At 45.7% G+C, this 124,210-nt stretch overlaps 3 protein-coding genes, 1 non-coding gene and 1 pseudogene across 5 annotated transcripts; 4 read left to right on the top strand and 1 right to left on the bottom strand.

Moving 5' to 3' along the window:
- The first annotated feature begins 25,827 nt into the window (after positions 1–25,827).
- On the top strand, positions 25,828–59,226 carry CSF1R (colony stimulating factor 1 receptor). Its single transcript, XM_032158340.2, has 21 exons — positions 25,828–26,061; positions 31,498–31,755; positions 32,186–32,470; positions 34,276–34,412; positions 35,091–35,250; positions 39,514–39,706; positions 42,443–42,558; positions 42,712–42,832; positions 42,949–43,139; positions 44,691–44,806; positions 51,073–51,199; positions 51,327–51,431; positions 51,947–52,057; positions 53,050–53,212; positions 55,336–55,424; positions 55,544–55,641; positions 56,582–56,704; positions 56,786–56,897; positions 57,587–57,686; positions 58,498–58,606; positions 58,704–59,226. Exons 1-21 carry the CDS (start codon positions 26,013–26,015, stop codon positions 58,872–58,874), a joined length of 2,934 nt encoding a protein of 977 aa, XP_032014231.1. The 5' UTR covers positions 25,828–26,012; the 3' UTR covers positions 58,875–59,226.
- A 545-nt stretch (positions 59,227–59,771) lies between these two features.
- On the bottom strand, positions 59,772–111,876 carry HMGXB3 (HMG-box containing 3). Of its 2 annotated transcripts, none has more exons than XM_032158339.2 (20): positions 111,631–111,876; positions 107,639–107,777; positions 105,981–106,155; positions 101,900–102,397; positions 100,175–100,273; positions 93,806–93,937; positions 87,798–88,216; positions 85,560–85,735; positions 85,324–85,421; positions 81,931–82,029; positions 80,166–80,315; positions 75,961–76,262; positions 75,368–75,495; positions 72,041–72,172; positions 70,952–71,136; positions 67,239–67,458; positions 65,160–65,293; positions 64,230–64,346; positions 62,436–62,645; positions 59,772–61,181 (listed from the first exon to the last, which is right to left on the bottom strand). In XM_032158339.2, exons 2-20 carry the CDS (start codon positions 107,773–107,775, stop codon positions 60,714–60,716), a joined length of 3,879 nt encoding a protein of 1,292 aa, XP_032014230.1. In that variant the 5' UTR covers positions 107,776–107,777; positions 111,631–111,876; the 3' UTR covers positions 59,772–60,713. The 2 variants fall into 2 exon arrangements, with proteins under 2 accessions (XP_032014230.1, XP_058296012.1); XM_058440029.1 differs by lacking the exon at positions 111,631–111,876 and adding an exon at positions 111,298–111,578.
- LOC116472115 (small nucleolar RNA U13) lies at positions 83,321–83,424 on the top strand. Its single transcript, XR_004249019.1, has one exon. It is a non-coding gene; the product is annotated as a small nucleolar RNA U13 (small nucleolar RNA).
- LOC116470291 (small ribosomal subunit protein uS10-like) lies at positions 90,139–90,897 on the top strand (annotated as a pseudogene).
- Positions 111,877–112,046: 170 nt separating the features above from the next.
- On the top strand, positions 112,047–117,522 carry TIGD6 (tigger transposable element derived 6). The gene is given in 4 exon segments (XM_058440030.1): positions 112,047–112,336; positions 115,777–116,523; positions 116,525–117,179; positions 117,182–117,522. Coding segments are annotated over 3 exon segments (1,563 nt in total). The 5' UTR covers positions 112,047–112,336; positions 115,777–115,857; the 3' UTR covers positions 117,424–117,522.
- The last annotated feature ends 6,688 nt before the right edge of the window (positions 117,523–124,210 follow it).

Here is a 124,210-nt window from a genome sequence, read left to right as displayed (position 1 = left end):
AGGGAATAGGGTGGCGACCAGGCTGTGGCTTTGAGGGCAGAGGGGTATAGACCTGGCAGGACCCAGACCCCTCACAGCTGCAGCAGCTCAAGGGTTGTGGGGCCGGCATGAGTCATGGGCTCTCCTGCCGAGCCCAGGCCTGTGGGACCCCGGCAGCAACACAGGGCCAGGGGCAATAGGGCTGCTTGGGGGCAGGGGACAGAGTGCTAGGGCCCTCCCACCTGGGCCCAGAGTCCTGTACTTGGCTCACTTGAGGTGGACCAGGTGTCAGCCTGAGATCCATCACTGTGTGTCCTTAGCCCCTCCCTTAATCTGTCTGAGCTGGGGAAAGGGCATCTTCATTTGAGTGGGTGGGGGAAGGACCTCATTTTGGAACCACAGGCCTCCCTGGACTGCCTCCAGGAGTCTGGGGCTGTGGCTTCAAGTGGGGAAAAGAATGGAGCCATGGGACAGCTCTGACTCACAGGCCCAGCCGCCAACTCAGGGGCAGCTGAGCCACACCAGGGAAAATACCCGACGGCTATAAGGCCTGGCCATGCAAAGCCCACCATCCCAGGGGTCCTGGCTTCAGAAAACACCCAGAGCCTGTGACTTCTTTTCTAGCTGTGGCAGGAGCTGAATGATGTGATACCCAGATCCGCCTTGTAAAGAAAATAACTAGCCCACATTCCAGACAGGGATTATCTTTGCTGATGCAAAAGCCTTTGTCTGGAGGTCAGAAGATCTCAGCTCCCTGTGTCTCAGGCCTGCTCCTTATAGGAACTTGAGTGGATTACACCACATCAGGCCTCAATTTCCCCAGGGGTAAATGGAGCTAGATGCCACACTGAGACAAAGGATGATAAAAATCTGGCTACCACTATCCAACAGTTACTATGCCCCAGGGCTGTCTGGTTGCTTCACACACATTAGCTCATTTTACCTTCCCAACAACCCAATGACCCGAGTCCTACTATTATCCCATGTTACAGATGAGACACCAGTCCAAGCTGTTGTTGTTTTGTTTTGTTTTCGCTTTTCTGGTTAAAGAAGTTTATTCAAGGGCAAAGTGTGAGTGTAGTCTTCAGGAAACAGGAAAACCAGAGAATGGTGATCAGTGCTTCCCTGTGTGGGGCAAGGTGAGGATGGTTTATATAGCCAAAAACAGGGGTGGGTAACACAATTACATTTTCCATACAAAGGTTAACATAGAGCTACAACATTTGATTGGCTATTATTGACTACACTTCAAGGCGGCTGCTTAACACTCATTTGTAAAGAGGTAATGATCATCAGCGTGTCATTTAGTCCAGGTGTGAATAAAGAATGGGGAGCCTGGTTAAAGTATAACATCCTCAACACAAAAATCAGGAGGCAATGGTCAGAGAGCAGTCCTATGATGTGACTCAGTTTCCAGGGCTTAACTTTTCCCATTGGCATAATGAACTGGGGAGCTCCTGAAATTTTATTTTATTTTCACAAGTTTGATTTGTGTTCAAATCAAATCAAATGTACATTCAGGGAGGTTTTGAAGTGACTTGCCCAAGATCATCTGGTCGGTGTGGCAGGGGTGGGAGAGGAGCCCAGGTCAGACTGACTCCCAAGTCAGCACTCAGGGAGGTATAAAGTACCCACCCAAAGTTGCAGAGCTAGGAAGTGGGGAAGCCTGCAACAAAACTCCTGTATTCTGTCTCCAGACCTTCTGGTGCTGTGTTTCCCCAAGACAAAGGATAGGAAAGGGCTGGATGAGAAAGGAGAGCTAACATCATCTGAGAGCTAGAGAAAAATAATAAAAACTCACTTGTGGGAGGGCTTGGGCCTCTCAGGCCCCTGCGCAGAGGGCAGGCAGGGTCTGGGATAACCACAGGTCAGCCCCTGCTGGGCTCCTGCCTCCCAATCTCTCCCCTCAGGCAGGCACAGGAAAGACGGGTGAGCTGGGATTTTCCTCCCAGACAGATGAGCCACTTGGACTGCACAATTCTTCCGCCACCCCACTCACGGCCGGGGTTCTTGTTCCTGGAAAAAGAAGGAAAGACTGAAAGGAGCTATTTCTGCCGTGGCCCTGACCTGCAGCTGATGAGGGTCTCACAGCTCCCATTCACGTCCCTTCTTCTTTGAATTAGGGCACCGTCTCTAACAGGCCCCTTTTATTTTAGTTATAATGTTCGGTTTTACAATTAAAAATTATTTTTAATGGGCATCAGGATATTTCCTTCTGTCTTTGAATATGCCTTTTGCTTCTAATTTGTGCAACTATAACTTCATGTGAATCTCATGGATTTTGGCTTAGGCAAGTGGCTTCTATGTAATTAGCAGTGATTCCACCTTAATAAAGTCCTGTGATCTGACAAAAAAAAAAAACTTGATACAAGTATTTATGACATATATACCTGTATTTAAAAATCCATTACCAAAATACATAATATAGAAAGAGAAGGTCTTCTTTGTGTATTTTTATATGTTAAATGCAGTAACATTTTAAATCTTTATTCTCTTCATTCAGCAACTCTGTGTACAAATTTATCTTGTTGAAATTCTGCCTCTTACTATAAATAGTTTAGTTATATATTTCAAAGTTGTTTTCTTTATATCCATACTAATATTTGTATCTGTACCTATCTACATAGAATATAGCTATAATCTTCAACAAAACTCCCACTGTCATTGTGCAACTTTTTGTTTTTCACTTAATATATCATGGGCATACTCATAGGTCCATGGGAAATATAGATATTAATGCATTCATTTTGAGAGGTGCACATAGTTTAAAAGCAAGCCTGTGCCAGACATTATTTACCCAATGTTAGAAATGCAAAATGCTTGTTCCCCGGTACCACAAAGAAATAGCACTCGAACATAAATTAAATTTCCTCAGCAAGGCAATTTTTACTTTCTGCAGAAAGGGTGCTCCTGGCAGATGGAACAATGGCGAGAGCACACCTCGACAGGGGAGGGGAAGAGGTTCTTATTCCTGACACAGGTAGCCTCTACTGCCGTGTTGTTCCCCTATTGGCTAGGGTTGGATCACATAGTCTAAGCTAATTCCAATTGGCTATTTGAAAAAAAGAGCAGGAGTACGAGCTGGAGTGTCGGGGTGAGTAGTTTGGTGGGAAGGGTGGATACAGAACAGGTGGCTCAGGATGAGTCAGGATGGAGCAGGTGACTCGGGAGCAGGTGACCAGGAGAACAGATGTGAACTACTGATTAGGACTAGTGGGAAAGTAGTTTACTGAAATTAGAAGCAAGGGGGTGAAGAGATCCAGGAAGCTAAACTTTAAAATGGAGAATCAAAGAATAAGAGAGCTGAACATACTGACATACTGATTCTTTGAAGAGAAACGTGGGGTTCACTATATTTAACACCAGTCTCCTACTGAGGGGCATTTGGACTATTTCCCATTTTTTAGAGTTATAAGTTATGCTACAATGGCCATTATTTACAAAATGTTTGTTTTTTGCATATTTAAGTATTTGTTTCTATAGCATAAATTCCTAGACATTGAGTTGTTGAGTAAAGAGAATAAACATTTAAAATGTTACTGAAGTCTAAAAATTCCCTTTAAAATACATATCATAGTGCTCTAGGCGGCTAAGAAAATCAAACATACAAACAACAGAAACAACGTTATTTAATTCTAGCTAAGTGCTCTGGACTGGTGGAGGAAGTACGGAGCCTCTTTGGTTTATTGAGAAAAGTCATAAGTGGGTGACAGAAGAGAGTTGAAGACAGAAATGCACCAAGCTGAAACATTCTCCTTGGTATAACCAGAAACAGCAAGAGGACTTGGCAAGGCAGGAAGCTTCCCACAGTGCCATTCAGCGCTGCTGCAGCTCTACTAATCCATCATCCCACGGCTAGTCAGGGCATCCCACCCGTCGGGAAGCCCAGCCTTCCCTCACTGCCCTGCTCTGCCCCAGTCCCTCATAGCGTAGGCTGTGCCCCTACCAGTGGTCCCATCGGATCCTCACAATTAGCCTGTGAGAGGAGCCTCCAGATGAGGAAGTTGAGGCTCAGAGCCATCAAGTGGCTTGGCTACAGTCACTGCAGGAAGGCTCTTGCCTTCCAGCCTCCCTGCTCCTACCTTCCCCAGGGGTGTCTAGGTCCAGTTCCAGATCTCAGAGTGGCCAGCAGGCTGAGCCCTGGGGTCAGGGGCCAGCTGCCTACACAGAATGTGGCTCCTGGGATTCCCTGGCGGGGGGCGGGCTTCTCCTTGGGATGGGGTTCTGGGGCCACTCTGGGCCGTGAAAGTTTCCCACAGCTTGGAAGAAGATCTGCCACGGCTGTGTAGGGGTCTGGTGAGGGGCCGTTGGCCTGGGGCAGGGACCTGGGGACATCACAGAAGCCAAACTGTCTCCCTGTACCACCGCCCCCCCCCCCCCCCGCTGTCTCTTCCCTCGCCCACGTGTTCTTGGCATACAGGTCTGCCCTCTCCAGCAGCTCCCACCCCCCACCTGCTCAGGGCTCCTCGCCTTCTCCTGCTGGGCTTCACAGCAGGCTGCCCTTGCCCAGCTCCCCTTTGCAGATCCACAGTCTCTGGTTTTAGATTTTGTGGGTCTTCACTGCAGGAACTAGAAAAGTCACAAACATGGGGAAGTAACACAGTTTCTGGAAAATCACAGAATTCTAATTCCTTGTTTCCCCCTCTGAAGAGACAAGCGGGAAGCTTCCACATCTGAAAATTTTTCTTCTTCATTCTTGATCTTCCTGAAGCATAGTGATGGTCTTGGTGTTCCCTTGCTCAAACGTCTTCAGTGGCTCCCCGTGGCCCAACAAAGTCGAGACTCCTTCATGGAATCTTTAAGGCCCTCCCTGATCTGATTCCAACCTCTCCTACTGCCTCTCCCACATCTGCCCTCCAAGGCCCATTCACCTTCTGTGGGCCCCTAGCTTCCTGACCTCTGCCCCTTTTTCTGGTGCTGCCATCACCACCTAGAATGCCCAGTCTTTTATAGCTGAAGGTCAAAGTCTTGCTCAAGCTTCCAGCCCAGCAAAAGCTACTTTCTCCAAGAAGCTTTCCTCATTCTTCAGCTGAAAGTGATTTCTCTTCGCATTCCTTCGTCAGTGCCTCTTATGGGCCCTCGCATCTGTTCAGCATTCTTAGCCTCCCATACCCTGTGCACTCTTATGCCTCCAGGCCTTTACTGTGCTGTTTCTCCTGCTTGGAACATTCCTTCCTCCTCCCTCTATCTCTCCCCCAACTCCTCGCCCTTCTCACTCCCCCTCAGCTCAGATAGGGCCTTCCTTGACTCTTCTCTCCGGTGATCCCAGGACATCTTGCAACTCCTCCAGTGGCCTGGTTCCTCTCCTGGCTCCGACAATAGGCTGTGAGCTGCAGAAGGGAGGGACCACACCGACCTGTTCACCACCATGTCCCCAGGGCCAGGGACAGTGATTGAGAAATATCTGTTGCATGCCCTTCACCTGCATTATTGTCTCACTGGATCTGAGTCAATAGCCCCTTCCCCATTTTACATAATGAAGAAACAAGGCCTTGAGAGGCCGGGGACCTGGCTGTGGTAAGGAGTGGGGAATGAATTCCTGGTCTATCTGGCTCCAACGCCTAGGCTGTTCCCCTTTACCCTCGATCCTCCTGAGAGCCCCTGCCATTGATGAAGGTCAGTGGTTGAACATGTGGGCTCTGGCTCTGGGTTCCTGGGTTCAAAACCCAGCTCTGCCACTTAGCTGTGTAACTCCAGGCAGGTCACTTACCATCTTTGAGCCTGTCTTTCTTCATCTGTAACATGGAGTAATTACAGCTTTCCCCTAAGGTGGCTGGGAGAATCAATGAGATGATCTGTACAAATTGCTCAGTCCAGAGACTGGCATGAAGAGTGTGCCCAATGGACAGGATGACCCAGAACAGTCCTTCATGCCCCTGTGTTAATGCAATTATTAATAGCACCCCTTCCAGTCTCAAAGGTTCCAAATTGGATGACAAATCATGTTAATGTCCATAGATGTCAGATATTATCAGCTGCACTGTATAACACCACTTAGCTACTTCCCTTACCTCCCACCAGGCGGTGAGGTCCCTGCACGCAGGAAAGTGCTCTGAGCCTTGGCCATCCTGGGCCCAGAACAAGGCCTGACGCATGAAGCATTTGCTGAATAAATTGCTTTTGGAGGGTGGAGAGCTTCTCCTTGCTCTTCATTTATTCATTCATTCATTGGATTGTTCACACATTTCTTCATGCATCTGGCATTGACTGGGCAGTCATCTGCCAGGCAGGGCCAGGTGTAGAGGGTATAAAGATGACCAGAAGGGAGACTGGCCCTACCAGGAAACTCCTGCTGCAGAACAAAGGGGTCAGAATGACATCACACCAATAACCACTCTCATAACTGTGCTTCTGTTGACAGTGAGAAGTGCCAGGAAACTCAGGGAGCCACGAGAGACTATAAGACAGGGACTCAGTCAGGCAAAGGGAGGCTTATGGGCCAAGTGGAAGCAGAAGTATGTGGAACAGGAAGAAAGAGTGTGGGGGTGCATGCAGGAGCTGCAAGAGTTCAGTACAGCAGGGAGGGTGGATGGAGAGAGAAGAGGCAGAGATCAGATGGCAAAGGCCCCTGTATGCCCTGCTACAGGGTATGGCCTTGATCTGCTCTATGGAGCTGGAATAGTAGTGGGAGCAAATACCCCGCAGTACTCCAATTCAGACACTAGAGCTCAATCCTCAGGCCTAGAGATAGGTGTGGTCGAACCTTTCTGGTCCGGGGTCAAAGAGGAACCAGTTGCCAAATTGCCATTATTCTGTCTGCATCCCTGGCTCCTAGCTTGGGCCCACTCCACTCTCTGGTGGGGAACCTCCTGGGTCCCAGGGCATGGACTGCAGTTGGGGTTAACTGGGCAGGAGGGTGGGGGCTAAGCTGTCCTTGACCTGGGGTCTGGAGGTTCCAGGGTCCAGGATTCAGGCAGGGAGATGAAAACTAGGCTCTCAGTATGTGAAGTGTGACATGGCCCGCACATTTACTTCAGAATTTCCTAATCCTTGGGCTGCCATGCAAACTCTTCTCAAAGTTCCTCTGCCACAGGAAGGGGTAATGTCAATCTGGGATTCTTGTTTGTCACCTTCCCGGCAGCATCACCAAGGCTTCCTCAGTCAGGGCTTACCCCACTGAGTCCCATGGAACTTCCCCACTCCATGTCCACTAGCGGTCAGCACAACCACTGCTGGGGGAGGTCAGGATCGCCCTGTGCAGTGTGCTGGTCATTAGCGTAGGCTCTGCAGCCAGGCTGCCTGCTTCCAGTCTCAGCTCTATCATTCCCTGGCTCTGGGACCTTGGGCAAGCGAACTAACATCTCTGAGCCTTGGTTTCCTCATCAGCAAAATGGCGATAATTAATAGAATCAGCCTTATGTGTTAAAAGTACTAAATTAGATAAATATGGAAAGAGCCTGCTGTGGTGCCTGGCACATAAACAGCACTCAGAAAATATTAGGGAGTCAGTGTGGTGGCTCACACATGTAATCTCAGCCCTTTGGGAAGCCAAGGCAGGAGGATCGCTTGATGCCGGGAGGAGTTTGAGACCAGCTGGGGCAACACAGTGAGACCCTGTCTCAACAAAAAGAAATCGAAAATTAGCCAAGTGGGCGGTGTGTGTCTGTAGTCCTAACTACTCAGGAGGCTGAGGCAGGAGGATTGCTTGAGCCCAGGAGTTTGAGTCTTCAGTGAGCTATAATTCTGACACTGTACTCTAGCCTGGCAACAGAATGAGACTTGCCTATAAAAAAAGGGAAAAGGAAAAAAGAGTCCAGGTGTAGTGGCTCATGCCTGTAACCCCAGCATTTTGGGAGGCCAAAATGGGCAGATCACTTGAGGTCAGGAGTTCGAGATCAGCCTCGCCAACATGGTAACCCTGCCTCTATTAAAAAATAGATATATATATATGTTTTGTTTGTTTGTTTTTTGTTTTTTTGTTTTTTTTTGAGACGGAGTCTCGCTCTGGCACCCAGGCTGGAGTGCAGTGGCACAATCTCGGCTCACTGCAGCCTCCGCCTCCTGGGCTCAAGTGATTCTCCTGCCTCAGCCTCCTGAGCAGCTGGGACTACAGCCACATGCCACCACGCCTGGCTAATGTTTTGTATTTTTAGGAGAGACAGGGTTTCACTGTGTTACCCAGGCTGGTCTCCATCTCCTGACCTCGTGATCCACCTGCCTCGGCCTCCCAAAGTGCTGGGATTATAGGCGTGAGCCACCACACCCAGCCTCTGTCAAAAATATTAAAAAATTAGCTGGGCGTGGTGGTGGGTGCCTATAGTCCTGGCTACTCGGGAGGCTGAGGCAGGAGAATCACTTGAACCCAGGAGGTGGAGGTTGCAGTGAGCTGAGATCACACCACTGCACTCCAGCCTGGGTGACAGAATGAAACTCCATCTCAAAAAAAAAAAAAAGAACAAATGAAAAGAAGAGAAAGGATTAGGCCTGTAAATGCCATTTTTTCCAGGAGGATAGAGTACCTTCCCGCTCACAGGGCTTTGGCATATAGCATTCATTCATTAACTCATTCACTCTTCATACATCTAAAATCAGTGGATCAGAATGGTCAGGTATACCTGTACCACAGGAGGCAGAAATGCCCTCACCAGCTGTGTGATCTCGGGAAAGTGACTTAACTTCTCTGAGCCTTGGTTTGCTCTTCAGTAAAACAAGGATAATAACCACACCTACCTCTAGAGTTGAGGATTCAATGAGAAAATTCCAAAGAGCACTGGGCGTGCTGCCTTTTGCATAGTGAGCACCTGATAAACCTTTGAAGCCTGCCATGCAAGGAAAATGCTGGGATGCGGTTGAGCCCAAAAGGCCTGGGATGCATAATAAGGATACCTGCCCATCTGGCAGGAACAGGGAGGCTTCCAGGAGGCAGCGAGTCTGAAGGAGCTATAGGAGTTAGCTGGATGGATAGAAATGACAGGACAAGCAGCATCCTTTGATCGTGGGGACAGAGACAGGTCCTGCCAAGGTGGCCCAGGCCATCCCTCAGGACTACTGTAGCCTCCACCCCTCTTGCTGGTTATACCCCTCCTCCACCTAAACATGTTCCACCAGAGAGGGGTCTCTGCCAGCCTGGGTCAGGGACTTGGTGAGAATTGCATGAAAGCTGGGCAAGATCACACGCAAACTTTGCATCCGTGTTAGGGGTGCCCAGGTTTCCTCAAGGCCATCCAGGGACTTTCAAAGGCAGTCGCCTTAGCCATGAGGGAGCATGAGAATCTGCTAGAGAGCTTGTTACCTGTGCAGGTACCCACCTCCCACCCCTAAGTCAGCAGGCCTGGGATGGTCCTGGAATCTTCATTTTAACAGTTACCCCTGTGATTCTGAGGCTGGGGTCCCTGAACTGCACTTGGAGGTGCACCCCTCTAGAGGCCTCCAGGCCATTAAGGACCCATGGCCTATAGGATCAAGCCCGGGCACCCCGCCAGGTGGTCAGGGACTCTTAGCACTTGGACCTCACCCCCTTTCTACTCCCATCTCCGCTCCATTCCTTCACACTCTGGTTGGCCCCGGGAGAGTCTTGATATTTCACCCTCTCTGCTCCTATGCTATTCCCTCTCCTGGGATTTTCTTTCTGCCTGAAGGGTTGCTGCTCCTCCTTCAAGGCCCAGCTCCAATGCCACTGCTCTGGAAGACCTCACAGACTGTCCATCTTCTGTTCCCCAGCGCCATCTGATTGTGCTTACGTTACAACACTTAGGGGCTTGCCTCCAAATGTGTTGGACTTTAAGACGTTAATGTCACATTGATGACCTTGCATGTTGTTGATCTGATGAGAGTAAGGGAGGCCAGATGTGCTTGGAGACCATGTACCAGGAAAGACTACTAAGAAACCAGAGTGCTCACCCTGGAGAATTAGTACCTCCGGGGACCACAAGTGCTGTCTGCATCACTGGAGGCCTGTCGAGGGACAGGGAACAGAGCTGCCTGAGGGTCCAGAGCGACAGGTAGGTGTCACAGGGAGGCAGATCTGGCCCAGATAGGGAAGCATGGGCTAACTGCTTCCCACAACAGATGGATGCAGGTGACCTGTCAGAAACGCTCCAAGGGGCACAGGGAATGGTATTGGCCAGACAATCCAGATAGTGGGGAGTGGCGCCCCGCTACCTAGGCCTTCGACTCAGAAAATTCGGATTCTGGCTCTGAGTCTTCCCCAAAGTAGCTGTGTGAGCTAAGTCACAAACCCTCCTTGACCTTCCTTTTTCTTATCTATACAATAGAGATATGTACTTCACTGATTGCCTGTGACCCAGGCCTTCATGAGAAAATGGAAATGAAAGTGCCTCGTAAACAATAAACGGCTCAGCCATCCTAAACAAAACATGAAACCCGGAAGTCAGAAATGAAAAGACAACAGATTTGACTACACACGGTAAAAACTTCTTTGTGAATACACAAACCAAAAGAACATTAGCAAAGAAGTGGCAAACTGATGGAAAATATTTTCAGCATTTCTGATAATCGGGTTAGCAGACATAATACAGATAACAAGTAGTTCAATAGGCTGGGTGCAGTGGCTCATGCCTATAATCCCAGCACTTTGGGAGGCCAAGGCATGCAGATCACTTGAGGTCTGGAGTTCAAGACCAGCCTGGTCAACATGGTGAAACCCCGCTTCTACTAAAAATACAAAAATTAATTGGCTGTGGTGGCGGGCACCTGTAATCCCAGCTACTCAGGAGGCTGAGGCAGGAGAATTGCTTGAATCTGGGAGGCAGAGGTTGCAGTGAGCCAAGATTGCACCTCTGCACTCCAGCCTGCATGATAGAGCGAGACTCGGTCTCAAAAATAAAAAAATAAATAGTCCAATGAATCAATAAAGACAAAAAAAAAAAAGGACAAAGGATGTCTGTAGAAGAAGTACCGATAGCCAATACACAGATAGAAAAAATGTTTATTTCATCACTCATACAGAAAATGCACATGAAACCTCAATGAATTAACATTTTTTCCTATCAGACTGCGAACAATTTTAAAGATCAGTGATATCCCGTGTCAGCAAGTGTACAGTGATGCTGCATTTCTCACACACTGTTGGTGAGAATGCACATCCACACGGCCTTCTTAGGGGAACAATTTAACACTATCTCCATGTTTTAACGTACCTACCCTTTGACCCGTCAATCCCACTTCTATGAATGGATCCTGCTCCAATGACAGCATATTTGCACAACGATTCATGTGCAAGGATGTCCACTGAGCATTGTTTGCAATGGAGAAAAATTAGAAGGAACTAGAGTGTCCATTTGTTAGAGGAATGGTGAGATAAATTATGGTACATCCATACCGTGAGATACGGTGAAGCAATTTTAAAAATATGGCAAATCTCTTATGAACTAATATGGAAAGAGTTCTAAGATGTGTTGAATGATTAAATAGCATATGATACTATTTTTAAAACTATAAAGTAGGGATGGGATGGATGGGTGGACAGATGGATGAGCTCGTCTGTGCCCAGGCAAATGCCAGGAAGAGTATACACACACTCTTACAAGCAGTCGAGGCGGGGAGAGAGGCTGTGATTAGGAGAATAAGGGTTTGGGGGGCCTTCCATTTATGGGGACTGTGTATCTCTTTATGGATGAATATCTTACAGTGACCACTAGTATTAAAAAAAATAATAAGGCAAGGAAAGCAAGCAAGGAGTGGGAGGGGATTGCCAGCACCACCACTCTCTGCCTGGGTCTCGTGACGGCTGGTGGCAGACTAGTGGACCTGCTGATTACCTTTGCTGTTCATTTCTTTTCGGATGCCCTTCTTTCTCTTCCCTGCCTCTGCCTGGCAAAATCCAACCCTCCCAGGCCTACCACTTCCCCTAGCTCACTCTATCAGTTAGCTGTTGTTGCATAGCAAACAACCCTACAAAGCTGCAGTGACATATACCAATAAACACGTATTTCTCACTCATCTATAGTATTCAGCTGATCTGGCTGGATTGCTAGGGTTTTCTCACATCTGGGGCAGCTGGGGACTCTGCTTTGATCTAGTCTTGGCTAGGGTAGCTTAGCCATGCCAGCTCAGGCATGTCTTTCTCATAGTGATGTTAGCAGCATCCGCAGGCAAGGAGAAACATGCAATGCCTCTTGTGGCCTAGGCTTGAAACTGGAACACCCTCACTTCTGTCTCATTCTATCGGCCAAAGCAGCACCCGCACGACCAAGCCCAGATTCAAGGGGTGGAGAAATAGGTATCACCTTTTTTTTTTTTTTTTTTTTTTTTCTGAGAGCAACTGCTAAGTCACATGGCAAAGAGATTGGGTACTGAAAGGAATGAAGAATTGGGACCATTCACGCAATCTCCTTTGGATACCATAAAGAGGGGAGAGACAAATGGGAGAGGCATTTGCCACCATGTAACCAAGCGTGGATATAATTGTGTGTAGCTGTATTTCACTTGTTTATTTGGTTTATATTATACTATTATATAAATACTACTTTTTACTAATCTATTATTGATGGATATTTCATTTTTTTTCCAGTTTTGAGGCTATAATGACAAATGCTGCTTTGTATCTTAGTACACTTATGCACACATTTCTATTGCACGTATGCCTGCTGGGGAGTAGAATTTATTGGATGGTAAGATAATGCATTTTTGTCAACCTAAGTAAACAATGCTAAACTGTTTTCCCAAGTGGTTGTATCAATTTATACCCTTACCAGCAGTGTATGAGATTTCCTGTTGCTCCAAATCTTAGCCAACACTTGGTAAGGGAGTTAATTTCTGTATATGTTGTATAGCCGGAAATGAACAGTACTTTGAAAAAATATGGTTAGCCAATGATCTTAGGTCCACTTAAAACTGTCTTTCCCTCCCCCATCCCCACCAGTTCTATCATCTGTCAAGTGTCCATATGATCCATATCTAGGAATATTTTTTTAAGAGATGGGCTCTCACTATGTTGTCCAGGCTGGACTCAAACTTCTGGGCTCAAGGGATCCTCCTGCCTCAGCCTCCTGGATAACTGGCATGGGTGCGTGCCACTGTGCCCAGACATTAGGATCTTTATTTTGTACCACCAGTCTATTTGTCTATCTGTGAGCCAACATCAAACTGTCTTAACTATCTTTATAATATTTCTTGATATCTACTATAGAAAGACTTCCTTTTTTTCATTTTCTTCAAGACTGTCTTGGTTATTCTTGGCCCTTTACATTTTTTCCCATTTGTCTTATGAAAATTTAATTTACACACAATAAAACAGACCCTTTTTAGTCTACAGTTCTGCTACTTTTGACAAATGTATATAGTCATGTTTATCATTGTCACAATGAAGCTATATTTCCATCACCAAAAAAATTCCCTGCCGCCTCCTCTCCGCCAGTTCTTTGAAGCCCTCCCTCCATCTCCAGCCCCTGGCAGCCAATGATCTATTTTCTGTCTGTTTGCAAGAGTGTCATATGAGTAAGATCAAAGAGTATGAAGCCTTTTGAATCTGGCTTCTTTCACTTAGCATAAAGAATTTGAGAGTCATCCACACCATTGTGTACATCAGAAGTTTGTTCCACTTAATTGCTGAGTAGCGTTCTATTGTATGGATATACCACAGTTTATTTATCCATTTAACAGCTAAGGGACATTTGAGTTGTTTCCAATTTGAGCTGATTACAAATAAAGCCACTAAAACATTTGCTTAGAGGGCCTTTTGTGAACATCAGTTTCCGTTTTACTTGGAATGCCTAGGAGTAGGATTACTGAATTATGGTAAGAGTTTCCTTTTCAACTTTATAAGATACTGCCAGACTGATTTCCAAAGTGGCTGCTCTTTTGCATCCTGACTACCAATACATATATGAGAGTTCTATTAATAGTTGTTTGTGGCCAGGCACGGTGGCTCACGCCTGTAATCCCACCAGTTTGGGAGGCCGAGGGAGGCGGATCATCTGAGGTCAAGAGTTTGAGATCAGCTTGGCCAACCTGGCGAAAACCCCGTCTCTCCTAAAAATACAATAACAACAACAAAATTAGCAGGGTGTGGTGGTGGGCACCTGTAATCCCAGCTACTTGGGAGGCTGAGGCAGGAGAATCGTTTGAACCTGGGAGGTGGAGGTTGCAGTGAGCCAAGATCATTCCACTGCACTACAGCCTGGGTGACAAGAGCAAGACTCTATCTCAAAAAAAAAAAAAAGTTGTTGGTATTCTCATCCTTATCAGCACTTGAAACTGTCAGTTTTTCTGATTTTTGGTTTTAGCCATTTAATTAAGTATGTAGTGGTATTTCGTTGTGGTTTAATTTGTATTGATCTTGATATTGATATTGAGCATCTTTTATATGGCAAATTATCTTATCATTTATATATATTATTTGTTCAATGTTTTCCTTGTTTTTACTGAATCATTTATTTTCATATTGAGTATTGAAAGTTCTTTATGTACTCCTGATATAAGTCCTTTATAAGATATGCAATGTTGACTATTCTCTCTTGGTCTGTATTTTGTCTTTTAACCATCTCTTTAAGAGTAGAAGTTTTAAATGTTGATGAAGTCCAATTTATAGATTTACTTTTCAAGGTAAGCCAAGTGAAACAGTGGGAGTGGAGAAGGAACAAAAAAACCTGTAACTGGTTGTGATCAATCTGTTGTAAACACCACTGCACTGACAGCCTAATTTTTTTTTTCTTTTATGGATTATATGGATCTTTTTAAGTGTTGTGTTTAAGAAATCTTTCCGTAACCCTCAAGGTCACAAAGATTTTCTCTATTTCTTGTAATAGTTGTATGGTTTTGCATTTAGGTCTTTGATCCATTTTGAGATAATTTTGTATAAGGTTTAAGTTATAGATCAAGGTTTTCTATGTTTGTTTGATTTTTATTTTTTTCTTTTTGCATGTGGATAGCCAGGTGTTCCAGTACCACGTTTTGGAACGCCTATTCTTTATTCATTTAATTACTTTTGCAACTTTGTCAAAAATCAGTTGGCCACATATGTGCAGTTCTATTTCTGGACTCTATTCTGTTCCATTGATGTACATGTCTATCCTTTCACCAGTACTATATTATAGCATTATAGAGTCTGTCAACCAGGTAGTATGGGGGCTTCAGCTTTGTTCTTTTCCTAAATTATTTTGGCTAATCTAATTCCTTTATGCTTCCATATAAATTTTAGAATCAGCTTGTCAATTTGTACAAAAATTCCTGCAGAGATTTTGATTGGCACTTTGTTGAATCTGTGGGTTAACCTGGAGAAGAATCAGCATGCTTAAAAATATTGAGTCTTCAAACTCATAAACATTGTATATCTAGCCGTTTATTTAGGTCTCATTCATTTTCTTTCCTCAGTGTTTTGTACACAGTATGCAGATCTTGCACGTATTTAGTAAGATTTATACCTAAGTGTTTCATGTTTTTTTAGTGCTATTGTAAATAGTATTTGTAAAAAATAAATTTCACTTTTAATCTGATTTTTGATATTGACCTTGTATTCTGTGATCTTGCTAAGTTTGCTTACAGTTCTAGTAACTTTTTTGTAGATTCTTTGGCATTTTCTATGAAGACAATCATTTCATCTCCAGACAGAGACCATTATATTTCTTCTTTTGAACTCTTTTTCTTTCACTTTCTTTCTTTTTTCTTTCTTCTTCTTCTTTCTTTCTTTTCTTTCTTTTTCTTCCTTTCTTTCTTACTTTCTTCTTTCTTTTCCTTCTTTCCTTCTCTTTCTCTCTCTTCCTCCTTCCCTACCTCCCTCCTTCCCTTCCCCTTCCCCTTCCCTTCCCTTCCCTTCCCTTCCCTTCTCCTTCCTTCCTTCCTTCCTCCCCTTTCTTTTTTTTGAGACAGAGTGTCACTTTGTCACCCAGGCTAGAGTGCAGTGGCATAGTCCCTGCTCATTGTAGGCTGGACATCGTGAGCTCAAGTGATCAGCCTTCCAAGTAGCTAGGACTATAGGCGTGCACCACTGTGCTAGGTTATTTTTAAATTTTTTAAAATAGAGACAGGGTCTGCCTATGTTGCCCATGCTGGTCTCAAACTCCTGGACTCAGGTGATCCTCCTACCTTGGCCTCCCAAAGTGCTGAGCTTACATTGTGAGTCACCACACCTGGTCTATTTCTTTTTCTTGCCTTACTATAGTGTCTAGGATCTCCAGTACACTGTTGAATAGTTCAGTATAATGTTGAACAGACATCTTTGCCTTGTTTCTCATCTTAGAGGGAAAATATGCAATCTTTCACCACTAAGTTTAATGTTAGTGGCAGGGTTTTTACAGATGCCCTTTACCATATTGAGGAAATTTCCTTTAGAAATGAACATTGAATTTTGTCAAAGCATTATTCTGCAGCTATTAAGAAGCCTATGTGATTTTTTAAATCTTGATGTGGTAAATTATATTGCTTGATTTTTGAATGTTGAACGTTTCAACCTTTAACTCTTGTAATAAATACCACTTGGACCTGATGCATTATCCTTTTTATATATACTTAAATTTGATTTGCTAAGATTTTCTTCAGAATTTTTGCATCTATTTTCATAAGGGATATTGGTCTATAATTTTATTTTCTTGCAATATCTTTGTGTGGTCATGATATTGGGATACTGCTGGTATCATACAATGAATTAAAAAGTGATCTATCCTATGCTATATTCTTAAACAGTTTTTGTAGAATTGGTATTCTTTCTTTCTTTCTTTCTTTCTTTTGAGATGGAGTTTCACTCTTGTTGCCCAGGCTGGAGTGCATTGGCACGATCTCAGCTCACAGCAACCTCTGCCTCGCAGGTTCAAGCAATTCTCCTACCTCAGCCTCCCATGTATCTGGGATTACAGGTGCCCACCACCATGCTTGGCTAATTTTTGTATTTTTAGTAGAGATGGGATTTCACCATGTTGGCCAGGCTGGTCTCGAACTTCTGACCTCACATGATCCGCCCCCCTCAGTCTCCCAAAGTGCTGGGATTACAGGTGTGAGCCACTGGGCCAGGTCAGTATTATTTATTTTTTAATTGGTAGAATTTGCCAGTAAAAACCACTTGAATCTGAAGAGTTTTTTTGTTTTTGGTTAGAAGGTTTTTAACTACAAGTTTAGTTTTTAAAAATAGATACAGGACTGTTCATGTTATCTATTTCTTCTTAAGAGAATTTTAGCAGTTTGTACCTTTCAAATAATTTGTCCATTTTATGCAACTTAGTGAATTTGTTGGCATAGAGTAGTTCATAGTATTCCCTTATTATTCTTTTAGTGTTGGTAGGGTTGGTATTGATGTCCACTTTCCATTCTTGATATTTGCAATTTGTATTTTTCTTGTTTTTTTTTTTCTTGGTAAATGTTATTAATTTTTTTTCCAGTGAAAAAGGTTTGGTTTTATTAATTTTCCCTAACTCTTCTGTTCTGGATTTTATTAATTTCTGCTCATGTCTTTATTTCCTTCCTATGGTCAATTTGGATTTAATTTGTTCTTCTTTTTCTAGTTTCTTAAGGTGGTAGCCTTAGACCATTGTTTTCTTATCCAATTCAAAATATTTTCTAATTTTTCATGTGATTTCTTCTTTGCCTTATGGGTTGTTTATAAGTGTGTTGTTCGATTTCCAAATATTTTCAATTTCCCAGATACCTTTTTGTTAATAATTTCAAGTTTGATTCTGTTGAGATGCAAGAAATACTTTGCATAACTTAATTATTTAAACTTTTAAAGATGTATCTTAAGTGATAGAATATGGTATATCTTGGTGAATGTTCTATATGCCCTTGAGATGAATATGTATTCTGCTATTGTTAGGTGGATAAAAAATCGATTAGGTCAATGGTTTACGATTTTATTCAGGTTTTCTATATCCTTACTGATTTTCTCCCTACTTGTACCACCTACAACTGGGAGAGGAATGTTACAAGAGATTTTTATATCTCTCCTTTTGGGTCTGTCAGTTTTGTTTCATGTAGTTTGAAGCTCTGTTCTAAAGTGCATATACCTCCAGGATTGTTATGTCTTCTTGTAAAATTGATTCTGTCTTCACTATGTAATGTCCCTCATTATGCCTGGAAATATTTCTTGTTCTGAAGTCTATTTTGTCTGATATTAATACAGCTAATCCAGCTTTCTTCAAGTTTTATTTTATTTTTGATTTACACATAATAATTGTACTTTTTTTTTTTTTTTTTTTTTGAGATGGAGTTTCACTCTTGTTGCCCAGGCTGGAGTGCAATGGCTTGATCTTGGGTCACTGCAACCTCTGCCTCCCAGGTTTAAGCAATTCTCCTGCCTCAGCCTCCCAAGTAGCTGGGATTACAGGCACCTGCCACCACACCCAGCTAATTTTATATTTTTTGTAGAGACGGGGTTTTGCCATGTTGGTCAGGCTAGTCTCGAACTTCTGACCTCAGGTGATCTGCCCACGTTGGCCTCCCAAAGTGCTGGGATTACAGGCACGAGCCACTGCGCCCGGCCTCAATAATTGTACAAGTTTATGGAGTACAATATGATGTTTTGATACGTGTATATATTGTGTAATGATCACATCAGGGTAATTAGCATGTCTATTGCCTTAAACATTTATCATTTCTTATGGTGAGAACATTCAAAATCCTCTCTTCTACCATCTTGTTAGATGTTTTCTATTCATTCTATCTGGTCTTCTTTCTTTCCATCTTTGTCTTCCTTTGGATTGAGTATGTATTATGTCTCCATTTCATTTCCACTATTGGCTTATAATTTATACCTCTTCAAAAATTTTTGAGTGATTAAAAAGAAAAATTTTTAGGGAGTGTCCTAGGTTTTACAACTTATATCTTAAATTAATCAAAGTCTACCTTTAAATGATAAAATGTTACTTAAATATAGCATGAGGGCCGGTGCTGTGGCTCACACCTGTAATCACAGCACTTTGGGAGGCTGAAGCAGGCAGATGACCTGAAGTCAGGAATTCGAGACCAGCTTGGCCAGCATGGTGAAACCCTGTCTCTACTAAAAATGCAAAAATTAGCCAGACACGGTGGCAGGTGCCTGTAATCCCAGCTACTTGGGAGACTGATGCGTGAGAATCGCTTGAACCTGGGAGGTGGAGGTTGCAGTGAGCCAAGATCATGCCACTGCCCTCCAGCCTGGGTGACAGAGTGAGACTCCATCTCAAAAAACAAACAAGAAAAATAAATATAGCATGAGGACCTGACAAGAGTAGACTACACACCCTTTCTTCCCGTTTTTCATAGTGCAGTAGTTCCCCCTTATTGGCAATTTCAGTTACTTGTGATCAACCCATGTCCAAAAATATGAAGGTACTTTGAGAGAGAGACTACATTCACATGGCTTTTATCACAGTATAGTGTTATAATTGTCTTATTGTATTATTAGTTATTATTGTTAATCTCTTACTTTGCCTAATTGATAAACTTTATCATAGGCATGTAGGTGATATGGTTTGGCTGTGTCCCCACCCAATTCTTATCTTGAATTGTAATAATTCCCACATGTCAAGGGTGGGGCCAGGTGGAGATAATTGAATCATGGGGGCAGTTTTCCCCATACTGTTCTCGTAGTAGTGATTAAGTCTCACGAGATCTGATGGTTTTATAAATGGGAGTTCCCCGCATATAGTCTTTCGCCTGCCATCGTGTAAGATGTGATTCTGCTCCTCCTTTGCCTTCCACTGTGATTCTCAGGCCTCCTCAGCCATGCTGAACTGTGAGTCAATTAAACCTGCTTTCCTTTAGAAATTACCCAGTCTCGAGTATGTCTTTATTAGCAGTATGAGAACAGGCTAATACAGTGGGTATAGGAAAAAACATAGCATATACAGGGTTTAGTACTATCTGCAGTTTCGGGCATACACCAGGGTTACCGGGATGTATCCCCTGTGGAGATTGCTGTAAATGCATATGTAAAAGTGAAATGTATGACAACAGTATGTTTCACTTTTAATCTGCTATAAATATACAATGCATTGCTACTACTTTTGCTTTAAATCAGAGATTGGCAAACTATAGCCTGTGGACCAAATGTAGCCTGCCTCCTGTTTTTGTAAATAAGGTATGATTGGAACATAGCACACTCGATAGTTTATGTACTGGCTATGGCTGCTTTTGCACTGCAATAGCAGAATTAAGTAGTTGCCCAAAAGACCGTATGGTCACAAAACCTAAAATATTTACTATTTGGTCGTTGACAGGAGAAAATTTTTCCATGTCTGTTTTAAATAGCTATCTTTTCAAGCATTTAAAAGGCAACCATATTTTTTATGCTTACCTTTATTCCATTGCCAGCACTTTTTAATGTATATCCAACTTTCTAGCTGGTCTCATACTCCTTTTACCTAAAGAACTTCCCTTAGGATTTTTTTTTTTTTTTTTTTTTTTGTAATGTGGGTCTGCTGGCAATGAATTCTCTTAGTTTTTGTTTGTCTAAGATAATCTTTATCCCTTCTCTTTTTTTGAGATAAAATTCACATAATACAAAATTAAACATTAACCATTTTAAGGTGTACAACGGCATTTAGGACAAATACAATGCTGGGCAGCCATCACCTCTATCTAGTTCCAAGACATTTCATCACCCCAACAGAAAACCTCCTCCTCATAAGCAATCACTCCCCATTCTCCCTTCCCACATCCCCTGGTAACCAGTCGTCAACCGTCTGCGTCTACAGGTTTACCTGTTCTGGATGTTTCATATAGATGGAGTCGTATGACATTTTGCTACTGGCTTCACTGGCTTAACACAGTGTTTTCAAGGTTCGTCCATATTGTAGCAGGTACCAGTATTTCATTCCCTTTACAGCTGAATAATATTCAATTTAATGGACACATCACATTTTGTTTAGCTGTCAACTGTTTCCACCTTTTGGCTACTGTAAATTGTGCTGCATTGAATATTTGCGTGCATGTATTTGTTTGAGTCCCTGTTTTCCATTCTTTTGGTTTTACCTAGAAGTGATATTTCTTTTTTCTTTTTTTTTTTTTTTTTTTTTTTGAGAAGGAGTCTCGCTCTTTCACCCAGGCTGGAGTGCAGTGGCCGCGATCTCGGCTCACTGCAGACTCCGCCCCCCGGGGTTCACGCCATTCTCCTGCCTCAGCCTCCCGCGTAGTTGGGACTACAGGCGCCCGCCACCTCGCCCGGCTAATTTTTTGTATTTTTAGTAGAGACGGGGTTTCACCATGTTAGCCAGGATGGTTTCGATCTCTTGACCTCGTGATCCGCCCGCCTCGGCTTCCCAAAGTGCTGGGATTACAGGCGTGAGCCACTGCGCCCGGCTAGAAGTGATATTTCTAGATCATATGACAATTCTATGTTTAACTTTTGAGGAATTGTCAAACTGATTACCATAGCAGCTGCACCATTTTTCATTTTCACCAACATTGTACAAAGGTTCCAATTTCTCCACATCCTCACCAACACTTGTTATCTGATTTTTTTTATTATGACGAACCTAGTAGATGTGAAGTGGTATCTCAAGGTGGTTCTGATTTGCACTTCCCTGATGACTAATGATATTGAGTATTTTTTCATGTGCTCTGGAGAAATATCTATTCAATTTTTTGCCGTTTTTTAAAAAAATTATTTTAGATTCAGGAGTACATGTGCATGTTTATTACATGGGTACATTGCATAATGGTGGATTTGGCTTCCAGTGTACCCAGTACCCAAATACTGAATATTATACCCAATAGGTAATTTTTCACTTCCTTTCTGCCTTTTCCCCTTTCCTTCTATCCTTCCACTTTTGGAGTCTATTCTCTCCATCTTTATATCCATGTGGACCCTTTGTTTAGCTCCCACTTATAAGTGAGGTCATGCAATATTTGAATTTGCCTATTTTTAAATTTAATTGTTTGTCTTTTTCTTGTTGAGTTGTAGGAAACACTACAACTTTCATTCTTTTTAAAATTTATTTTCCCATAAATATTTATTAATTGTGAGGGACAATAGAGTGGCTTTAGCTACATATTGCGTGATTCTACATACATTCTTTAGCTACACACTGTGTGATTCCATTTATATGACATTATCCTCTAAAGCACAAAGACATTGTGGAAAAGGCAAAACTGTAGGGATGGAGGACAGATCAGTAGTTGTTTGGTGTAAGGGGTTTGGGGGAGGGCTTTACTACAAAGGAGCAGCATGAGAAACATTTTCTAGAGTGATGGAGCTGTTCTATGTCTTGACTACAGTGGTGGTTACATTGTTAATATATATTCGTCAAAACTCAGAGAACTATGCACCAAGAGTGATTTTTTGCTGAGGAAACACTACAACTTTCATTCTATATATATTCTGGATATATTTATTTATTCTGGATATAAATATTCATTCTGTGTGTTATCTTTTTATTCTCTTGACAGTGTCCTTTGATGCACAAAAATGTTTAATTTTGATTATGTCCAATTTTTCTTTGGTTGCTTGTGCTTTTAGAAACATCTCTGAGAAATCATTTACAATTCCAAGGTCATGAATATTACCTTTATGATTTCTTTTAAGGTTTTAATAATTTTAGCTTTTATATTTAGGTCTTTAATTCATTTTGAGTTAATTTTTATATGTGATGTAAAATAAGGATTCAACTTCATCCTTCTGCATGTGACTATCTAGTTCTTTTAGCACCTGTGTTGAAAAAACTGGTCATTCTCCATTGGATGGTCTTGTCACCCTTGTTAAATATCAGTTGTCCATGAAAGTGAGAGTTTACTTCCTGACTCTCAATTTTATTCTATTGATTGATATAGTTATTCTTATGCTGATACCACACTATTTTGATTTCTGTAGCTTTATAGTAAGTTTTGAAATTGAAAAGTGTGACTCCTCCATGTTCTCCTTTCTCAAGATGGTTTTGCATATTCAATGTCCCTTGAAATTCCATATGAATTTGAGAATCAGCTTTTCCATTTCTGCAGAAAAAGGCTGTTGGGATTTTGATAGGGATTATATTGAACCTATAAATCACTTTGAGAGTACTGCCATCTTATTAAATCCTCCAACTTATGAAAACAAGGTGGTTTTTCATTTATTAAGGTCTTCTAAATTTCTTTCAACAGTGTTTTGTAGTTTTCATTGTAAAAGTCATGCATTTCCTTAGTTGTTTATTCCAAAATATTTTATTATTTTTGATACTATTGCAAATTAAATTGTTTTCTTAATTTCCTTATTGGAGTATTGCCAGTACCATAGAGTTATGTATGTTGATCTTGTATCCTGCAGCTTTGCTGAATTTGTATATTAACTCTAATAGTTGTTTTTTGTAGATCTTTTAGGATTTCTCTATATATAGGATCATGTCATCTGTGAACAGAGATAGTTTTACTTCTTCTTTTTTAATTTGGATGCCTTCTGTTTCTTTTTCTTCCTGATTGCTCTGGCTAGGACTTCCAGTACTATGTTGAACAGAAGTGGCAAAAACAGGCATCTGTGTCTTGTTCCTGATCTAAAGGGACCAGCTCTCAGTCTTTTACCATTGAGCTAGTTGTGCTTTTTCACATGTGCTCTTAATCATGTTGAGGCTGTTCCCTTTTATTGCTAGTTTGTTGGGTGGGTTTTGTTTTGTTTTTAATGAAAGCATGTTGGGTTTTATAGTTACATCAAGTGACATGATCATATGAGGATTTTTTTCATTCTATTAATGTGATGTATTACACTGATTTTCATGTGTTAAACCACCGTTGTATTTCTTGGACAAATCCCACTTCATCATGGTATATAATCATTTTAATATGCTGTTAGATTTGGTTTGCTAGTGGCTGGGTGCAGTGGCTCATGCCTGTAATCCCAACACTTTGGGAGGCCAAGGTGGGCAGACTGCTTGAGGTCAGGAGTTCGAGACCAGCCTGGCCAACATGGTGAAACCCCGTCTCTACTAAAAATACAAAAATTAGCTGGGCATGGTGGCACATGCCCGTAATCCCAGCTACTCAGGAGGTTGAGGCACGAGAATAACTTGAACGCGGGAGGCAGAGGTTGCAGTGAGCTGAGATTGCTCCACTGCACTCCAGCCTGAGCAACAGAGTGAGACCTTGTCTCAAAAAAGAAAGAAAAAGATTTGGTTTGCTAGTACTTTTTTGAAAATTTTTGCATCTATATTCATGCATTTATATTGGTCTGTAGTTATCTTTTCTGGCAATGTCTTGGTCTAGCTTTGGTATCAGAAAAATGCTGGCTTCATAGAATGAGTTGAAAAGGATTGGTATTAATTCTTCTTTAAATGTTTGGGAGAATTCACCAGTGAAGCCATCTGGTCCAGGGCTTTGCTTTGTTGGGAAGTTTTTGATTACTGGTTAAATTTCTTTTCTTGTTATAGGTTTATTTGGATTTTCTTTTTCTTCTTGAGTCAGCTTTGATTGACATTCATGATTGCTAAAGATTCAAAACACTTTTCTGAAAAAGAAAGTACATATATACACTCATAAATATACATACAAACACACACATACACACCACACACACACCTGAGTACATGGGAATGATCATTTTCCTGGATCAATGTTGTATCAGGATTTTTCAATTTCAAGAAGTAACTTTAGGCTGGGTACGGTGGCTCATACCTATAATCCCAGTACTTTGGGAGGCCAAGGTATGCAAATCACTTGAGCTCAGGGGTTTGAGACCAGCCTGGACAACATGGCGAAACCCTATGTCTACCAAAAATACAGAGATTTGCCAGGCATGGTGGCACATGACCCTGTAGTCCAAACTACTCAGGAGGCTGAGGTAGAAGGATGGCTTGAGCCCAGGAGGTGGAGGTTGCAGTGAGCTGAGATCACACTACTGCACTCCAGCCTGGGTGACAGAACCAAACCCTCTCTCAAAAAAAAAAAAAAAAAAAAAAAAGAAAAGAAATGACCATGTTCTTTAGAGAGAAGAAGTAAAATACTAAGCCAATCAACTACAAGAGGTAAAAGCAATTGCCTCCGGGAAAAGAGGGAGCAAAGGAATGCTATATATTTTAAGAATTATGCAGAACAATTAGATTCTTTGTAAAAAATAAATAGACAATGTAAGTAACCCACGAAAGATAGTTTTATAACCAGACTGCTGGGATCCAAATTCTATCTCCACCACTTGGTAGCTGTTTGACCATGGACAAGCTTAAGGCATTTGACCTCTCTGAGCTTTAGTTTTCCCATCTGTGAAATGAGAATGACAATAGTACTTACCTACATAAAGTTTTGCAGTACTAAAGGAGACAGTTACTGTAAAGAGTTTGGCTAGTAAATGTCCTGTAAAAGGAAGCTTATTGCCAATATTATCAGGCTCTCCCAGACCAACTTGTATACAGGAAGAAAACAAACTCTGTTTCTCCTATAGTCTCACAACACAAAATACTTCTGACCCCAGATGTAGAGGATGGGGCATATTTCCCCATATACCAAGCAGTCAACCAATTGTTCAGATTCTGCGGCAGACACGAATCTGGTGCCCTCCAGTTCAATCCGAACACTATATTTACCTAGAGATAATGTCAGATCTCACAGCTTGAAGGCTTGAGCCAGGAGTTTGAGGCTGCAGTGAGCTATGATCGAGCCACAGAGCTCCAGCCTGGGCAACAGAGTGAAACTCCGTCTCTAAAACAATAATAATACATTTTAAAAAGATATGTACTACTTTGGAGATTCCAAGGATTTTAGGAGTTGTAAGCCAGGAAATGGGGGTAAAGAAAAAATATATATGTCACAATATCACACAACCTAACTTCTCTCCGGACTCTGCCAGAGCCGCCTGATCGCTCTGAAGACCCTCATTTGTGCTACTGACTAACTATCTGGCTGCTCTTCGACATGTCTCTTCTCCCAAGACCCCTTGAAGATGGCTTTAGAAGGGCCCCAAACTTAGCTAGCTACCCCCAGGCTCAGGCTGGCCCTGCCCCAGACTGCAACCCCTCCCTCTTGGGTTCAAGGCTTTGTTTTCTTCTTAAAGACCCAAGATTTCCAAACTCTGTGGTTGCCTTGCCTAGCTAAAAGGGGAAGAAGAGGATCAGCCCAAGGAGGAGGAAGAGGAAAACAAGACAAACAGCCAGTGCAGAGGAGAGGAACGTGTGTCCAGTGTCCCGATCCCTGCGGAGCTAGTAGCTGGGAGCTCTGTGCCCTGGGCACCTTGCAGCCCTGCACCTGCCTGCCACTTCCCCACCGAGGCCATGGGCCCAGGAGTTCTGCTGCTCCTGCTGGTGGCCACAGCTTGGCATGGTAAGAGCACAGCGGGGGGTGGGGGACTTTGTTGGGGTGTGACGGAGAAGACCCCTGTGAAAGGATTCAGTCCTTGCCCCTCACTGGGTGTCCCCAGGCTGTGTTTTAGTCTCCCTAGCACTGGACTGCAGGCTTGTGGGTATCTGCTTTGGAGAGGTAGTGAGGTGAAAAGAGGTGGGTGTGGTGGAACTGGTCCACCTGGTGCTGTGGATCTGTCCCAGCTCCGCCATTGACTCACTGTGTGTCCTGAGCAAGCCTCTGATACTCTTGAGGCTTCAGTGTCCATTTCTATTCAATTGCAGGTGTTAGGGGCAGGGGGACAGTGATAGACTAGGCCAGAGCAGTGCTTTTCATACTTCCCTGTGCATACAAGTTACCTGAGGATCTTGTTACAATGCAGATTCAGATTCAGTCAGTCTCAGGTGAGACCTGAGATTCTGTATATCCAACAGATGTTGGATGTGAGATGCCGTCACTGCTGGTCCAGACCTACACTAGTTGGAGGACCTGGAGAGCTCCTGATGGCTCTGGCAGCTCTGCCAGCCTGTGATTCGATGATTCTATGCAAGACCTGACTTGGAAGGGCCTGAGAGGGGTGGTGGTTCTTCCTTGGGTGGCTTTTGTAAGGGGTCAGAGGGAGAGACAAGAAGTTAGCCTCTCTGGCCCAAGGCTCAGGAGAGGGGAATTTGGGGTGAAATGGGTATAGGGCTAGAGGAGGGATTGGGAAGAGGCCAGCGAGGGCCTCCCGGGCCAGAGCCCCCACCAGACACAGGCTGCCAAGTCTCAGGAGGTCCCCAGGCAGCAGCAGTTCTGCAGAATTTCCATCTGGGAGGGAACATGACTAGAGGTGAGGGGCTGCTGTGCTCGGCTTGTTGGCCCAACAAACACATTTCTATTCTATTGCCTGCTTATTCAAAGGAACCTTGAGGGAGGATGGTGACTGAAGGGGAGAAAGGACAGCCTCATACTGGCCTCTTCACAGGAGGACCCTAGGGCCGTGGCGCTTCTGGTCCCCAACGAGGAGGAGATGGCCCCCTGACCATCCTTTTCTGGCCCAGGCAATCACACTGAGCTTGAGTGTTTTGGGTTGTTTTTTTTTTTTTTTTTTTTTTTTTTTTTCTGAGACAGAGTCTCTCTCTGTCACCAGGCTGGAGTACAGTGGCATAATCTTGGCTCACTGCAACCTCCACCTCCTGCGTTCAACTGTTTCTCCTGCCTCAGCCTCCCGAGCTGGGATTACAGGCGCACACCATCACAACTGGCTAATTTTTGTATTTTTAGTAGAGATGGGATTTCACCATGTTGGCCAAGCTGGTCTGGGACTCCTGACCTGAGGTGATCCACCCGCCTTGGCCTCCCAAAGTGTTGAGATTACTGGCGTGAGTCATGGCGCCTGGCCTGTACTTTTTATTTTGCAATGTAACTTACATGCAGTAGAAAGCACAGGTTCTTAAGTTCAATGAGGTCTGACAAATGCACACACGGTGTACCCACCACCCCCATCATCTCAGAGAGTCCCACAGGTTTGATTTCACTGCCTTGTCCTATCCTTACACCCAGAACCTGCCTGTGGGGCGAAAACCGAAAAGTATCTGAGCCAAGTCTCAATTTATTTTTTATTTTTTTTATTGAGATGGAGTCTTGCGGCCAGGCATGGTGGCTCACACCTGTAATCCCAGCACTCTGGGAGGCCGAGGCGGGTGGATCACAAGGTCAGGAGTTTGAGACCAGCCTTGCCAATATGGTGAAGCCCCCTCTCTACCAAAAAATACAAAAATTAGCCATGCGTTGTTTCCTTTTTTTTTTTTTTTTTTGAGTGGGGGATGGAGTCTTACTCTGTCACCCAGGCTGGATTGCAATGGCATTATCTCGGCTCACTGCAACCTCCACCTCCGGGGTTCAAGCATTTCTGCCACTCCTGAGTAGCTGTGATTACTGGTGCCTGCCACCACACCCAGCTAATTTTTTTATTTTTGGTAGAGACAGGGTTTTACCATGCTGGCCATGCTGGTCTCGAACTCCTGAACTCAAGCACTCCCCCTACCTTGGCCTCCCAAAGTGCTGGGATTACAGGCATGAGCCACTGTGCCTGGCCTCAATCAATTTAGAAGTTGATTTTGCCAAGGTTAAGGACATGCTGGCAAGAAAAAAACATGGAGTCACGAAGACATTCTGTGGTCTGTGCCATTCTGGATGAATTCGAGGGCTTTAATATTTAAAGGGGAAAGTGGGGAAAGTGGGCTGGAGGGGAAAAGGGGAGGTTGTGGTAATCCATATGTTGCAAAAGAAAAGCAGCAAGTAGGGGAACAGTCAATTATCTCGGTTCAGTAAATCGGCTCTTTACATAGGGAAAGTGAACATAGAGGAGCTGCCTGTGGGATATTTTACCTTTTATCTGTCGCTATCTGCTTACGAATAAGAGGCAAGGCAGCTTCTTGCATGACTCAGTTTTCAGCTTGAGTTTTTCCTTTTGGCAGAGTGAATTAGAGTCCTGAGTTTTCTTTGTTTTTTTGTTTGTTTGTTTGTTTTGAGACGGAGTCTCACTCTGTCGCCCAGGCTGGAGTGCAGTGGCACAATCTCGGCTCACTGCAAGCTCCGCCTCCTGGGTTCACGCCATTCTCCTGCCTCAGCCTCCAGAGTAGCTGGGACTACAGGTGCCCCTACCACGCCTGGCTAATTGTTTTTGTATTTTTAGTAGAGACGGGGTTTCCCTGTGTTAGCCAGGATGGTCTCGATCTCCTGACCTCGTGATCCGCCGGCCTCCCAAACTGCTGGGATTACAGGCGTGAGCCACGGCGCCTGGCCAGAGTCCTGAGTTTTTATTTTCCCTTCACAGGGGCATGGTGTGTGGGAGGGGGGCCAGATGGTTGTCCAGGGTCCAGTCCCAAGAGAAAGAAGAGACGGGGAGGCTGGAAACCTAAGTTTTCAGCCCAATAGACCAATAGTGAGTGGGTGAGGGGCCACTGTGAGGAGATTCGGGATGGTATTGGAGGACCCTAGAGAGAGAGGGGTGCTCGCTCTTCATCACTGCGACAAGATCCTGGGCTGAGGAGGGGCTGTGTCCAGCCTTGGTGTGCAGTGTGCTCTGTGTGTGTGTGTGTGTGTGTGTGTGTTGGGAGAGAAGAGTAGAGATTGGAGCACATTCTGGAAGTGATGATGCAGGGGCTACCAGGCAAGTGGGAGCTAGTGGAGAGGTGGGGGGCATGGGGAGAATTGGGGAGCAGGGGTGAGAGGGGGGAAGAATGGACAGGCACAGAAGGGGACCTTAGTTAATGTTCATAAGCCCATGCCCCCACTCCAAGGAGGATGGGGGCCAAGCCGGCTTCCTTCCCTGCTAGCCAAGCCAGCAGGGGAAGTTGGCTGCGGAAGTTGCGGATATCAGCCTTATCCTGCGTGAATATCTGGGACAATAGGATAGGACAAAATAGGGCAGACACCGCTCCCTGACCACATTTCCTGGAGGCCAAGGCAGGGTCTAGAGAGACAGGCTGGGGGAAGGGATGGGAGAAGCCCACTGTGAGGCGTGAGGCAGGTGTAAAAAAGGAACAAATGGAATCACAGAATCCAAGGTTAAAATCTTGAGCGATCAGAGTTGGCCCAGAAGGGACATTAGAAATGTAGCAATTAAAGCAGGTGCCCAGGGCAGGAGCAGTTCTGTACATTATCTCACTCAACCTCCAGCTGAAGTTTTTGGGGTGGGAGCTGGGATTATTCCCATCAGACAGAAGAATAACCTGAGGCTCAAAGAGGTTAAGCAACTAACCCAGCTGGTAAGGGAAGAACCAAGATCCAAACCCAAGTTGGTGTGAGCCCACACTCCAAGCTGTTTCCTGCTATAAAACCCCGGCCTGGGGGCCCTAGATTGCTGCAGCAGTGATAGGGCAGCCCCAGCTCTGTTGAGATTTGCTAAAAGGCTGCTAGAAATGACACTTGTCCCTCTTCCTGGTGGTTGCACTGCATAGGTTGGCTACAACCCCAGGTGGCAGCCTTGGCAGTATTCACAATTCACTCAATCCCGTTTGCTGATCAGAGCCTTGGGGAGAAGGGATACACATTCTGATGAATACAAAATCAAAACATGAATTAAGCCATCCCGAAAGGATTTGAGAGAGGAAACCTTTCCAATTCTGGGCTCTGTGGTGGGGCAGGGGGAGTTCCCATTTCAAGGGGGTTTGCAGAGAACGATGGAGAAACACTAAATTCACCGAAAGCCCTCGGGGCTGGCCTGTCATTGTGCCCCCATCACTGGGAAGAGGAAGGGCCAGAGCTGAGGAGTTGGATGGCCAGGGTCAGCCAGTGGGTCAGTGTCAGAGCCCAGCCTCACAGCTGCCCTGCAAGTGGCACTCCTTCTCCCTGCCTGGAGAGAGGGCAGTGGCTAGGAGGCTGGGGAAGCAGAAGTGAGAACATCCCCGTAGAAGGGCCACAGGCTGAGCGGAAACCGGGGGCTGAGCCTGACGCCAACAATGTGTTTCCGCCCACACAGGCTGGGGGGCGCCTGGCAGCCCCTTGGAGGCTTGAATCAGCTCTCACTTCCCTCCTCTGCCCCTATTTTAGGCCCTGGAGAAATGCTGACACTGCAGAGGCAACGGGCCTTCTTCCCGGACAGCCTGATAGGGGTTTCAAGTTCTCTTTTCTCCTTCAAGAAAATTTTCCTTAAAAGAGATTGGCTTCCCAGTAAACACAGATGTGTGGGGGTGCAGGGGTGAGCTGCTGGGTGTAGACTAGGTAATAAACATAGTGACTAACTCTTACTGAGCCATTTATTTGGTGACAGGTGATGTTCTAAAGGCTTCCCATGCATTTAAAATGCCTAACATAGCAATGAGTGGGTACGACGATTGTCCCTGTTTTATAGGTGGGGAAACTGAGGCACAGCACCTCCCCATCCCACTGTGCTGCAGACCAGATGTCCATCGGTGGGAGTGGGCACACCAGGAGATTCTTGGGACCTGTCTAACTTTGCTGGGCTAAGATCCTACATCTCTTTTTTTTCTTTCCCATATGAATTAAGCCGAAGACTTGGCCGTGAACATTCCATTCATCTGTTTCTTCATTCGGTGGTAGAAATACATCCACTTTGTACACAGGGTTAAAAGAGTCCATTCCTAGGGAGAAAAAAGATGCCATCACAGCAGGGAAGACTGAGGCAGGAGGCTGAGGACCCCAGGGGGACAGAGGCCTGGGTGAGAGGCTGAGCAAGCTGCAAGCCCCCTTTCTCAGAGGAGGGACGTCCTGGACATCAGAGACATCGGTCCATCCCTGAGCAGGTTGAGGGTTAGGAGCTGAGCAAATGACCAGGGGCCAGGGGCTCGTTCAAGGTGGTTCCTTGATGGCACAGCACCATCCCTGCCAGGCTACCACCCATCTCAGAGTCAGGATGGCCCAAGGGGCGCATCCTAGACCTCACTTCTGTCTGCTGTCCCTCCCTCCCACCAGGTCAGGGAATCCCAGTGATAGAGCCCAGTGGCCCTGAGCTGGTTGTGAAGCCAGGAGCAACGGTGAGCCTGCGATGTGTGGGCAATGGCAGCGTGGAATGGGATGGCCCCTTATCACCTCACTGGACCCTGTACTCTGATGGCTCCAGCAGCGTCCTCACCACCAACAATGCTACCTTCCAAAACACGGGGACCTATCGCTGCACTGAGCCTGGAGACCCCCTGGGAGGCAGCGCCGCCATCCACCTCTACGTCAAAGGTGAGGAGTCTGAGCCTCCTCCCAAGAGGCCTGGCCCGGCAGACCCCACTACAATGGGCCCTAAAATTAACAATCGTAACAATTCAGCTCTGCATTTGCTGAGTGCTGGCTATGAGCAAGGACCTGAAAGAGCTGCTAATGTAATGCAGTCCTCACAATAACCCTGCAAGTCGGGTCTATGATGATGCATTTTCTAGAAGTGCAGGGAGGTTGTCCAAGGTCATGCAGCCTCACATAGTGGGACTAGACTGGAGCCCAGGTGCGTCTCACTCTGGAGCCACCACGCTGAAGCATCCTCTGAACTGTCCTGGCATGGTGTGACCTCAGATGAATGATCAGCCTCTATGCGCTTCCCTGTCACCTATGTCCAGGTACCCCTTGGCCCAGTGGAGGGAGGGCAGTTGTAACCCTGTGCCCTCCTCTACTCTAGACCCTGCCCGGCCCTGGAACGTGCTAGCAGAGGAGGTGGTTGTGTTCGAGGACCAGGACGCACTGCTGCCCTGTCTGCTCACAGACCCGGTGCTGGAAGCAGGCGTCTCGCTGGTGCGTGTGCGTGGCCGGCCCCTCATGCGCCATACCAACTACTCCTTCTCACCCTGGCATGGCTTCACCATCCACAGGGCCAAGTTCATTCAGAGCCAGGACTATCAATGCAGTGCCCTGATGGGTGGCAGGAAGGTGATGTCCATCAGCATCCGGCTGAAAGTGCAGAAAGGTGCGTGGGGCATGGGGACCGATAGCCAGGCCTGAAGAGTGGGGACAGAGAGCCGGCGGCCACATAGGTGGTGACTGGGGACTGGGTGTGATGGGGGGTAGTGAGATGTCCTCTTTCTTTCACTTCTTCCCTTCAGTGGTTCCACGATCATCTATGGGGCAGGTCTGACAAGGTGTCGGGGCAGGGAGACAAACCACATGTGAGCAAATAACTCAGTGGGCAAGGTCATCTCAGGTCATTACACATGCTACAAAAAAAAAAAACATTCAACAGGGTAGCCGAATAAGGAGAGTGTGGGGCGGGGGAGCCTCACTGAGAAGGAAACACTTTATTAGAGCGGAAATCTGAATGACACGAAGGAGGTGGCTGTGCAAAGATCTGCTTCAGCAGGGGGACAGTGAGTACCAAGTGGTGAGGTGGGGACAGGCTCTGAATGTTCTAGGTGTGGAAAGAGGACTGAAGCTCAGCCTCAGACATGGATTTCCCACTCGGGGCCTGCCTAAGGCCAGGTACTGGGCACGTGCAGGAGGGATGCTGAGCCAAGAGGCAGGGAGGAGATGGTGGGTGCGGGTGACGGCTCTCGCGGTGGCCAGGTAACAGTGGAGGTGGAGTCTCACCCTGCTGGGATGGCAGGCAGGATTCTGGTTTCTGGGAGGACTGGTGAGAGCAAGCAGGGCCCCAGGCTGAGGACCTGGGCTTGAGACAGCAATCAGTCCCTGTAACGAGGGCCAGGGTCAGAGTGAAGCAGCTAGCTCAATGCCCCTGGGATCTGAGGCCACTAAACCTGCCCAGGAGGTCAAAGGACCACAGCTGTGTGGGCAGAGGAGGCCATTAGGGCTCTTTCCTGGCATTTCATCCTGCAGAGCCCTGGGCTGGCCAAGAGCCAAAGGTCCTGGGCCCTAATTCTGCCTTGAGCCCCCTCAGGGACCTTGGGTGAGTCCTTTTACGTCCCTGGGCCTTAGGAATCTGGATAAGAGTATCTTTCAACAGCAGCAATGGGCATAAATACGAATTCAAGGCCTACTGTGTGTCAGGCATCTTGCTGGCTGCTGGAATATTCCTGTCATGGATTTGACATTTGACTAGAGTCTAACTATTAAATAGAAAGTAAATACAAATGTGATGAGCAAGAAACCAAGCTCGGGAGTGGAGGGCATGGAGGTGCTGGGGAGGCTAATTCATATCAGCTGGTCACAGAGGCCTTGCTGAGGAATTTTTGAGCTAAAGATCTGAAGGATGAGAACAGCCTCCCATTTGAAGTGTGAGAGGACAGGCATTCCAGGAGGGAAAGGTGGGTGCAAAGGCCCTGTGGTAGGAAAGAGGTCCAGCAGGCTGCAGTGCAGTGAACAAGTGGTGAGGTTGTCAGGGCGTTCAGAAACAGGTTGGGGTGTGGAAGGACTTTGACTTCTTTTCTGAGAGTAACGGGAAGCCCCAAATGTTTACAGAGGAGAGAGGCATGGTCCCATTTATATTTGTAAGAGGTCACTTTGGTGAAGAATCCAGGTGTAGGGGGCTCGGAGGGAGGCAGGCAGGTCTCTGGGGAGGCTGGTGCAGAAGTGCAGGGTGGAGAATGGTGACGGGACTGGGGAGGGGTAGAGGTGATGGAGAAAGTAGACTTTCCAAAGTCTCTTTAGGACAGGCCTTGCAGTGGGGGTACTGGGAGCATCAAGGCTGCCTCCCAGGATTTGGGATGGGGCAGTGGTGGGGACCTGGCCAGTGTGACATGGCCCATGGCAGAGAGGAGAGCAATAGCTCTATCATGTTCAGGGAGCCGGGGTGTTCAGGGGTCTCTCCCCTGGTCTCAGTCATCCCAGGGCCCCCAGCCTTGACACTGGCGCCTGCAGAGCTGGTGCGGATTCGAGGGGAAGCTGCCCAGATCGTGTGCTCAGCCAGCAACGTAGACGTTAACTTTGATGTCTTCCTCCAACACAACAACACCAAGGTCAGTCCCTGAGGATCACAAGGTGAAGTCTGGCCATCCTCCCAGCACACCAGGTTTCCCACGGTGGAGTCCTGGGCCCCCCACTCCAAACTGGCTGTCTTAGCTGAAGGCACAGCTTAGACTCCAGAGAGGGGTGCAGACTTGCCTGAGATCTCACTCCTAGTCAGTAGCTGACGCAGAACCAGGACTCATGCTTGTGCCGCTGAACTTTGTGGGGGTGGGTGGAGGGAGGTGGTTCTCTATCACATTGACACATGGCCTTTTTCCCCAGCCTTTAGACAAAAGCCAGAGGTGAGCTCACTTCTGATTTAGCAAGGGTTTCCTAGGCCACCTTTGAAGCCCAGGAATATAACAGCTATTTCAGAAAGACTTTGGGAGAGAGGGAGGAGGAGAGAGGATTCCAGGAGGGAATCACGCTGGGCTGCCTCTAAGAGCCCCCTCCTTTCCCACTGCGCCTGCCGTGTTCCAGGCACAGCCCTAAGCCACTTGCATGCATATCTCATTTACTCCTCACTACAGTTTTAGGGGCAGGGAGCCAGTATTAGTCCCATTTTACAAGTGAAGAAACAGGCTCAGAGGAAAGGCAGAGAGTAATCCTTAAAGGCTGAGGATTGGAACGCAGATTCTTCTAATCCCTAAACTACCTTGGTATAACATCTCCATTCCTTCTGGCTACAGCTCGCAATCCCTCAACAATCTGACTTTCATAATAACCGTTACCAAAAAGTCCTGACCCTCAACCTCGATCAAGTAGATTTCCAACATGCCGGCAACTACTCCTGCATGGCCAGCAACGTGCAGGGCAAGCACTCCACCTCCATGTTCTTCCGGGTGGTAGGTAAGCATCAGGGTGGCGGTGGACGGTCGGTAGGGATCCTGCAGGAGCGTGAGCAGAAGGGTTTTGAGGAGGAAGCTGATGTCAGGGAAGGAGACCTGCTGAGGATATCTCTGCTGGAGTTTGTTTATCCAAGCCTTGGCTAAGGAGCCACTCTCCAGGAGCTTTCCCTTACCCTCTCCTGGGATCTCTCTCCCACCTTGGAGCTCTTACAGTGCATGGCTGCATTGGGTGCACCTTAGTGCCATTTTTTGTTTGTTTGGGGATTGGGGTCCAGTAGCTCCCTACTGGACTTCATTTGTTCATTCTTTCATGCATTCCTTTATGGACACATGAAAAGACAATGATCACCCAGTGATTATGCGGGAAGCACAAGGTGTCCTGGGAACACTGAGGAGTCCCCCCAACCCAGGCTTCGAGAAGGTGGCCTCTAAACTGGGATGGGAAGAATGAAGGTGGGTTGGCCAGGCAGAAGGGTGGGAAAGGAAGGGGAACAGCACTTCTGGCAGAGGGAGGAACATATGCAAGGCTCAAAGGCAAAGAGAGCATAGATCATTTGGAACAGTGAAAGAACTTGACAATAGCTGGGATGTGGAGTGGTGTGAGGAGTGGCCACAGGGGAGCAGAGGAGGTGGCAGAAGCCGGAGGTAAAGGTATCTTAAAGTGAGAGAGAACAACTGCATCTTAACCTATTGGAAGGTCATTGTAAAGAGGAGAGTGATGGGGTCAGATTGCACAGAGGAGGCACTGTGGTTGTCAGGAGCACACACTCCAGGGCAGTGTTCCAACCTGAGTCTGCCAAGGACTAGCAGGTTGCTAAGCCCCCTGTGTCTCAGTTTTCCTACCTGTAAAATGAAGATATTAACAGTAACTCCCTTCATAGATAGACGGTAGATAGATAGGAAGTACTTAGAACAGGGTCTGACACAGGAAATGCTGTCCAAGTGTGCACTAAGAAATAGTATCTGAGAAGGCTCAGTCTGGCACCATGTGGGTTGGGTGGGAACCTGGAGGCTGGAGAATAGGCTGAAGATGGCCAGTGGTGTGTAGAAGAGTCTGAGATGCAGGGATGAGGAAGAGAAAGGAGATAAGGATGACCTCCAGGTCTCTGGCTATGGTGATTGGGTGCAGGCAGTGGCAGTCACTGAACTCAGACCCTGAAGCAAGGCAGGAGCTCATCAGAGTGGGAGCAGGCTCTGAGACATTTAGGTCTGGCCGTGCCTCATTTGTTGAATGTTATGGGAGACGGAGGTGGCGAGGAGCATGAGAATCATGAGCATCACTACCCCTAGAGTATGTGCAAGGCACTAGACTTGTGGCAGATCGTGAGATCTGCTGTGGACCCCAATCTGCACTGGGAGCTTTGGCAGGGTAAAGGGGAAGAAGAGCAAAAGCACAAGAATTCAGTTACGGCTTCTAATCCTGTCTGCTTCCTAGTACAGGCATACAGTCGTCACTCAATAAATGTTTATGTTCATTCACATTTTGGGCCAGACACTGTTCTAGACATCGAGGATACAGCTGCAAACGAAACAGATACAACAACCCCCGACCTCATGAAGTGTGTGCTCTAGCTGGGAGTGGGCAAGCAATGAGCCAAGTAAATTATTAAAAAACAAATTATATAGCATTTGCAGCTTCAGATAGGGTGTTCACCAAGGAAGATCTCACTGGAAAGCTGATATTTGAGCAAAGACTTAAATTGCTGAAGGAACAAGCCATGTGGCCATTTTGGAGAAGGGAGCTCCATCCTGCAGCAGGACTGTGCTTGCCATGTTCAGGGGACAAGTGGGCCAGTGTGGCTGCGGGGAGAGAGTGAGAAAAAAAGTGGTTTCAGATGAGGTCAGAGAGCTAAAGTGGGAAGGTGGTAGATCCCACAGGGCCTTGGAGGCCACTGTAAAAACTTGGGCTTTTTCTCCTGAGAGAGATGGGGAGCTGTGGGAGGGTTTGAGCAGATGAGTGACATGGTGGGGTTGGATGTAATAAGAATTAACAGAGCTTTCTTGGGTGTTGTTGAGAACTGTCTGTAGGGAGACAAGGCTGGAAGCAGGGGGATGAAAGGAGGAGGCTACCGCAGTGGTCCAGGCTGGAGCTGATGGTGGGTGGACTAGAGTGGTAATGGTGAAGGTAGCAGGAAGTTGTTGGTGTTTGGATGGATGAATGGACAAATGGATGCATGAATAATAGATGGATTGTTGAGAGAGACAGAGAAGAAAAGCCTTGCCCCCAAAAGCTCACAGACTAGTTGGAGAGAGAAGAAAGCTACCTGGAGGGAGAACCAGATGCATGAAGCAGTGCAGATGTGGTGCCTAATGAGTGTGTAGTCTGGAAGGGCAGCAACAGTCGAGTGGAGTGAGAGGTTCCTGTGTCCTGGAGCACTGAGTAGAGACTCCCTCATCGGGGTGATTCTTAAAGGATAAAGGGGCCTCTGTAATGAAAAGGAGGAGGATGAGATTTCTGGTGGAGGAAATTGCTTGAGCAAAACCTCCAAGGTTGGAATGACTATGGTGTGTTCAGGGATGTTAGGAGACCCAGATGGGTGGAGTGTTGAGTGTGTGTGTGTGTGTGTGTGTGTGTGTGTGTGTGTGTGTGTGTGTGTTTGTGTGTGTAGGAAGGAAGAGGGGAGGTGGCTGGATGAGCACAGTGAGACCTGATTTGATTGAGGAGAGCCTGGAATGCCAAGCTGAATAATGGAGGCAATGGGATGCCATAGGGGGCTTTTGAGTAGACATATATCATTGTAGAAGGGTGAATTTCAGATTTTTAGACAGAATAGAGTAAGGAGAGGAGCTCTTAGAAATCATCTACTCCAGGGCTTGTGGCAGAGCCCTGAGGTTTTAAGAAGGCATGTCAGGGGCTACCATGACAGGCATGGAGAGGCTGAGTGAATTGGGGTTCTTGCCACAATTCCCTTGCCCGAGATTCAACAAGAGCAGCTGGATTGCAATTTGTGCAAAATTTCATTAGGAGAAACTAGTTAGTAGCTGGGTGTGGTGGCATGCACCTGTAGTCCCAGCTACTCGGGAGGCTGAGGCAGGAGAATCGCTTGAACCTGGGAGGCGGAGGTTGCAGTGAGCAGAGACTGTGCCACTGCACTCCAGCCTGGATGACAGAGCGAGACTCTGTCTCAAAAAAAAAAAAAACTAGTCAGGACTCTTTCAGATACAAGTAATAGAAACCAACTCAAACTGGCTTAATTAAAAGGATTTTCTTTTCCTTATAGCTAAAAAGCTCATGGATATCAGCTTCAGGAACACTTGGATCCAGGTGTTCAGCTGATGCTGGAAAGAATCTATGACTCCCATGGCCGGGTGCGGTGGCTCAAGCCTGTAATCCCAGCACTTTGGGAGGCCGAGGCGGGCGGATCACGAGGTCAGGAGATCGAGACCATCCTGGCTAACACGGTGAAACCCCGTCTCTACTAAAAATACAAAAAAATTAGCTGGGCGTGTTGGCAGGCGCCTGTAGTCCCAGCTACTCGGGAGGCTGAGGCAGGAGAATGGCGTGAACCCGGGAGGTGGAGCTTGCAGTGAGCCAAGATCGCACCACTGCACTCTAGCCTGGGGGACAGAGCAAGACTCCATCTCAAAAAAAAAAAAAAAAGAATCTATGACTCCCCAACTCTCAGCTCTGCCAGGAAGGCTTTCACCTTGTAGGACTCTGACTATCCGCCTTGTAGTATCTAACCTAGCAACACCAGCAAAATGAGGGCTTCTCTTTTCCCAAAGTCTTAACAAAAATCATGGAATTGAGTGTTATGGACTCATGGATTCATGGTAACCCAAACCAATCACTGGGCCAGAGGGGACAGAGTACCCTCATTGATTGGCCTGGGTTACACACCTACTCCAGAGCTATATTTGGAAGCCGCATTGACTGACTTATGACCAGAAGAAGGGGAAATGGATGAGGACATGTGAAATTGTGTGTGTATGTGTGTGTGTGTGTTTTCTTGCTGCCAAGAATTTTTCAAAAACTTGGAAAATCACAGATATATTCAATCTTTTCATTACACAAATAAGGAGATGGAGGCGCAAATGGGGATAAGAATTTGCCCGGGTTCTCCTAGGGCCTCAGTGAGAAAAGTTTTGATGCAGGGATTCTGAAGGGGGCGGTGAGAAGAGGGGTGTCAGAGGACCTGTCTTGGGTAGTGGGGACTATGTACCTGTGACGTAGGGACTGGATTAATGGGTGGATGACAAAATGGACAAATAAACAAGGACATCTTCTCGCTAATGCCAGATGCTTGTGTGTTCTGCTTTCCAGAGAGTGCCTACTTGAACTTGAGCTCTGAGCAGAACCTCATCCAGGAGGTGACCGTGGGGGAGGGGCTCAACCTCAAAGTCATGGTGGAGGCCTACCCAGGCCTGCAAGGTTTTAACTGGACCTACCTGGGACCCTTTTCTGACCACCAGCCTGAGCCCAAGCTTGCTAATGCTACCACCAAGGACACATACAGGTACCACTTATCAGCTCCCGTCTACACAGCCCAACGACCAGATGGGGTATGCATCAGCAAGCATCAGGACACTTGGCTCATGTCCCAACCTTGCTGTATGACCTTGAGCAAGTCTCTGCCCCTTTCTGGGTTTCACTTTCCCTGACTTCATGTAATCCCAATATTGGTCATCTGTGTTTGAGATCTAGATGAAATTGACTTACCTCTCCATCCCACATCCTTGGGATAGTCAATGCCCCACCCAAGGATTCTACCATTTCTTGGGAGTGTGCATTCTCATTCATGGTCCCTCAAGAACCCTCAGCCTCATTCATTTTCCTCTCTTGGTGCCAATCTAAATGCAGAAAACAGCCCCACTCATAGATACACTCCTGATAATGACTGCACAAGTTATCTGCTACATACAAAAGCTTGGAGGGAGGGGAAGAGGGAATTAAGATCACAGTCACAGATACATGAAATGTTCTTTAAGGGATTGTGATCACCCAGCCCCGAGAATTTCCCACTGGCTGCTCTTCTCTGTAAGCTCAAAACTCTTCCCATGAAGTGGAATCTATAATAACTCCACACCCTGTCTTCTTCCATCTCCCCACTCCCACAATCCTGTGTATTCCACACACATTTTAGAAATCTTTTTCCTGTCTGCCTATGAACTGTGTTCTTGGGGTCTTGCTTTCTCATCCAAAGTGGCTTAAGCAGGTAGGTTCTAAATAAGAAAACTTTGTCCCTAAGAGGAACACTCATACCAGGTATACCAGGTATTAACTCAGGTATTAAAATATTAAAATAGTTCTTTCTTTTTTTTTTTTTTTAGATTGAGTTTTGCTCTTGTTGCCCAGGCTAGAGTGCAATGGCACAATCTCAGCTCACTGCATCCTCGGCCTCCTGGGTTCAAGTGATTCTCCTGCCTCAGCCTCCCAAGTAGCTGGGATTACAGATGCCCACCACCATACCCGGCTAATTTTTGTATTTTTAGTAGAGACAGGGTTTCACCATGTTGACCAGGCTGGTCTCGAACTCCTGACCTCAGGTGATCTGCCTGCCTCAGCCTCCCAAGGTGCTAGGATTACAGGTGTGAGCCATTGCCATTGTGCCTGGACTAAATCATTCATACCCAGCCCTTTCAGAACGAGACAGTACAGCTTGATTAAGGGCAGCAAATACGTGGTGTGCATGCCACACTCACTCTCATTCATTTTTCTGCAACTCTCTTCTGCGGAGTGTAGATGCGGCCTTAGAGTCCTCCTCAACACAGGCCCCAGGCAGTATTTCCAGCATAGTTGGCTCGTGAGAGATCTGTTTGTCATCCCTGTGTGGATCCCTTAGACAACTCCAAAACTCTTTGGGATTCTCGTTCTAGCTCTGGAAGCCCAAACCTCATTGACTCCCAGAATCTTGCTTGTCAATTGTCAGAAGCAGCAAGGATGTTTTCTTGTCCTCATCTTCCTCCTCTCAGTTCCCTTCTGGTCCTTTCTGGCCAGGTCTCTGTCTTCCTCTCATTTAAAGCAGAAGTTCTGAATCTGGAATCTGTAGGCCCTTTGGAGGGGGTTGGTCCATGGATGGGCTTAATGGGTCCATAAGCCACAGAGACATTGAGGAAAGGAACACAAGATCCCCTAAAACACAGTAGTCTGGGCCCATTCAGCACAAGGCAGACAAGCGTGGACACCAAATAGCCACAGAATTTTAGTTCATGTGATGGGTTGTTCATAATGGTGACTTTCAATTATCCAAAAAAGTCAAATTATTTTTAGTTAAAGGGATTAGTTATCTCAAGAAGTGACCTAGACAGAGGGCTTCTATATGCCCAGGGTCTGGCTGGATGAGACTGCTCTCTGAATACCACAGATTTTAGTCCAGTAGTAGCTGCAGACATTTCCCAAGCAAGAACCGGCCATTCGCTATAATTTTTAAAATTTTATTTATTTTGACAGTGAACTGGGGGACTTTTTAAAAAATGTATTTATTACCTAAACAACACATGTTCATTATGGACAAATTGTAAAATAGAGATTAAAGAAAGAATAAAACAAAAAATTTCCCAAAATTAGCCGAAGATGATTTTTATTGTTTTTGCTCCCGGGCCTTTTCTGTAATAAAGGTTATCATTAAATTGAGTGCCCACAAAGAGTCAACTTCTGTGTCAAGCACCCTAAAAAAGCCCTTTAATCCTCAGGCCAAGCCTGTGAATTAGTAACCATCGACATCACTCTCACAGCAAAGGAAGTGAGGGATCAGTGAGGTTAAGTACTTGTCTAAGGTCACACAGCCAAGAAACGGCAGCACCAGGACTTGAACCCCAGTCTCTGCAGCAACATGGCTTGGAACCCAGGGCCCTACATCCTGCCTCTTGTCTCCTTCTCAGTCCCTCTTGGCAAGGTTGGCACTTTAGGGATTTTCAGCAGGGATTGCAGCTTTTGTGAAAGCTTAGTCCAGTGGCAGTGGCCAACATAGGAGACCTGTGATATGCCTCCCAGCACCTCGAAGACACCACCTTTATTAAACCTCAGGAAAAAAACACTTTCAGATAAGAAAACCAACTAAGGAAATGGGATTGGTGGTTTTTGTATGTCTCAATGGCACCCTGCCTGAGTACCTGGCTTACCCAAGGCCGTTGGGCCCTGGATATTTTACCAAAAATAAAATAAACCCCTTTAAGGCTGTTATCTGACTGCAATCCTGGTAGGGGCCATACTAGGCTGGGGCTCACCAAGACCACCTGATTCTCTCCTGCAGGCACACCTTCACCCTCTCTCTGCCCCGCCTGAAGCCCTCTGAGGCTGGCCGCTACTCCTTCCTGGCCAGAAACCCAGGAGGCTGGAGAGCTCTGACGTTTGAGCTCACCCTTCGATGTGAGTGCTGGGGCAGAGAGCCGCCTGGGGTGGAGGCCCTGGGACTGCCTCGGGGGGTGGGGTTGACTGCGGCAGGGCACAGGGAAGGAGGTACTGGGAGATTGGGAGGTGGTGGGGAGAGTGTGACTTGGGGCCTCCTCCTTTCTTCCTTAGACCCTCCAGAGGTAAGTGTCATATGGACCTTCATCAATGGCTCTGGCACCCTTTTGTGTGCTGCCTCTGGGTATCCCCAGCCCAACGTGACATGGCTGCAGTGCAGTGGCCACACTGATAGGTAAGTGGGCTGCACTCACCTCCCTCACCCGGGCTCGGGCTGGGAACCCTGTGAGTGGGAGGGACATGCTGGCGCTGGGGACCCTGAAGCTCTGAGCCACATTCTGCTTTTTCCAGGTGTGATGAGGCCCAAGTGCTACAGGTCTGGGATGACCCATACCCTGAGGTCCTGAGCCAGGAGCCCTTCCACAAGGTGACCGTGCAGAGCCTGCTGACGGTTGAGACCTTAGAGCACAACCAAACCTACGAGTGCAGGGCCCACAACAGCGTGGGGAGTGGCTCCTGGGCCTTCATACCCATCTCTGCAGGTGAGTGGGAGCCTTCGCACCCGCACCCCGCCCCCCGCCCACCCCCGCTCCTTTAGGCGGCTCCTCCCCCAACCCCCACCGAGGGAGCTGGGGTCAGATCCACCTTTGGAGCAGATCCTAGCAATGCCAAGGTCCACCTCTCTGGGCCAGTCCAAGCCCCTCCTGCCTGGCAGGTCTCCCGAAGCAGTAGGATGGGGCAGTCTCTGAGAAAGCAGAGAGAAAGCAGCCTGAAGAAACTGGCCCCTACTCTTATCTCTGCACTCTAACTCATGCATTTATTCACAAGTATGTGCAGGAATTATGCACCGTGTGCCAGGGACGTGCCCTATGCAGGGAAGCAGTGCCTCCCCAGAGCTTAGAGGCTGAGGAGGGAGGCAGGCAACGAGCAAGGAAACGGTCCGTCCATCTCCAGCTCAGGGCCAGCTCAGGATGGCCTTCTCCAACTCTCCCTCTTGCTCCAGACACAGTCTATACATTTGAGGTTGCTGTGCAAGAGGCTGCCCCGGGGGTTGATGCCCGGCCCTGTGCACAACACAGCCTGCCTCTCTGCTTTACCTAAAGCCTCCTTACCAGCTAGTTCTGTGATTCTCAGAGGTCCACAGCATCCTCAGGCTTTTGACAACCAGGCTCTGGCACCCACCTGGCTCAGAGGTGGTCACTCATGTCCCCAGCTGCTGGCCTTAGAGCAACTGCTGCTACCAGGGTCCAACTGCATGCAGGTGCCTGTGGCCATGCTGGGTCTTACTGCCGGAGGTTGTATATTGTAATAAAGCCAACATTTTGTTCAAGGCTTCTGCTGCGCCAGGCACTGTGTTAAGCTCTTTACAGGGATTATCTCGATTAACTCCTACAAATCTAGGAAATAAATATAATTTTCCCTAGGCTCAATATCGCACACCTCCTAAGTGGCACAGGTGAAATTTGGCTGCAGATCTAAGTTATTGATCTGAGCAAGGAAGTGGAAATTATGTCCTCCAAAACATCACTAGGATTATAGATTCGGGGAAGAGGAGACCCAGGGGCCACAAGCCTGGCTTGCTAGACCCTCAGAAGGGCTGTATGATTCCAAAGGGCATGTGGGGAAGCTGCAGGGGAAATGCAGGAGAGGAAGGTTTCAGTGTGACCTCCAGAAGGCCTTTCTGAACGAGCTTCCTGGAGGTGTAGTGCATGCTCATCACCTCCTGTCACTGGGAGTGTGCATGCAAGCCATGGCTGAGCACCAGGCCAGGCTGCTGCAGAGAGGTTTCTTGCACTGGCAGACGGTGAGACTGCATGACCCCAGAGGCTCTCTACCCCCAGCCACAGGAGGCTGTGACTCTGGACGGGGTTTGGGGCTGGGCACGAGCAGAGCTGAAGAGGCCGTCCTCTCTGCCTTTCTCTTGGGGAGGGTCTGCAGGAGAGGCCCCAGAGGCTTCCAGTGGGGGATGCTTCATTCAGTCAACAAGCATTTATTGAGCACCCACTGTGTTCCAGGCAGTGTGCAGGCCTGACCTCAGGGAGGGGGCTCAGAGGTGCCCCTGCCTGCTCACTGCTTTGCTTCACGCCTTCCAGGAGCCCGCACGCATCCCCCAGATGAGTTCCTCTTCACACCGGTGGTGGTCGCCTGCATGTCCGTCATGGCCTTGCTGCTGCTGCTGCTCCTGCTGCTATTGTACAAGTATAAGCAGGTGAGCCGGAGCGGAGCCGGGCTGCCAGGCGCCTGAGTGAGCCAGATTTGGACGGTACCCCCAGGCTGCATGGATTCACCCTTCCTCCTCAGTCAGTCCATCAGCTAACAGCTCTTTAGTGGGTGCCTACTGTATGTGAACATGAGCCGGCTGCTGGGTGGCCTCTGAGGCTCTGCCTTCATAGGGTTTACTGTCTAGTGTGAGAGACAGGTGCTAATCAAATAGCCATGAAAGCAAGGGCACACCTGTAATCCCAGCTACTTGGGAGGTTGAGGCAGGGGGATCGCTTGAGGCCAGGAGTTAGGGACCAGCCTGGGTGATACAGCCAGATCCCAGCTCAAAAAACAAAAAACCAAAGCCATGAAAGCAAGGGCATAGACTATAGAGTGACAGGCTATGAGGAGAGGAATGGCATTCTGCAGCAGCACAGCCCTGGGAGCCTGTCTCAGCCCGGGGGTGTCCTGGCACCCACCACGGGGCAGAGGAAATGGACATACAAGCATGGTATCCCCTGGGCCAGGCCTGAGCCCTGCCCTAAGAAGCACATGGTCTAGTGAAGATGAAGGCCTGTAACCATCATCCTCTTCATTATTTCATGTTACTGTCCTATTAGCCAAAGCCACAATTTAGTGCATGTTGCACATAGTGTGCTTCCTGTCACTGCCCGCTCAGTATATGATAGTGATTTGAGGGGCATTTTTCTGTAGCATGTTACCTGCATCATTTCACTTAATGCCCTCAGCAACCATTGTATGCAGCTAGCATTAGCCCATTTTACAGAGTTGTAAACTGAGGTTCTGAGAGGTTGGGACAGTTGTCCTTGTCTACAGCTGGTCAAAGGCAGAGTCTGGTTTTTAACCCTGAAGGAGGACTCACTCCAAAGCATGTCCCAATCATTATGTGAAACATTGACTCATCTTATTTTACCCTCACAAGAAGCTGGAGGCAGGAAGTATACTAGTCAGTTATCTTACCCATCAGGAAGCTGAGGCTCAGCAAGGTTAAAAAAAAAACCCCAAGGGGCTGAGGGATATGGTTGGCACTGGGCCCCAGGGGCTTCTGTCCTTAGAGCCCACGGCCTCCACTGCCTGCCTGCCCACACAAAGACCATGTGCAATGTGATCAGAAGCTGAGAGGACCAGGCCGGAGGGCTGTGGAGTTCAGAGGTGGAGGGACTTTTCAGGCTGGTGGGTAAGGGAGACTGCCTGGAGGAGGTGGCTTGGCATTGGTGAGACGGGCTTTGGAGGATGAGGGATGCAGCAGGGAGATGAGACTAAGGGAAAGGGTATCTCTGGGGGAGAGGGCAGAGTGTACAGAGGGGCAGGTGAGGGGAAGACCAGGGTGGGGTTGGGGGTCTGAATAGTTGGACCCCACCATGTCTGTCCAAGGCCGTCAGTGGGTTTGAACAAGGGACTGGTGTGATCAAGGGCTGAATGACCCATCTTGTGTCCCCTTGGCTACCTTTTCTTCCCCACATCCCCTTGGGGCTTTTGTGAGAAGAGGGCTTGAAGTGATCAGGGTGGGAGGGATGTTATGGGAGCCCCAGGGGCACATGGATCGGGCTCTCTACTCCTGCCAGCACCCCGCATGAGAAGGCTGCTCTGAGGGCAGCCCCAGTCAAGTCCTCGGGATCTAGGTCCAGCTCTGACACTGTTTTGCCATGTAACCTCAGCTGACTCGCTGTCCTCTCTGGGCCTTAGTTTCCCCTCTTGTACCATGGGTCTGGGTGCTCTTTAACAGCCCCTCCTACTCTAACATGCCAAGAGCCCACTGGTGGTCTAGTTTAAGAACCAGAAACTTGGACTTCGGTGAATCTGGGTCCAAATCCTGCCTCTGCCAAGCTCTGGCTATGGGATGATGGGAAAGTTGGTGTGTCTAAGTCTTCCTGGATTTGTAAAATGGATCATTAACAGCCTGTTGTGAGGGATTCCGTACCACAATGCACATAGAGGACTGAGCGGCGTGCTGGATGAGACAGTCTCCACGATGGGAGCTGCATGCTCTTGTCCCAGGAGGAAGTTCGTTGGGGAACCAGAGTTAGCTCATGCATCTTGGGATGGTGGAAGGAGGGGGAGGTCTGAGGTTGGGCATCATCTCCTTGACTACACACCCAAAGCAGTTGTTTGGCCCAGCCCACCCACCTCCAGGGACGGGACCTTACTCACTCTCGGGGCCACCCGTTCCTTCTCTGAGCAGCTCCAATTTTTGCAAAGTTCTTCCTTACATGGAACTGAAAACTGCCTTGCAGTGCCCACAGAGCTGCCAGGACAGCCATGCAGAGATTCCAGAGAAGGGCCTGGGGCCCCCTGCGGCCCTTTCTGCCTTGGGCTGGCCAGCCCCCTTGGCTGTGGTTTAGGAACTCTGTATCTCCTCTCCACGGGACCATTTTTGGAACATGTCACCTCCACCCTTCCTGTCCAGGAAATTCAGCTGCCCCTGGAGCCCACGCATGGCTGCGAGAAGACTTGCAGCTACCCTCCTCCCCTACACCCATTCACAGACCCTTTAGCTCCAGGCCGAGGTGCCTTCACTGTCCCTTCACTGGGGACTCAGCCCAGCCTCTCCTCATTGCCCAGGCCTGGGGAAAGAAGTGGCCTGTCTGTGGGGAGGGTTTGTTCTGCCTCAGGGCTGAGTCATCACCTTTCTGTCCCCCAGAGTGACCACAAGGGGGGCCGTGGGGGAAGAGAAAAGGGCAGGAGTCAGCAGGCTCCCCTGGAGGAGGAGGTGCACAGGGAAATGGCTGAGGCAGCAGGGAAGGGAGGGTCCAGGGAGGCTGCTGGAAAGACTACAATTCTGGGGGCTGGTACTGAGCTCTGAGGAGGGATAGGAGGATCCCCAAAGATTCCACTGGGAGTTGTTCAGATCTCCACCTTCCTGGGATGGAGAACATCCACTGACCCAGAACCAGCAGGCCTAACTGGGGAAGGGACCGGGACTTTGTCTCCATGCCCCCTTTGGTGGGGAGGATGGGAGGAAGGGAAGAAGTCAGGGGTGGGCCTGGGGATTAGGCCCATTGCAGGGAATCAATGGGGTGATGTGCTTCAAGCATCTAGCCCAGCGCGGCACTCTCAGGAAGAACTCGCTGCCATTATGACAATTACTTCCACCCTTCTCAGGAAGCCTTGCCCATCCCCACCTCTTGATCTCTTACTCATAGTTCTTTGGAAGAGAGGCTGCCTCTGGGTAGATGCCCATGAGCCCTTTCCAGGGATGACACAGGTGCCCTGGGAGGTTTACAGGCCCAGCAGGGGCAGGGGAGGGTTCCTGAGGCAGGCAGAAGGCAGCTTGGTCAGCTTCCAGGAATAGGAGCCTAGGATTCAGAGATCTGAGAATCCAGCCAAACCTCTTCCTCCTTGATCCCCTCCCTTTCAACAGTGCCCCCTGCCCAGCTGGGGGCAGGGAGGGGCTGACTCAGCCCAGCTGCAGAGGGACAGAGGAACAAGAAGTGGTGAGAAAAAACAGCCTTGGCCACAGAGGCTCCTAGAGATGGAAGTGGCCGGGAGAGGTTGAAGAATCCCCTCCTCGCCCTGTCGCTGTCTTTTGGGCTGGGAAGGCACCCACGGGCAGGATTTGGATCCTCAGAGGCTTGGGAAGTTCTTCTCCCTATGTCCCATTTCAGACTCTCCCAAGCTATAACACAGAGGTTCTGATGTTCACCTGTAGTCCGCCCTCCCGAATCAGAGCCTGGAAGTTGGTTCCTTCTCATTTCTAATTGCAGTCTTTTCTCCCTAACTACCAGCTAGAAGTTCTTCCTGATGGTTAGTTGGAAGCTTTCTCTCTGTCTCTCTCTTTAAAAATGTCAACATTTTATTTTTGATTCAGGGGGTAGATGTACAGGTTTGTTGCATGGGTATGTGTCGTCATGCTGAGCTTTGGAATATGGATCCCATCACCTGGTACTGAGCATAGCACCCATAGTTTTTCAACCCTTGCCCGCTTCCACCCTCCCCACTCTAGTAGCCCCCAGTGTCTGTTGGTGCCATCTTTATGCCCATACATACTCAATATTTAGCTCCCACTTTTAAGTGAGAACATGCAGTATGTAGCTTTTCTGTTCCTGTGTTAATTTGCGTAGGATAATGGCCTTCAGCTGCACCATGTTGCTGCAAAGGACATGACTGGAATCTTTTCTCTCAACCAGGACTTGCAGCCAAAGGCCAGCCTCCTCCCTAGCACCGGTCCACACTTCCTTTAAGTTTCTAGCTCGGGTGCCCAGGGAAGGAGCCCAGCTACAGGCACAGCCAAGCTGGTCCCATCCCCAAGGCCTGGCCGGAAAGAGTTGCTCTGCTGACCCAGGGCCTCAGTGTCCTCCACTGCCCCAGCCCAGCTTCCACGTTCCCCCTCAACTTGGTCTTCCAACAGCATTTCTCATGGGTAACCCGTAGCATGGTACTCCCCCTCAGCAGCTGATCCCTGGGCAAGAAACAGGGGCAGCCATTTCTCCTCCCCACATCCTAGGGCTTGCCTCCTCTGGCTGGGTGGTAACAGCATGGAGAGCCTAAGGAAGGAAATCCAGTCTTTCCAGAGGTCCTGGTCCTCTAGAATCTATCTAGTGGGCAGGGTCTCTCTTTCTCTCTCAAAAAGGTAAAGTCAAAGCTGGGTGTGATGGCTCACGCCTATAATCCCAGCACTTTGAGAGGCCAATGCAGAAGGATTGCTTGAGCCCAGGAGTTTGAGCCTAGTGAGCTATGATCGTGCCACTGCACTCTGGCATGGGTGAAGGACCAAGACCCTGTCTCAAAAAAAAAAAAAAAAGTCAGATGGCGACTCACCCGTGTCAAACTCTCAGGGTCTCTCACTGCCCAGCCAGGCATGGTAGCTCACGCCTGTAATCCCAGCACTTTGAGAGACTGAGGCAGGCAAACTGCTTGAGCTCAGGAGTTCAAGACCAGCCTAGGCTGCAACAAAGCCCCATCTCTACAAAAATTAGCCAGGTGTGGTGCCACATGCTTGTAGTCCCGGCTGCTTGGGAGACTGAGGTGGGAGGATTGCTTGAACCTCGGGGGTCGAGGCTGTAGTGAGCCAAGACTGCCCCACTGCATGCCAGCCTGGGGGACAGAGATCCTGTCTTGAAAAAAAAAAAAAATCCCAAAAGGGAACCCACTCACCTTATCGTAGCCCTCAAGACCTTCCTGCTTCTGGAACCTGCCCCCCACTTCCCTCAAGCCACGATGGCTGCCTTCCTATAACTCAAACTTGCCAGGATCGTTCCCATGTCAAGCATACAGCATTTCCATGCACTGTTCCTGGAAAATTCTTCCTCTGATGGTCACATGGTGGGCTCTTTAGGGGCCTTTCCTGACTTACTTTATTTTCTTCATAGCACCACTTGAGAATTTCCTGCATACATATTTATTTGCGTTTAATGCCTCTCTCAGCCACTAGTATGCAAACTCCATGGAGGGGCAGGGACTTTGTCCTGTTCAACTCTGAATCAACGGTGCCTGACACAAATAGATGCTCAAGAAAGTATGTGGATGGGCTACTATCATTCAGCCTTAAAAAGGAAGGGAATTCTGACCTATGCTGCAACATGAATGAACCTTGAAGACATTATGCTGTGTGAAATAAGACAATCCCAATAGACACATGCTGTGTGAGTCCACTGAGGTGCAGTACCTAGAGCAGTACAATTCACAGAGACAGCAGAATCATGGTTGCCAGGGGCTGGAGGAGGGAAAGGGGAGTTGCTTTTTAATGGGAACGGAGTTTCAGTTTTGCAAGATGAAAAGAGCTCTGGAAATTGGTTGCACAACAAGGTAGAATGTAATTTACTTAATACTACTGAACCATACACTTAAAAATGGTTGAAATGGTAAATTTCATGTATGTTTTATCACAATTAAAAATACATATATATTTGGATGGGAGGCTGGGTGGGTGGATGGATGAGTAGATGGATGGACAGATGAACAGATGGATAAGATCTCAAGTTCCACCCTCCCTCCTGGCTCAGGAATTACCAGATTATCAGAGATATCAAGGCCCTCAGAGGTTGTCTTGTCCAAGGTCTTCAATACACAAATAGTGAAACTGAGGCTTGGAGAAGGGAAGGTCACACAAGAAGGCAGAGTCAAGGAGGAACATGCTCTCAGTGCCATGTTCATGAGACGACATGACCTCTCTCAGCCCAGAGCAAGCCTTGCCCTGCCTTCTCCCACTGGGCACCTTGGGACTGCCCACACCCCTGCTCTTGGGGGTCAGAAACAAGGTCCAGGAACTGCCTGCCAGCCCCTACTGCCATGTGCTCCCTTCCTCTTCTGCAGAAGCCCAAGTACCAGGTCCGCTGGAAGATCATCGAGAGCTATGAGGGCAACAGTTATACTTTCATCGACCCCACGCAGCTGCCTTACAACGAGAAGTGGGAGTTCCCCCGGAACAACCTGCAGTTTGGTGAGATGGCAGTTCAGCACCCCACACCTTCCTATCACGGGGCCTGTGGGGATTGCAGGGAGCCCGTGGGCCCTTGGACAGAGGCCCTTTGGTGCCCAGGGACCTAAGGGACCTGTGTGCGTGGCAGGTAAGACCCTCGGAGCTGGCGCCTTTGGGAAGGTGGTGGAGGCCACAGCCTTTGGTCTGGGCAAGGAGGATGCTGTCCTGAAGGTGGCTGTGAAGATGCTGAAGTGTGAGTGAGGGGAGGGGATGAAGGAAGGGATGGGGGGTGGTAGATGCTGGGGGTGGGCTGGCCCTGGTGTCACAAGAGGCATTGCACACATTTCAACCTGTTGAAGCCTGGGGGACAGAGCTCGGGGGTGAGGACTTGGGTTTTCTTGTGAGCTCCAGGCACCCTCTGACTCCTGGCTCCAAGAAGGTCTAGGTCACCCTTTAGTTGTGAAGGGGCTTCTGACTGAGCTCCAAAAAGTCTGGGGGTGCAGAAAGGCCACCTATGGCCATGGCCTGGCCACAGTTTGGCTTCCTGTCACCTGAAGACCAGCTCAGTGACAGGCTCATCCCTCCTCTCTCTCTGCCATCTGTGTGTCTGCATTTTTCCTTCTCCTCCTTTTGGCTTCTGGCCACTCCGGGTCTTGGGGTACACCCTGCTTGCTCCCCTGGGTCTCTGCATTTGGTCCCCATGTATCTGTGTGGTACTCTGTGTCCTGCCCTCTCCCTGTCTGTGGAACCTGTGGTTCTTTCTCCCAGCCACGGCCCATGCTGATGAGAAGGAGGCCCTCATGTCCGAGCTGAAGATCATGAGCCACCTGGGCCAGCATGAGAACATCGTCAACCTTCTGGGAGCCTGCACCCATGGAGGTAAGGGCCTTGGAGTTCCTGGGGCCAAGGTCTTGGTGCCTCTGGGGGATCTGAGGGCCCCAGGGCTACCTTATTCCATCTTCCCCTTCTCAGGATCCTACTGCTCCAAGTGCCAGTGGGATCCCGGTCACAGCATCCCTTAAACTCCTGGGCCCATCTCCTGGACTAGTCACGAGCTGCACGGGCAGCTTGAGGCATAAAGAGAGACTCATAGGGAGCGTCAGAGCCCTTGGAGAAGGAGATGAATGTGCAAACTCCTAGGCCCTGCTTCCAGGGAGCCGGATCCTGTGGTTCTGGAGTGAAGCCCCCTGCCTACCTCTTATGAAACCTCCATTCAAGGATGCTTGGACACTCTCCCCAGGGCCCACAAAGGTGCCCCAGGCTTTGTTGGGACTCCAAGTGCCCCACATCCTCTTCACTGATAGTGGCTCTGACCTACACTGAGTCGCCATAGCTTTCCTTTGAAGAAGTAATTCTTGGGCTACATTTTTTTTTAAGGTCATCTTTTTTTTGTTTTGTTTTTTTCTTGAGACGAAGCCTCACTCTGTCACCCAGGTTGGAGTGCAGTGGCACGATCTCGGCTCACTGCAACCTCTGCCTCCCAGGTTCAAGCGATTCTCCTGCCTCAGCCTCCTGAGTAGTTGGAACTACAGGCATGTGCCACTATGCCCGGCTAATTTTTTGTATTTTTTGTAGAGATGGGGTTTCACCATGTTAGCCAGGATGGTCTTGATCTCCTGACCTCGTGATCCACCCACCTTGGCTTCCCAAAGTGCTGAGATTACAGGCATGAGCCACCGTGCCCCACCAAATCCATCTGTTTTAAACAGGTGGAACTACTGAGGCACAAGGAAACTTGCTCACAGAGCCGAGGTTAGAACTCAGCTGTGCTGAGTCCTGGTCCAGTGGCCTCACTGCCCCCAGTCCCATGCTCCTGTTCACGCAGGGGAGCACTCAGCACCTCCCTCACCCCACACCCTTGGCTGCTCTAGGCCCTGTACTGGTCATCACGGAGTACTGTTGCTATGGCGACCTGCTCAACTTTCTGCGAAGGAAGGCTGAGGCCATGCTTGGACCCAGCCTGAGCCCCGGCCAGGACCCCGAGGGAGGCGCCGACTATAAGAACATCCACCTCGAGAAGAAATATGTCCGCAGGTAGCCCCTGGCAAAGGACAAGAAAAAGGCCAGGTCTGGGAGGGCAGGACCTGAGTCTGTCTTCAAAGCCAGCTCAGGGTTGGATGGCTCATGATTGGGTGGCTGTGCGGCCCTCACCTGCCACCTGTGTCGTGGGAAGTAGCCACCACAGGTCTTATGGGCATCTCTGTTTCTCTACTCCTTTTTGTCATTCGACAAATATTTGAACACCTACCGTGTTCTGGGAGTGTGGAGGGCAAAGACGGGCAGCTCATAGTCTGGTGGAGATATGCGTCAGTGAAATCACCACCCAGTGTGTGTAAAAGATCAACCAAGATCTGTGCCTGGAGCGCTAGTAAGAGATGGGCAGATATGGCTGGGCGCAGTGGCCCATGCCTGTAATACCAGCACTTTGGGAGGCTGAGGCGGGCGGATCACCTGAGGTTGGGAGTTTGAGACCAGCCTGACCAACATGGTGAAACCCCATCTCTATTAAATATACAAAATTAGCCGGGCGTGATGATGCATGCCTGTAATCCCAGCTACTCGGGAGGCTGAGGCAGGAGAATCGCTTGAACCCAGGAGGCAGAGGTTGCTGTGAGCTGAGATCACACCATTGCACTCCAGCCTGGGCAACAAGAACGAAACTCCGTCTCAGAAAAACAGAGATGGCTCTGTTGTCCTGTTGCTGTGATTCCTGGAAGCCATCCAGAATAGAGCCATCCAACAGAGCCACATGGGGAACCAAAGAGAGGAAGTGGGAGATTCATGTCACACATGAGTCAGGGGCAGAGGTGGAGCCTGGACTAGAATCCTGCTCTCTTGACTTCCAGTCCAGGAGTCACCCAAGCCACACTGCTGTCCTGGAGGTCTCTGTCTCAGGGGCTTGTGGGGCCAGGACAGGATCAGAACAAGAAGGGTGTACACTGTGCCGTCATCCTAGATACTGTCAGCTGCCATGCCTGGGGAGGCAAAAGAGAAGGAGGCCATCTCTTAACCCAGGGTCCTAAAAATGGTGGCCTGGCAGCATCGCTTCCTCTTCTGATTCCCTGACACTTCTATGAGGGTGGCACACACTAGGCCTCTGAAGATCAGATCAAAATGAGCACCAAAGGAAAGTATTATTAGCTTTCATCTTCAAATACGCAGATGGGGAAAGTATTCCCAGAGTGGGTAATTTTGAGGGCAAATGGCCTGTAAACCAACTCTGCCAAAAGGATCCCAGGCTGTTAACAGAAGCATAGTTTCTACAACAAGGGAGCAGAAGATTTTGCCATGGTCAGATCATAAATAAAACATTGGCTTCTCCTCCTGGGAACACTAGAATATGGACATTGTCAAGGTACACATCTCTAGCGCAGAAGGGACAGGAGGGAGCGATAAATCCTATCTGGTTGGAATGTTAGGAGCAGTAGTGCTTCAATCTACAATAGTGCTTCTCAAATTTTCTACCCCAAGTGTGCTCTCGTAGGCATCTCTTGAGGACTGTTGGAAGTGCACCACCTCAGGCCCACCCACCCAGGCCTGCTGATTCAAAATCTGCATTGCAGAGATTCCCAGGGTGATTTATCTGCACATGAATTGGAGCTTAAGCAGCACTGCTCTAGACCAGTGGGCCTCAGCTTAGGCTGCACTTTGTGATCACCTGGGGAGATTTAAATCTGTGAATGACTGTTTTGTCCCTAGAGTTTCTGAAGTATTAGTAATTAGCCTGATCCTAAAAGCTCCCGAAGTGATTTTAATGTGAAACCAGGGGTGAGAGGCACTGTCTAGAGAAGAGAGGACTCAAGGGGCCCTAGAATATGCCCCAATTCTAGTAGGGCTGTTATGGGGAAGAGGACTCCAACTTCTCTGTGGCCCTTGAGGGTAGAGCAGGGGCTAGGAGGAAAATCTCAGGGGCAGATTGGCATTAGGAACAGTGAAGAACTTTCTCACAGACAGATTCTTACAACCCAGAATGGGTTGTAAGCTCCCTCACTAGGGACAGCCAAGCAGAGACCAATGCTCGCTCGGAGTGTGGCAGGAGGGTTTCTTATCAGAAAGGGAGGTTCCAGTTGACCATGGGGTGGTGGGCGGTCAAGGTCTGAGCTGAGCAGTGCAGTGATGGGGACTGACCTCTGCCCCCAATCCTCTCTCCTACGTAGGGACAGTGGATTCTCCAGCCAGGGTGTGGACACCTATGTGGAGATGAGGCCTGTCTCCACTTCTTCAAATGACTCCTTCTCTGAGCAAGGTGAGGAGATCCCAGGGCTAGGCCCCATTTGCTTGATAACAAGGGAAAAGGAGAAGGGGCTGCTGGGGTGAGGGGTGGGGAGTGTGGCAGGGCTGCCCTGATGCCTCTTCCCACCCTAGACCTGGACAAGGAGGATGGACGGCCCCTGGAGCTCCGGGACCTGCTTCACTTCTCCAGCCAAGTAGCCCAGGGCATGGCCTTCCTCGCTTCCAAGAATGTGAGTAGGAACCTGGCCCTGGCTTGTAGCCACCCAGGTCTGTGTTCCGGGGAGGCTGGATGAGTGACGATGGGGAGCAGGAAACGGGAGCCTGTGAGGGGGGTAGGGGAGGAGACAGAGTACAAGAGTCATTTGGGCAGCTGCAAGAATGAGTGGGAGAAAGCTGTGTCCAGGGCTGGTGCTCCGGGGCTGGGCACCTGTGTCCCCAGTGTGAAGATGAGGAGGGATACCAGGCTTTCTTCATTCGTTTTTACTAATAGTGTATAAGAGACAACAGTTGTCTCTGCTCATGAAGCGCACATGGTCTGGTGGGGATGATAATGGAAGCTTCCTCACAGAATTTTGGGGATATTAGATAATGTATAAAGTACGCTCAGCCTAGGAAGAAGTGCCAGGGAATGGGAGCTCTTGCCATCTCCCTTAGAACAGATTCCGGAGTCAGTGGTTTGATTGCTGGCTCTGCCACCTGCTCTGTGACTTTAAGCAACTATTTAAATTCTGTGCCTCAGTTTCTACACCTATAAAAATGGGTGTAACAATTGTTTGAAAGAAAAAGGGTTCAATGTGTACAGAGTTTAGGGAAGGGCCTGACAGCAGCTGCTATGATCAGAAGTAATGGTAGGGTTTGGAGACTGCTCTCTGCATGGAAGCCCTTCGCTTCTGGGGCCTGAGCAGACCACTCAGAGGACAAAGGGTGAGAAGCGCCATGGCTGCTCAGGGTAATGGGGGTTTCTAAGCATTAAACGATCAGATCACGCTACCCGTTCTCAGATCCTGGGCCCTGGTAGAAGGTATAGACAAGGGTTTGTGGTAAAGGACCAAAACTGTTGTTCACTCCAGCAGGGACCCCAAAGCCATCTGGGGCCCTCCCTGCCATCCTCCTCACCTCAGGCTCAGGTAGGAGAGGGCCCAAGACTAACCCTGCGGTGCTTTCCCTCAGTGCATCCACCGGGACGTGGCAGCGCGTAACGTCCTGTTGACCAATGGTCATGTGGCCAAGATTGGGGACTTCGGGCTGGCTAGGGACATCATGAATGACTCCAACTACATCGTCAAGGGCAACGTAAGTGCTGGGAGGGCTTGGGCCAGGCTGGGGAGAGGGTGAAGAGTCAGGGTCCAAAATAACTGCGGACTGTCATCGCAGGCCCGCCTGCCTGTGAAGTGGATGGCCCCAGAGAGCATCTTTGACTGTGTCTACACGGTTCAGAGCGACGTCTGGTCCTATGGCATCCTCCTCTGGGAGATCTTCTCACTTGGTGAGCCACTGGGCCCATTCCAGGCACAGCCTGGGGCTGGCTCCTCTGGCTGCCCCACTGCTGGACAAAGCTGTTTGGTGCCCAGGACACAGTGAGGGTTGGTGAGAGTGCAGGAATGGGCAAGGGCTCTGGAAACCCAGCATCGTGGCTCCTGCGGGGCTAGGCAGACCCTCTGCCCCTGACAGGCGCTCCTTTCTGGCTCTTCCCTCGTTTGTCTCTGCTCAGTTGCTGCTACCTGTTACCTTCCTTTGTCGCTGTTTCCCTCCTTTGTCTGAAATCTACGGACCCTTGAAGATGTAGCTCTCTACTACTAGGCTCTAGTAGAAAGAACTGCCATTTCCTGAGGACTAGGCACAAGGACTTGTACTCAGTTCTTAAATACCCTGCTCCTACACCCTCATAACCACCTGACTGTCCCCACTTTAACGATACACAACTGAAGCTTTGGTCTGATTCCAAAGCCTGCACAAGAATGTTTGGTGTGATAAGGCCTGGATGGAGGCTCACACCTTCCTAAAGCCTAAGCCTGCCACACAGTGGCTGGCACACAGGAAGCACTGGATAAGAGTAGCTGCTGTTGCAGTGTTGTCAAGTGGGACCCTTTAAACCCAGTCTAAGGTGTGTGTAGGTGTGCAGGAACGGGGAGAAGACAATGGGCATGGCCTCTTACCTGATCTTGGCCTTTGCAGGGCTGAATCCTTACCCTGGCATCCTGGTGAACAGCAAGTTCTATAAACTGGTGAAGGATGGATACCAAATGGCCCAGCCTGCATTTGCCCCGAAGAATATGTAAGCGAAGGGATCCCAGGGAGGGAAAAGGACACCCCAGGCTTTCGCTGGAAAGGGATGGAAGGCTGTGTGGCCCTGATCTTTCCCTGTCCAAAATGTTCCAGGGTCAGACTTTCTCTCTCCCACAGTGGACACAAGCAGCCCCTTTTGAGTTCAAGGTATGGGGGATGTTCTTAGAGAAGCAGCTGTTCACTAGGGCTAGTCCTAACCGACCACTTTTTTTTTTTTTTTTTTTTTTTTTTTTTTTGAGAGAGTATCTTGCTCTGTAGCCCAGGCTGGAGTGCAGTGGTGTGTGCGATCATAGCTCACTGCAGCCTCAATCTTCAGGGCTCAAGCAATCCTTTGGCCTCAGCCTCCCAAACAGCTGGGACTACAGGTGTGTGCCACCAAGCCCAGCTATTTTTAAAAAAATTTTTAGTAGAGATGGGATCTCACTATGTTGTCCAGGCTAGTCTGGAACTCCTGGCCTTATGCAATCCTCCTGCATCAACCTCCTGAAGTGTTGGGATTACAGGCATGAGCCACTGCACCTGTCCCTAAACTTAGACTTTTAAGAGACTGTTACTACAGTGACCCTGAGGATACCAAAATGGCCTCATCTGTCAAAATGAGGGTGATGAGAGTACTCTTCTGCAAGGGTTACTGTGAAGATTAAATGGTAAAGCATGCCAAAGACTTGGCACAGGTTTTATACTAAACTTACTTTGACTGGGTTTGGGGACCTCTGCTGGGTAGGTCTCTCTAGGGGGGTGTGTTAATGGCCCCTGGACCCTAGGGAGCTGCACATGGGCATCCTCTGTTCTATCTCCAGATACAGCATCATGCAGGCCTGCTGGGCCTTGGAGCCCACCCACAGACCCACCTTCCAGCAGATCTGCTCCTTCCTTCAGGAGCAGGCCCAAGAGGACAGGAGAGAGCGGGTGAGTGGGGTGAGGCTTGGGGTGGGTGGCCGGTAAAGCAGGTTGGGCTGGGCCTGATGGATCTGGACTGACAGTTTCTGGTCTCTCCCACCCTCAGGACTATACCAATCTGCCGAGCAGCACCAGAAGAGGTGGCAGTGGCAGGGGCAGCGGCAGCAGCAGCAGCAGCAGTGAGCTGGAGGAGAGCTCTAGTGAGCACCTGACCTGCTGCGAGCAAGGGGATATCGCCCAGCCCTTGCTGCAGCCCAACAACTATCAGTTCTGCTGAGGAGTTGACAACAGGGAGTACCACTCTCCCCGCCTCCAAACTTCAACTCCTCCATGGATGGGGCGACATGGGGAGAACAAACTCTGCCTTCGGTCATTTCACTCAACAGCTCGGCCCAGCTCTGAAACTTGGGAAGGTGAGGGATTCAGGGGAGGTCAGAGGATCCCACTTCCTGAGCGTGGGCCACCACTGCCAGTCAGGGGCTGGGGGCTGAGCCCTCACCCCCCCTCCCCTACTGTTCTCATGGTGTTGGCCTCGTGTTTGCTATGCCAACTGGTAGAACCTTCTTTCCTAATCCCCTTGTCTTCATGGAAATGGACTGACTGTATGCCTATCAAGTCCCCAGGAGCTACACAGACTGGCAGAGAGTGAGATCTCCCTCTCCAAGAGGAGCAGCAGATGCTCACAGACCACACTCAGCTCAGGCCCCTTGGAGTAGGATGGTTCCTCTAAGAATCTCACACGACCTCTCAGTCTCTGCCCTATAAGCCTTCTTCACTCCACAGCCTCACCCCTCCCACCCCCATACTGGTACTGCTGTAATGAGCCAAGTGGCAGCTAAAAGTTGGGGGTGTTCTGCCCAGTCCCCTGTCATTCTGGGCTAGAAGGCAGGGGACCTTGGCATGTGGCTGGCCACACCAAGCAGGAAGCACAAACTCCCCCAAGCTGACTTATCCTAACTAACAAACAGTCACGCCGCGGGATGTCTCTGTCCACATTAAACTAACAGCATTAATGCAGTCAGCCTCTGGTTCTTTGTGCCACGTGAGTACCTGCAAATTCCCTGGAACTTCTTTCCTTCCCTCCTTCACATGAAGTGACAAGCTCACAGTCATGGAGCTTGACCACACTGTGCCCCATACGATGTGCGTGGAATTGACTCCTGCTACACCAAAACCAGATAATTTAATAAACTTTATTCTTGCTGGGGGAAGAGGGAGGGGAAAAAAAGCCACCTACTCCACTCAATAAATTAACACATGGCCAATTCCCAGGCCCTAAACAAACCTTGGGCACTTGAGCCAGTCCTGCTGTTTCCTTATGGCCCAGTCTGCTTCCCCTTCACAGAAGGGAGTTTTTCCTACTGCTGCTAGGTTATGTCATGACCAGGGACCACATCCCCTCTGTGGAGAGGGTCCCAGGCCCAGAGAGGATATTGGCTGCAGCAGCAGTGGCCAGGGAAAGGAGGAAGGGGATGCTCTTCCTCAAAGCTTGGGGCGGAGAGGACAGTGCTGGAAGAGAGCTGTGGCTGACTGTTCCTCCCTCCTCAGCTTCCCCCAAATGTGGGTACAGGAAGAGCAAGAGAGAAATGCATCCCTCCTTCAGGGAGAATCAAGAGCTCAAAGGGACCCCTAGAGTTAATGAGGCCACCCAGGCCCCTAGTCAAAGGCAACAGGCTAAGCAATTCATGAGACTGAGGGGGCTGAAACCAGGACTCCTCGGGTGGGAGGGACCTCAGCAGCCTTCCCACCTAGTGCTAGGGCTCACGCCTTAGCCCACCCAGGACCTCCACCCTGACCCACAGCAAGCCCCACGGAACCCACCAGCTACCAGCCTTTCCCTCAGCCTCCCCTCCCTCCATTAAACATACCGTGTCCCCCAAGTGCTCTCTCGGGGCCAGAAGAGGTTTCCTGGCACCACTCCTGACCCCTGGAGGGTTGAGAACCGAGGACCCTGGGTCCCACTATGCTCAGGGAATGGAAGCTCTTTGGTCAGTCCCAGCAGTCAGAGGCCCTCCCCACAGGAGACCACTTCTGCAGGTCGCCTGGATAGCTCTGCCTCAGGCAAGGGCCTTACTATGGCTTGAGAGATGGTATAGTCCCTGTACAACAGCCTGGCTTATTCTGCCACTGTGGCCACCTCCTCTTCCTCACCCTCCTCCTCTGTCTCTGTCTTGATCTGAGCAACCCCAAGGCGGTAGAGGGTGTCACGAATAACCACCTCACCAGGCTGGCAGCTCTGTACAATGTCATGGATCTGACGATTGACAATTTCCCGGCTGGTGAGGAAGTCCATGAGGCGGTTATAGAGGTAATAGTGAGTGGCATTGTCGAAGGCAATGGGCCGCTGGCGGACACTGTTTGGTTTGCTGTCCACGATGGAGGCCAGGATGGTTGCGTAGGGTGCCAATTCAGGGCACAGGGCCAAAGAGTGGTGTCCAGCACTGGGGTCACCAGGATTGGGCTGTATGCCTGCATGGACGATGCGCCGTGTGGCAGTCTTGGTGACTGGGTGCTGGATAGAGTGCTCAGTTTCTGTCATGTCCACAGTATAATGCTGGTCCAAGAGCTCTGGGCAGGACACACTCTAGAAGAGAAATGAGAATGCATTTTGACAAGAAGGAATGATTAAGGTGGAACCCATCTGGTGATGAGAACACTCTAGGCTCAGCCAGCCCTGTTTGAATCCTAACATCACCACGTACTGTGTCTCCTAGGCCAACCCCTGCCCCTCAGTGCCTCCACTTCCTCACGTGAGAACAGGGACAGTAACTGGCCACCTTCCAGAACAGATGTTGGATTACTTATGCTATTATTGCCCCCGGTCCATTCAGGCCAGTGGCTGCAGTGAAGAAGAAAGATCAGGCTCTGACTGAGGTTAAGACACTTTTCTGGAGTTCCCAGCATGCTCATGGAGCCAGTGAGCCCCAGGCAGTAATGTCAATAATGACTCCTCCAAGGCAAAGCCACAGGCCTTCACTTCCTATAATGCATCCTGGCTGGGGCACTCAACCTTTGTTATTCTTCCCTTCTTCCTAATTATCAGTTCTGACATCTATTTCAGCAAAGGCCAAAGGCTGGCCTGCTGGCCTTGGACAGTGCATGACCGGTGAGAAATACTGTCTGGTACAATATACCAAGACACAGAGACAAGGGCTCTGCCACTAATCTGCTGTGTGACCCGGAAAAGTCCATTCCCCCCTCTGGGCCTTAGCTTCCCCTTTTAATAAAAGGAGAGGGTTGGATGAGTGTTTTCTAAACCAGTGTATCTTTAGATCACAACAGGCATGCCATACAGTATAGCCATGGTCAACTAAATGTAAGACATGGAGAATTAAACTAATCCAGGGCTGGCTGGGGCCTTTAATATGTCAGTGTGCACAGTGACTCAAAGGTGGCAACTTTCTAGGTTTCTCTGGAAGGCAACCTCTTTTAACACAAGGTTTGGGATATCCTGGGCACACTAAGTGATATGCTGTGGCCTCAGAGGGCTTGGTCATTAAAAACTTACGGAGTAGGCTGGGCACAGTGGCTCACGCCTGTAATCCCAGCACTTTGAGAGGCTGAGGCACGTGGATTGCTTGAGCCCAGGAGTTTGAGAACAGCCTGGGCAAAATGGCAAAACCCCATTTCTACTAAAACACAAAAATTAGCCAGGTGTGGTGGTGTGCGCCTGTAATCCCAGCTCCTCGGGAGGCTGAGGCACGAGAACTGCTTGAACCTGGGAGGCAGAGGTTGCAGTGAGCCGAGATAACGCCACTGCATTCCAGCCTGGGTGACAGACATGGGCAAGACATGGTAGGCTTGAGAAGACATGGCAGTTCCTCAGGAGGTGACTCACCACAGGTGGCTCCGTGGGGCTAGAGAAACAGCCCTGGTTCCTCCCCCACATCTGGTTGGTCAGCTCTGGGTAGCAGAGGTCAGCACACAGGGCCACTGATGTGGCCATATCTACCACATAGACAGGCGGCCAGTGGCGGGAAGAGGCAAGCAGGTCCACATGGTCACGGGCACTCTCACCTCGCACAAGATACTTGGAGCCGCAGACCACCTGGGAGATGAAGGGCGGGGGGTGCGGGGTTAATTAGGAAGCCAGTCTCCAGAGAGTGTATAGTTCTCACTCGCTTCTTCCCAGGAAGATGAGCAATCAGCTTCATGGCCGAAGCCATGGCCATCCTGCCAGAGCCCATGGCATTCTGCTCCCTTCCTACTTCTGTCCTTAAATGAAGTCACCAGCTCATCCTTGCCCTTCTGAGAGACAGCTGGGAGCATCCTGTCCTCAACTTAGGCTGAAAGGCACCTCAGAACATCTTTCAAAACCCCACTCTCTCCACATCATCTACCAGTTCACTATGCTAGCTACACAGCAGCAGCAGCAGCAGCTGAGAGCTGGTTAAGAATGGGGATGCCTGGGCCCGAGGTCAAACCTAAGAAACTAAGGTCTCTGGAGTAGGGTCTAAGCATCTGTATTTTGAGCAAGCTCCCCACCAGACCCCAGGGGCTTGTTGCCCAGATGAGAACCCACAATGTAGTCTAGTAAACACCTCCACTGACGGGGCCCCCCAAGCACCATTCTACAACTCTGGGTACACCCACTTGGCTGTCACCTCCAAGTGATGCCACTCCCATCACAGCCCCCAAGATCTACAGCTCTCCCCAAGATCTACAGCTCTCCCCAGGATCTACAGCTGCTTCTCATGAGATGATCCCCCGTCGCATGAACACAATCCCCTGAGCAGGCTCTGATCTGCCCAGAGTAGAAACATTAAGCATCTCCTTCAGACACAGCTTCTGTTAAAGTAGTTGGGAACTGGATTCTCTTTTTACAGCTAGATCCCTCTGCTGACTCATGTGCTTCAGTGAAGGCTCTGATAAGCCACCTCTCTCCCATTCAGTACCTGTTAAGGGGGGGTTTCCGTCCCAATATCTACCTGGGCCCACTCTGTCATCTAGTACATAACCTGTCCTGGAGCTAACCCAGTGCCACCTTGTCCACACCCTTCCACAGGTTTCCCATTCAAAACCGTCCAAAAGGTCCCTCATCACGCAGAATAAAATACGAACTGTTACTCTGGCCTGGAGAGCTGTACGTGATCTGGCCCCCGGGCAGCCCTCCAACACCCCCTCCTCTCAGCTCACTCTGTCTCCCCACTCATGGCCTTGGTGGTCCCTTGGCTGCGACACTCCTTCCCTGGCTTACCACTGGGCTCCTCCCTATCCTGCAGGTCTCGGTCTTCTCTGTCACCTCAGACAGCAGGTTCCTCACTGTTACTTTCCATCTTAGGCCCTTATCTAATTTCTTCAGAGCCAATGCCACAAGCTGTGGTGACTTTATTTCCCCACTAAAATATATGGTCAACTAGGGAGGAATGACATCTTTGTCATTCTTTATACAAGCTCGCCCTTATACCCTCAACAGCTGATGCCCAGGATATGGTAGGGTGCTTAAAAAATACTGACAGAAGACCCAGCCTCCCTCCCTAGCCCACGGGGTAGCACCTGACCCGTGGGCAGCTATGCCAGAGGTTGCCCAGTGACCTAAGTCTAGCCCCCCAAAACTGAGCTGGATCAGTCTCTGTATGGGAAGTTCAACATTAGCAAATTCACTCCAAGCTCCCCCTAGTTATTTTCTTACCTGATGGGGGCACACCTTGTAGATTTTACCACCTGTGAAGTGACGTGGGGGCCGTATAGCTCTAGCTCCATTCTGTACAGATTCGTAGAGGGCCAACAAGGAGAAGCAGAGCTGGTCCTGGAGTAGAAGGACAAGATTAAAAACATAAGGGCGAATGCTAAGAGACCACGGCTGGTGCTCAGCATCACACACACTCACCCAACACCCAAAGTAAAAGAATAAACTGCCCGGGTCAGAGTGGGCCTTGGAGCCTCACCAGCCCAACCTCCTCTAGGTACAGGTAAGCAATCGGAGGCCCTGAAAGGATTAGGTCACAGACAAAGCCAGCCAGACTGCTGATCAAGCTGCCAGACTCTGAGGCCTGAGTCCTTTCACTTTTTACAGGGCAAAGAAACCATCAAAGGGGAGCTAACATTTGAATCTGATCTTGAAGGAAGTATAACATTTTCAACAGCACAGAAATATGAAAGGGAAAGTAAATAACGTATGAATGAAACACGTAGACACGTACACTATGTAATAGTTGGCATTTTCTAAGAGCTTGCATAGGTAATAACCAGACACTGTGTAAAGTGCATTCCTTACAACAATCTCACAAGGTTAGTATTTTGGTTATTTCCATTTTACAAACAAGGAAAATGAAGCTCAAAATATAAAGCAGCTTATCCAAGGTCACATACAGTAAGGAGGAGAGCCAGGATTCCTGACCCCAGAGCCTAGGCTCACAACCTTCAACAGGAGGAACTGCTAGAGGCCAGGCCCCACATACATGTCACATCTAGCTGTTGACCATCTCCTAGGCATCCGTGACTGCCAGCACCTTGTGTCCAAGGCAGATGCCATCACAGATATTCATATCCTTGCCCTGAAAAGTGGACCAATCAGCCTACTCCAGAAGCACTGATATCCACCACTGCCCTTGACACTCACTTTGGAGTCTTCTGCCCCAAAGGGGATTCCACACTGCCTTAGCAGATGCTGCAGCTTCTCTTCACTGTAGGAGCCAATCTCATCAAGTTTGCAGATGCCCTCCTGGAGCAGCCTCACCAAGGCACTGCCACTGCCTGCAAGAGACAACAGTGCTGGTGGGAGGGTGCTGCTGCCAGCCACCAGAGGCCACGGCTAGGCCCACAAAACAGCAAACAGTGGAAGCCAGCTCTGCACCAAGCCCTCCCCCACTGCTGGCAGAGGTGGGACTCAAGTCAGGTCCATGCTTTCTGCAGATATTTGAAGTCTATTAGAACTGGCTTTCTGCCCTGGAACATCTGAGTGAGATATCCTGCAGACAGCCACTGAAAAAAACCCTAAAATAAGTCAGCTTTTAATCCAGTCTTCTAAGGTTTTTCAGAACCAAGACCTCAGATGCTTACCATGACTGCAGCAATAAGAAGACAGCAGCAGCTCTCGTTTTAAAAGTGCCCTCTACACAACGTTCCTGAACCTGGCTAGCACAAGAGAACTATGTGGGGGCGCCTTAAAGAAATAATCCGTGGGGGCCGGGTGCGGTGGCTCATATCTGTAATCCTAGCACTTTAGGAGGCCGAGGCAGGTGGATTACCTGAGGTCAGAAGTTCGAGACCAGCCTGACCAATATGGTGAAACCCCATCTCTTCCAAAAATACAAAAAATTAGTCAGGTGTGGCAGTGTGGTGGCGTGCGCCTGTAGTCTCAGCAACTTGGGAGGCTGAGACAGGAGAATTGCTTGAACCCGGAAGGCACAGTTGCAGTGAGCCCAGATCACAACACTGCACTCCAGCCTGGGCAACAGAGCAGGACTCTGTCTCGAAAAAAAAAAAAAGATGCCTGGGCCCTTAAAATATTAGTAGGAATATGAGGTGGGACCTCAATATCTTTTTATTTTTTTGAGACAGAGTCTCGCTCTGTCACCCAGGCTGGAGTGCAGTGGCGCGATCTCGGCTCGCTGCAATCTCCGCCTCCCGGGTTCACGCCATTCTCCTGCCTCAGCCTCCCGAGTAGCTGGGAGTACAGGCGCCCGCCACCATGCCCGGCTAATTTTTTGTGTTTTTAGTAGAGACGGTGTTTCACCGTGTTAGCCAGGATGGTCTCCATCTCCTGACCTCGTGATCCACCTGCCTCGGCCTCCCGAAGTGCTGGGATTACAGGCATGAGCCACCGTGACTGGCCTCAATATCTAATATTAGGAAGCACTGTTTGAGAACCAGTGGATCACAACATATTAAGTGATTACAATATCAATTAAGTGGGTCATATCCAAAAATTCAAAAATGAAATAAGATAGAAAATAAAGTGTATTGCACTTGGTAAGGAAAAATACTGTTTTGGGAACGTTGTTTCAGTTATACACACTTGCCTATGTACGAATATCATTCTGCGTCATGACACAGAATGTATTTCTCACTATGAGTTACAGTTAAAAAAGGCGGCTATCACTCTAACTGCATTAGCTCACTTTATCTTCAGTGATCTAGAAAGTGGGTAGCTATTATCACACCCTCTTTGTAAAAGAAGGAACAGTGGCTTAGGGCAATGATGGGACCTGACAGAGTGTCACACAGCTAAGTGGCAAAGCTGGGAATCAAACTCAAGCTGTTAGAAACCTATCCTCTTACCCACTAGTCCAGGGTTTCTCAATGTCTAATCCATAAAACTAGCTGCAAAACCATCTGGGATGCCTGTTTTGAAGGCAGATTCCTTGGCCTGCCCCTACACTTGCTCAATGAAAATCTTTGGGGATGGAGCCTTATCAGCATTTTTTATAGGAGTTCCCCTACTCAGTATGTGTATCCCAGAAGGCTGACAATGAGCTGTGTGCCCCTGCTATTTAATATGGTGGACAGCTCTTCAAAACTCTGCACCACAACTTTAAACTCTAGGGGATTTTGACACGGGCTGTTATTATCTTTCTGAAAGGAGTCCTCCAGCAGGGCCTGGCCCTCTCGCTACCACTGTGCTATCTTGCCATGGACAATGTCCCAGACTCTTGACTGAGCCCTTTTTTGACCCCAGTCAGCCACCAGGTGGCCTTACCAAGTACTGGCTGCACGTCCAGGTTTTTGTCTTTCTCAGTGTTGACGGCCACAGCTCCTCTCATGAGTGGTGGGAAGAAGGGGGCAATAACAGAGGCATCAAATTTGGTGATAGGGATGCTGGCAGGAAATGCCACCTGCTCAATCACCTCTGTCTCCATCGTGGCCCAAAAGTCCTCCACATTTACCTCATTAGAGCCCAGGAATTCAGGCCAGGTGAACTAGAAGGTCAGGATAAAGAAGGTCAAACTGTGGGAGTCACAGAACATCGGCAACACAACAGTCTACCCCGTCATATATACACACAGGGAAGCTAAGGCTTGGTGAAGGGAAGTTGGACAGCCAGGCACTGCCAGGGGGCCTTGAATTTGACAGCTCTGTACCCACCTGCCTTTTGGTCACATTTCTATCTCTCACACCATAGTACTCTCCCAGACATGAATAGTCCCTAAATCCCTTCTGTTTCTATACCTTGTTCATGTCATTTTCCCTGTCTTACAAAGAAAGTGGAGCTACCATTTGAGTATCTGTTATGTGCCAGACACTTTGTAATGAACTACTAAAAAACAAGTCTGGGGATGGCTGAGGTGAGTATTCAAGCACTTGAAGCGACAGAACAATCACGTCAACACAGGTCTAGTTCCAAAGCCCAATCCCTTACTCCTGATACCAGGCTGGCAAGAACGAGCAGAATTCTATTGAGTAACATTCCAGCCATTTTCCAAGGCCCTGTGGATCGCCAACATCCTCCCACACATCATCAGCACACAGCTATCTCCTCTACCCAATGCAGCATTTACTTATCTCTTATAGACATCTATTAATAGCGCTTGTGCTACTCAATTTTTCTTCTTGCAATGCCCTCTTATATGGCTCTCAAAATGTGACCCGGATCCTAATACCTCAATCAGAGTTGTATAGGTTACTTATTAGAAATGCAAAAACCTTGGCCACATCTTGAGCTGTATGAACTAAACTCCTAATTTTGCATTTAAAAAAGTTTCCTCAGAGGAATGGTTCTCAAAGGGTGGTCCCTGGACAAGCAGCAAGAGTATCACCTGAAAACTTGTTAGAAATGCAAATTCTTGGCCCCACTCCAGATCTCCTGAGTCAGAAATCCTGTGGGTGGGACCCAGCAAGCCCTCCACTTTAAAAAGTGAGAACCACTGCCCTGTGTAGTTCTTATACCCACTAAAGTCCAAGAACCACTGCTCCCCATAAAGGCTCCTCTCCTCACCTTATTCCTCTTTGTTCGCCACCTCACAGGGGTGCTTAGCGCGTGCTCTGTGTAAATGGCACACCTAGGGGAATGAGGCCAGCTGAGTCTATCCTCATCACAAGGAGCAAGGGAACAGGAAATGCCAACCCAGCACACAAACTAACCACAGGGTCCTTCTTTATACAACCCCGAGGGAGGGGCTGACAAGTCTCTTCATGGATAACAGCATATTTAAGTTTTGTTCAATAACTTCCTGTTTTAGTTCATAGACTTCAGGATACTCTTTCCCCACATATACCATACTACTCTCCACCCACAGAACAAAGAAGTACCTCTATGAAAGAAGTACCTGGTACTGAAGGGAAGAGACAAGCAAACTGAGAGTGAAGGGAATGCTACTCCATTCTGGGACAGAGGAGCCTTGATTGGGAAACGACAGGTGCCAGGCAGGACTAGGAGATGGCACCTTTGCAGGGAGGTGGGCCTCTGTCTATTCTTGGAAATCATAAACTTGCTGTGGCCCGATATGATCAGAAAAAACAGAACTCGGAGTCGTAGGAGGTACTGGTGAGAATGGCAGTGCTTAGGGTGCAGACTCCATAGTCAGCGGCTGAGAAAGAGCGAGGTCAATCTCAGCCCCACCGCTCTCTGGCTGGGTGAGCTTGGGCAAGGCCCTTGGGCTTCAGTGCCTATGTCTCTAAAAACCTCATGGGGTTGTACGGAAAATTAAGTCATATAGTAAAGCACTTAGCACAGATTAAGAACTTGGCATAGTAATAAAATGCTCAATAAATCTTAGCTGCATTATTATTAATATTACTACTAGGCAAGCAGATTTAAATCAATCTGGGAACAGCCTCAGATGAGATAACACAAACAAAATGGTTTAGTTGCCTGGTTTTTTAGTTGGGAAGAAAAAGACAGGACTATGCATTCAACCCTTAATATGTCCAGTGGTCCTGCCAAAATACACCAAAGCTGTTCTCTACAGGTTCTGCACCTGCCTGATCAGTGAATACATGAGATGCAAGTCCAGTACCTGAAGGTCAACTCATGTCCCAGGCTCTTGTTTACTATGGTAGAGTTCAGAAATGGAAACCTCATACTCCAATGCAACTACTGGCATACTCAAGGGGCAATCCCTGCCTGTGAGTGTAAACCAGACCTCATGGCAGGATCACAGGGAAAAGTAATCTATGGGATTTTTTTTTTAAACCCTAAAGGAGGTTAAGGAAGATTTCCTACTATTCTGTTTGCTAAGCGTTTTATCATAAATATGGGTGCAGAATCACACTGGACAACTTTTTTTTCCCCATACATCTAATGAAATTATCATATAGGGTTTCCCCTTTAATCGGTTAAGTAAGTGAATTACATTAACATATTTCCTACTGCTGAAACAACCTTGCTTTCCTGTGATAAACTTTGTCATGATGCATTACTGTGTTAGATCTGATTTGCTATTATTTTATTCAGACTTTCATCTATATTCATGAGTACATTCAGTCCCAATTTCTTCTCTTATATCAAATGTCTGATTTGGTTTCTAAAGCTATACAACCTTATATGATGAGTTGGGGAAATATGCCCACTTCTGTTACTTGCCTATGATTGGAATAATATTTCTTGGATATTTGTTCTAATTAATCTATGAAGCCATCTGAGTTTGATGTTATTATTGTGTGAAAATTTTTCAGTTCAGAACCTAAGTCAGCTCAGGTCACTCTTTTCCTCCAACCCCTTCAGTGGCTCTCCATTTCACTCTGTGTAAGTCCTTAAAATAGCCCACGTTACCCTACATAACGTCGGCCTCCTGCACCGTCTGGACCTCATATGCCCTACCACTCCCTCCCTCCCTCCCACACTCTGAGCTACACCACTGGTCTCCTTGCTGGTCCTCAATCATGCCCAGCAAGCCCACCTCAGACCCTGTTCTTGCTGTTCCCTCTGCCTGGAATATTCCTCCACAAAGCCACATGGGTTTCAGATCTCTACTCAAATGCTACTGTATCAGAGAGGCCTTCCCCCTCACTGCCCTCTATAAAATACAAATGCCCTTTCCCAGGACACTGTTCTCTCTTTCTTACCCAGCTTTACTGTGCTTCACAGCACTCACTACTCCTGGACAGATATTTCCGTTTCCTGTGTCCCCCAAACCAGAAAGTGAGCTCCATGAGGACAGAAACTTTCTTTAACCACTATCTCCCAGGTGTCTAAAACATGCATTTAGTTTATGTTCAATATATTTATTATATATATATTTTGATACTTATTCACTGGATAAATACATTTTTCAAGTGAGTAATTGAATAAACAAATGCCTCTATTTCCATCTGGCATTCCCTAAATGAAATCTTGGGCTGTGGGAGGAAAAACTCACTTGCCTCACCTAGACAGGACTGGAGCTATCCACCCCCTGGGGATATCATGTAGGAAGGGAGCTGCCAAAATAAGAGAATTCCGCAGGTCCCTCACGGTGGCTAAGAGGCACTTACCTCCACGCTATTCAGTGCTAGCACATTCTCTTCACTCCTCTGAGCCATTTCCACTTTGGGGGCCACACCACAGATGCCACAGATCATGTCATTGTAGTCTCGGACAGTGAGGCACTCAAAGGCCCAATAGCCATTGCACAGCAGCTCCTGCAGCTGGCTCAGCTCCTCCGAGGTCAGAGTCTTCTCTGGAAGAAGAGCAAGCACACTGATAAGGGCACAGAAAAAGACACTGAAGCCACTAGGGATGAGCCAGTGGGTAGCAAGTAGAGCAATTCTGCCAGACTGATTCACCTCAAACACTCCAGTGTACTAACTACCCTGAGGGTCAGGGATCTGGCCTGCAATTGCTCATGTGGCAACCCAAAGAGCAATTCTCAATGGAGTGATAGCTGCCTTGTACTAAGTACTAGCTGCTGTGCTGAAAGCTTTGGATATGTTATCTCATTAATCTCACCTGAATTTAATTCTTTATGAACCAGGAGCTATTATCCTCATTTTATAACTGGAGAAACAGAGGCACAAGAATAACTTGCTCAAAATCACATTGCAACAGTGGCAGAGCCAAGACTGAAACACAGGCCCATGTAACTCTAGCACCTTTGCTCTTCTCCATCTGTTCTCACAGCAGGTAAGGTAGAGGGGGATTGGAGCCTATAGGAATGGGATAGGAAAAGCACAAATAGGAGTAAAGAGGGCATGGAGGAAAAAAATTCTAGACAGAAAGGATGGTCCTCACTCTTAGGTCTTGGCATGAGCCTTGGAATTGGAGGCAGACATCCAGGAGCTGTGGTCAAAATGAGTCTAACATGCAATGGGGCCAAGTCTCCCTGTGACCAAAGAAGGCACTTCTAGAAGTCACTGGTAATCTCTCGCTAAGGGTCCCTGGATGCACAGAAAGACTCATGCTTTCCAAAATTAGTTTGGCATTTGTAAAATTCAAAAGGAAGAGTGTATTAGGAAGTCAAGGATGTCTCCTTTTCAAAATAACCAGACTCTTCTTCAAAATGAGTCTTTTAACCAAAGGCCATCACTGAAAATTCCCAGAGAGCTTAGGACTAACCTTGGGAAAGGGAAGAAAACAACTTTTACCTGTCTGCTCCTGCACCGACTTCAGAACAACATTGATAGACACTCTGGGGTCCTCTCCGAGCTTGATCTGGTTTCTGATTGCAAAAAGCAAGTCCAGGCTTACCAGCAGCTTGTTCCCCACGTTAAAGAGACCTGCGGGTTAAGAAGAGGCAACAAGGAAATTAATGTATCATACACAATGGCAAAAAATAGAATACACACCAGCTGGGTGCAGTGGCGCGTGCCTGTAGTTGCAGGCACTTGGGAGGATTGCTTGAGCCCCGGAGTTGTAGACCAGCTTGGGTAACACAGTGAGAGACTCCATCTCTCTCAAAAAAACAAAACAGGCCAGGTATGGCCTGTAATCTCATGCCTGTAGTCTCAGCACTTTGGGAGGCCAAGGTGGGAGGATCGCTTGAGCCCAGGAGTTCAAGACCAGCCTGGGCAACATAGCAAAACCCCATCTCTATTTTATTCAAGTTATATATCTTAAAAAAGGCAAAACAAAAACCCCACAACTAAATGCCCATCAATAGGGAAAGGGTTAATTAATTTATGGTGCATTCATAAAATAGAAAGCATTAAAAAGAATAAAGTATTCCAACATGGAATCCATTTTTTAAAAAAGAAGTAGATCTAACTGTTCTGACACAAAGTTGCCTATAACACATTATTAAACAAAAAAATAATGAAATAGTACATATAGTAGATCTTTTTTCCCTCAACAAAAAAAAGAAACTCTTTCCTCCCACCCAGCTCAGTCCTCAGGAGCAAAGGTATCACTCTTCCTTTACACCTCACACAACTTCACCTGGGGAAAGGCCAGGAGCATCCTTTAGCTCATGAATGTGTAAGGGGTGTAACAAAGGCTATGAAATCACTCCAACACCAAATCCTGAAATGAATGAATCCGAGGAATTTAAGCGCAGTCAATTTAAGACAAATAAAAGTGGGTGATTTTATATGTGCACAAAACATAATGCACTAATCTGCACAAAAGCAAATTTTGGAATATGTGTTCCCAGTGAAGAAGGGTATGGAGAAGTGCAAAGGCTGAAACCACAAGGGAGAGCAAAGCTCTGGTCCCATACAAATATTTTTAAAAAAGCAAAAAAGTCATGATGCCCCCAGAAATCGCCAAGTACAAATATAAAAGACAACTGATATCACATTCTGACAGGCTAGAGGTAAAACTGAATAAATAGAGCGATAAACTGAGAGAAAACTGTCAACAAGAAAGCCCAAAAGAAGAATGAAAACACTCACAAAAGAAATTTACTTTAGAAAAAAACCCATAAAGGATCATAAAAAGCACATATACCCTACCTAGTACAAAGAAATACAACAAATTACCAGACTATATACAAGTTTTTACCTATAAAATTGATAAACTTAAAAAAATTATAATATCTACAAAAACAAAGTCAACAAACTTAATTGTATTTCTATACTAGCAATGAATAGCTAGAAATTGAACCATGTCACTTAGCACTGAAAAAAAAAAAAGTAAAATACTTACATGTAAGTCTACCAAAATATGTGTAGGACCTACATGCTGAAACTAGAAAAACTGACAACCTATTAAAATGGAGAGAAAGACTATGGACTGGAAGATTAAACATCTTTAGGCATGTCAAAATTTCCCAAATTGATGTGTACAGATTGAACACAACCCAATTAAAATTCAAGCAGGACTTTGTAGATATTGACAAGCTGACTCTACAATTTATATGGAGACACACCTATTAGAATGGCTGAAAAACAAAAACAGATAATGCTAAGTATTGGCATGTAGAGCAAACTGTAACTTTTATCCACTGTGGGAAGGAATGCAAAATGGTACAGCCACTTTGGTAATGGTTTTCTTATAAAATTAAACACACACTTACCATATGACCCAGCAATCTGACTCCTAGGTATTTACCCAAGAGAAATGAAAACTTAGGTTCACACAAAAGCTGGTACACAAATATTTGTAGCAGCTCTATTCATAACTGCCAAACACCGGTAGCAAACCCAATATCCTCCCATGAGGAAGAGATAAACAACCTGTGGTACATCCACACCACGGAAAACTACTCCACAATAAAAAGGAATAAATCACTGATCAACACAATATGGATGACTCTCAAAGGGTTAGCTTACTCAAAGAAGCCAGACTGAAAAGGCTACGTGCTATAATTGCTTTTACATGACATTCTGGGAAAGAGAACACTATATGGATAAAGATGAGATCAAACAGTTACCAGAGGTTGGGGGAGAGGGGTGGGTTTAAATACAAAGGAACAGTAAAAGAGAATGTTTTGGGTGATAGACCTGTTCTACACATTGATTGTGAAGGTAGTTACACCACTTAGTGCATCTGTCAGAACTTACGGAACGTGGGGCAACACACTCAACTACATGCACACTTTAAAATACATGTTGACTAAATAAATATATAATCCTGAGTACTGGCCTAGATAGACTACAGGGTAATAGGCACTATTGTTAACTGTTGGAAAGAGCATAAAATAGTACAAACTCAATCTAATATAAGACATTAAAAACACAAATTCAAAATAAAGCACCATTAAGTTCTAAGACAAAGAGAATACATCAAAAATACACTTTCATCTTCAGCACTCAATTATACAAACAAAACTTAGGATTCAACCAAAGTCTTAAAATGGTTGGTACACGGTGAGTGTTCCATAAATGCCTGATGTTGATGAATAATAGAGGAGGAAAGGGTAAATGTGCAGCAGTTCAACTTCTGAGTCGAACTTGTCCAAAAGACAAATTAGGGCTATACACAAAGACTGAATCACAAAAGTATAAATTGGAGCACCATACATCCCTTTAAAAATGGTCATGTACTTCTCTACTTGCTGGCACAGGAAGATGCCCATGAGGTACCCCTAAATTTAAAAAGCACATTCCAAAACAACATCTAGCACAACCGTACTTTTGTTCAAAGAAAGACTATAAACCTATACATCCTATAATTTTTTATATTCTGCACAGATGAATAAACATTTCTGGAAGATTGATCACATTGTTAAATTAAGTGTTTTTCTCATGGCAGTTGCAATGCTCTTGATTTTTTGTTTCCTCTTTTTATTTGTCTGCATTTTCCAGCCCTTCCACAATGAAGATCTGTTATTTTAAAGATCCCAGTTGAAAGCTTCAATACTTGAGAGGTAAAAGTCATCTTCTGGGACTAAGACATTTAGGAAGAAGATTCCCCCTTCCTCAGAAGCCCCATCTGAGAAGGCCCAGTCCTCAAAGGGCCAGAGGTCTCATCCATAGAGGCAGTTCCCAAGCCTGCTTTGGGATGCTCTGAGGGAAGAGAAGGTTAGCACCCACCTGTGTAGATGTCTATGAAGCTGTGCAGGGCCAGACAATGGGGGTTCAGACACATCTTCACCTGGGCAGTCACTGTCTGCAGACGGCTGGCTGTCAGCAGCCAGCACTCCTGGGGCCCAGCCAGGGAGCTAGTACCAGAAACATCACCAACAAAAAAAAAAAAGAAGGGAAAGAGACTTCTTAATGGAGTTCCAGGGCTCAGTGATCAATGGCAAATTCTCATTTGCTGGAGCTTAGGATTTTCTAGGTAGGTATTTCCACTTTGTTGGAATCTGTGGAATCGTTCCTACAATTAACGTAACTCTGAATTTACCGCATAATTCAACCAATCCTAATGAACTCCCAAACCTAAACATTGTGCGAGGCAGTCCAGATGTAAACTAAATCCTAAGCTGGTGATAACTTTCAGGCATTTCAACAGAAATGATAATTACCAATTATTACTTTACTTTTAGCAATCAGAAAGGTAAAGGAAGCCTAAGAACGGCAGAGAATAACATTTTCACAGTTACAGTTTTAACGTTGTCTGAAGAAAAGAGCAATATGAGCCAAATGGGATGGGGCAGCTAGGGGCAGAGTTAAGGGGTGCTTACTTTTGTCCCCCTTTGAATAATGGGCTGCTACAGAGAAGGCACTGCGTGGACGGAGACTCATAATAATTCGACCAAGAGGTTTGCTCGATGGTGACTGTCTCCTCACTCACGTTGGACAAGATAAGTCGAGAGCTGTTGAGTTCATGAATCAAGGCGAAGACCTCAGCCAGCTCTGACTCATTCTCAGGAATCTGCAGGACTTTGCGCAGCAGCTGCAGTGTGGACTGGCGCTGGATCTCCCTCTGGGCTGTGCTCAGGGGCTCTGTGGCATTCAGTACATCTGGGAGTGGTGAGCTCACCTCCTGGGAAGAGAGTGGATTGATCACCAAGCACTCAGAGCAGAAAGAGCCAGCTTCAGGCTAAAATAATAAAAGTCTGGGAGCGCAGACAGATGGGGCCCATGACTGATAGGTGGGAAACCTAGGTTCCTAACCAGCTCAGCTAATAACTCACTGTGTGACTAAAGGCTGGTTATTTTTCTCTGTGGGGCTCAGTTTCTCTACAGGTTGAGCACCCCAATCCAAAATGCTCTGAAATCTGAAATTTTTTGACCACTGAGACAACATTCAAGGGATATGTTCATTAGACATCTCAGATTTCAAATTACTGGATTAGGGATGCTCAAGCAGTATATATTCTGCAAATATTGCAAATTATGAAATAATCCAAAACACTTCTGGTATCAAGCACTTCAGATACGGGATAGTCAACCTGTATCAGTAAATGAGAGGATTATACACAACTCTTGGTAATGGATTCAACACTTAGCTCTCATTCATCAGGTATGGGGTTTAGAGGATAACAGACCCAGGTTTCAGTTCTGGATATGCCACTTAACAGCTGTGTATGTGGGACCCAAGGCAATTTACTTAATCTTTCTGAGTCTCAATTTCCTCATCTGTGAAATGGGGCATAAAAATAGTACTCTCCTAGAGCTATTATATAGATTAAGTAAGATATTATAAGTAAAGCACTTAGCACAATGCCTATGGTGCAATGAAGGCTCTATGAATGATAGCTTTGATACATAAACAAGTATCAGCACTGCTTAAAGTTATCTGTCTTTAATTCTCGGTGGCTTCTGGGTGCAAGGTAACTTTGCATACCAGTCAGAGGCTTCCAGGAACAATGTTCTGAAATACTCATTAAAAATAGTCTTCCTCAAGCAGGTCTCTCTTCAATGGAGCTCCTCCCTGATCCTTTTTGCCAAGGCAGCATAAATCACTCCCCTCTTTGTGTTCTGAGTGCACCCCTTGACTGCAGAATTCATCATCTGATAGCTGCTAAACCACCACCCTCCCGCTTCAGTAAGGGTAGCATTCTGCTTATTTACTGATTCCCAACCAGCATGATGCCTGAGACACACACAAGATACTGATTCATATCTGATGGACATATTACACATGGCTCTGTAGAAGTTAAATGCTTAATGCTATAGTTTGGATGTTTACCCTCTCCAAAGCTGATGTTGAAATGTGATCCCCAATGTTGGAGGCAGGTCCTAAAGGGAGGTATTTGGATCAGGGGGCAGATCCCTCATGAGTAGATTAACGTGGGGCAGGGGCAAGGGAGGTGGTCAATGAGTTTTGATTCCTCTTTCTGTATGTGATCTCTGTGCATGCTGGCTCCCCTTGCCTTCCACCATGAGTGGAAGCAGTCTGAGGCCCTCACCAGAAAAAGATGTTGGTGCTATGCTTCTTGTACAGACAAACTAGCCTCAGGTATTCTTTTATAGCAACACAAAACAGACTAGGACACTTAATAAGGAGCTTTTTATTAACTCTGCATACCTATGACAACTTTCATTTGTAATAGCTTGGTTATCTTTCTCTCCCACTAGACTGTAAGCTCTTCAAGGGAAAGGGCCAGGTCCTATTCATCTCTGAAAGCCTGGCCCATAGCAGGCATTCAATATATGCTGGCTGAATTAATTAATTAATGGCTACAGAAGAGCTGACTAACACTAGAATGAGCTGCCGCGAGAGGCTGTGTGTTCTCAGTCATGACTATGAAACCATAGCTGGAAGACCACTTGGCAGGAATACTGTCCCGTGACTCTCGCCAGAGATGAAGGATAGAAAGGACTAAAGACCATTCCAGCTCAGAGATGTGAAAACACTTGGCTACCAGGGGGCTCCAAATGACAACACACAAGAAGGTCCCTGTGGTTCTGACCAGTGCTTTATTTTGTGGAAAGCAGTAATTACACTGTATTTCTCCAAACTTTAGGAGATTGGAAAGTGATGGAAGGTCTGCAGATGAGGGTCCTGGGGGTGGGCAGTTCTCAGTTAACCAAATACAGAGGGATATAAGTTTAAGAGTGGGATTTGAAATTGGCAAGAGGTCCCTAGATAATTTCCTGTGTCACCTGAAAAGTTAAGTCACTTCATCCTAGATCTAGAGAGTAACACCCACTTCCACTGCAAACCGCACAAATAGCTAAAATGAACTGGAAGGAGAAAGGAATGCTCAGAGCTTCTACCTACACAGAACTCAATTCTATCTCCTAATTAGAGATAGACACACTTTGTATATGTAAGCTCCAGGGTTAGAAGGTGCAGGAAAAACAGACATACCTGCCCTAGAAGAGACTGTGGTCTCATAGGGAGTTAAGAAAAGCAGTCAATATGGGGTGTGATCAATGCTATGGCAAGAGGAGCACATTAAAACACAATGAAAATCCGGGAAGAAAGCTTACTTCCAGCAGCAGGCATCCAGTGGAGCAAGAGAATCTGATGAAAGCTACGGACCCATTTTGCATGCAATTTCAGGGATTTATAAACTCCTTGAAACTCAATTCTCAGTCTTCTCTAAGGCTCCTGTCTCTAAGAGTAAAATGCCCAGATCTAATCTACCTTGCCCACCTTACTTTACCAATGGAGAAACTAAAGCTCAGGAGAGGGAAGCTTCCAACTCAGGGTCACTCCCAGCCCCAGTGTTTTTCCCACCGAGCCAGTAGTGTTCACATACTTTGGTTCTACTTTCCTTTCTCACAAGGACAATAACCTCAGAACATCACCTCAAGCACGGAAACAGATTTGGAGACCAGGGTGAGATTCATCATCAAAAAGGCCTCTCTCCATATACAAATAAACCTTTAAGCTTGAAGCAGTTCTCCCCATCTCTACAGTCCTGTCTACTCCCAAACCCTCATCCCATAAATTCCCCTCTTGAAATAACTTTCCTCTAGGCCTCTCCCCGGCTCAAGGACATTCAGTAGGACCCCAATGACTAAAGAACAAACTGACAAGACCTTCCATGACATGGTTCAAGATGCTTTTCAGGTCTTATTTTCCCTAACACCCCTTCTCCCACCCCATGCCCCCACGCCATCTCCTCCAGCCAAATGGAACACTCTTCATGTTCACTCACACTTATCCTTAAGTATGGCATGCCTTCTCCTTCCATCCAAAACCTGCCTGCCTTTCAAGGTCCAGCCTTGATCTGGAGTGACCAGGCTCCATCTCAGGTCCTGACCTGTTCTGTGTGCCATCCCCTCCTTCCCCAAGGCAGACCAGTGACATTTCTCTTCTTACCCTTATTTTAGTCCTTCCATTTGCTGCCTCAAGTGCCACCGTTTTCTGTTCACTTTAAAAAACTCATATGGAAATTCTGAGGACCTCTGAAAATGCCTGTTTTTCCTGGTAATAGTAATAATAATAATAGCAGCCCTAAGGAGCCAAGTGGAATGTATTTTACTATCCAAGTAGTTTGGCCCAACTTCAGAGAGGAGGGCTGCCTAGACCGCTAGAAATAAAGCTTTGATTAACTAAAAGCTTTCCAAGGAACCTGAGAAAGCAGCGGTGGTCTAATCTACAAAGTCTTAGATTGGCATTCTCTATTTACCGAAACAGTAAATCAACTTACAGGTCTTGTATCAGGCCTCAGAGGTAAAGAGGATGCAACCCTTTCGTCCCTCTCCTTTCACTCTTACTTAAGGCCTGTGCTACATCATTCTCTGCAGTGAGTGAACTCTTGGTTCTCAGAGATCAAGATACCTAGTCAACCCCTTCACCCTGGCAATGGCGACAAGGAGGCTCAGAGGAAAGGCAGCACTTGCTCAGGTTCAGAACCCACCAACTGGTTCCAGTTTGGATGCTCTAACTACCACCATGTACTTTAAAAATCCTCTTATTTCTACTAAGACAGGTTCACTAACGGAGCCCAGAACAGGCCAGGGGATGTGTTTGGAGGAAGGAACTCACGATAGCCTTGGTGGTTTTCTCAGTCCGGTCCTTGGCAAGGTTAACACCACAGCTGGGACAAATCCGAGGTTTGTGCCTGTTGGTGTAGACATAGCTGCAAGAGGGATTCTTGCACTTTCCCCGGCCTCTTGATGTAGCCAGGCCCAAATCCTAAAAAAGTAACACCAATGTTCAATTCTACAAAAATTAAGTTAAACCTGGGCAGAACCCAGAACCAGAATGAGCAGCTGCCAGTAAACCAGAGAAGAGAGTGGCAACTGCAAACCAGATTCAGCCTAACTTCAAGAGCCTTAACCTTTTCTGCAGTTAACCCTTTTACTTTTAATACAGGCTGTAAATTTTTGGCAAATCCAGTCCAGTCCTTCCCTATCTGTGAAACAAGAGAGTTGACTCTCGATGGTCAGAAACTCAAATGCCTTCAGGGTCCAGGCAATTGGTGGAGTAAAGCAGGTCTGTTTAAACAAAGAGTACTAGAGACTGGTGAACTAAAGAGTTCAAGCCCTGCCTAAAGACAAACTGTGACTTACGGACTATTAAAGCTCAAAGCTCTAGCATCTAAGCTCCTATGATAAGTTACTATCTAATCAGCAGAAGAGAGGGTCTACTCAGGGGTAGTTCCCCCTAAATGGTAAATCTAGTTGCCTCCTGTAGCCAAAGGGAGTGGTGAGTGAAGGCACGGAGAAGGTAGTGATTATATTTAGGTCACGGGAGAAAGAAACCTGAGCAGATCTCCAGGATAAGAGACACATTCTCCTTAGGGATCAGGTCAGGCCAGACATTAACCCATCACATTGTGCTGTCTTGTTTGCTACTGAATCCCCAGCACAGATCCTGGCACAGAATATGTGCTCAATAAATATTTTTTGAAGGAATGAATGACCCTTTCTGAACCTGTCTGCCATTATGAGGCAAGAATTTTAAAAAATCTAGCTGTTCTCTCAAAATCTGTTCATCTTAATCAAATCAGCTAGAGAAACTGCCAAAAGACATCTGGGGGGTTGACACTTTAAGCATCAACAGAATTAGAGAATGTTGAGAGCGACAGATGTCCCAAAGATGTCTAAACCAATGCAGCATTTTACAGATAGTGAAACTGAGGACCACAGAAGGAAAGAATCTTGCCCAGGGGCATAAGGCATGCTAGCAGCAGAGCCAGAACTCCTTTTGGACCAGGTCTCTCAGCTGCCTAGCATTTATTTCCCTGCTCTATGCTGCCTGCCCTACAAAAGGGTGATCCCAATGTCACACATTTGTCCATTAGGATGTTAATATGTGTTATGTTAAAAATAAAGGGAAAACCCTGTGGGAAACACTAGGCTAAACAAAATAAGCTGCTTTACTAAAGTACTTCTCTATTTTACTTTAAGATACTTGTGTTGAACTGGACTCTGTTTTAGGGAGAAAAAGGCAATGTCGCCTAAATGTAACTGTGGAACACCCTTTCTAAGCTAAAAGGTTCCAAGACAGCTAAATGTTAAATCTGGACTGGATTCTCATCTCTGGCAACTCTCAATAAAAATACACTAATCTCAGCTGTCCTACACTTTATAAATCTCACCTGGAAAGAGACCAAAACAACCCAGCAGATTGATCCAGTAGCTATCATTTGCATCAGGGATGGGATCTTCAGCATTAACAATCTATACCTGACCCTGTTCTCCCCTCCCAGCTACCACCACCCTCTCCCCCAGCCTCCTACTGACTTTCAACCACAAAATCAAAACAACCTCCATGTCAACCCACCACCACCTGGCTGCATACTTACCAATGTGACAGTGCAGCTGTACTTATATGAAGGAAACATATCCGGCTTGACCTCCACAACTTTCACCTGAGAAGTCCTGTTGGATGGGCCACTTGGTAGCTGTGGATCAGAACAAATTGTTTAGTGCTTTTAAACTTTAGCCAAACTCCTGAGGTCCCATGTCCTGAAACGACTTGAGGGAATGCTTTCCTGGGGAATTTGTAGAGCTATTCTCCAAATGAGCCCTCTGGACTTGGCAGTCACCAGCCCACCAAAGGCTGAGTGTCATGTTCAAGTCCAGGGCTTGCCACATGCTTCTGTGCAGTTTCTAATACCATGTATTAGAAACACCATGAATCAGATTTACAACTACTACTGAGTTATAAAAGCACATAATAGCTTTAATACACATAAATACATGATTGAACAACTTTGCATAGAAAGACGTCTGAAAGACTATTCACTAAAATGTCACAGGGTAAGAGGACAATTATGGTTGTTTCTCCCTCTTTACCACTATCTACAAAATTTTCTTTTTTTTTTTTTTTTTTTTGGTAGCGATGTGGGTCTCACTATGTTGCCCAGGCTGGTCTTGAACTGCTGGACTCAAGCAATCCTCCCACCTCAGCCTCCCAAAGTGCTGGGATTACAGGCATGAGCCACCATGCCTGGCCTCAAATGTTTTATAAGGAATGTATATTTTACTTATATAGCTAAAAAAACCACAAAAGATAAAGCATACAAAATTAAAATTATTCTATAATAATGAATTTAAGTTGATTTTCAGAATATCTCATGTACCTCTTTACTGGTTTAAGACTAGTGAAAGAGCTTGTGGCTTTTAACAAACACCCAATGTCACCAATCAAAAGGAAACTATTTACAGAGAAGACTGGGATTTACCCAAGTAACAGAGTGTACATGAAGGGAATCTAGGGGCTGGAAATCTACAAAACTACCGACGCTAACCAGATACCTTCCTTCTACACCGCAAGATCACACATACACCCAGAGCTGCCACATCTGTGTGGAAAACAAAACAGTTCTCAAAGTAAAAGCCAGTTGATATTCCTGTCAGGGCAAATGTAAAACTGTTAAAGAAAGGAAGTTAACTGACAAAGAACACATGACAAGGGAGATGGCAGACCCGTTCTCCTATTCCAACCTGGTCCATGACACAGTTTTCAAACTACAGGTCACAATCCAATGAGGGGTCATAACATTAATTTAATGGGTTGAAACCAGCATTTTGCAAATAGGAATGAGAAAAAAAAAGTGACTGCATATAGTAAGGGCACAGCTTCATTAAACCTTTAGTATATATGTTTACTGGGCAGTAATAAAAAATATGCCTGTTACTGAGGGTCATGATCAAAAGCTTGAAAAATGCTAACTTAGGAAATTTTGAGAGATCCTTTTATAGCTCACAAGTATGACGATCTGGTATTCATGCACATGGGTGAGATATGCCTCCCTCAAACCTCATTATAACGTCAGCACATTACCCATTTGACGTGAAAAAAAAAAAAAAAAACTTGATAACTATTCTAGCTACATATAGCCAAAAAACCAACCAACCAACCCCACTAATCCATGGAATTTGGACACGCAGAAAATTTTTAATATCTGTATCACTAAATGAAGTGAAAAATATAAGCCACAAACTAGTATATGGAGTAAGAGCCAAGTTTCTGATTTTTAAAAAACTGTATTAAAAAATAAACACACACAAATTCAGGAAAAGACCTGAAAGCACATTGGATGGTCATTCTGGGTGGCAGGATCATGAGGGACTTTTCTTTCTCCTTTACCTGAATTTTCTATATTTTCTAGAATCATGCATTCATTTTTAAAAGGAAGCTAAAGAGACATGACAACTAAATGTTAATATCTGATCCTAGACTGGATCACAGACTGGAGAAAAATATGCTATATAAAGGAACTGTCCTAGAATAGGAGGGGCTTTAAAAATATACAATAAAATAAAGAAGACACTGGGTGAGGTGGCTAATGCCTGTAATCCCAGTACTTTGAGAGGCCGAGGAGGGAAGAGGATCACTTAAGGCCAGGAGTTTGAGATCAGCCTGGGCAACATAGCAAGAGATCCCGTTTCTACCAAAAAAAATTTTTAAATTAGCTTGGTATGGTGGTGCCTGCCTATGTACCCAGCTACTCAGGAGGCTGAGTTGGGAGGATTCCTTGAGCCCAGGAGTTCGAGGCTGCAGTGAGCTATGATTGCACCACTGCACTCTGGCCTGGGCAACAAAGCAAGACCTTGTTTCTGGGGAAAAAAAAAAAGAAGAAAAAAAAAAAAAAAAAATATATATATATATATATATATATATATATAAAATTGGGTCTGTGAAAAGAAAATAAATCTTGGGGCCCCCAAATCTCTATGCTAAATGGAAAAGTCAAGCTGGGAACTGCTTGGGGCCAACCTGCCTCCCATTCTATTCAAAGTCACCCTCTGCTCACTGAGATAAATGCGTATCTGACTGCCTCCTTTGGAAACGCTAATCAGAAACTCAGAAGGATGCAACCACTTGTCTCTTATCTACCTATAACCTAGAAGCCCCCTCCCTGCTTTGAGTCTTCCTGTCTTTGCTTCCAGTTGTCCTGCCTTTCCAGACTGAACCAATGTTCATCTTGTGTATGTTGACTGATGTCCCCCTAGAATGTATAAAACCAAACTGTGCTCTGACCACCTTGGGCACATGTCATCAGGACCTCCTGAGGCTGTGTCCCAGGTGCATGTCCTCAATTTTGGCAAAATAAGCTTTCTAAATTAACTGAGACCTGTCTCAGATTTTCAGGGTTCACAGGTCAAATTGACACAATTTGGAATATGAATGGGAGAATAAAGATATACATCAATGTTTCAGTAAAAGAATATCCCTATTCTAGGCCGGGTGTGGTGGCTCATGCCTGTAATCCCAGCACTTTGGGAGGCTGAGGTGGGTGGATCACCTGAGGTCAGGAGTTCAAGGCCAGCCTGGCCAACATGGTGAAACCCCATTATCTACCGACAATACAAAAGTTAGCCGGGCGTGGTGGTGTGCTCCTGTAATCCCAGCTACTCAGGAAACGCTGAGGCAGGAGAACCACTTGAACCCAGGAGGTGGAGGTTGCAGTGAGCCAAGATCGTGCCACTGTACTCCAGCCTGGGTGACAGAGTGAGACCCTGCCACCAAAAAAAAAAAAAAAAAAAAAAAGTAAAAGGTTTAAACATGTATTCACTTGTTTTAAGTTTTAAGAAATTACTTAAAAAATAGATAAATCATTCATGTTTACCTCCTTCCAGACATCTGCCAATGTGTAAGAACTGGGGTCTGCCTTTACCTATAGCTTTGATACATTAAATGGAAGCAGCCAGACCCTCAAACAGCTCCCACTCTGGAAAATGGGCCTTACCTTCACCTCACCAGGGCCAGATGGCTGTTGAATGGGCTGGCCCAGCTGCTTCAGTGTGCTTGGCTTCAGACCACAAGTCCTCACAGAGGGAGTGTTATCTGAGAGAACCAGGAGCCAAACTGGTGACTTAAGTGCATTCAGAGTCTCCCCAAGTCTCTATGTCCGTTCTCAACCCCCCACTCCTGTCCCTTTCCTGTCAGACAGCCCCTCCATCCCAGGTATGCCCCAGCCCTTACCACTCAGGGAAAAGGCCTGCCTGGCCCTGGGCAGTCCCATGCTGCTGCCTCGCCCCACATTAACTGGGGCTGGCAAAATTGCTCTCATGGGTCTTGCTGCAGCCAGTAATGAGGGCTTGCCCCGTGCTCTGCCTTTAAGCTCTGGAGCTCTGGACCCAGGGGTAAGCAGGTCAACTCTGAAAAGAGTAAGAAGACAAATCTGGAAATTCCGAAACAAAGGGAAGAAAACCAAAGTGCAATCTCTATATAGTGCTTTATTAGAGGATAGTATTGGGGTTAAACTGTCAAGCTTTAGACAGATTGAGTTCAAATTCACCACTAAATAGCTGTGTGGCCCTGGACAAGTAATTTCATTCTTCTGTTAATTTCAAGTTTCTAATATGTAAAATGAAACAGTAATTACCTATACATTATGGAGTCATTGCGAAGACACAGAAGTGTAAAACAATGTCTATAGCGTGTAATGCCAATCGCTATTATAGCTATAACATCTAATCTACCTCTAGTTAGAGCATATACTTATGACAGCAGCTTAGAGACCCTAGAGAACAGAGTCCAATGTTTGCTTCATCTTTGCAGCACCAATGGTGAGCACAGGGCCTACACCACAGAGTAGGCCTCAATAAACATTTGCTAGAGTGATTTATGTGTCTCAAACAAAAGGTCTAAAGTGCACAGCTTCATCCTTTAAATATACAAAACCATCGCCAAAGTATATTGCTACATGAATTTTTTTAAAAAAAGCAAGATGGGGCCGGGCGCGGTAGCTCACACCTGTAATCCCAGCACTTTGGGAGGCCAAGGCGGGCAGATCACAAGGTCAGGAGATCAAGACCATCCTGGCTAGTATGGTGAAACTCCGTCTCTACTAAAAATACAAAAAATTAGCCGGGCGTGGTGGCAGGTGCCTGTAGTCTCAGCTACTCGGGAGGCTGAGGCAGGAGAATGGCATGGACCCGGGAGGCAGAGCTTGCAGTGAGACGAGATGGTGCCACTGCACTCCAGCATGGGCGACAGAGTGAGATTCCATCCCAAAAAAAAGCAAGATGTATTTGGGAGGCCAAGGCGGGCAGATCACCTGAGCCCAGGAGTTCAAGACCAGTCTGGGCAACATGGCAAAACCCCATCTCTACAAAAAAAAATAAAATAAAATAAAAAAAAATAAAATTAGCCAGGTGTGGTAGTGCGTGCCTGTAGTCCCAGCTACCCCAGAGGCTGAGGTGGGAAGATTGATTGAGCCCGGGAGGGTGAGACTTCAGGGAGCTGTGTTCGCACCACTGCACTCCAGCCTGAATGACCAAGAGAGATCCTGTCTCAAACAATAAAAATAAACATAAAAATAAAAAACAAGATGTAGAAGTATGTATGTTGTGCTATGATTTGTGGGAAAAAAAAGTGGGAAAAAAATATATATATACACACACACATACATATTTGTATACCAGGTATACAAGGTATTCTTATTTTTCCAGGAAAAGCCAGCCAAAGTTAAAAGTGGAATTGGCTTCTGGTGTCCATTGCGGGCACAATTGTTACCAGTTGAGAACCACTGATACAAACAAGGGTCTTCAGTTACAAGAACACAGCTTCCTCAGGGAAGGGATATACACAGAATCCAATTAAGCATTTAAGGAGGAAAAGGGGAGAAAAAGATAGTGACTTCCTCTGACTTGCAAGGTACTCGGTTGCATGTTTTATATACAATCTTCAGTTTGTACAGTCAGCTTGTGAGGATAAGATTTTCTAATACCCAACTCAAGATTTTTCAGAGGAGAGAACTGAGGTCAAGAGACATGAAGTGACAATGCCCAAGGTCCAACAGAAGCCAGAAACAGTCAGAACCAGTACTGAGTTCTCTGACCATAAGGCCAGAACTCTTTCTACAGGATGCTTTAATAAAGATTCTATTTCAAAATCCAGTATCCAGGACTGGTAACTCATAGTTTTAATACTGCCTAGAGCCTATAACAGCAAGACTCTAATAACCGCTTTAGGGAGACTGACAAGAGATGTGTAAGTAATCTGACAGCAGTACATAGATAGCAGAGTCCAGCGGGAAGGGACAGTCTTTATATATCTCTAGGCCTTGGTTTCTGTATCTCTAAAACAGGAACCATTGCCTGGTCTCTGCTGCCTCTCTCAGGCATGCTGTATAGACATGGGATAAAACAAACATGGGGCATTTCCAAAGCTGTTATTTTAAATACAACTCTATATTATACAAACACACTGACTTACCCTGTAGGTTTTTTAGGAGCAGGGAGTGGACTGGAGGTACTTGTCCCCTCGGATGGTGTTGGTACGTCTGCTCCAGGACTGTCATTGTCAGTTGTCCCCAGAGTGACCCCAGGCTGCACACCACTTTTGACAACTGGCGTCTTAGTGACTGCTGTACCATAATTCCCAGGAGCTTCCTTAACCAAAACATGGGCATCGGAGATGATCACTTCCTCCCACTCACTCTCCTCACCTACTTCTCTGGGAGGAGCTACGTTCAGGAGCTGGCTTACAGCTTCCGAATTCTCCAGAGTCAGTTTGGAGGCATTTTCCTTAGAGGAATTTTGCTCAGTGGTGACAGGCTGCTGATTTCTTTTCACCACAGAGCCTTTGGAAGTGACGCCAGAAGCCAATTCCACTTTTACTTTGGCTGGCTTTTCCTAGAAAAATAAGAATACCTTGTATACATAAGGCATTTTACAGTTGATGACATTCACAAACATTCTCTCATTTTTAATAATAAGGAAACTAAGGTCCATGAAAGGAAGAAGTTAACTTAAGGTCTCAAGTGTAAAACTAGCCTGAATCTAAGTCTTCTGGCTACAGGTTCCTTTCACTATAGTATTAAATGCCTTCATTTGAATAAAGCTGTTCATCTTCTAATGAATTCTTATTGAAAAGCTTCTCCAGGTTTCATCAACCAAATGTTGGCATTTTTTAGTTTTACATTTAGTTTGACATTATTCAAAGCCTACTTCTGTGTGTCTAGAAAGAGGGTGACATACTGCCATACAGGGCCTAAAAGCCCTAAGTTGTTCACCTTGGTGGTCCTTTTATGAGATTTAGTTAATCCCAATGTGGCCACAACCTCATGTGGACAGATTCAAATTTTCCCATCTCCTTCGGGAAAAATTCTATTTTTTCTCCCAGATTCTTTAAGGTGAGTCTTAAGAATGACTTACACATATGTCACATACTTTGCACTGGATCAAATTAACTCATGCATTGTTATGTGCTACAAATATTCAAACTCACTAAAAATAGCAGCTGCTATTTTAGCTAGACCTGGTTTTAAAAAGTCCTTGGTGTCTTAGCTTTTATCCAATTAGCACTGCAGTGGAAATAATAGTATTATATATATACACATACACTTTTAAAAAATGTTTTTAAATAGTGGTTGTCTTCAGAAAGGTTTTCTACCCACCATGTATATCATGAAGGGCACTGTAAACTAGGAAACATAAAGGCTGGGTTCTATCAAGCTTAGCTCCACTCCTAATTAGTTATGTGGTATAAGGCAAGCTTCAGTTGAATCCTCATTTCCCCTTATGAAATAGCAAAGGGTTGGGCTCTCAGTATTTGTTAACAGGAGCCAGACAGCATTTTGGGTGACCTAATTCTTTAGTGTGTAGGACCTCCCTGCACATTACAGGAAGTTTAGTGTCTGTGCCAATGTCACTAAATTTCAATGTCATTTATCTCCCAGTCGCTTAACTATCCAAAAACCCCTCAACATTTCCAAAGCCATCTGCACATTGCACTTCTAGTTCAGAACTGGTAACAGCCAGGCGTCACGGCTCATGCCTGTGATCCTAAGTCTTTGGGAAACTGAGGCAAGAGGATCACCTGAGCCCAGGAGTTCAAGACCAGTTTGGGAAACATGGCAAGACCACATCTCTACCAAAAAAAAAAAAAAAAAAAATGAGCCAGGCATGGTGGTACGCAGGCTGTGTTCCTGTGTTCTCAGCTACTTGAGAGGCTGAGGTGGCAGGATCACTTGACCCCAGGAGGCTGAGGCTGCAGCGAGTTGTATTCATGCCTGGGTGACAGAGCAAGACCCTGTCCCTGTCTGGAAAAAAAAAAAAAAAAGAGCCAGTAACAGGTGACCTCTTAAGAGCTCTTTGGTAAAGCATTCTCAGATTCTAACACGTAATATGCCCCTAAGAGTGAGTTAACATGGAGAAAAATTCCAAGTCAAGTGCACAGAGCTTATTTACTGCAGGAGAGGGAAAATTTAGCAGAAAAACGAGACTAAACTCGTTTTTTGAGATAAGATCTTTGAGCAAACACTGCCTACTAAGTAGGCTATTTTAGACAAAAATCACCGCAGAAAGATTGGGTAATTTAAGCAATCTGAGCAAAACAACTCTACCTGGTGATCTCACATTTCATTAACTCAGCCTACTCATTTTAGATGTTACTTTCAAAATTCTGAGGCTGCAGGCTCAGAGAGACCTCAATTGCTGCCATCAAAGAGCCTTAAGAATGAAGCCTTGAGCTAAACAGCCTTATGTACTATCTTTTGTTTTATACAACTCATTGGGAACTATGCCACATATTTCTTGGGCTAATTTTAGCCAGTATGAACTCTAGAACAATACAACAAAAGGTGAGTCATTTCCTGGCTGGCACAAACACACTCGGAGCTTTTAGAGACAAATTATACTTGCTGCCTCAAAAATCAGAATTCAAGAAATCTTATTAATAGATCAGGGGTGTCCAATTTTGGCTTCCCTGGGCCACATTGGAAGAATTGTCTTGAGTCACACATAAAATACACTAACACTAACAATAGCTGATGAGCTTAAAAAAATAAAAATAAAATAATCACACACAAAAAAATATCATAATGTTTTGCTCTTTGAGGAAGACACGGTCGTAGGTGGTGCGGAGCTGTGGTCCGCCCGCTCCTGCCCGCTCCTGCTCCTGACTCACCGCTGTTCTCTCTCGCCAAGGAACAAGTCGGTCAGGAAGCCCGCTGCAGCCAAGGCTTTTAAAGACACCGGAAAAACACCCATGGAGCTGGAGGTGGCAATTCACCGAATTCAAATCACTCTAACGAGCTGCAACATAAAATCCCTGGAGAAGATGTGTGCTGACTTGATCAGAGGAGCAAAGGAAAAGAATCTCAGTGAAAGGATCAGTTCGAATGCCTACCAAGACTTTGAGAATCACTACAAGAAAAACTTGTGGTCAAGGTTCTAAGACATAGGAATGTTTCCATAGGAGAATCCACAAGCAACTAATTGACTTGCACAGTCCTTCTGAGATTGTTAAGCAAATTACTTCCATCAGTACTGAGCCAGGAGTTGAGGTGGAAGTCGCCATTGCAGATGCTTAAGTCAACTATTTTACATTGATTACCAGTTGTTAAAAAACAAAAAATCTCAATGTTTTAAGATAGTTTATGAATTTGTGTTGGGCTTCATTCAAAGCCATCCTGGGCCATGGGCTGGACAGGTTTGTCTTACATTCTGCAGCTAAACAGCACAGCAATGCCCAAGAAGTGTGGTTTAGTGGAAAAGGCAATGGGATAATTGGCTGTGTGAATTTAGTAAGTCGCTTTTTCAAAATCTATTTTTCCTTAGCTGGAAACTCAAAAGAGTTGAAGTAGCTGATAATCAAAGTCAATTTTATTTCTAAAATTCTAAGTGCATTGATGGTAAAACGTTACCTATCTTCTCTCACTCATTCTGTTTCTATAAGCTTTAGAAATCACAGTATCTACTCTTGACATGGTAATCCTTGCAAAACACATTGGTAAATTCTGACTTAGCAAGTCAAGATAGGGGGAAGGTAGCTAAGAAAAAAATTGTTTTCATGCCATGAGCTTGATCTTAGTAAGAGAACCATGGCTCTAAAGTTTTTCAGGCTGGGCACCATGGCTCACACACGTAATCCCAACACTTTGGGAGGCTGAGGCAGGTGGACCACTTGAGGCCAGGAGTTCGACACCAGCCTGGCCAACATGGTGAAATCCCATTTCTACTAAAAAATACAAAAACATCTAGCTGGCTGTGGTGGCACATGCCTGTAATCCCAGCTACTTCGGGAGGCTGAGGCATAAGGATCACTTGAACATGGGAGGTGGAGGTTGCAGTGAGCTGAGATCGTGCCATCCAGCCTAGACAATAGAGCAAGACTCTATCTTCAAAAAAAAAAAAAAAAAAAAAAGTTATTTCAGTTAAAGCCAGGTATGATGGTATGATGTCATATGCCTATAGTACCAGCTACTCAGGAAGCTGAGGCAGGAGGATCACTTGAGACCAAGAATTTGAAATGGGCCTAGGCAACATAGCAAGAGACTCTGTCTCAAAAAAAAAAAAAAAAGTTATTTCAAAGTGAAAAAAAAACCACACATACAAGAAATGAAAAAGAAAGCCACACATACAAGAAATGAAAAAGCCAAAGTAAAAATAGCCTGAAGGAGGGACAAGCCCACAATGATCACTGACAGTCTTTCATGCATAAGCACAGGAAATATGGTCATTTGAGAGACCTGCTTTGCATTGGTCAAGAAAGGTCAAGGAAGATTCTGACTACTATCCAGTTCAATCTCCCCACTGCAGTTAGAGAACTGCCTTTTTGGGGAATACATTGTGAATACACTGATGGCTTCACAGAGGCACATCAGAGAAGATGGCATGAGAGCCTTAGACAAAACCTCCTGTGAGACATTAGCACTAGGCCCTTCCTGACAATATGAAGAGCAATAGTAGGGCTAATAATTACATTGATGTCTATCATGATGATAGCAGGACATTCACTGAGGAGTTAATATGTACCAGAAACTGCCATTTCGTCTACATGGATAATCTTATTTGACCCTGCTAACATCCCTAATGAAGTAGGTACTAACTTCTATTGACAGATGAGACAAAACTTAAATCCAGGAACAGATATAGAATGTCTTGACCAAGATTACATAGTTAAAAACCTTGGGAAGCAGGGGTCTGAACTGAGGTAGCTAACTCCAGAATTGTGTTCTTAATTATCCTGTTCTGTCTCCTGGAATTAGTGCTACCCTGAACTTAGTCAGAAGCCAAAACACTCATCCAGAGGGCAAAAGTCACCATCCCGGTATTTCTCAAAAAGATGTGAAAACTGCCCCAGAGAAATTTAAGGTATGCTGCTATACAAGGTTTTTCTACACATACAAGTTTGGACCATGCTGAGTTAAACATGTGATAATCACGATCCTAACCTAAGCCATTTTCACTAAAATAATATCCTCTCTTTCCTTTTCTACCCACCCAAATTCTGTTGATTCTTCAACTCTCTCTCTTCTATAAAACCTTCCGTCTGTCCCAGTCCTTATAAATGTCTCTCCTCTCTGAACTAGGTGAGAATTTACTGCCTATTCCATCCATTTTAGCCCTTAAAATGTATAGTTTCATATAAAAAATGTGGCAAGTATGTATGTTTTATCTAGTTCGCACCAAGCATACACAGGTGACAACGTGTTAAACGGAACTTCAGAAGGGCAGAGCTGTGATACTCATTTATTTATTGAGTGTCTTCTATGGGCAAAGGCTGTGGGAGATACCAAGGTCATTAAGGAACTCACAGTGTGACATAAACAGAAACACTGTTAACTGGCGATGAGTGTTAAATAAAAATGTTAAAGACATATAGATACAGACAGCTATATATACAGATGGGGGGGATGACAGAAACAAGTAAATGAACATGGTGTAGTAGTTCATGGAAATTATGAAACAGGTACTATTTTTGAAGAATATTTAAAGGTATGATATGTTAAATTAAAGAAAGCAAAATATTATAGTATTGGAGATATCCACGAAAAAATAGAAAGAAAAATAAAAGGGAAAACATTGCTCACAGTGCTGTAATCCCAGCACTTTGGGAGGCCGAGACAGGAGACTGTTTGAGGCCAGAGCAACAAAGGAAGACCCCATCTCTACTGGGGAAAAAAAAAAAAAAAAAAAAAGAAGGGAAAGAAGAAGAAAAAAACAGATACAGAACTTATTCACAGAAAAAAAGACTGGAAAGAAGTACATCAAAATGTTAATAATGGCTTTTCTTTGGATGGTATATGAGTTTGGATAACAATTTATTCTATTTTTCTTTTGTATTTTTTAAACAAACTATATACAATGGAAATGATTCACTTGTATAGTCAGACAGTAAAAACAAATGTTAACTTTTTAAAAATCACCTGTTCCTAATGGCAAATAGAAAGCCTGCTCTGTGAGGCTTCCAAAGCAGCAACAGCCAATGGACCTTACCTTTGGGATCCACTTCCCTCCTAGGAAGTTACCACAGGTAGGGCACTTAGGTGGCTTGTGCCTGGTGACATATGTAAAGGAGCACCCTGGGCTGGTGCATGTCCCATGGCCCCGGCGGGTATACGTAGTGGTCTGTAAATAAAGAGTACATCAGAATCAACAGAACAATCCAACCTCTCTCAGACTGATGACCACTATAATCACAGCAACACCAGGAGGTCACAAGCTTGTGGAAGGATAACCAATTCATAATCATATCATAAAAGGTCAGTGTTGGAAAGGTCCTACAATACAACAAATTCACTTTTTAGAAATGGAGAAACTAAGTTCAAATGGGGAAAGACAATTGCCCAACATTACAGTTAGGTACCAGAAGAATGAAGAAAGTGATAGTTGCTATGCATTGAGCTAGGCACCACACAGTGCTAAACACTTTATCAATATTTCATTTAATACTCTCAGCAATCGTATTAAGTACGTATTATTACTACTGAGGTTTAAATGCTTTGCCTCAAATCATCAATCAAGGGCAGAGCTAGACCTAGAACCCAGATTTCTCTATTCTTGGCCCAACATTCCTTCTATGCATCCAGCTGCACCCTCTGGCTCTAAATACTTCAAAGATTTTGCTTCATCTTCATTCTTCAGACAACCAAGGACCTGGGATTCAGAATAAAAATAGATCCATAGTCACTGAAAAAATAAGGGCAATTCAGGAGTATAAGCCAGGCCCTATCCTTTGATACTCAACAGAATGTAGTTATTTGCATATTAATATATATAGCCACTGGCTCTTATCATCTCCACTGATCTCCCTTTGAGCAAAATGTATTACAATGGGTTATAATATTTCAGCTACTAATAAAAACGACTCATTCATTAGTCCTGTTCCGCTTCTAGATTAAGGCTGGAAAAAAACCCATTTCTCTGTCATATTTGTTCTGTCACATATGTTTACTCAGCTATTAATCCCAGCTTCCCTAGCCCAGCCAAAACGCAAAAAAACTCCCTTGGGGAAACACCAAACTACCATTAGCTACCTCTGCAAGGAAGCCTAAGGAAAAGCCTTCAATTATGGCTTCCACTTATGACAGTGGTATTAAGTCAAGGATGAGCGTGAAGTGGTATGGCACCAAAAAGAGGAAGACCAGGCTTTGGGTTCCAATTTTGCCACTAATACACTGAATGACCTGGTGGTAAGGGACCTTAACTCTTGGGCCCTGAGTTTCTTCCTCTGTAAAATCACCTGTTCTTCCAATTTTATAGGCGTGTCTTGCTGAGAAAGTGAGATAAGGAATGAGAAAACATTCACTTAGATTCTACATGCTTGTGAGAGACTATTAATACTGGAATATAAAACATCTCTGATCCTTTCTCAGGTTGTGGCCAATGTATAATTCTCATTCTGAACACCTCAAGAAAGCAGAGTAAAAATTTAAGATAGGTTAGTTTCATAAGTAAATTACCATGAACTTGGAAATTCTTAACATTGTTAAGTAGGCTAGAGACATGACTTTAGGAAAAAAACTGCTAATGTTCAAGGATGATGTTTCAGTCCTAAGTATTAATCATAAAACACTTTTCTAGAAGTGCTTGGCTGACATTTATTAGAGCATGAAAGAACAGAAATTTCCAGGAAAATAAAGACTCAGGAGAAATAACCAGTTTCTCCATGAGTCAAAGCTGCAGGCTGTTCCTATTTTAAAATATTGCAGCTTTATTATCTACAACATATTGTTTATCTGCAGCAGAGATTTTTGAAGATAAAATAAACTTATAAGTTAAAAATATGTACTTTAGCCCTAAAGAAACTACTAAAATAACCAAAACAAAGTCAATAGCTAATAAGCCAATAAAAGAAAGAAAACAGATCCATAAAAAATAATTACATCAGAAGAAGGCAGAACAAAATAGACGAGACAAATAGTAAGATAATAGACCTAAACGTAACCATATCAATAATCATATTAAATATAAATGGCTTAAACCACCTCTTTTAAAGACAGAGACTGTCAGAGGGTCTTGCTTTTATATTGAAACTATATGCTACCTACACAAAGCAGAACAAAACAAAAACACTTTACGTAGATATAAATTAGTTAAAAGGATGGAAAAATATATTTCTTGATATAACAAATAATTTTTAAAAGCTAGACATTAGACAAAGTAGATTTCAGAGCAAAGATTACTAGAGATAAACGTCATTTCGTAATAACAAAGGGGTCAATTTATCAAGAGGGCACAACAATCCTAGATGTTTACATACTTCACAAGACAGTCAAAATTTGTGACACAAAAATTAAGAGAACTGTAAGAAATAGACAAATCTACAAGGATAGTTAAATGTCACCTTTTTTTTTTTTTTTTTTTTTGAGACAGAGTCTCACGCTGTTGCTCAGGCTACAGTGCAGTGGCACGATCACAGCTCACTGTATCCTCCAACTATTGGGCCCAAGCAATCCTCCCACCTCAGCCCCGAGTAGCTGGGACTATAGGTGTGTACCACCACACCCAACTATTTTTCACTTTTTGTAGAGACAGGGTCTCCCCGCCTTGTCCAGGCTGGTCTTGAACTCCTGGGCTCAAGCAATCCTTCTGCTTCAGTCTCTCAAAGTGCTAGGATTACAGGCACATATCACCGTGCCTGGCCAGATGCCTTCTCTTATAATTGATAGAACAAGTAGACAAAATCAGTAAGGATATAAAAGGGTTGGACGTTATCAATCAACTTGACCTAATTAGATATGTATAGAACATTCCACCCAATAGCAGACTATGCATTCTCTTCAAGTGTACATAACATTTATCAAGACAGACCACATTCTGGGCCGTAGACAAGCCTCAATAAATTTAAAGGGATTCAGTTTATATAAATCAAAAAGGTCAGGCCACAGTGGAATTAAATTATAAATCAATAACAGAAAGATATCTGGAAAATCCCCAAATACTTGGAGAGTAAATAATACGCTTCTAAATATCTCATAGGTCAAAGAAGTAAATTAGAAAGTATTTGAATTGAATGAAAATGAAAACACACCATATCAGAATTTGTGGAATGCCACTAAAGCAGTGCTTAGAGGGAAATTCATAGCAGTAAGCACCTACATTAGAAAAGAAAGAAAGAGCTGGGCATGGTGGCTCACGCCTGTAATTCCAATACTTTTGGAGGCCAAGGCAGGAGGATTGCTTAAGCCCAGGTGTTCTAAGACCAGCCTGGGCAACACAGAGAGACCCCCATCTCTGCAAATAATTTAAAACAATTAGCTGGGTGTGGTGGTATGCACCTGTGGTCCCAGATACCTGAGAGGCTGGGGCAGGTAGGTGGATCCCGGGAAGTCAAGGATGCAGTGAGCCATGATTGTGCCACTGCACTCTAGCGTGGGCAACAGAGTGAAACCTAACCTACCAAAAAAAAAAAAAAAAAAAAAAGAAAAGAAAGGTTTTGAATCAATGACATCAGCTTCCACCTTAAGAAACTAGAAAAAGAACAAACGAGAACTATCGGGGCAGTGAAGAACACACATGACCATGGCCATCAGCTGGATAACGTCTGTCATCGTGCCCTGCTCACCTTTGCGGTCCTGCTGGTTCACAGATTGGATGGCCGCAATACATTCTCCTATATCTCCATATTTGTCCCCCTTTGGCTTTTGTTACTAACTTTAATGGCCACAACATTTAGGCCAAAAAGGGGCAATCATTGGTGGTTTGGTATTCGCAGAGACTTCTGTCAGTTTCTGCTTGAAATTTTCCCATTTTTAAGAGAATATGGGAACATTTCATACGATCTCCATCAGGAAGATAGCGAAGGTGCTAAAGAAACATCGGTTCCAGAAGCTCCGAAAATTGCTCCAGTGTTTGGGAAGAAGACCAGGCAGTTTTAATCCAGAGCCCTGGGAAATACGTTCCCCCACCTCCCAAGTTAAATATTGATATGCCAGATTAAACTCCTAGAGAGGGCCCACACACAGACTCCACCTTGCCTTTGCCTCTTGTTCATTCATACCATTCCAATGGAAACAGGCACCAAACACTGTCATCTCATGCCCTGTTTGAGATTGATGCCTCATCAGCATGCATCATAAATGGAGACTGTTTCAGCATGTGGGTGTGTGTGGTGTGTACCTGGGTAAGAGAACTTGCTTTCCATGTTCGTGCTTTAGATGTAGCTGGGGGCAGTAAGTTGAACTGTTTTAGTAGATCCTCAAAAGGAATAACTACACAGTGGTTTTCTTTAAAGTGTTAGTGTACCTATCAAAAGTATTGTTTAAAAGTATTTTTATACACTGCTAGTACAAAATTGTATTTCAGATTGTGCCTGTTATGACACAGTAGCAAATGTAAAGAATGCTCTTTGTTTATAAACCTCACAGTTTATAAACAAACTGCATATTGTCTATTGTAGATTTTAAAGATTGCATAAAACAGTATGTGCCTGGTGTGGAGCTTACCAAAGTACTAGACATGAACATAGGGACTGCAAATTCCATGGGTGTTAATATTTAGGTGTCAGTAACCGAGGTCTGCACTGTGTGAAGGTCTCTGGTAGTATCCGTTAGCAGAGGGAGCAGCCACCGCCCTTGCGAACTTGTGTCATGCTCCAGTGTAGTACCAGGCCATAAAGTGACACTGTTGTTTAGCACCCTGAATTTTTCCACACAGATAGTAACTGTCCAGAAACAACCAACATAAGCAACAAGTAGTTTGCCCATTTCTAAGAATCTTAGAATATTAGTTGGCTGTAATGTAAAGCATTACTTGTCACTGGAAAGCTGGAGAGAGTGGCCTTAACCAGAAGTGGCCAAGATTCAGGCATTATTTTAAGGTCTAAACTTTTCATCTGTCAGCAATAGGGAAACAACAGTTCAAATTATCTTTGTAGATAAGTGCATTGTTTATTACAGGGTAATAAGAGAATGTTATGAACAACTTTATGTCAATAAATTTGACAGCCTAAACGAAATGGACAAATTCCTTGAAAGCCAAAATACCAAATGCTCACTCAAAGAGACAGTCTGAATAGTCCTATATATATTTTTAAAATTGGGCTTGCAGTTAAAAACCTTCTCAGAAAGAAAACTCCAGGCCCAGATGACTTCACTGGTAATACTACCATTTAAGGAAAAGAACTGAGGTGGAGAAAATACTTCCCAAGTCATTTTAAGAGGCAAGCATTACCCTGATACGAAAAGTGGACAGAGACTGTATAAGGATATTCTGAGCCAAATTCTGAGCAAACTTTTTAGCAAATGAAATCCAACGATCTATGAGAGGCATAATACATCAATGTCAAATGGGGTTTGTCCCAGGAATACAAGGGTGGTTTAAAATTTGAGTAATAGTGAAGTTCACCACCTTAACCAACTTCTGGAAAATTCTTATAATACTCTTAACAGACACAGAAAAAGCATTTGACAAAATCCAACATGCATTCCTGATAAAAACTCTCAGAAAATTAGGAACAGAGGGAACTACCTAAACATGATAAAGGGCGTGTAGGAAAAACCTATAGTTAATATACTTAATGAGGAAGGACTGAATCCTTTCCTCCTTACATGAGGACAAGACAAAGATGTCTGCTCTTACCAGTTCTATTCAGCATTGTACCAAAAGTCCTAGACAATATCATAAGGCAAGAAAAAGAAGGAATTCAAATCAGAAAGGAGATATAAAACTGTCATTACTTGTAGACAGCATGATTAACTTTGTAGAAAACCCAACAGCCTCTACAAAAGTTACCAGAACTAATAAGTGAGTTAAGCAAAGTTACAGAATACAAGCCCAATATACAAAGCAATCAATTGTATTACGATGTACTAGTTGTAGGCAATCAAATATTGAAAATTTTCTAAAAATGCCTTTATAATAGTGTGAGAAAAAGATAAATAGGGATAAATCTCAGCCCCGATGCTGAAAAAAATATCAACTGGGAATCAAGAAACGAATCCAGTCTGACTTGTCTTGTAACCTTGAACAAGTCCTTTCTCTCCTCTGGGCCCCTTTTCCTAATCTGTACGATCACAGTATTGAATTAGATCAGTGGCTGCTCATTTTCCTAAATCATGTATGCTTATGAAAATTTTATAAAAGTCATGGAATCTATTCCAGGAAAAAACTTTGTATAAAACTTGAGGTGAATTCATGGATCCCATGGAGATCTATCTACAACCCCCTTACCCCCATTAAGAACATATGGACCACATAATCCCTGAAATCTTTGCCAGTCCTCACATCCTGAGGTTCTAAGACTTTTAGAAATCTTCTTGGTCCTACAACTGGTAGCTCAGAAAGAAAAAAAGACAAATCTACTTAGAACAAAAATGCTTATGACACCCTAATTGCCATCAGTCCCCCACATACAGTACTGACCAGTTTGATGGAGGTGGGGTTCTCCACAACCGAGTAGGCAGGCAGAGGCAACATGATGAACTGTGTGGCTGGTGCAGAGGAGCTACTCTCACTGGAATCCTATGGGCAATGAAGAGAAGGACAGTTTCACTGAAACAGAGTAAGGAACACCCAGGCCACTCAACACTGGAAGCCTGGATTAAGTTTAATAACAGACAGTGTACTCATCCCAATGTGCTTATCAAAAGGAATGAATTTGTGATTATCTCAAAAAGTTTAATTAAGAACAAAGAGAAAACTATTTCCACAGGAAATGTGCTATGTTTATTTTATAGAAAACCGAGGTTCTAAGAGATTTAGGACTTCTAAGATCACATAAGCAGTTAGTGAGAGAATCTAATTCTAACCCTTTCAAGTGTTCTTAGCACCCTATTTACCTGCTTTAAACAGGCTAGTGGCAGCCGGGCGCGGCAGCTCACGCCTGTAATCCCAGCACTTTGGGAGGCCGAGGTGGGTGGATCACCTGAGGTCAGGAGTTCAAGACCAGCCTGGCCAACGTGGTGAAACCCCGTCTCTACTAAAACAAAAAAAATACAAAAATTAGCCAGGTGTGGTGGCGCATGCTTGTAATCCCAGCTACTTGGAGGCTGAGGCAGGAGAATCGCTTGAACCTGGGAGGCGGAGGTTGCAGTGAGCCGAGATTGTGCCACTGCACTCCAGCCTGGTTGACAAGAGCAAAACTCCATCTCAAAAAAAACCAAAAAAACAAAAAACAACCAACAACAAGAACTGGCTAGTTGCATGCTTCATTATCATAAACAGCACTGAGGCAACAAATAAGGATTTAGCCCTGGGACAGATTGCAGGGGTACTTGTTCTCTTCTGCCCAGGCCATAAGGGCTACAGCAAGCTGGTCCTCTTAGCCTGCAAAGAAAGACTCCCATCTCTGAGAATGCTATCCTCTCCAAGGTTATAGAGGGCAGGGTATATATTATACTATGGCATGGTAGCAGTTTCTCTCCACTTCCACTTCTAGGAGATGAGGTTGTTGGGATCACTAAAAGTGCTGCTTTCCCCTCAACTGAGAATGACACTTACAAACTTATTTCCTCTTTCTCAGATATAAGTCCCATCAACCTGGCCTTGAAGATAACTTTTTTCTTCTTACCCCATCTGAATCCAGGAAGACCTGGGTACAGGTCTTGTGTGAAAATTCTTGTACATAGCTCAAGGTGCCATTGTTTGATGAAATAGTCTTCAGGGAGCCAGTGTGATGGCACAAGCCTATAATCCTGGCTACTCGGGAGGCTGAGGCAGGAGGACTGCTTAAGAGCAGGAATGCAAGACCAGCTTGGGCAACAGAGTGAAATCCCATTTCAAGAAAAGGAAGCAGTCTTCAGAAAACATAAAATCCTGACTGATACTAAATTGCCTGACAGATCCTAGCTTTGACTCATGGATAATTCAAATACAATTCGCAGCTTTCTTGCTAATGTAGCTTATGAACCATCTCATGTGAAGAAAATTCTGGCTAAGCTGGGCAAAGAGTTGGTAAGAGTGCCTGAGAAATTCCAAAGAACTCTGGAGTGAGCCCAGGGGCAAGACACATTCAAGAGAACTACAGTATCAGTAAGTGCCACACCAGCACTCTTGATTACCACTGCTTTGGAATCACACTGTATGGTACTAGCTGCCCTTTAAGTAACTCCAGACAAAGCCAAAGACATCAGTACCAAAGCCACTTACCCTCATGACTGTTACCACTGATACACTCTCCCCAACCTGGGGGTGGGGCACAGCCAGGCTTCCAGTGGGGAGGTCTGGTGAGCCATTCACCAAGGTCTCTTCAATTACCAGGCTTGTCTGGTAAGGTTGGTGGCTCTCCCCTACTTCTAGGGAAGCGTCCTCTAGGAGCACATCCTGGTTGAGGATCTCTGAGGTGGCAATCTCCTGCACAGCACCTGACTGGGTAAGGGCTCCCACCTCCTCAGCCAGGGCCTCCACAGCCAGGCACTGCTCTGCCATGCCTGCATGGCTGGGCACTTTCTCCGGGGCAGTGTTGGACACAAGAGGAGGTCCTTTTGGGGACATCTGGTTCTGAGCCACACATAGCTCTAGCTGAGGGCAGTTCCGGTCCTCCTGCAGGCTGCTCTTGGGGATGATGATATAATCTGAGCGTGGGAGGATCTTGCGGAAACCTGGGATGTCCGGAACCACAGCAGTCAGTGCAGACAGCTTAGAGTTCTGAGGATGAGGAAGCCAGGAAGGGGGAGACAAGCAGAGATAAATGGACTAAGACCACATGGAGAGAGAGAAATATATATGTGTGTAAGCTCTTTTTTTTTTTTTTCCTGCAAAAGGGACTGGAAAAACTCTACTCTCTTGACCTAATTCAGATAAGGTCAGCCCCTGCCAACAGCAGTGTCATCTTCATTTGAATCACAGTTTAGCCAATGTAGCTTATTCACTCAGTCACACAGGAAACAGCATGGACTGAACTCTGGAAAGAGCACTGGTCTTGCCATATGAAACTGTGAGCTGGAACCTGAGGTCTGGCATAGCCTTGAGCAAATCCTTTCCCCTCCTGAGGCCTCAGCTGCCCCATCTGTAAAACAAGGGAGCTGAATCTGGCAATTTATGATTTCCTTTTGAGCTCTGATACTTTAGGATTCCAAAGCAGTATAAGATTCAAACATTAGAATGTATAATGCTCAATAAAAACCCAAAAAGCATAAAATACAAGTTAACAGGCTAAGATGAAACTCAAGGCAGCAAGTAAGCATTCTGACCTCACTGGTTTTCCCCAGACTTACAAAGAAGAGGATGAACAGATCACAAAGCTAAGGGGCTTCATGAGAAGCCTTCGTGAGAGAAAGTATATATAGAAAGGGTTATGTGACAAGGTCCTGAATATACTAAGGAAAAAAATGTGAATATTAACAATGACCCAGTACCTTCAGGTTTAGAAAATGTTTTCAAACACATTATCTGATTTTATCTTAAAAACAACACTATTATGTTAGATAAGATTATTATTCCCATTTAACAAATCAGAAAATTTAGGATGAAACTCAGGGAGGTAAACTTTCCCTAAACACAAAATTAGTAAACAGTAAAGCTGGGACTCCAGGCCAGGTCTTGTAAGTATCAAGAAGGCCAGGTACTAAAAAGCACAGCCCTGAATGGCTAATTGGCACCAAGAAAAAGTCATTTATGTTTTATTTTTTCCATTTAAACTTAAAGGCACTGAATAAGGAAAACAGAAAAGTTCAAAGTTAACAGTTAAATGAGACGTGAAATTAAACAGAACAAAAAAATAATTTCAGAAGTATCTTTTAAAATGAACACTAAAGTCAACTACAAAAGGATTCTTCAATAAATTGAAAGCAAGAAGTTGATGAGACTACTTAAGGCATAAAGGAAGCACTCAGAAATGAAAAGTTAAAAGCAGCACTCAGATGAAACATAAGAGCAGATGGACTGAATCTTTTATGGAGCCTTTATTGGAAAGGTAATGGGGAAATGGCATTCTCAAGCCACCCTTTGAAACAGCCATGTTAGGAGAACAAGACTATATGGTGGCAAATACATATAGGATGGCCTTGACTTAACAAATCCAAGCACAAAGAAACCTGGAAGGCCTCAATGATACTCATTTTATAGACTAGAAGGGATAACACTGGAACCTGCACTTGGCAAGAGACCTGAAGGGCTGCTAAGGAGGACAGCCTGCCACAGGGCTCTGACAGGCTCCCAAGGTATGCGGGCATTGAGGGTCTTCCCATCACACCAGGCAGTCTGGGAGAGGTCAAACACAGCACATAAAGCTTCACTCAGTCTTGGTACATTCCAGGTACTCTGTAAATGCCACTTTTCCTTATTATATAGTCACTGAATGTTTAATCTACTAAAGGGTAATATTTATTATGTCAGTATTATCAAGAATTCAGTCCGGGCACAGTGGCTCACGCTTGTAATCCCAGCACTTTGGGAGGCCGAGGCGGGCAGATCACGAAGTGAGCCGAGATTGCGCCACTGCACTCCAGCCTGGGCGACAGAGCGAGACTCCGTCTCAAAAAAAAAAAAAAAAAAAAAAAAAAAAATTCAGCTAGGCGATTTACATTACCTATTTTAAACATTATGAGAAGAGACTACTGCCATTTTACAGATGAGGAAATCAAGACTCAAAAGTTAAAATGGTCACTCGGCTATTATCAGAACTAACCTATTCATGTTCTTGGTGGCAGTGGTAGAAATAGTGGTAGATAGAAATAAGCATGTAAATAAGGAAGAATCATTGCAGATGATTTAAAATTTTTTAAAGTCTTGATAATGATCTACATTACTGTGTAGTTTTAAAAACCAAATCACTCCAGGATTACGTAGGATTTTCTTTATCATGCACAAAAAGATTGCTGATTTGTGTGTGTGTGTGTGAAAGTCTCTGTTGCCCAGGCTAGAGTGCAGTGGCACAATCATGGCTCACTGCAACCTCCACTTCCCCAGCTCAAGTGATCCTCCCACATCAGCTTCCTGAGTGGCTGGGACTACAGGTGTATGCCACCACGCCTGGCTAATCTTTTCCTATTTTTGTAGAGATAGAGTTTCGCCATCTTGCCCAGGCTAGTCTTAAACTCCTGGGCTCAAGTGATCCTCCCACCTCAGCCTCCTGAAGTGCTGGGATTACGGGCATGAGCTACCACACTCAGCCTAGACTGCTGATTTTATTATAATAAGGAAACCAAAGGGAGTAGATAAACTTTTCTTAGACTCCATCTCCACTCCACTACAGGGATTATTTCCCAGATTCACTGTTAATTAACAAATCACCTAGAGGAGGGAGCAGAGAGTAGCATCTCCAAGCCTGTAGGTAAGACAAAGCTCTCCCAGAAAGAAGAATGCCAGGCCAATAAGCACAAAATAATTTAAATGGCAGTAGCAGGTGAGCTCCAATAAGGGAAAATACAACCTGTTCTGCTATAACGTAGTTGTTGCTGTTGCTCTACATTACCAAAATAGAAGTTACAGACAATTGTTTCTATTGAAATAAGGAGTTAAGGTTAAAAGGTTCCAGCCTGCAACAGTAAGGTTATTCTTCCTGCAGGAATTTCAGTTTAAAAAAACAGCAGTTTATGCCATGACCGGGATACTCTCAAAAAAACAAAAACCCAGCAGTTTAAATAGCTGTCAGTGTATTTTGTTATTGTGAACTAGAAATAAGAAAATGCTGACAGACATAATTCTAAATGCTTCCTTGTTAGTCCTTTAACCCAAGCACCCAAAGCCTTGGTCTTCTCCACCATCTTTGGCTTTACTTGCATTTTTGCTTTCAGCATAGTTTCCAACCACCAGTGCTAACAAAATAATGTGGTACTGTATTACACAAGCAGCTCTATCTACCGCTAAACATGCAAGCCTTATTCCTGATAGCAGTTAGTACAATACATTACATTCAATCTGTAATACGAAAACTCATGGCATAGGAGAAATGCCTATATAAACTACTGTATTAAAGTTTACTACATTAAAGCTACTATATTATAGTAACTACAAGGGGCTCCAAGTTACACTAAAATTTAGAAAAGGAACCTAAGGCTCACTGTAGAAAACACAAAAAAGTGTCAGCTCCACGTATTGCTGCAACTGAAGAGGACAAGAGAGTGCAGGACATCATCAAAATGGAAACAAGCAAGCTCAGAGTCAAGAAGGATAAAATGATAAAAGTTTTCCCAAAAAGAGCAAAGAAAACAGAACAAGGGGCTTGGTTTCCCCAAGGCCTTCATCAATGAACCAGTGGAAAAAATAGCTGGAAAAAAAAATTACTTACAGGATCCAAACCTTCCTTCTCTAGTTTGGCTTTCTCCAAGTAGTAACTCCTCTCGGCCACGCTGAGAAGCCTCCAACTCTCACTAATCTTCTTATTGATCTCAGACTGAGGGAGGTGGGGGAGCTCTTGCTGCACTTTCAGGTAGATGTCGTAATAGTACAGAAGGTAAGCAGACCTGAGGAAGCAATGACTTCTTCAGGCTTTCCCAGTAATGGCAATGCTGGCAGAAATGCCTCCACTTCCCACTCCCCATCCCTCGACCCGGGACTTCATTCAGCCAGTAAGTACTACTATGCTAAGATATGGGTAGTCAAGAGATTGATAAAACCTAGCTTCTCATTTCTACGCATTTATCTAAATAGGGACTGAAAGTCAAGCAAAGAAACATTTAAATAACATCCTCAGATGGTGTTATGTATGTTATAATCTTATTCCTGATTATAACTGATAGCTGTCAGTACAACACAAATTATATTACATTCAATTTGTAATATAAAAACTCATAGTATAGAGAAATGCTTATATAAGCTACCATATTAAAGTTACTACATTACAGCCACTATATTACAGTCAGGAGTAACTATCCAGGAAGATAAGGCGCTCCAAGGGAGGAGTGGAAAATGAATGGTAAAGATAGCAAGTGGCTGTTTTCCCTTCAGAAACCTGGAAGCAAAGGCTTATTTGACTGGCTTTCCTAAAGATCACTTTTTGTGCAGGAATGATTTTAAATCCAACAGAAGCAAAGATAGATACAGGCGTCCCATCCTGTCATTCCACTCTCAGGGAAAGCTTCCTCAAGGGGCTGGTTATCACTCACACTCCGTACTCCTCTACGCAGCCTTTGGTCATCAACCTGGTCAATGGCACCTCCCCAAGGATGAGAGAGGGAAGCAAGCAGACCAATCAAAATGACCAATGCTGGTAGTTTCAGCAAGTTTGAGGTATTCAGAGTCAAGAGTGAAATTAGAGCTACAATTTGGATATTCTGTACAGATATAATTGGTATCATTTCTTTTTGTGTGGTTTTTTCCTTTTTTTCTTTTTTTTTGAGATGGAGTTTCGTTCTTGTTGCCCAAGCTGTAGTGCAATGGCACAATCTCGGCTCACTGCAACCTCCGCGTCCCAGATTCAAGTGATTCTCCTGCCTCAGCCTCCCAAGTAGCTGGGATTACAGGCGTGCGCCACCACACTTGGCTAATTTTGTATTTTTAGTAGAGACAGGGGTTCTCCATGTTGGTCAGGCTGGTCTCGAACTCCTGACCTCAGGTGATCCACCCGTCTCGGCCTTCCAACGTGCTGGGATTACAGGCATGAGCCATCGCGCCCGGCCTTATTTCTAATTTTGTAATTTTATTAATGCTTTGTTTTAAATGTTTAAATAACAACAATGGCATAATAATAAATAATGTAGCTCTTTTGTACCTAGCTTCTACCATCAGTATGGTACAATTTCCTGTGACAACTTGAAAACAAAAGCAAAGTCTGGCCAGTAATGGCAATGCTGGCAGAAATCCCTCCACTTCCCACTCCCCAACCCTCGACCCAGGACTTCAATAATAACACTCTTTTTCAAAGAGTCTTAAAAGTTTTCCTCAATGCAGCTCTCCAAGCAACTTCCATTTATAAATGCTAGCAGCAACCAAAATGTGTTGGCTAACCTGGGTTTCTTGGCCTTTTCTCCATGTATTTTATACTTTTTCTTCTTCTTGGGTGGCCCAGGAGAGGTGTAACAATAGGCTTCCTCAATTTCCTCCATCACGACAGTTACCTCAGTACCATCATATGATGCGTCCATGGCTAAAGGAAAGGAAAGTCAAAATAAAGTTTCCAGAATCTACCCTAAGAGGGGCAGCAGCTTCCTGATCAAATAACCCCTTACCTCTGCCAGTGCCTTAAGGCTCAGATATTTCCCACACCCAATATATCCTAAGAAGCACCTGGCTTGGTTGTTTAACATACAGATTCCAGAGCTCTACTTCAGCCCTCCTGGAGCAGAATCTCCCGAGGGTATGGAAATCCACATGCTTAACAAATGCCTCAGGTGATTCCTTAGACCGGGCAAATTTGTGACTACTGCCTTAGAAATACTTTTCACTTATATTCACTTATATTCATGGGATACAGTACCCACTCACCCCGCAAAGATTTATTAGCCCCAAATTTTAACAATTCTATATGGAAACAGTTTAAAAAAAAATGCTTGGCCAGGAATCAGAAGTTCTGGCCCATTCCTCCTATGTTTCATCAACTTAAGCAAATGCCTTCGTTGATTCACTCAAACATGTAGTAAGGGCTGTATGTAAAAGATTTCTTTACACTCTGCCAGCTTGTGCAATTTGGGGCAGGTCTTTTAGCTGCTTTTTGTTCGGCTTTCTCCCTCTCATGTATAAAAAAAGATATGTCTCACCTACCTTCCCACAGATTTATAGTGATAAGACTCAAAGGATACAATAGATACAACTCTATTTTAAAATAATTGGCTGGGCGCAGTGGCTCACATCTATAATCTCAGCACTTTGGGAGGCTGAGATGGGAGGGTTGCTTGAGGCCAGAAGTTTGAGGCCAGCCAGCCTGGTCAACATAGTGAGACCCAATCTCTATTAAAAAAAATAAAAATCTTTTTTTTTTTCTGCACCCCAGGTTCACCCATTCTGCCTCACTCCTGGACTACAGGCCCACCCCCGGCTAATTTTTGTTTCACTGTGTTAGCCAGGATGGTCTCGATCTCCTGACCTCGTGATCCGCCCGCCTCGGCCTCCCAAAGTGCTGGGATTACAGGCGTGAGCCACCGCGCCCGGCAAAAATCTTTTTTAATTAAAAAAAAAAAAGAGAAAATAGTCAAGTGCTATACAAATGAAAAGGGTTTGTTTTTGGGTTTTTTTTTGTTTTTGTTTTTCGAGGCACGGTCTCACTCTGTCACTAGAGTACAGTGGCACACTCTGGGCTCACTACAGCCTCGACCTCCTGGGCTCAAGCAATCCTTCCACCTCAGCCTCCTGAGTAGCTGGGACTACAGGTGATGTCACCACGCCTGGCTAATTTTTTGGAGAGATGGGGTTTTGCCATGTTGGCCAGGCTGGTCTCAAAATCCTGGACTCAGGTGATCTGCCCACCTTGGCCTCTCAAACTGTTGGTATTACGGCGTGAGTGGGATTACACTGTGCCCAGCTAGGTTCATTCCTAAAGTCAGGTAACTGGCAGGAAAAAAAAAATGAAAGAGTTCATTAAGTTTTTTATTTTATATAATTTAAAAAATAATAAGAGAGATGAGATCTCGTTATGTTGTCCAGGCTGGTCTTGAACTCCTGGGCTCAAGCCATCCTCTTACCTCAGCCTCCCAAAGTGCTGTAATTACAAGCGTGAGCCACAACATCTAGCCTCTGTTAAAGACTATTATCTGTGTCTGAGATGCTTAACAACCTGCCCAAGGCCACCAAGCCCAAGCAGGGACTTGAGAGATAGATTTTTAACTCAAAAATCCAACTCCCTGGACGTTCTTTCATTATGTTACACTGCTATCCATCTCTACTGGCAACCCTCCAAACCAGTACGGTTCAATAAACTCTGATGATGGAAATGTTCTACATCTGTGCTGTCAAATATAGTAGCCACCAGCCACATATGGCTATCGAGCACTTGAAATATGGCTAGTGTGACTGAAGAATTGAATTAGTTTTAATTTTAAATGTATTCATTTTTAAGACAAGGTCTCACTCTGTCCCCTCGGCTGGAGTGCAGTGATGCGATCCTGTCTCACTGCAGTCTCCACCTCCCAGGCTCAAGTGATCTTCCCACCTTGGCCTCCCAAGTAGCTAGGACTACACATGTGCACCACCACGTCTGGCAAATTTTTAAATTGTTTGTAGAGATGAGATCTCACTATATTATCCAAGCTGGTCTCCAACTCCTAGGCTCAAGCAATCCTCCTGCCTTGGCCTCCCAACGTGCTGGGATTACAGGCATGAGCCACCACCACACCTGGCCAATTGTAATTAATGAAAATAGCAACATATGCTAGGAGCTAGAGACAGCACAGATCTAAACAGTCATCTGGCCAACCAACATCAGCTCTAAACAGAGAATCTACTAACAGCTTTTATGTCTAGGAAAAGAGGCATAAAAAACTTAATAACTAGTTCAAGAAGAGTTAGTTTTTTTTGTAGCCAAGTTCTATATTGGAGTTTTACCACAAGTCTCAATCCTTGGAGGGAGAAAGGCTCACAGAAACCACTTGAATTTGACAAGAGGAAAATAACATAGTTGCCCCTGAAAATCTGTCAGGAGGAAATTTAGAATTCTGGGAAGAGGCAGTTGTGGTGGTAAATATGGGACTGATACGTGCAGTACAAAGCCACACACCTCTCATTTAGACCTCACTCCACAAATAAGGTATAATGAGCACTGCACGTGGAGTCAAGAGACCTAAACTCTAACCTTATGATCTCAGAGAAGTCTATTCCACATCCTAAATTTCAACTGTTTCTACTGTGAAAAGAGGATGAACCCAGTGGCTCCTAGTCTTTTGGAGGCAAGAATTCTTTTGATAATGTTGCGAAAGCTTAAAAAAACAAACAAACAACTACAACAACAAAAAACCTCTACTAGAAATTGCAGACACACTGTATTTCACCTATAATTTTCAGGATATACCCCAGGTAAAGCACACATTATTCCTAAGGTTCTTCCTAGTTCTCTGTCATCTCTAAATGATTCCTCTTCCTATTAAATACAAAAACTAAACTAACAAAGAAAAACAAAACAAAAACCTACATTCTAACTGCCATAGTGCAACCCAGGAAGAGAACACAGTCTACAACTTGGCTGGGTAAGCAATAGGCCAGTAAAGGATAAGGGAAGCAGGAGTTCAAATCAAGGCTACGTGGGGACTGCGCTTTTTTTGCCCTGAATTGACTTCTGGGCGGCTGAAAGCCTTGTGGAGAAGGGCAGTAACTGCAGGAGAGCATCTGTAATGAATGGCATATAGGGTATTAGGCACCCCGAGCAAAACGGGTTAGGAAACAGTCATTACAGCCACCTTGGGCTGAGGGCAGGAAGACAACACCCTAGGGTTTTGTTTGTTTTATTACCCTGTTCTAAGCCTGAGTCCAAGTTTGTTTATCAGACTCGACGCCGCAGTATAGCAATGCAAAAAAAGGCAGGACAATATAAGGTTAAAAACGAAGGGCTCTAGAGGACAGAAAATCCGGGTTCTAGTACAGGCTACACCAGTCGCACCAGCACGGGGCCCTCTGACCTTAAACAATCTACTTACCCTAAGTCTCCGTTATTTCATCTGTAAAACAGTTAAGGTCAATACCTGAAATATGCGAGACACTTTCTCTGTCCCATCAGATCCTCCTTGGAATCTCACGAGATGGCCTTTGAGGGCTCAGCCATGGGCCACAGTTTGACTCTGGGCTAGCTCCTTTCCCTCATTCTGGGTCATGAATGAAGCAAGAACCAACCCAGACAAAGTCTTGGTCAAGCTAAGACGTCTGGGACATCCGAATGTCCCATACGGATTGCGGAAGGAGGACACTAAGGCTCAGTGGCCCTACTTTGTGGAAGAGTCAGTAGATGCTCAGAGAGCCGCAGCATCCAACTCGAGGTCGCCCAGCGGCTCAGCGCGGCCCTCGAAGGCGGGACTTACCCGGAGGAGCGTGCAAGCCGCGCCGCTCACATTCCCGGAGGCGCTTGGCCCGGCGGCTCGACGAGGGGGATGGCTGGCGCACTCGCGCTCCCCGCTGTCGGCGAGAGGCGGCTCCAGTCGTGACAGCAGCAACAAGGAAGTGGAGGCGAGGGCTCGCGCGCGCATCCCGGGGGCTGGAGGAGCCCCGGCCCCGCGGCCCCGCCCGGCGACACACGGCGCGGAGTCGCGACAGCCCCTCTCGCTTCCCCTCCTCGGAGTCGCGATATGGGGTCGTGAAGGGCAAGTATAGGAGCACAGGTTCGCTCCGCAGGCTTCTCACCGATGCCTGCCGAGGGCCCCGGGGGTCAAGCCCCGGGGAGCTCGAGGAAGACAGCAGGGACACGGTCGTCACCGAGGAACCGGTTTGGCGGCTGCAGCGGCAGCAGCAGCACACCACGGATCGCCAGGGAGACCCGTCCCGGCGGCCCTCGCGGCGCACCGGAAGCGGTCGGCGGCGCGTGACTGCACGCGACCCCTGGCGCAAGCGCAACAGCCCAGCCCTAGCTTGGGGGCGGATCCACACGAACTGCTCAAAGGCTTGGAGGGGGTCTAGTAAGGCGAACGGACTGCTTCCGGCCAGAGGTCCCGGGCGGAGGAGGAAGCTGTGGCTGCCGGCGGTGGGACGCCCCGGCCGCTCAGCCCCCGGGCACTGCTGTGGGGTGTTCAGGTAACAGGGGCGGGGCTGTGCTGATCCTGAGGGATCTAGGCCCCGCCTCACCTTTCAGAGGCACGTCGGGCGCTGGGAAGCCTACAATACCACCCTCTCCTCAGCACGACGTTCAAGGCCTGACCTCAGCTTGTCTCAGTCTTTCCCTCATTCAGGATCGGGTTCATACGTAGTGCCGCATCAAGTAGCGCCTTCATCACTCCAGTGATCTGTCCTCAATCCGTCTCTCCCACTGGCCCACGAATAGTGATGGTAGTGAATTCCTGGAGTGACTCAAGCTGAGCTAAATGACCGTATGAAGAGCCTCCGTAAATCAAATAGGAATTGGATTGGATTGTCCTTTCTCTCCAGTGTCACAAGTTGTCCACATTTGTACAAGTTCCCGCACAACTCTCACTGTATTCCAATCTGCCTACTTCTCTGCATCTACCGCCATCACCAACCTTCTAGCCACCATCATCTCCTGCCTGGACTGATGTAGTTCTCCCCACATCCCCTCTACAATCTGTTCTCCACGAAGCAGTCAGATTGATCATTTTGCACTGTAAGTCTGATCAAGTCACTCCCTGCTTAAAACCCTCCAGTGTCTCATTCACTTAAAATAAAATTCAGACGTCTTAGCTTGACCAAGACTTTGTCTGATTTGGCTCTTGCTTCATTCTCTTTCTATATCTCCTCTCAATATTAGTAGTTCCCAGAACCAGCTATATAGCACTCTGTAGTGTTTGGAGTGCTAGCTTTGTTGTGAGCCTCCCTGGGTTTGAATCCCAGCCCTGCCACAAGTAAGCAATATTAAGCATGTAAAGTGCTTAACAAATGAGGTTTACGCAGTAGATCCTCCCACCTCAGTAAATGGCACCATCATCCGCTGGATTGCTCAGTGCTCAAACCAGAAACCTGGGCGTTATCCTTGACTCCTCCTTCACCTTACATCCGGTCCAGCACAGGGCTTGCAAAAACATAGCCCCAAACTGACTACTACTCACCATCTCTCTATGACTACTCTAATCCAAGCCACCATTATCTCATGTGGACTCCTGCTTTTTTCTCTGATACCCTTCCACTCTACACAGCAGTCATCTCTCCTTCCTTAAAATCCTTCAGTAGCTTCCTATTGCACTCAAATTAACATCCAAACTGTATATGGCCTACTGGTCTAGCCTGCTTTTATCTTCAGATTTAAGGCCATCTCTTAGGAAAATCAGCTTTACCCATTAGGTTCTCTACCCTGCAACCGAAAGACTATATTGTAAATCTGATTATGTCATTCCAGAAAAACAAAACCAAAAAACCGTCAAAAGCCTCTTAATGCCCCTAAAGCAAGCTAGAATCCTAACTAGGACTTCCTGTGATTTGTTCCTTGCTTTCTTCTCCAAGGAATTTTTTGTTCCTGACCAGGACATTCTATTTTCTATAGTATTTCATTGCCTTTCATATTAAATATTTCCTTTCATCTCATGAGTTCCTATTTGTTTATTCTTTAAGGGCCACCATATTGTTCCCTCTTTGAAGTGCACTGCCCATCCATGCCCCACTCCAGTTGATTATCTGCACTTTTATGTTCCAATAGTACTCTGTAACCTCTGATTTAGTTTTCACATGCTCTAGGGTTTGTCTTCCCTGGTAGGCTCCTCAAAGATGGGCACTATGCTCCATTCATCTCTGTATGGCTGGCATTAAGCATACTGCTTAATACATAGTACATGTCATGAATGGATGAATACATGTATGGAGGTGATAGTAAAAATCTACCCTTGAGAAGGGACAGTCATAGTGTAAAGTCACAGCAAGTTCTCTTGTCCTTTGAGGATTCTCATGATAAAATGCCTACGAAGGCAATTACCCAAAACTGCTACTGCTGGATCATGTTTTGTTGGACCAGCGTGGGGCAGGGGGACTGTTTGTTTTAAATTCTGAATACTTCTAGACAGGATACACCACAACATTCTCCAAATACTTCAATCTCTGTTTCACTCACTTACGCCACCATCCTGGCCCCTAAAGCCATTTGAGTTTGGAGCATCTATCTAGGGTCCAAGACTTAAATCTGGAAGGACCTTAGGCATCATCTGGTCTTGTGGTTTGCAACCATGGGACTTTTCAAAAATATATATTTTAAAAAAAAAGGAAAAAAGAAAATAGGCCCAGAGAGGGACTGTACTACAACCTGCCCATCACTTCTGCCATAATCTGTCACCTAATTGGTCTCTGCCTCTTTGATCCATTTTCCACAAAATGGCCAAAGTGATCCTTTTAAAATGCCTGAAAACGTCCGTGGATTTCTGTTGCACTCAAAATACCAACTCTTTACCATGGCATCTTTTTTTGTTTGTTTGAGACGGAGGCTCACTCTGTCGCCAGGCTGGAGTGCAGTGGTGTGATCTTGGCCCACTGCAACCTCCGCCTCCTGGGTTCAAGTGATTCTCCTGCCTTAGCCTCCCAAGTAGCTGGGATTACAGGCACCTGCCACCACGCCCAGCTAATTTTTGTATTTTTAGTAGAGTCGGAGTTTTGCCATGTTGGCCAGGCTGATCTGGCCGCCTTGGCCTCCCAAAGTGCTGGGATTACAGTCGTGAGCCACAGTGCCCGGCCTATTTTTGCTTTTGAGGCTTTGCTGATGCTGTGTCTTTTGCTGGACAGCCCTTTCCTCATATTCTTGGAGATCTCAGCTTCAGTGCCATCTTAGTGAGGACACCCCGACCACCCTTTGTATAATAAGTAGATCTTCCTCTTTTATTCCTTGTCATAGTCTTTATTTCCTTTATAGCACATATCACTCTCTGTAATTATCTGTTTACTTATTATTTATCTTTCCCACCACATTTTATATTTCATAAGAACAGGGACCTTGACTCTATGGTTCATTACCCTTAAAGCTTGGCACCTGTAAATATAAAATGAATGTATGGCTACCAGAAACCTTCCCACAGTAAAAAACCTTTCCAGGCCAGATGGTGGTAGAGCTTTGAAGATCTCATTTTGGTGGAATTTCAAGCAGGACCATGGCCTGGCAGAAATAGTAATCTGAGTTAAGAAATCTAAGCTGCATGAACCTGGGTAGGCCCCTTCCCAGGGCCCCATTTTCTGTGTCCATCAAAGAAGCTGGATAATGACTTGGAATGTATACAGTGCAGTGCTATTTGCAAAGCTCTTTCACTGCCTGTTATTTCAATCTGTTCTCATGGTAGGCATAGCAAACATTGTTATTCCCATTTTTATGGAGGTTCAGAAAGTTTAAGTAAACTAGATAAGATCACTTCTGTTTCAAACATTCTATGAGTCTTTATAAGTAGCCTCTACAAAAAGTCAGTAGCATGAATCCTATCTTCTCTTTACTTTGACCATAAATTGTCGTTTCCTAATACAATTTGTAAAAACCTGAACCGTCTTTTAGGGGAAATCCATTGTTTCCTGATAGGTACTCCATTTTGTCTTCTCAGTTTTCCACATTTGTGGCAAAGCAAGCCACGAGGAGGAACCAGACAGTCCTGTTAGTTGTGGCCAGCCCTCATTCCCTGGAAATGGCAAACAAGGGGAACAAGAAGCGTCGGCAGTTCTCTCTGGAGGAGAAAATGAAAGTTGTGGAAGCTGTAGACTCAGGCAAGAAGAAAGGTGACATGGCAAAAGAATTTGGTATCACTCCCTCTACTGTATCTACATTCTTAAAGGATCGCACCAAATTTGAAGAAAAGGTGCGGGAGGCATCCGTGGGACCCCAGCGGAAAAGGATGAGGAGTGCTCTTTATGATGACATTGATAAGACTGTTTTTGCCTGGTTTCAAGAAATCCATGCCAAAAACATTCTTGTGACTGGTTCTGTCATTCGGAAAAAAGCACTAAATTTGGCCAACGTGCTTGGCTATGACAATTTTCAAGCAAGTGTGGGCTGGCTGAACAGATTTAGAGATCGCCACGGAATTGCTTTGAAAGCAGTCTGTAGAGAAGATAGTGACAGGTTAATGAATGGTCTAGGAATCGATAAGATTAACAAGTGGCATGCAGGGGAAATTATAAAACTGATTGCTGTCTACAGCCCAGATGATATCTTTAATGCTGATGAGACAGGAGTGTTTTTCCAGTTGCTTCCCCAGCACACACTTGCTGCTAAAGGAGACCATTGTAGAGAGGGCAAGTAAGCAAAGCAGCGGTTGACAGCACTCTTTTGTTGCAATGCCTCGGGGACTGAAAAAAATGAGACCATTGATTGTTGGTAGGTCAGCCAGCCCACACTGCCTCAAGAACATTCATTTCCTCCCTTGTGATTACCGAGCCAACCAGTGGGCTTGGATGACAAGGGATCTGTTTAATGAGTGGCTGATGCAAGTGGATGCCAGCATGAAGAGGGCGGAACGCCGGATCCTCTTGCTCATAGACAACTGCTCTGCTCATAACATGCTTCCATGCTTGGAAAGGATTCAGGTTGGGTATCTGCCCTCCAACTGTACTGCTGTCCTGCAGTCACTGAATCTTGGCATAATTCACACCATGAAAGTACTGTACCGGAGCCACCTTCTAAAACAGATCCTTCTCAAGCTCAACAGCAGTGAGGATCAAGAAGAGGTGGACATCAAGCAGGCCATCGACATGATTGCTGCAGCATGGTGCTCAGTCAAGCCATCCACAGTGGTGAAATGTTGGCAGAAGGCAGGCATCATCCCTGTGGAATTTGCAGAATGTAACACAGAATCAGCAGCCAGTGAACCAGACATTGCCACTGAAAAGTTGTGGCACACAGTGGCTATTGCCACCGGTGTCCCAAATGAAGTAAATTTCCAGGACTTTGTTACTGCAGATGATGATCTCATTATCTCTCAGGACACAGACATCATCCAGGACATGGTGGCTGCGAAAATACCAGTGAAGCAGGAAGTGAAGATGAAGGGGAGGTATCTTTACCAGAGCAACCAAAAGTCACCATCACAGAAGCCATATCAAGTGTACAGAAACTTAGACAGTTCCTTTCCACTTGTGTAGATGTTCCTGATGCCATTTTTGGACAATTAAATGGCATAGATGAATATTTAATGAAAAGAGTGACACAAACCCTTGTTGATTCCAAAATTACAGATTTCCTCCAAACAAAATAATGCAGAAATTTATTTCAGAAAATGTAGTTTACAAGAATAAAGATTTCTTTAGATAGGCTGTTGAGCCAATTTAAGTAAAGCAATATTATTGTGACAACATTCCAGTACTCTGAAATAGCCAAGAAACTTCCTTGAATGGAATTTGACTAATATGTGTGTTGTCTTTTCTTTTGTTTTTGGCTGTCTCTGGTCCTTGATTCAAGATGTATTTTGATTCATCCAAGGGTTTCCAAACTTGTCTGCACATTAGGATCACTTGAGAATCCTTTAAAAATTCCAAAGCTCAGGCCATATCCCAGGCCTATTAAATCACAATCTTTGGTGATGGGTCACAGGCATTGGTAGCGTTGAAGCTCTCCAGGTGATTCCAATGTGCAGACAGGTTTGGAAACTGAACCAACCACAGGAACATCAAGTACACTATGGGCCTGGGTCCAGCTTCTTTCCAGTAAGTCTATCTCAGGGGCTTCCAAATTTAGCTCACATCAGAATCACTTGGAAGGCTTGTTAAAACCCTAGGCTGCTAGGCCCACCCCCAGAGACAGTAGACCTCAGGTGGGACCCAAAAATTTGCATTTCTAACACATTCTCAGCTGTTGCAGTCCAGGCTCCATGCTTTGAAAACCACTGGTCTAGCTTTAGATAGGATATTGAGCCAATTTAAATAAAGCAATATACTGGTCTAGCTGAGTTCTAGAACTTCTCTCTTTAGCTGGCCATCTGAATACTCCCCCATCACTAATTGTTAAAAAAAGAATCAACTGTTCTTACTCTAGAGCTCTTTTTCCTTTCTGCTGATTTGCTGGAAGCACTACAAGACTTTTGTTTGTTTGTTTGTTTGTTTGTTTTTAAAGATGGGGTCTTGTTATATTGCCCAGGCTTGAATGCAGTGGTTATTCACAGGCATGATTATAACACACTGCTCTCTCTAACTCCTGGCCTCAAGCCATCCTCCCAAATAGATGGGACTACTGATGCACACTGCCATGCTGGCCTTACGAAATGTTTTAATAGGCATTTCACTAATAGGGAGCTGGAGTACAAGGAAATACAGTGCACTTAAGACATAGGCTGAGCATGGTGGTTCATGCCTGTAATCCCAGCACATTGGGAGGATCACTTGAGGCAAGGAGTTTGAGACCAGACTGGCCAACACAGCGAGACCTCTATCTCTAAAAAAAAAATTTAATAAGACATGGATACAACCAGGGAGGGAGGTTATAATAATAGAGCATCCTGTTAATCAGAATCATGCGGGAGAACGTACAGCCCAGCATGCCTCTCACTTTCCAGAAAGGGTGAGAGGATCATTAGAGAGTTCATTAGAGAGTATTGATTCCTAATAAGTCAGATAAATGTCAGTTTCATTTTTAGTAGTTTCACACAATACCTGCTAATGGTGTGATGTCATTTTTTCGCCCTGCTTCAGGTTAATTTTTTGAATATTTCAGAAACCCATAGCAATTCAATGATTTTTCTTTCTGTAGTAGCTTAGTCAAAACAGATACAGCATATTAATCATAGAAAATGTTGCTTCCACGTTAACAAAACAATCACTGAAAAACAGCAGATGTTTAAATAGATTATTTTACAGCTTATTTTGGATATTTTTTTCTTTTAATAAACTAATATCATTTGAATTAAAAGTACTGTACATATTTTAAATTCTTAACATGTGGGAGAGGAAAACTCTTCTGGCTAAGTCCTGTGGTTATATTTCTTTGTCAGCTCCTTAATTGCTGTCATCATCCTCTTGTGTCAGGATTACTGCCATAGTATATAATTCCTTCCCTCACCTTTCTCCCGCAGTCCACTCTGCACATATTGTTTGATCTATTGGCATCACGCCATTTCCCCTGCCCAAGTGTCTAGTGGCTTTCAAACGCCTACAAAAAAAACTATTCAGCTGAGTTTTACTATCCTCTATAGTTGACTACAACCTGCATTTCCAACTTGTTAGCTCGATACAATTCTGTGTACATAATGCTCCCTGAAGAGGCCATTGTTTTCTTTCACTGCATACCAACTTCTGCCTGTGTGCCTTGCCCAAATGCCTCATCCTGTTCTCTACTAAGCTAGGCCCTACACATTCAAGAACTCACTGGAATCCTCTTTCTTCCAGGCTTTCTTGGAGACTCCAGCAACTACTCCACCTGTTTTCCCCTCATCTCCTCCAAACTTCTTGTCTCTAGCACTCAAACACTTAGATGTTTTCTAGATGTTCTCTGGCTCTTTAGACTGTAAGTTCCATGACAGCAGGGATCAGTCAACCTTTATAATCTTAATGGTGCCTAGGACTATGCTGGACACATCATAGGCACTTCAATAAACATTTGTGTATAAATTGATAGACACATATAATGTGTCGAAGCCACCTTATTTTTAAAGCTGTATTAAGCATTGATTCTACTAGAAATGGCTTGGAGATAAGGTAGGGTTTTATTCCATTTAAAAGGGTTTGCAAAATTTTTCCATGAATATAGTTGCCTCAAATATAATTCCAATCCAGGTTATAATCTCTGTTCTTTGATAATGAATTATATAGAATGTAATTTGATAAGTATACAGAATATATACTATTTACAGTTGAACCCATGTCCCTCCACCAAAAAGTCATTGCAGGATTTCTTTTGGCTTCCATTTATACACACAGGACTTTAGTATGAAAGGGCTTATCTAAGTGCTTTGCACATAGTAGATGTTCAGTAAATATGTGCTTAAACTTGCTTTTTTTAAAAAACAAATTTAACATCCCTGGCCGGGCGTGGTGGCTCACACATCCCAGCACTTTGGGAAGCTGAGGCGGGTGGTTCACCTGCGGTCAGGAGTTAGAGACCAGCCTGGCCAACATGGTGAAACCCTGTCTCTACTAAAAATACAAAAATTAGCTGGGCATGGTGGTGGGCGCCTGTAATACCAGCTACTTGGGAGAATGAGGCAGGAGAATCACTTGAACCCGAGAGGTGGAGGTTGCCACTGCACTCCAGCCTGGGTGACAGAGTGAAACACCATCTAAAATAATAATAATAATAATAAAAACAAATTTAACATTCTCAATTTACTTAATATATCATGATTTAGATCCTGGAAGATGGAAATCATCCGAAAAAGAAAATTTTTTAGTTCAGTTTACACTGGCTAAAACTTCGAGGTATCAGGGGTTTTTGGTACTTTGTTAAGCTAAAAGAGGTTGATATTATCCCACATCAGGCTTTCTGTGGCTTCTCCGTGCCTCTTTGCTCACTCCAACCTCACTTGAGTGGCAACCCCACTTCTGCTCCAGTTGACTAATCCTCTCTGTAGGCCAACATACTATGCCTAGGCTCCTACCTCAATTGTGTTGTCATGAGGATAAAAAGGTGTACCTGGAGACTGTGTTCTATAAATGCACTCTATTGTCATTCCATCCCTATTTGGAACGTAATGAGTACTATCTAGAGTCAGGGACCTGCCTTATCAGCCCTTTTTTCCACTGACAGGTCTTGGGGTTCAGTGTTTGAGAGCCACCAGCCTAATCAATAGATGATAATTCAAGGAGTTTTCTGTGCCATTACTCATAAGGGCTGATTCAAAAGCAAGTAAGCTAAGATTTATTGTCTATTATATTTCAAGCACTGTTTACTTATTAATATTTTTAGTAAATCATAATACAAAACCACAGTAGACTCAGATAAGTTAATTCCAAGGTTGTAGACCTATTAAACTGCTGTTCATGCTACCTGAAGCCAGACTTATCTTTAAAGTGGAATGTGGTAGCATACTGTGGCCACCAGAGGGCACCGGTGGACTACATAGGGAGACAGCGTCAACTGAAGAAACCTTTGGAGCTGCAACTTGTAATTTCTCTGATGTGGTACAGATTGAGAGGGAAGGCAACAAGGAAAGAAGGAAGAGACAGAGGATGTTGGACTTGTTCAAACAATTTACCTAGAAGTAACTGCCTGGGACCACCTAATCCCCTCCATTACATACTATCTCTTCTCTAGAGACTTTTCCCAACCTGTTAATAACCATAGGCCAGGCTGAGCATGGTGGCTCATGTCTGTAATCCGAGCTGAGGCAGGAGGAATGCTTGAGCCCAGAAGTTTGAGAGCAGCCTGAGCAACATAGCAAGACCCCGTTCCTACAAAAATGAAATTAGTCAGATGTGGTGGCTCATGCCTGTAATCCCAGCTACCCAGAAGGCTGAGGTGGAAGAATTACTTGAGCCTAGGAGTTTGAGGCTGCAGTGAGCCATGATCGTGCCACTGCACTCCAGCCTGGGTGACAGAGCAAGACCCTGTCTCAAAAAAAGGCAACCCCCCCCAAAAAAAACCCAAAACCAAAAAACCATAGGCTATGTAACTGATCGTGGATAGACACTCAAGCTCTGGAAATGAGGCAGTATCAGGGAAATAATTACCCAACAAACATATCCATGTTTGCAGTAATAACTTATTTAACCTTATAAACCCACTGCAGGCCATAGGAGCTCTAGGATGGAGTACATGGCCCTACTCTCAAGAAGCTTAGTAGAAGATATAGATGGGACGTGGGAGAATGAGTGGTAAATGTCATTTTAGAGGATATGCAAAGATATACAGGGGTATAGAGGTGGACCCTAAAGGAGCCCCTGAATGAGAGAAGAGGAATTCAGTAGGAAATGTTGCTAAGGAAAAGGGACATTTGATAAGTATCTAGAAGGAAAAGTAGGGAGTTAGGGAGATGCGGCTGGGAGGCAACTCCTGGCAGAATAGCATATATAAAGGCCTGGGGTATTTTTTTTTTTAATGGCGTATTTGGAAGCACCTAAGGTTGGTGGGTGGTATGCCAAGCAAAGGATGTGTGGTAGAACGAAAGGCTGGAGATGTAAGGGCAGAGTTTTTTAAGTCTTGTGGGTTAGACCATTTATTTCGAACTTATCTTAAAGACACTAGGGACCCCTTCTACTTGCCCTGAGAAGTAGCAATGGTCAACTTTTTTTTTAGTGAAATAATTGATAACTAGTATGGATGTTGGATTGTAGAAAAGCAGATAAACTAGTTAGGCTGTGGTATAGTACTGAAGAGAAATAATTAACACCGAGGGGTAGGAAAAACATGTTGGGTTTGAGAGGCATTTACGAGGTAAGATGGATTTCGTGTGGGAGTTGCAAAGGAAGATTTCATGAAATTTCAGGTTTCTGCTTAAGTGGCTGGGTCGTGCCATGATCAAAGTATGTTACCAGGGGAAAGGAAGATGAGTTTGAGGGTCATGTTACGTGTGAGATGTCTCTGGGCAGCCAGGCAGTTGTCTGGTAACCAGCCCTGGAGATTTATATACAGACAGATAGACTGTTTGGCATTCTAGAATGGTTAGGCTAGAAATATTTTTTGGCTGCCACAGATAGCAAGGTGATCGAGGCCATACATGTGGATGAAGTTATGTAGAGTGGGCTTATAATGCAAGGTGTTCAACATATGAGAGTCCACGAGCCAACCTTTTTAGAACTGTACGTGTATACCTGCACATGTGGCTATTTCTCTGAGTCATACTTTCATCAGCCTCAACTGGATCTGAAAACAAAATACTTAAGCAGTGGTGCTAAGTGAAGAGAGAAAAGGCCAAGGACACAAGCCCTGAAAGGACAGATGGGGAAGCGAGGCCCTCCAAGATGGCTGACAGAGATGCTCGAGAATGACTGAGTGTACCTCACAGGGCTCTGGATCCTAGGTGCTGCTCACAGGCAGGAGTGCACACTACAGTAAGACTGGAAGGACCCTTAGACTATTCAACTCCTTCACTCTGTGAGGTGGGAATGAGGTTGGGAGAATGCTCAGGGTTACTGCACAAAGAGGACTAAAAACTGTCCTTAACCCTGTACCCTCATGAACTGAGTGAGGCATAAAGAGGAGGACATTCTGGGAGAGGCTTCATGGCATGTACAGGGTGAGGGTAGTGCTCTCTGTTCCTTACAAAGTGGTGTGCTCCAGTCAGGAATCTACTCCTAGTTCTCTCACTTAGTCATCAGAAGGTGTCAGCCTCTATTTACTGATGGAAAAAAATGTGGCTCAAAGGTCATTTGCCCAAATTCAGAGTTAAGATAGTAGTAAAACATGATCCAAAATTGGGCTTTCTGATCCCAGCACTGTATGGAATAGGAGTCACGCATACCTATAATCCCAGCATTTTGGAAGGCCAAGACAGGAGGAACACTTGAGCCCAGGAGTTCAAGATCAACCTGGGCAACATGGTAAAACCCCGTCTCTACAAAAAATAGAAAAGATTAGCTGGAGTGTGGTGGCACACACCTATAGCTCCAGCTGCTCAGGAGGCTGAAGCAGGAGGATTGCTTAAGCCCAGGTCAAGACTGCAGTGAGCCATGACTGCGCCACTGCACTTCTAGCCTGAGCGACAGGGCAAGACCCTGTCTCAAAACAAACAAACAAAAAACAAAAAGGGTCCTCAAGCAATCTAGTCCTCCTCCCCTCTTCACCAAAGGGTTAAGTGACTCATTCAAGACCATAAAGGAAAAAGAATTGGATTTCTTTTTTTTTTTTTTTTGAGACGGAGTCTCGCTCTGTCGCCCAGGCTGGAGTGCAGTGGCGCAATCTCGGCTCACTGCAAGCTCCGCCTCCCGGGTTCACGCCATTCTCCTGCCTCAGCCTCTCCGAGTAGCTGGGACTACAGGCGCCCGCCACCACGCCCGGCTAATTTTTTGTATTTTTAGTAGAGACGGGGTTTCACCGTGGTCTTGATCTCCCGACCTCGTGATCCGCCCGCCTCGGCCTCCCAAAGTGCTGGGATTACAAGCGTGAGCCACTGTGCC

This window comes from Hylobates moloch, unplaced genomic scaffold, assembly GCF_009828535.3.
Source record: "Hylobates moloch isolate HMO894 unplaced genomic scaffold, HMol_V3 SCAFFOLD_6, whole genome shotgun sequence".
NCBI lineage: Eukaryota > Metazoa > Chordata > Mammalia > Primates > Hylobatidae > Hylobates > Hylobates moloch.
Note: the sequence above shows the minus strand (reverse complement) of the source record. Positions and strands in the feature narration are given on the sequence as shown.

Coding starts and splice junctions, on each gene's coding strand:
- CSF1R (XM_032158340.2), top strand. CDS start 26,013: ATGGGCCCAGGAGTTCTGCTGCTCCTGCTGGTGGCCACAGCTTGGCAT. Junction 39,707..42,442: donor ACCACCAAGGACACATACAG/GTACCACTTATC, acceptor TCTCTCCTGCAG/GCACACCTTCACCCTCTCTC. Junction 42,833..42,948: donor TGCAGTGGCCACACTGATAG/GTAAGTGGGCTG, acceptor TGCTTTTTCCAG/GTGTGATGAGGCCCAAGTGC.
- HMGXB3 (XM_032158339.2), bottom strand. CDS start 107,775: ATGGACGCATCATATGATGGTACTGAGGTAACTGTCGTGATGGAGGAA. Junction 106,156..107,638: donor GAAAAGGCCAAGAAACCCAG/GTTAGCCAACAC, acceptor TTGCTTCCTCAG/GTCTGCTTACCTTCTGTACT. Junction 100,274..101,899: donor CAGTGGTAACAGTCATGAGG/GTAAGTGGCTTT, acceptor CATTGCCCATAG/GATTCCAGTGAGAGTAGCTC.